This window comes from Arvicanthis niloticus, chromosome 2 (assembly GCF_011762505.2).
Source record: "Arvicanthis niloticus isolate mArvNil1 chromosome 2, mArvNil1.pat.X, whole genome shotgun sequence".
Lineage (NCBI taxonomy): Eukaryota > Metazoa > Chordata > Mammalia > Rodentia > Muridae > Arvicanthis > Arvicanthis niloticus.
The window spans coordinates 55,731,962-55,875,956 of NC_047659.1; the positions used below are offsets into that span (position 1 = coordinate 55,731,962).

The window sequence follows — 143,995 nt, forward strand, 5'->3', positions numbered from 1 at the left end:
GGTCACATAGTAAATTAGAGAAGTTGAGAAACACTGCTCTAAGGAAATAGAAATTTCTAGGTTCTGTTTATTAGTGAACTTATTTTGGTTTGTTTGTTTGTTTTTTAAAACAACTACAATGTTCCTAAAGCATCATGTTTTCCACTTCAATCTAAATTACCTTTTCTCTCCTGAATATAAAGAATTAGGGTTTTTTTTTTTTTTACTTCATATACAGATCTAAAGTATGTTGTTACATATTTCTGTTTTGTATTTGTAAATTATTACAGCCAGTATTACTACATCACTAAGACTTCTGCTGCTCTCTAGAATAAATCATTAGGAGAAATGAAGGAAACAAAGGCGGATGGTTTCACTTTTGCCTAACTTTTGGGTGCTTGTAACATCAGCTTCACCGAGAGGAAATGTTGTCTCTAGTTTAAAAGGCTAGAAATAAAAAAGGTAAATATTTGCTTAAATTTTTCAAGAAAAACAAGGTTTGAAGGCTGCCTGCGCTCAGCACAGCATGAAGCCCTGCAAGCAGGGAAGGAAATAAAGAATTTGAGGAGCTCTGGGGCTGAGGAAAGGTACTAACTAGCATGATCTCTGTGTCTGGAGGGAAAGTAAGAACATATTTCCAGACAGAGAAAACATCCATTCTTCCCCCTAGGGATGACAATACAGGAGCAGCCCAGACAGAAGAGCAACTTTCTGTGAGTGAACAAAGGTCTCTGAACACTTCCTCTCTTTGGAACTCTGACTTCATTGGGCCCAGTGTCCTCACTTTGAGGAGCCTCCAAAGGAAACCCAATGGACCAGTACTCACAGATTCAGCCATGGTTGTTTCAATGAACTCCTATCAGTTACAACATCTCTGGTTTTCTCTGCTGGGACTCGTTTCTGACTTGGGTTGTCAGTATGAAAGTTTCCAGAACGATTTACATCTTCAACCTGAAACCTAAAAGTCTGATCGACTGTTTGGTACTTTTCAACCACCCGTGGGCCATTGTTGCAGATCCATAGCCTAGTTACAATTTATCTTGGGCTGTCTTTAGCTTTCTAAATGGCAATTCTGTGCTCACCTCTGTGCTGGCCATGACTAACAGATAAAAGATTTCTGGAGTGTATTAACTTAACAAATCTGTAGTCTCTACAAACCAAAGGGCTGGGTGTCAGACGTGTTTGAGGTCCACAGCTGAGATTCTTCTGCTTCTGTATAAGTGCCCACTTAGTTTCCACTGATGTATTTGAAAAGCATCTTGACTTACAACTTTCTTTATTCTGTTACTACAAAAATTTCACGAAACTGCTTCCAGGTTGGGACATGAATGTGGGGTGAATTTGGGCCAGCCTGATCTACACAGTGATTTCCAGGATAGCCAGAGTTACATAGTGAAACCCTGTCTCAAAACAAACAAAATAAACAAAAAAGTAAAAGGAAGAAATAGAGAAAGAGAGATTGATTTGAAAAAATAATGGATTTTAAATTCCACAATACAGTTTCCTAGTGAAATGAGATCCAGCTCCCGTGGGGTGAAGGGACAAAAACAATCTTCTCTTGGAAGTTACCCACTTTGACCCTCATATCAGCATTCCAGGGAGGACTCAGCTCAGTGAGACCCATCTCAAGCCCCAGCATGAGGATGTGCCCAGAGTCCTGGTTAGTCTTTTTGGACTCGTGTTTCTTGAAGAAGCATAAGAAGAAACCCTGAGATAAGATTTACCTTTTAACATTTTAGTAAAGTCCTTTAAGGATTTTGCCAGGATTGTTTAACTCATGACATACTCCAACAACTTAGGCCACACTCTCCTCACCAAGTGATACCACTCTATGGCATCTCTTTTCCACAGAGCCCACCCCTTGCTCTTCCCAAGTCAACACAGAACTCTTTCTCAAAAGCCTTGTTTGCTCCAGTTGAGCTGATAACTAAGATCAACTTAGAGAGTCCTTTCCTTATCCTGGTAGCCTACAGTAGCCCTCCCTGGACAATCACATCCAACTCCTGATTGTTATACAGGCCTGGAGCAGCTTTCAGTGTGTCAAGGTCAAAGACCATAACTTTATCTGTTTCACCAGTCCTTACAGTTCATGGTTCCTGTCATCAATAACTAGTCATCCTGGTCTACGTGTGAATAAATTCTTTTCTAGTCTGTAAACGCTTCTGTGGGCAAAACCAAGCAGGTCAGGAGTAGCTGGCAGGGGTGGGTAGGGAATGTTTTAGGTGACATGGTCACAAATGAAGAAACCATACCTCCTTTCTACAGTATCATAAAAATATAGATGTATACTTAAGCCTAAGAACTTCCAAACTCTTAAACCTTCCTTTCTTCCAAACCTACAGAAAAGAATACCCCATACCCTGAACAATGCTGCATCTGTTCCCTCTGTTAGTTTGCACTTGCTGTAGTTATCTGCTTATCTCCAAGGTCTCCACTGTTGCCAAAACATGTGCCTTGAATTTTCTTTTGGGACAGGTTTCATGGACTCAGTCACCATCTTTGACCTTTTTCTTGGCCTCGGGCTGAATCCACTACATCCAAAGATAAACTTCCGTGTTCTTCCTTACTTAAAATGTTGACAAGAGACATTTTTACAAAGAATTTGAGAGGGTGACAGCACAGGCAACCAGCTGAAGTTACAGACCTTATAAACAGAGCAAGCATTTTATGCCTGTGACTCACCTCCGACCACTCCCTGAAGATCTCCATCTTCCCTGACACAGCACATCGTAGTGTAGTTCCTGCTCACAGTTGCTGAAGGCAGCAATTCTCTGGGTGGAAATCCCTGAGCAAATAAATGTCTTAACCCTTCTCAGTCTTGATTCACTCACCTGTTGACACTATAACAGCCTTGAGTTACACATGGTTAAATTTAATTAAAATTAAATTTAAATGTTTACGAAATTACAGTAGTACTTGATAAATCCTAGTACATGTTAGCAATTATTTGTGTTTGCCCTGGAAATCATCATTTTTCTCTCTTTCCATCTGAAAGAAAATTCTGCCTCCTCTGGGTGCCTCAAAGCACTCCAGGTTTTATGGAATCTGCTGTACAGGGAGCCTCTTCACTACTCAGACTCATTAAAGAAATTAGATAGTAAATTACTGTCCATCCTTTTCTGTGTAAGAGCTTGCAAGTACCCAAAAGCCAGGAAAATAACTCACTTTCTCCCCACAGTGATTAGTCCTGGTGGCTGTCAGTGAAACAGTGTCTATCTTTGGATGTGGCGACTTCTGTGATAGTGCCTTCCATACTGAGGAGACTATCAACACGCTTTCTGCAAAAGGTGTGTGGAGGGACTTGCACAGGGATGTGAAAAATTCTCTGAGCTTTTACTTTTCTGGTTGAAGGGGATGGGGGGGAGTCGAATCTGTTGTGATTTGTGCCACATCTCCATAGACATCAAACTAATTCATTTCGAGAAAGGCTGAGTCAGCGCAGCCCTTCCGGTTCTGTAAGCCTATGCTGGGTGGAGAGAATTTCACATTTGCTTTTAAAATATAGAAAACAAAGACAAGCCAGGCAGTGGTGGTACACACCTTTAATTCCAGCACTTGGGAGGCAGAGGCAGGCGGATTTCTGAGTTTGAGGCTAGCCTGGTCTACAGAGTGAGTTCCAGGACAGCCAGGGCTACACAGAGAAACCCTGTCTCGGGAAAAAAAAAAAACCCAAAAAAACAAAAACAAAAAAGAAGGAGGAGGAGGAGGAGGAGGAGGAGGAGGAGGAGGAGGAGGAGGAGAAGCAGAAGCAGAAGCAGAAGCAGAAGCAGAAGCAGAAGCAGAAGCAGAAGCAGAAGCAGAAGCAGAAGCAGAAGCAGAAGCAGAAGCAGAAGCAGAAGCAGAAGCAGAAGCAGAAGCAGAAGCAGAAGCAGAAGCAGAAGAAGAAGAAGAAGAAGAAGAAGAATCTATTCATTCAGAAAATACCTGGAAACTATCCACCCTACTGTAGGCATTGATTTAGGCTCTGAGATTATAGCAATCAGCACAATGGCAGGATACTTGCCCTAACAGCAAAGAAGCTAAGTAATTGGTTCACCTTCTGTTTCCAGGTTCCATTATATAGTGAATATGGAATAAACTCTTAGCCCCAGAACCCTTCACATAACACATCTCTGTCCCTTCCTTCTTCCCCGTCTTCTTTCACTTATTTCCATCCCTTCTCCCCCTCCTCCCTCACGGGTTACTTGCTTTTAGTCTCCCCTTGGTTCCATCTGCTGTAACTGTCTGCCCTCATGGACACACTCCCTTGGCTATTCCTCCTCATGCCTGGCCTCCTAGCGAGTGTCCTCTTCTTCTCCCACCTGCCTCATGACCCTTATCCTCCTGGACCTTCACTTGTCTCATGGCCAACTCCCTTCTCCCTGGCTCTTCTTCCTTGGACCTCTACCTGGGATTAGAAGTCCAGCCTTTCTATCTCTATCCTCTGCCCAATCATTGGCTGTTCAGCCTTTTATTAACCAATCAGAGATAATTGGGGAACATTCTTGACACGAGGTTAGTACAGGAGATTCTTCAGTATTCATGACAATGCTCATGTCTGGACTGTAACTAGCTTTCAGGGCGTAGAAAGCAGCATCTGAATACAAAGAGCACAGGACCAGTCCTCAACAAAAGTCCTCACATATCACTGCTATTTCAGCATAACAGTGCAGAAGCATCAGAAAGCCTGTGCATTGCCCCAACAGTACAAACCATCTCACCTCAACCAGACAAAGCTCAGGCGATCTCCGTGCAGTATAAACATACACGATCACAAGTGCCAATTCCTCACAAACATGACCCTATCCCCCATTGTTTCCTTGTGGCCTGATGCTCAATTTTAGTGCTAGTTTTAACTTGAGTGTGGAATAATTCTGATTTTGTTTCTTGGCCTAAAGTCACATGATCATGAAGGTCTTGAAAGAAGACCTGTAAGTAAAGGACTCAATAACAACGACAACTGGGGGGGGGGGGGGAAGGTGCGGCACTGGGGGTGGGAGCAGGGGGGTGATGGGGAAGCACGTTACTCATTGGGTACATCTACCCCAGAACTTTTGAGTGAGAACAACATGTATACACACAGCCTTGCCAGGAGTATATACCCCATTAACAAAGTAAAAAAGCACATTGTGTGGTCAGTAAGTAAACTGTGCAGTTAGTTGGAGTAGATTATCTGGGATGTGGAGATGAAACATGATCTGAATCCAAGCTGCATCTGTAACTTAAGTAAATCTACACAAGCTTTAAGTACTTAGGAACGGGGGAAGGCAAGATGTTTTATCTTAATGGCTGGCACCAGGATTCTTAGAAAAGAAACAGTATCTGTTTAGGAAATGCTTTCATAAACATCTCAGATGGGTGGAACTGAAGATTTGTAGCAGAACAGAAGTAAACATGGGATTAGATGTCAGGAGGTAATGGGGGAGGGGGCTAGGAAAAGGGAAGGGAATCTGGCCACATGGGAACAGCCAGTGAACAATTGTGTCACAGGAGTAAGAGAAGCACTGGTGTTAACCACTCCATGCTGGCGTGGGTGCTGTTCATCCCACCCCCCCACCCCCCCGCACCACCAGCCCATGATCACTCAGGGTCGTTCTACGGAAACCACTGGTCAGAAACAGCCAAAGTACTTTCAATACCAGAAATAGCTAATATTTCATCTTGATGTATTGACTTATCTGTGATAGAAATCTCTCAAATTTTCCTGAAGTATCTCCAGCATTTTTCTACATGCAGACAGATGTCTTTGTGAGTAGTTTGTGTGCCTATGAAAAATTGGAAGAAAGTCACATAGAAATGACTGTAAAGGCCTGGGGGTGCTGAAAACATCCTGAAGCAGTTTGTTAGGGATGAGACTGGACTGTCAGGAGATGAGGCATTAGCAACATAGGAACTTACAAAAATCTGCAGAGAGGGTGATGGAGTGGCCTTTGTTTGCCTTTGCTGGTGGGTCGAGGGAGGGAGGGATGGAATCTGGAACCTCAGGCTTGCTAGGCAAGTTGTAGGCAAGAGGTCTACCCCTGAGCTGCATCTATCTCCAACCCTAATGTTTGACTCCTCAGCAGGCAAAGCAATCCCAGTAATCCCTAGCGGAGTTGACTCAAATACCTGGCTATTCCCACATCCTATTAAGAAGAGCCAATAATCACTCTTCCAATGAGGTGTGCTTCCTTCCCTGACTTCTGCCAGAGGAGGCTTTGCAAGACAGTTGAGTGGAAAACTGAAGGACTCTCGGGTGCCTTAGAGAGGAGAGTTCCAGACCCAGCAGCATACAGGGCCTGAGGTGAGTGGGTGTGTGCCAGGTTGAGGAACGATGAGGAGGCCCTGTGGCTGGGGGGGAGGATGAGGGAAGAGAGGTCACAGAATTGACCTCATGACTTAAGTCATAGGATTCATTAAGAACAACAGCTAGAGAGAGAGAGAGAGAGAGAGAGAGAGAGAGAGAGAGAGAGAGAGAGAGAGAGTTGGTTTTATGATTTGGTTGTTATTTAAAAATAGAACCTTGTTTACCCCAGGCTGTAGCCGAGACTGGCTGTAACTCTTGACTCTCATGCCTCTATTTACCCAGAGCCAGAATTGCAGTCCAGAACCACCATGCCCAGCAGTGGGTTTGTTTGTTTTTCAAACAACAAAAACAAAAAAGAGACCCAATAGGTTTGTATATGGCACACTGGGTTAATATCTTTAAATACATTCTCATATTTAATACTGAAGAAAACACTATATGTTGTAAGTCAGCTCAATAATAAATGCTGATTTAAAAAAAAAGATCTAGATCTGAATTCAGGCTTTCAGGCGTGTGTGTCAGTTCATTCAGATCTCCAACTCTAGGACTTGCTTCTTTCTCCACCTACAGCTGAAGGACAGTGCTGCTGACTAAGTGGTCAGGAAGTCCCTACCTTTGTATATTCACCTGTTTATAGCAGTTTCTCTGGAGACAGTCAATATGAGGAGCCTTAGCTAGAAGGAGTTCCCCTCCCCCCGTTTTCTTCTGTTGGTCCTACGTATGGCAGGCACCACCCAGGACCAGCAAGGTCTTGAGGGCCCCCTCTGCTCACCACACTCCACAGTTAGATGATTTCTTTCCAGGTTGTATTTCTATATACTGTTAAGAGTTCACAATACTCCATTGTGTATTACTCTATTTTACAGTAATTTCTAGAGAAAATACATTCTTAACTGTGCATTGGTATTGCATAGTTTATATATGGCCCATTAGATCTAATCCCTCTTAGTTTTTAAATATCTTATATTATTTGAAAAGAAAACTGTTTCCTCCTCCTCCTCCTCCTCCTCCTCCTCCTCCTCCTCCTCCTCCTCTTCCTCTTCCTCCTCCTCCTCCTCCTCTTCTTCTTCTTCTTCTTCTTCTTCTTCTTCTTCTTCTTCTTCTTCTTCTTCTTCTTCTTCTTCTTCTTCTTCTTCTTCCTCTATTACTACTACTAATGCTACTTCTGCTCCTAATTTTCCTCACACCAATATTTCTGTCCACCAAAAGTATGGAGGTCTTCCCCATACCAAACAATTATCCAATTGTCTGCAAATATCCACAGGGTTTTTATAATTCAGTTGTAAAAATAATTATAAATTATCAGGGTTATTTATAACTCTGACACTGGCTGTCTGAACTTAACTGAGATCTGTTAGGTTAAAGGGTTCAGTGTCACAAGATGGCTCTTCCTCCAACTTCAGATACCAATTACCAGTTCTGGGGTGTTAGAATGATGTTTTTACTATGTGAAGATGTCTCTCTGTCTTTTCTTGACTGCCTAAGGCACCTTCTGATTGGTTAAAATAAAAAGCTTATGGCCTATAGCAAAAGATGGGATAGTAAGGTGGGACATTCAGGAGAGAGGAGAGAGAGAAAGAGAGAGAGAGAGAGAGAGAGAGAGAGAGAGAGAGAGAGAGAGAGAGAGAAACTGGGAAAGAGAGACATAGGAGATTCTCTGGGCAGAACATAGAGGAGTATGAACAGGATAACAGGATAACTGAGCTGGGGAGGAAGCGTAAGCTAAGGCCAACAGCACTGGAAATAAATATAAGCCACCATTATTAGGGAACTGGGGCATAGAAAGGTTCATGGTTACACTGGGGCCTCAAGTTAGCCACAAATGCCACTGACTTGACTACACATTGAGGTTCTTAGGATCCTCTCAGATTTTGTCATTTGTTGGCATGGTTCACAACACCCAGGAAAATACAATTACTGCTTTACAATATAAGCAGATGAAGAAGACAGATGAAGCGACACAGAAGACCTAATTTCAAAGAATTCAAGGCTAGGAATACCCCATTAGCACTTGGTGGTGGCCAACCAGAGAACTCTCCACAGAACCCCATGCTTCAGAGGTGTTTGTGAAGACTTAACTGTCTTGAGTCCCTCACCATTCCCATCCTCTGTAGCTTTCCCATTAGCACGGCAAGTTGTAATCTTGGAATCATGACTTGGTCTTTCAAGATTCCAGCATCCATCCAGGAATACAGCTGTGGTAACCTAACCAAAGACATTAAACACCCAGGCACTTTGCAAGCTCTGGGTCAAGTAATGAGGTCAAAGACCATCTATATATATGTATAAGTGTATGTATTGTGTATGTGTATGCATCCACATTATTTTATGCAAATGTGACAAGACTGGTAATATGTTCTGACTTATTGTCGACTAAGCCAAAATATAAGCTATTTTTAATATTCTCTAAAATCAATGAGTATTATTAGAAAATTAACCTGCATTTTTATTAGCTTATACTCTAGTCACAAATTCCATTTTAAAAGATTTTTGATGTGAGAGAATATATCTTGGTTTCCCTTTATAAGGCTCTCTTAAGGGGTATTTTACCCTGGTCACAGTACATTGTCTTATACTAAACACTCATATAGTCATGTACTAGAATTTGTTTTGAAACTATAAATTGAAGAAAAGGTGAGCAATGTAACAAAATTAACCATGGCACTCTTAATGAAAATAATTGTTCTCTGCTTCTGTGGTTAAAGGAGATGTCAGCTGTATGACCAAAGTAAAGAAACACAATTGGGAAGTCAGTTGACTATATGTCTATTTTTGTTCTTCACTCAGCCTAATCTTAGTTACTTCAGCCAAATAATGAGGCTCTACAATATGGTTTATTGGTAGCTTAATGGCCCCTATTTCTCCCCTTCCTAGCACCAAGGACACTGTTAAGAGCACACCTGTGTGGTACTTTGAGTTGTTGAGATTGAGAAGAGCCTATAAAACTTTAAAATGTTTGGTATGAGACAGGGAAGCAGGCCCTGTCAAATCCTGTAGGGAAAACAGAACTGGATTGTCTGCAAAACAAAGAGCCATGAAAGGACAAAAGCCTTCCAACTGTAACCTAGAATTTTGTGTCTGTAAATGTACGCCACTGAAGAGTCAGAGCCTGGTACATGCATGTATATGCATAAGCCATTAAAATGAATTAGAATAAGCAAAAGGAGAAGAAATGGCACTGAGAAATGTTCACAATAGGTTAAAAAATTTAAAGTTAACAAACAGGACAGGAGTGTAGTTACTGAGAGGATATCTACCTACCATGCACAAGACCTTATATCTCACTCCCGTTATCTTCATAAAGCACACACACACACACACACACACACACACACACACACACACAAGTATTATCTAACAGTGCTTGTTTTATGACATTATGAAAGTGTATCATCATAATTATGGAGAGAGATAATAGAGGATATCAGGATAGATGTGTAGTTGTGGATGTAAAGGCAGACATCTAAAGAAATACATATAGTTGTAAAATATATATGTTATATATACTTGTGAATAGATATGGATTTTAATGGCTAATGTAGAATATACCATACAGCATGGTTTTTACATATAAATATTAAAATGTCCAACACAAACTTTCGGAGAAATGAAATTCAGGGTGATATGTGTTCTTTGATTATCTGTAAACTTCCTGGATTAACATGGATTTTCTTCAGTAAATATGTAAATGTTCTTCAAGAAAGAAATACTACTTTTAATGCAGAAAAATCATTTAAATGATGTGCATTGTAAAAATTAAAATAAATCAACTAGTTACCAGACTCCATCATATTTGTTCTGAAAGAATATTATATTTTATATGTTAATATTTCTTAAGTCCCAATGTTTCTTTTTCAAAAGATTTTTGTTTTTACTTCATGTGTGTCTATGCATATGTTTATATGCATGTGGGTACCTACAGAGGCCAGAAGAAAACATTGGATCACCTGGAATTTGAGTTACAGGTGAACATGAAGCATGTGATATGACTGCTGGGAACCAATCTCAAGTCATCTGGAAGAGCAACAAGTGCCCTTGACAGCTGAGTTTTCTCTTTGGATCTCATCAAGCTCCAGTTTTTCATTGCAATGTTTTGTCCTTTGGGTTCTGTGGCAGTCAGATCTGTGCATCTTAGGCCACATGGGCTTGAGACTCTGTCTTCAGCCTCAAAATGGAACAACTGTACCACTAGCTTTGATCTCGTAGGAGCTCTTGAGATACGGAGACTTTCCACAGTCATAGGATGCTAAACCACCCATTATTTGAAACATAATTCAAAAGTCACTTAAAGTACTTTTTTTGTGGAACATCTCAGATTTTTGAAGTGAAGAAAAATCCCAATCCATTTAAGACCTTCCTTACAGCACATGAATTGTGCATCAAACATTTCTAATTGGCTTATATAGTTTATTTTTTTCCTAGTTTAAAGTCATTTAAATGACTTTTCTGTGTTAATTTATCAGCCCAAATACTACTGGCTAAAAACTCGGGGAACAGAAAATTTGTTTTGGCATCCATTTCCTTCCTGCTCTATCCATCATGGACTGTCTTCTCTGTCTAATAATGAAGGGACTGAGACCCCCTCCAGAAGAGAATATCACCTGATATTCATTTCTCATATGATACCGTCTTTATGTCAACGTCCATTAAAAAAATATTTCTTTGTCAGCCTTGGAAGTTCAGGACTCTAATTGGTGTACAGCAGAGGAGCTGCCTTAGAATAGCTCATGGAAACTACAGAGGAGACGTGAGAGATTCTTCCTGGTTCTTTCATTTTCATGGCTTTCACTTGTGGTCTAAAAAACAAAAAACAAGACCACCCCACCTTACTTTTTAAAAAAAAAGTTGGCCTCCTAATGACAGTAATAATATATTTACTTTTTCTTGAGTGGCTAAAAAGCTAGTGTAAGAATTCCCTTCAGAGATTTGAGTGTGCTATCCTATACGTACTATCATATTTCTGAAAGATTTCAGTGTGTGTGTATGTGTTTGTGTGTGTGTGTGAGTGTGTGTGTGTGTGTGTTTATGTGTGTCTTCTGTCTGTCTGTGTGCAAGTGTGGTCTGGTACACATCTCCAGTGTTGCTGTTTGTTCTTCTACCTTGAGACATGGTCTATACAGCAGGCTGTGAGCCCCTGGGATTCTCATGTCTCCATCCCCCATCCTGCAACAGAAGTATTAGGAGCACAGATGCTGCTACTGCAGCTGGTATGGTCTCTGGGGATTCAAGCTCAGTGGTCCTCATACTTCTAAAGTGTTTTACCCATTGAGCCATCTCCCCATCCTCTCAACTAACTTGTTTCCATTCAAACTACTGAGCTACAATGTATCATTTTCTCATACACTCCCAGAAAATGTGGCTACTCATAGCAGCTCACATGCCCAGTGTCAAATGCCTGCTTTCTCTTCATTTCAGAATTATGGTTAATGAATTGCTACTTACAGTGCGCACAAGTTACTGTTACAAATTACCGCTAAATATATAAACAATCCATAATTCATCAGAAACTGTTTATTAACACACAAGCTGCTATTTAATTTACTTCTTTCCCCAGTTAGATGACTTCTGAAAGCACCATAAATTTCACAACAATAAAAGATGGATTTACTGCATTTCCTGTTTCTTCTAAAGTCTTGTAGTTCCTATAGGTAGACAAAACACACGAGAATTTCAACTTCCTTTACTAATTCCATGAACTCAGTTTGGCTAAGGTTGGGAATAGGTATCCCAGCCCTAGCCCCAGCCCCAGCCCCAGCCCCAGCCCCAGCCCCAGCCCCAGCCCCAGCCCCAGCCCCAGCCCCAGCCCCAGCCCCAGCCCCAGCCCCAGCCCCAGCATGAGCTTGGTTTTGCTTTGTTTATGTCTCAAATTATATTCTCTCTTCTGGGTATTGGAAATCTCTGGTCTGTGTGTCTAAATTGATATTTAATCATTGTTATTTTTAAATTAAAGCAAACCCTGGTCTGGGAGTACATGCTGATAATCCCAGCTACTGGAGAGTATGAGGCAGGAAGATGACAAGTGCAAGGGCTTCACGGCCTACAGAGTGAGTTCAAGGCCATCCTGGGCAACTTAAAAAGCAAAAGGAGAACTGAGGATGTGGCTCTGTGGTGAAGACCCTGCTTCAGATGCAGAAGGCCCTAAGCATAGAAAACACTGTAAATGACCACAAGTGTTGTTAAGATAAAAGTCAATTAATTTATTAAATTTTACATATTAGACTATTTCTCCAAAGCTAAGTGACTTTACAGGATGTTTTCTTAGCAATGTATAATTTTAAAAAGATAAATAATAATAATAAATAACACAGTAATATTTCTAAAAATGTCAGTTCTTCCAAGCATGGCAGTCTGAAGTTAAAGCTGTAAGTGGTTATGCTTTGGATGGAAATAGGTCAGTTGTTTTTCTTTTGGCCTCTAGTTTTGCCCTGAATCTTTTCCATCCACCCAACTCTTTATTTTAAAGAGTAACTCTATAGGGATGGAAGATAAGGTAGGAGAGGAGAAAGTTATGTTAATTTCGCAACTCCAAGAACACTGGTAAATATTTCACATACTTGGTATGTGGAGGGTGGCATGGGGTTTGTGGGCTTCATTTTAGGTGTGTCAAAGCTTTCTCACTACACTTGCAAGCTTTCTGCCTCTGCCAACTCATTCCACCTACCCTTCATTCAATAACTTGCTTGTAACCAATGAAATGGTGTAATTGTTTCAGGAGAAGAGCCAGGTCCATGTGACACCTCAAGCAGCACGGATCTTGAGGCAACTGAAGACATGGTGGACCTTTGCTTTGGCTTCATTGCAGCCAGGACTGAACATTTAGGATTCAATCTCCTCACACTGTAAGAGTTTCTGATTCGCCAAAGAATGATACCCGGGACTCAAATAATATGTAAACGCAGTGTTTTATTCTGCAGAAGTCCAGCATACTGGGGTCTCCCATTACCAAGATAGAGAGACAACCAAGTGAGCTCGCAGGCCTGATTTAAAGCACATTACGGAATTCTAGGGTAGGTGACCTTTATCTTGCTCCATTGCTAAACCCGCCTTCAGTCTCAGAATTGGCTGGGGTCATGCTACAGTGTTGTCAAATCTCTTTTTTCTTTTTAATCCTCACTCCTGCGCTGGAGAACTTGTTGACTGACTGAGCTGGCCTGGTCATGTGACAGTTGAGTCCTTAGAGAAAGAAGGCCCAGTGCTGGGCTGGTGCCAGCAGTTCTGACAGGCTATAGTTCATGCTCTTCTCCAGAGCCAATTCTCTTGTGGAGTGCAGGAGCAGACAACATAGGTGGTCTCTGGTCATAAATTCTGTAAACACGTTAGCCATTCAGAACCATGGCTGCACCTCTATAGCCAGGATTGGGAATTTATTAGTTGCCAGCTCTATAAGCCAGACATGGAGCCTTCCTGAGCTAGCTTTTCTCACATGTTTTCCATAGGGATGTAATTACGATGAATGGAAGGCAATTAGCAAAATATCAAACCGTGAGCAGCAACAACTTAATTGCGTTTTCTGCTCTTCCAGAGGATCTAAATTTAGTTTCCATAACTCAAATCAAGTGGCTCGCAAACACCCATAACCCCAGCTCCAGGGGATCTGACACCCCTGGCCTCTCATGTACACATACCCACAAGCAAACATATAATAAGTTCTTAAAAGTCAAGATTAAGACTATAGAAGCTAGCTGGGTGTGGTAGTACATGCCTGTAATCCCAGCAGGGGCAGAGGCAGGCAGATCTCTGTATGTCAGAGGCCAGTCTGGTCTACAGAGTGAGTTCCAGGACAGTCAAGGCTGTTACACAGAGAAACTCTGTCTTGAAAAATCAAAACAAAACAAACAACAACTAGAAGAAGAAAAAAAAAAAAAAAAGAAAAAGCCATAGAAGCCCTAGAAATAACGTTATTGTGTGGCCCCATTCCTGGGGAAACATGATCAAACATCAGCTCCCCCGGATATGAAGCAAATGATAGAGCAAAGGAAAGATACCACCAAAGTCCATCTTGGGGAACCAATGAGTTTTATTGGGGTTACTTACCAGAAAATGAGTGAAGGGTTACTTACAGGAGCAGAAATGACTCAAAGACAGCTGCATCACTGAAGCTCACCCCAGCATGAATGACAGCTCACAACAGCTGGAACACACCGCATAGTCTTCAGGAACTCAACAGGTAAACGTATCTTTTCTTCTCTTCCATGCAGCTCAGCTGGTCTGAGAACAGTATTTGTAGCTTGGTTGATCTGAGAGTGCCAACTGCTTATGTGGTTGGCCAGGGAGGAGCCTAGTGAATCTAGTTGGTTTCAGGGACTGCTGAAGCCTTTATGTTGTCTACTTCCTGAGCTTAAAAGGTTTCTTTACAGGATGAAAATTTTTATTCCCTGTAGAACTTCCTAAGCCTTGACCAGCTTCTGTAGGACCATGAAAGGCAGCCTGATTTCTGGTTGAGCTAGGTTTGAAATCTCGGTGGACCCTGCAGGGTTCCCTGCAAGGGAGGGTGGGCATTTGCCATGCTCCGAGACTCCAGGCTCCTGACAGGAGGCCTCAGCCATCCATAGATTTGTGTCTTTCAGTCACGTAAGGGCAACACCCTCTACTAGCCCCTCCACAGGTAGAGGGTGTGACTATATGCCACACAGCCTCAAGACACATCTCCATATTAATGAGGTACCTAAAGGCCAGAGGGGCGTGACCATTAAACATTCCTTCCCAGAACCTCCTCCTTGAAAAAGGTATTTAACCTCAGGCCCGCCCAGAGAAAATTGGGGTACAGTTTCTCATCTATCTTCCACCGTGATAATAAACATCTTAAAACCATGGACCATTTCTCTTTCACATTGATCCGCTGTGGGGAACAATGGAGAAAGTTTTCACCTACAGAGCTGGCCATGTAATCTCCTGCAGAAGACCTCTCCGAGTTTCCAGCCACAGCGACCAGCAACCCAAGCCAGCCAAGCAGGACTCTCATCCCCGCAGGACACAGTCGGAGCTTCTCTCCCTTTCTCCCCCTTTGGCTGCTGGCCAATCTAGCCCATGGCCTCCACTTTGTTCTTGGCTTTTCCAAGGCTCCTCTCAGCAGCACCTAGAGGCCCAAGAGCCACCAGACGAGCTAGCTCTGGCTCCCCTGGGACATCAGACTGTACTCCCCCACCCCTGGAAAGGGGTCCCTAGGCTTCACATAGCCCAACACCCTTCCGGGGCAGGCGTGGGGAGAGCACAGTCAAACTTCCCATGTCTCTGTCTTTTCCGAGTGGCCCTAGCCCACTGGAGGGACAGACTCAGGACACACTTTAACCCAACAACTGGTCTGGGACACACAATAACTCAACATTTCTCTCCAAAATAGAATGCTTTATTTAAAAGTTCTGTACAGCTAAAGAAACTGTAAGAGCCAGTCAAGTTCATACCCATATGTAATATAAACACCCGGGAAAAGAAAACAGAATCAGGAGTTCAGGACTAACCTGGGCTACAAAGTGAGACACTGACAGGCACAAAACAAAATACAAAACAAAAAACAAAAAAACAAACAAACCAAAAAAAACCCCACAGAATTTGCTAATATGTATTTAAATTCTTACTGTAATGGCTTGGGTGAGAAATTTCACCCAATGTTCTGGTCTTTGAACACTTGGTCTCTCTTTGGTGGCACTGTTTAGGAGGCTTTGCAACCATTACAAGGCAGAATACTGCTGGAGGTACACACCATTAATCTCAGAACCTGAGTGTTGGAGCCAGGATGATCAGAAGTTCAAAAAGGGGGTGGGGGTGGGGTTGTCTGTAGAGATAGCTTAATGGCTAAAAGCCCTTGTTACTTGTTATATAAGAGTGAAAACAAGAGCTCAAGTCTTAAGAACCCACATTAAGCTGGGAGTATCTAGAATCCCAATGCCCCTCCAGCAAGATTTGAGGGGAAGACAGAAGAATCTCTAGGAGATGATCTAGCCTGCAGCAACATGACAAAAGACCCAAGATGAGGCGCACGCTCGAGTGAGGGTCACACTTCTACACACATGCACACACACTCATACAGAGAGACAAAGACAGAGAGATAGACACAAAGAGGGAAAGATAGTGACAGAGCTAGAGAGAGTTGGACAGAGAGAACAGAAGTGGAGAGAGATTGATTTAAAAAAGGAAGAAGAAAACTAGAATGCAGAATGTTCAGCAGAACACTACAAATTTTAAACTATTTCAAGATAATGCTACCTTTTGGTTCTACTAAATAGAATAATGTAACTCTATAGATTTTGAACTGTAACTGGGTCTAAGATAAAATAAAGAACACTACTCAGAGAGGACTTTTGTTTTTTAAACATGTATTCCTGAGTGTGTGTGTATTCTCCCTCTCTCTCTCTCTCTCTCTCTCTCTCTCTCTCTCTCTCTCTCTCACACACACACACACACACACACACAAAAAATCCCTGGAGAAAATACACAAGATAGATAATATTTTAAATAATAAGTATAATGTTTTAAAAGATTCACTTAGTTACTTAACATTTTTAAATTTTATGTGTATGTGTTTATATGTAGTACATGTGTGAAGAGGCCCACAGAAGCCAGACAGGGACTCATACGTATCCCCTGGGTCTAGAGTTACATGTTGTTGTGAAATGCCTTACATGGGTGTTGGGAACTGAACTCAGGTCCTCTGCGAGAGCAGCAAGTGCCCTTGTGCCACTATGCCATCTCTCTAGCCCCTGAAAGGTATTTCTTGGTGTCTTTTTTTTTTTTTTATTGTAGCAAAAAGCACACAATATAAACTTCCCCTCTTCAACTCTTTCTAAGCCTGTGTATCTTCCACTGGCATCACTTCCCATGCGTCATGACCTACTCCATGCCCACCCCCTACTAATAACTACCTGTTACCTTCCATCTCTGTGGCCTGATTGCTCTCAGCACCACCTTAGGAAGAGGAGGCCCAGCATTTGTCCCTCTCGGTTGGCTTGTTTCACTTAGCAAATCTTGACTCTTCACCTGTGTTGCTGCATGTATCCATTTCCCCTTTGTAAGGCTGAATAAAATTGATTGTGAACCACATTTGTTTCTCCATTCATCATTTGTTGTTGGACATAAGTTTACTGACTTTTAGTATATGTTGTTTTTAATTAAGTAAGCTATTATTATTATTATTATTATTATTATTATTATTATTATTATTATTATTTTCGAGATAGAGTTTCTCTGTGTAGCCCTGGCTGTCCTGGAACTCACTCTGTAGACCAGGCTGGCCTCAAACTCAGAAATCCGCCTGCCTCTGCCTCCCGAGTGCTGGGATTAAAGGCGTGCGCCACCGTTGCCTGGCGTAAGTGATCATTTTTAAAGCCAAATTTTCCCCGAGGACACAAAGTGGTAAACATACAAACAATTTGAATATTGAGTTTTCTGTGCTCTGAATTGTACATGTTTATGAGAGGGTCTTACTCTGCAGCCCACACAGGTCAGCAACTTAGTATACTCCCATCGTGCTCTTAAACTAGGACAGATTCTCTTATCTCATCCGTCTAAGTGCTGGGATTACAGGCGAGGACTACCGTGCCCAGCTTGTGCTTGATTTTGAACTTGGCTTATGATTCAGAGTGGAGCTGAATGTCCCACGTGTGCTGACTTTCAACTTTTGAGTATGCCTAAGAAAGACCTTTGCTCCAGTAAGTCCAAATATCCTCCTGGTCAAAAGTCACAAATTCTGATTCATTTAGCTTTCACAAACATGTAAGTAACCTTGTCTGTTAAAACTAGTGGAATCGGGAGGAGGGGAAGGAGATTCAGTGAAGGCCAAAATACAAAGGGAAATGGTAGATTTAGGGTAACTATAACAAAGTATTGAAGTTGGCCGATTTGTACCTGTGAGATCGGGGAACGAACCTGGAGATCACTTGTACAAGAAAGGGGAGGTGCACTTTTCGCAATAAACCTTTCTTGTTTCCAGTCTGCCATGTTTCAGCAAGAATTCAACCCTTTAAGAAAAGCCTGAATCCCTTTCTTTAAGACTTCAACATCATTAAACCGGAGCCAAGCTTCACCTGACTGGGAACAAGGCATAGTCAATTCACAGCAGGTCCAGAAGAGAAACTTTGTTTCTCAGGAATTCTACTACTGAGCTCTAGCGTCAAGAAAAAATAGTTTCTCCCCAAAGATTGGTTACTTAGCTAGAACTATACTTGTGCCGTGTAAATGCTCCGGAAGCCAAATCAAAGTACCATCATCATAAGCTCTACGCTGTTTGGATCCAAGCAAATTCAACAGGGCCAACCTTTGCCACCGACCACTACCCTAACCTGAGTACCATGGAAGTTCAGTCCCTCGTCTGGGAGCTTGAACAGTGTCCTGCTCTACTCAGACTGGCACAGGCGCTCTGCAAGAGCAGCAGCGCTCCAGAGCAGAACGGTGCTTGAGTTTCTGTATCCAGCTGAATCCAAAGTTGTTTGGAAGGTGGGAAGAAATGTTTTCCAGAGGCTTGGAGGTCTGAGCGAAGTGTGGGGAAAATGGTCACTGCAGTTTGGAGGTTCGGAGTCCCCATGATTCTCTTTCCATCCAGTAGCCGTGTGACTAACCTCCTCATCTATGCCGCTTCCACACACGCCTCTGTGTGCTATGCTGCAGTAGCGTAACTTGTAACCAAGACTCCACTGAAATAGAGTGAGGTTTCCCACGCATTAAAATGTGCAAGTAAGGGGGTGGGAGAGATGGCTCAGTGGTTAAGGGAACTGACTGCTCTTCCAGAGGACCTGGGTTCAAGTCCCAGGACCTACATAGTAGCTCACAACTATGTAATTCCAAGATCCAACACCCGTACGTATATTGGCAAAACACCAGTGCAAATTAAAAAAAGAAAGTTAGAAAAATGTGCAAGTGAGCTTACTTTACCAATACTCAAACTTTAAAGCTTTATGGGGAATAGTGGAAGTAAGATTCAAGACCTTGTGCATGGCAGGTAAATGCCTCTCACCAAAGCTTTTAGTTATCTACAGATGGCCATCTTCATGATTTGGAGCTGGCAAAGTTACCAATTGGCAAAACACTCCTACTCCATTCTCCCTCTTGGTCCTCCTGTTACTTGAGAAGTTATATTGAAAAGCACCTGCTTTTGTTCAGGATGGAGATCTGTTGATGGAAATTATTTTTAAAAAGGTAAAAGAAAAAAAGTCAAGAGAGAGTGCCTCAGTGAATTCAGTATGGTGCTATTCTTCCATGCGCTTGGAGGAGAGCAATCACTTCATTGATAGCCACTCCGATAGGCCTTTTGAGAACAGCTTTTGAATTATCTATGTATTTTCACAATAGACATTTCATGTCTTTGAATTCTTTTAGCTGAGCAGGAAGTGCAAACATTTCAGCAAATAGACTTAGCCCTTAAAAGCTGTGGCCGACTGAGTAGATATGATATCAATTACATCATGGGGGACCCCCCCCCCCCAGAAGTTCAGAAGGCTTCTGTCCTACTTTTCAGCAGATGATGGGTTGGAAAAGAAAACACAGACTTGTTTTAAAGATCTTTTGGATGCTAGTTTTTAAAACCGGTTGTGAGTTTTGATGTGAGAAAAGCATGCCTTCAGGGCAACCTGCTGCCCATCAGGCACTGATAAACTGGCTTCAACAAATGCTTTCTTACCCAGTGATGGAAATCCACCTACTATAAACAGCCACCACAGTTCTGTTTCTGCCTGTGCCAAAAGATTTCTAAAAACCTTTCAGTTATAAAGCCAGCAGGGATCAAAGAGGTTTCACCATGAACTTCCTCGTGCCCTTGAAAGCCTGGGCTATCTTTTAGCACCTTATATTATAATTCTGAGGTACAGAGTTACAGGTCTAAGAAAGGCACTTTTCTCAGCAAAAAAATGGGAAATTATAAAATAGAAAAGGCATGTGCAACAAGCTCAGTGATATTCTGTGATAGGGAAATATGTCTCTTTCCTGTTGGGAAGAATCTACAATTACAAGCAGTCTGCTCTTCAGCGTAGTAAGAATTCAGTTTGAATACTAGAGCACAAATTGATAAGGTGGCCTGCTACTATTTACTCACGGAAACAAACAATAGCTTCAACATTTGTAGCATCTTATCTTGCTTTTTTAGGCTTCCCTTAACAAAACTGACATAAGGTATAGTTCCCGGGTGGAGGGAGAGGGACGGAGGGACGGTAACATTGGATTTTAGGTAAGTGCAACTCATTTTGTTTGCCAGTGAGAGACAGTATGTTAATTTTCAGAAGCATCTGCTAGTGCATTCCCCGTGATTAATAACACAGAGGATTTCAGTCAAGTCCCTTCTGGGTTTCAACCCAGTCATGCCTAACAATCAGTCTTTGTCTTGCTCTCTGCCTCCTGCAACAATGAGAAGTGTTAAGACTTATGGTCAAAGTGAAATGTATAATTGTAACCAGGCTTTTGGCTACTTTACTGGACTCTTTTTTTTCTACTACCATTCTCTACCCTTGTCCCTTCCAACCTCCCTCCTTCCCCTCCCCCCCAACACTAAGAAGGAGAGAAAGAAGGTTAGAGAGAAAGGGGGCATCAATGTCGTTAAACCACTTTCTGCCGATTAGGGATGCCAAGTTCCTTGGGGCAATTTTGATCTTCTTCATCAAGCCAGCAACCAACAACCAGCAACCAGCAACCAGCAACCAGCAACCAGCAACCAGCAACCAGCAACCAGCAACCAGCAACCAGCAACCAGCAACCAGCAACCAGCAACCAGCAACCAGCAACCAGCAACCAGCAACCAGCAACAACCAGGAGCAGCAACCAGCAACCGGCAATAAGCAACAAGCAATAGCCACCAGCAACCATCATCATCATCAGCAGCAGCAGCAGCAGCAGGAGGAGGAGGAGGAAGAGGAAGAGGAGGAGGGAGAGGAGGAAGAGGAAGAGGAGGAGGAAGAGGAGGAGGAGGAGGAAGAGGAGGAGGAAGAGGAGGAGGAGGAGGAGGAGGAAGAGGAGGAGGAGGAGGAAGAGGAGGAGGAGGAGGAGGAGGAAGAGGAGGAGGAGGAGGAAGAGGAGGAGGAATAAGAGCAGTGGCTGTGGTTGCATAGTTCTCTGGGCTCTTGTATTTATATACCTCTCAAGAGTCCCCAGAATTTTAGATGGCATACACTTGCAAAAACTTTCTGTTGCTTTCAGAGCACAAGGCAAATCATAGTCTGCAGCTATGAACAACCTGAAGCATATCCCACATCTGGGATTAAAACAAAAACATATTTCCATAATGTTTCCCTGTTTCTAAGGAAACCAAAACTCCCACCACATATAATCTGTCTTTGGTCCTTGTTGACAATGTTTGAGAAATAATGTACCTGGATTAAGTCACTTAACAAATAGCTATTGCAGATATTTTCTGCACAGAGCCCATGGGTCTCAAGACAGGTCTAGTCAAATCAACTCAGGTGAAAAAATAGTTTGACTTTTCTTCATCCTGCAAGCTTCTTTTTAGGCATGTGGTGGTTTGAGTGAGACTGTTCACGTATTTGGTCCCCATTAGTGGCACTGTCTGGGAGGTTTAGGAGGTGTGACCTTGTTAGAGGAAGTCTGTCACTGGAGGAGGGCTTTCAGAGTTTAAAGACAGTGTCATTTCTACTTTGCTCTCCCTGCTTTGTGTGTGCTCTTCAAGATGTGAGCTTTGTTTGCTGCTCTCTGAAATCATAAGCCCAAATAAACTCCTGCATAAATTGCCTTGGTAAGGTGATCTATCACAGTGGAAACCTAATGCAATGCATTTGTCCCATTCTTGTTTCCTGATCGGTTTTCTGCAGGTCTCTGCTCTCATAACCCTCAAGCACAATTAATCTGCCAATCCCATGAGACGTTTTAGTTTGAGATGCCCCTCGAGTGCAATCTCTTCTGAATGAAATTGTGGGTAGAAGGTATAACCACAGACAAATCTAGTTAGCTGTGCTTCCTGTTAGCAGTGCTCGTATTTCACCACCAGTCTCCTATTTTTAGCACACAGTGGATGTTTCTCATTGAAAAACTACTACATTTATTAAACGGATGCTGAGATATAACTTACTATTTCTAGGTTTTACAACGTGTATGTTGGGGATTGGTTCTGATGCTTTGAATTGATTTGGTTCCCTAATCGGGAATCTGCATGTCCAGATGCTGAAAGTCCTTGTCCCCAGTTGGTTTTTGATTGATAACAAAGATGCCAGCAACCAATGCCTATGCAAAGGGAGATGGGCGGAAACCTTAGATTTGTGCGGGCTATGATACAGAAGGGAGGAAAAGACACATAATCATCGGGGAGCAAGCAGGGTTGGGGGATGGGAGGGTTAAGACAGATGGACATAGGAGATGTAGGAGATAAAGCCAACCAGCCAGAGAAGATTTCAGGTAAGCGACCACTGGCTACTTCCCCTATTGGGTCTAGGGTAGCAGGCAGAGGATTAGAAGTGCCCAGCCTTTGAGGTAGCCAAGGCATTTTAAAATTAACTGACATGTGTGTCTTCCAATTCACAGACACATGTACCTCTTGGGAGAGTGCACGTGCAACCCACTGGGAACCAAAGCAGTGTAGCCCAAACTCAACACTACACTTATATGTGACAGGAAGGGAAGCAGGAGGTAAAGTTGCTGGAGCTTTGACAGGTCATCCAACTCTGGACAGATTAATTTAACTGCTGCCAAGATGCATACATTTAAAGCTGGAAACTGATGTTTACCTTTCCTCTCAACATTGCTTGATGAAAACTCTACTAGCCATTTGTGAAGAGATAAATTAGTTTAAAGATCTGAGTATGTAGCTCAATGGTAGAGTCCTTGCTTTCCATGTGCAAGTCATGGGTTCAATCCCCAGGACTGCAAAAAGAAAACATATAGTAAAAAAAACAAACATATATATATATATATACACATATATGTATGTATATATAGTATATTATAGTATATATATATACATGTGCATATGTATATATGCACACATATATACATATATGTGTATATTGTGTATATATATGTATATATATATATATATACATACAGTGTACACACACATATATGTGAAATCAATCACAATTGTTTAGATATCAAGTAGAGAGGCTCTACTATATACTATATAATTACTCCCAAAACAGTTACATACTGGAAGCTACTACCCATTTTCATTTTTATATTATTTTTTTCTGGGGAAGAGTTGGGTACCATGAATTCTAAGCTAGCCTCAAATTTGCAGTGAAGCAGAGGATAACCTTCAATCTCCCAAGTTCGGGGTTATGGTGTTAGCACTATGTCTGGTGTATGTGGCTCTGGGGATGGCGCCTGGGTCTTGTTCACACTAAGCAAGAACTCTACTCTGCACTGTACTCTAGCCTACTGCTCATTAAAACAAAACAAAACAAAACAAACAAACAAAACAAAAAAACCACCACAATTAGTGTATCCGCTTCTAAAATCTAATGGGCCAGTTCTAATGTTAAAAGGTGTTGTATCATTAGATTTAAGATTCAAAAGGAAAGGAATTGAATTTCCTTCAGGAAACCCCCCCCCCCAAATAAATCCTCTCCAGTGTGGAAAAGGTTAATGGCTGGACAGATGGTACAGAACTTCACTGGCTGAACTGTCCTTTATGATGCTGCAGCAAACAATCAGCCTTTTTGCTTGTGTATTTTTATAGAGGCTTTTTTTTTTTTTCTTGCTTGTCTCCTCTCTTTTCTAAAAAAGGGGTCTGGGGAGGATGGGTAAGGGCATTTGCCTTCAAGGATGATAATGACTGTCCTGGCTTATTCTATGTCAAGTTGACATAAGCTAGAGTCAACTGAAAGCAGAGAACCTCAATTGAGAAAATGCCTTCATAACTTAAAAAATGTAGGTCATTTTCTTAATTAGTGATTGACAGGGAAGGGCCCAGCCTATGGTGGATGATTCTAACCCTGGGCTGGTAGTCCTGGGTTCTACAGGAAAGCAGGCTGAGAAAGCCATGAGAGCAAGCCAGGAAGCAGCATGCTTCCATGGTTTCTGCATGGAGGCTCCTGCCTCCAGGTTCCAAGCTCTGCTCAAGTTTCTGTCCCGCCTTTCCTCAGTGGTGGACTTCAGTGAAGAAGAGTAAGCAAAATAAACCTTTTCCTCCTCTACTTGCTTTGGATCATGGCATTTCATTGCAACGATTAAAAACCCTAAGTCAATGACCTAAATCTAATCCCTGGGACCAAGATGATAGGAGGATAGAACCAGCTCCTCTGACCCTACATGCATGCTATGGTGTACACACACACACACACACACACACACACACACACACACACACACACAAATGTAATTTAAAATAAGTTTAAATTTTGAGTTTGTAAAGAGTGATAAAGCCAAGACCATATGTGATGATCCAAACTAGGAATCTGATCTCACTGGTTGTCAGAATTCTTTTGCCTGTTACCTTACCTAGATGCGTGTCCCAGGGCTTTCAGAACTCTCAAAACAAGTGGTTGAGCCCTACATAGAGTGTCACAACAGAGAAAAAAAATGGTTTACAGTTTACAGCTAAAGAGAATCTAGGTCAGAGCTGTATTCTCCTTCAGGATGGAGAATTGATACCAGTTCACTTGTTAGCAGCACCTGGACCCGTGACAGAGATAACAGAGCTCACTCCAGGCTCCGGAGGCCATCAGCTGCCCCCTGTAGTCACTCACTTCTGGGTGCTGTGACCTGCGGCAACCGGGGCATTCATTCTCCAAGGTTGTTCTGCAGTCTTGAAAGCCTATGAGCTGCTACGGTTCTCCCTGTGTGATCAGCTGCCAAAGCAACGGCCAGTGCAGTCTTGAGAAAAGCTGCGGTCTTACACTGATGGGATAAAATGTCAAGGCTTATTAATCCCTTGGGCCTGGTGACATCAGATCACCAGGCTAGCCTGAGTGCAGGAGGAATCTCAGCAAAGGGATAAGATTACAGCTAAGCAGCACAAAGCTCCAGTGCTTTTTCTGAAGTATTGGCTGTCGTTAGAGGTGAGTCACCAGAATAGAAAGATCACCTATTCAAGGGCAATATCCTCAAACATTGCTTTTGTGATTTCTCTTTGGTTGTTTTTTGCTCTTCAATATTTTGTCTGTATTTCCAAATTTTTTAAAAAAAAATCTTTTTTTCTGCAGTGAGGAAAATCTTTTGGTATCTTGCCAATGCTCTCATCACTAATCCCATACAACATACCCAGATTCTGCCTCTTTCTCCAAATCCCCAGGTAGTAAATTATTTTGCTGTAAGAAATAGAAGAAACCACTTCTTTCTGTCATCATTAAGATATACCAGTATTGCAGGTACTGGAAATCCCCTCATCCCCTGTAACTCATGATTCTCAGCATCCCGCCAGAACCAAGAGAAATATAACCAATTATCTCTTTACCACATGAAGAGAAGCTAAGGGCAACTCTACCCAAGGAGATCTGTAGTGTCCTTCCAGCCACAAGTCTCACACCACAGTGTCTGAGCCATGAGTTTCTGGGTTGGAGATCTGGCTACACAAATGAGTGAAATAAACAGACCCCGGACTCAAGATATTCCCAGAATGAGACAATGGCATGTATCAGCCGCATTATAATTCATTAAGTTTTATCATAAAGGCAGTTGCAAGGTTGAAAAGAAACAGAAGATGGTGCATTAAGGAAAAAGGTTATTGATACTTGAACTCAGTATCTAGATATGATCAGGAGTTTGCCGCCCAGAATATAAGAGAACATTTCATCACACAGGCAGGGATCAATCAACATGCAGAAAAGGAGAGGGGCTTCCAAGGAGAAACCGTCATAATTGTTTTGAATGTCACAATGACATTTGAAGGTCTAAATTCTACATCTTATGTGTTAAGTGTAGAATATATACATTTATAATGTATATATGCCACAATGTAGTCTTAAAATTAATTTCAGCCTTGTAGATATGCTAAAGTTAAGACAAACATTCTTTCTCATTTAAGATAATGTAGAATTTTCAGATAGCACTAAACAGGAACATGTCACATCCCCATGAATGGAAAATGTGATACTATACTGCTAAAAGGATGATAAAACTCATTGGAGACAATTTCTGCAGAAGCAAAAGAAAATAGTCCGGAGCTGGTGAGATGACTCAGTGGTTAAGAGCATGGGCTGTTCTTTAAGACCTAGGTTCAATTCACAGCATTCATATCGTGGCTCACAACTGTGTGACATCCCCGACTTAGGGGATCTGACATCTTCTTCTGGCTTCTGGGGTTATCAGGCACACAGACACAACACCATTACATATTAAAAGACAAATTTTAGCACACCTCTAATCCCACACTTGGGAGGCAGAGGCAGGCAGATTTCTGAGTTCGAGGCCAGCCTGGTCTACAGAGTGAGTTCCAGGACAGCCAGAGCTATACAGAGAAACCCTGTCTTGAAAAAAACAAAAAACAAAAAACAAAAAACAAAAAACAAAAACAAAAAAAAGATAAATTTTACAAAATTAAAAGGGGTGTATTAATACTGATAGTATGTAACCTAGTATCTATGCTGTTGGTTGTCATCACAGTATTTTAGGTGATTGTGGCATAATCTCAGCTGTACACTGCTGGTTTGTGATGAGATGGAGTAATACAGTGAAGAAGCATGTTGGGACAGGACCTCTTACTTCCTAGCTGGTAGGAAGTAGCAAAAGCAGGTAGTAAGAGATGGAGACATTGTGTAGCTTTCTAGGGACTGCTTTCAGTGACCTCTCCTTCCAAGCAGCCCCGACCTCTGATTTCTGCCACTTGCTAGGAACAATACCACATTATGAACCCATTAGGGTTTAGTCTGCTTATTAGGCCAGAGTCTGTGATGGTTATCTTGACTACCAAATGGACTGGATTGAGAATCACCATGATTCTAAATTTGTGATTAATGTTTGTGAGTTTCTAGACTGGCTGGTGTGAGGGTTCTCTGGAGAAACAGAACTGATGGAATAAATAAGTATAAATGTACCTTTATATAAATATATACTACAACATTCATGCACATTCACACTAGTTTTCAATAATTTTATTGATACTGGGCAGGAGTTCTGTTTGAGAGATAGTTCTTCACTCATATATAAGTGGGGAAAATTCCTAGTGAGCAATTCAGTTGAGATGTATACTTATACATCATATACATACACACACACACACACACACACACACACACACTGATACACACACACACACACACACACACACACTGATACACACACACACACACTGATACACACACACACACACACACACACACACACACTGATACACACACACACACACACACACACACACACACTGATACACACACACACACACACACACTGATACACACACACACACACACACACACACACACACACATATGGGCAGCTTATAGGCTGTAGTCCAGATAGTTCAATAATGGCTGTCTCTGAACAGTAAATCTAAGAATCCAATAGTTGGTCAGTCCAGAAGGCTGCATGTCTCATCTGGTCTTCAGTATATACCAGAGTCCCAAAGAAGAGGGCTCTAATACTAGGGAAGGAATGCCTCAGCAGCAGGATATAGGAACTTGTTACAGAGAGTAAGGTCAAACAGGCAAAAAAGCAAAAACACTTCGTTCTTCCTCATCTTTTTATGTGGGCTGCCACCAGAAGGTGTGGTATAGATTTAGGGTGGGTCTTCCTACTTCAAATGATCCAATCAGGAAAAATCCATCCCAGGTGTGCCCAGTTGCTTGTTTTGTTTTGTTTTCCAGACAAGAATAGCCATCAATCACAGCTAGGTTAACTGAGGTGGGGAGATACAACCTAAGTCAGTGGTTCTCAACCTATTGTGACTCTTCAAAACAGTTCCTCCTGTGTAGAGACCCCTCAAACATAAAATTATTTTGTTACTTCATAACTTTAATTTTGCTATTGTTAGGAATTGTAATGTAAATATTTGACATGCAGAATATCTGATATTTTACCACTAAAGGGGTCTTGACCCACAGGTTGAGAACCACAGCCTTAAGTGAAGATGGTATCATTTCAGGGGTTGCGTTCTCAAATTGCTTAAGAGGATGGGAGCCGAGCAGCTGCTGTCCCTCTGCTTTCTGACTGGAGGCGAAGTGCTCAGCTGCCCCATGCTCCCACTGCTGTGACTTGCCTGCCGTGATGGGCTGTACCCCCAAACTCAGGAAACCCTTACTTCCTTCAATTACTTCTATCAGGTATTTGTCACAGCAACGCTGGAGAGACCTGAGGCCGAGCCATCAGGATCCATCTAGTTCTCGAAACCCATCTGCTGTCAACTCGTCCTTGAATGGGGGCATTTCAGATTCAAACTACAATGTGGAGACAGATGAGGAAGGAATTTGATTCAATACATGAAGTTGGGTATAGAAGGATTAGATACATGTAACAACATTAGAATAAGGACCAAGGAGTAGGCAGAGTACCCAAGCCCAGGATTTAGTTTTAGTACTTTGAAAACAGAGCATGGCACAGTATTAAAGATGTGGGTTGGAAAGCCAACCCTTGTGAGCATCCACACTAGTTTTCAACAATTCTATCGATACTGAGCAGGAGACCCAGTTGAGAGATAGGTCTTCCTTCACTCATTTACGACAGCCGGGGAGCAACTTGGTTGAAATGAAATGAACATGGACGTGAAAATACTCAATAAATAGAGCAGTGTAAGAACTTAGTGCTGCTTTCTATGCCTTGCACTTTAGTGAGCGCAGAAGCTTTAAATGCTGCTGAGTAGGAAACTCCACACTCATATGTGAGTGACAGAAGAGGTCAAGGGTAGCGTCTAGAGCAGGTTTACTTCACTTGTGCTCTCTGCAGCGTTTTTACAAATGCTTTTCTCTTTTAGTACTTCAGTAACCACATCAGTAAACGGGCTTCCCATTATACAGGGTTTTGAACTAAATGAACAATACTTACGGATAAACTAAACGCAGCATAATGCGGTAAATAGAGCGCTCTCCACATGACTCTCAATACTACTCCAGCCTGTATTGTTGGCATGGACAGTCAGTAGCAGTGGCCAAGGTTAAATTTTTCCTTGCCCTGCCATCCTGAGTCAGTGTTAACCTTTACAGAGTCGGCTAATCAAATGCCTACTTCACCATGCTTTATGACACCTAGACCTGTGTACCAATGATGTCATACAGGTTACGACCACACTCTTCTATAAGCCAGGTTTCTTTCTTTCTCTTTTATTTCCATTACATGTTCCAAGCTGGCACAGCACTCTTAATTCCTTTCTAGTGTTGTATTCTCATTTATTTAAAATTCAGTGCCCTTTTGAAAATAAACACCCTTATCCTAGCTGTAACTTGAAGGGAGGTTTCGCTGCTGCCCTTTTGTCTTTAGACTGTATTTATGTAATGCTCATTAGTTTTTCCACTGAAACTGTGCTCACCATGAAACAACATATTCATGAAACAATCTATTTCCATCTTGAAAGCCTGCTACACCACTCCGCTGTTACATCTCCAGAACCAGGATGTCAGTCTGTGAGCCACTTTAACAAAATGCCTCAGACTGGATGGCCAATGTTGAGGGATCTCCAGATCAAGGTGCTGGTAGTTCTGGTGTGTGCTGAAGCCTGCCTGGTGGCTGAGGTGGTGCTGCCTCACTGGGTCCTCACAAGGCAGGCATAAGGAGCTCCTCCCCCAAGGAATAGTCACCGGCCACAGACCCAACCCATTTCTTTACAATGAGATTACATCTCATCATGTAAAGTTTGGGAAAACACAAATCTTCAAACATATCAAAGTTTATAACATTATTTCTCAAGTTATTTTATGATGTAAACAGATATAAAAATATCATTTTTCTACCTTTTTTTTCTGAATACAGGGCATTTTTGAAAACGAGCATGTCACGGTTTCTGAGAATGTCAAGTAGTATACAGTATTTAGGAGAATGCCTCAGTGAAATTATAGCAATGACGAACAAATATTCGAACTACATTTAAAGGAAAATGTGTTCATCGAGCTTAGTCGCTAGTGGACATAAAGCAAATCTTAAAAATTTGGTGGCATCTTTAGCATAAACTAAAAGCAATTACACAGCTCCATAGAAGAGTGACTTACTGAATTTGGAAGCAATGTAGTAGCCGACCAACTGAGAAAGAATGACCTAACACTAACATTAAAAAGAGCAACTAAAACTAGCTTTTAAATAAAATTTCATTACTTATTTGTATAAACTTCCAAAAGCTAATTCTGATCATCTTCAGTTCAAGTCTAGGCCATATGGGCCCTCGACGGTTAGGTCTTGGGACTTCAGATTGTCAATTTACCCCATTTTGTTACTTCCAGGCCTAATGATAGGCTGAACACTTGGATGAAAGATTCTAGCATTGGCCATGCAGCAAATAAACTGATGATGACAGTGTGATACTTATTTTAAAAACTACTATTTATTTCTTACTTAGTTGGGGGTGAGAATGTGTATGCCACATCCACATGAAGGTCAGAGGACAACCTCCAGGAGCTGGCACTCCCAGGAACTGACTTCAGGTCACCAGGCCCAGTGGCAAGCACCTTTACCTACTGAGCCATCTTTCTGGTCCAGTATAATATTCTGAAGCAAACAGCATTAAATGTTAGCATAATTACATGGAGAACAATAGAAACTATTCTATTTTAAAACTCACCTTAAGAAATCCTTATCAAACTATGTCAATTCCTTAATAATGGCTATTTACTGTTCTAAACACAAACTCTGCACAAAAAGGAGTATGAGAGTCACGTGGCCCCAGGATCCTACCCCACTTTCTGTGTCTGAGCAAGGGAAACAAAATTAGGTTCATAAACAATTTTGCTGATCTCAACCCAGTGAGCAGTGTACATAGAGGCTATGAACAGCAGCTCTGTGCTGTCCAGACGCAGAGCAGCAGAGGCTGCCTCATACCAATCAGAAGGTAAAATGTGCCACTCTGCCATCCAGGCCAAACTAAAGCAGAGCACATGTGGACTTCCTACCTAGCACTGACCTGTCTGTAACAACACAGCCTAGTGGCATGGCCACTCCATTTTTTGTTATTCCTCAACAATTTCATTTGGTAATAGATATAGCAAGACAATCACACACACACACACACACACACACACACACACACACACGCACGCACCCCACACACTCCTAATTTCAGTATTTTTTCCAGGAGTATTTTTTAAAACATTTTAAAAAACTCTGTAATAATGAATCTGCTAAATCTATGTTTACTTTAACAAAGTTTAAACTGGAAATTTCATATTGTCAAATAGGTTTCCAAAGATTTTAAAGAAATCATTCAAAATGTGATACCGTCTAGTGTTTATTTATGTTATGGCAGGTACACTTGAATTTCAAATTTTAAAACATATAAAAAGTGATTCAGGACTAACATCTGTATCAACAGTTGACAAGTGTCTGGTTGTTTATTATACAGCATGGTCCAAGGTAGTGCAGCTGCCAACCCAGCAGCACGGGATGAGATTATCAGTAGGCTTTCTACAGGCAACAGCATATGCTGCTGTTTGAGAAATTCAGAATCTGCTTCCAATGCTCAAGTTGTCTAACATTTCTAAGGTTAAACAGTGTTAGGTATTTAGTTTGGCAAATGTTCAAAATAAAGTAGAAATGTATTCGTAAGCATCACCGATATGCACATCCAGTCTTGATCTCAGAAAGAACCGTAGGTACAGATCAGAACTCTCCCTATATGAAATAATTTACACACAGATGGGTGCTATCATATCACTATCTAAAATAATCACTAAATACAATTCTTCTTCAGAAATAAACAAGCAAGTTTTTTCATTATCAGTTATCAAAAACATAGTGTTAATGGTATTTCAAACAAATGATACTCTAAAATCATAGAATTCACTGAGTTTTGAGAATGAATAACTAAATTAACCAAATGTACTGTAGTACGACCATATTAGGAAGCCCATGATCAGAAAATACAACAGCATGAAGAAAATTTAATCCACAAAACTGTTTCAGGCTTTAAGGTAAAATAGTTCCACAGTTTACAGATAAAACAAGGCAACAAAAACTCGTGCTTGTCTTGAGTAGGTACTCTATGCAGAAGATGTAACACTTTGTTTGTAGACAGCATGGTATGCATTTCTCAGCAACACATAAGGAAAACAAGATTCCAAGAGATCCATTGTCAGGAATGGTGATTCTTGTACAATCTGAAAAAGTAAAGAAAAAGTCAAAAGTCAAGTTTTTTGGGAGTGGTAAACAACTCTATATTCTTCTCATTTGAAACAGACACAAACCATTTTACTTCAGAATCTAAAATACAAATGTGCTTGAGTGAAGCCTATCAAAATACTTTTAAATACTTTCAAGTTTATCAATCAATAGGAACACAGAGAACACACATCTGCAGCAATACTCTCAACATAAAAGTGAAAACGAACATATTACAAATGTAATGGTACATTTTAAGAAGCTCAAAATCAAGCTAGAAAGTAAAGTAAAAAATAAGACCAACTATGATTAAGTAGAAAGCAGTAAATTCTAGAGTTCAAGAGGAAAGAAAGTCTAACACAGGCCTGTGTGATCGGGAAAAATCATCTGGGGAAGGAAATGGAGTCAGGAGTTCTGCTGATTCTCCAGAGAGACACAGCTCTCCACAGGCAAAGGAAACTAAGAGTCTCACAGGCACTGCCATGGGAAGGGCAGAGAACTAAACTTGGCTTAGCAGGAAAATAAGAGACCTGAGCACATCCTTCCAGGACATCAACGCTCACCTTCGGTCTTACGACTTCCTATTACTGACCTATGGGCAAACAGCAGTAGCGCCAGTCTTTGCAGAAATTTTTAGAAAGTGTATTATTTGGGTGGAGTGACCACAAGAAATGGAGAAAAACCAAAAATCACAAAAGAAACAAAATACCAACAAAACTTTCACTTGCCAAGCAGAGGTATGTTAAGGACTAAAACATTTTGTTATCAGTAAAAGTTAATTAAATTGAAATGAGACATACCATATCCAGTAGCAAATAAACCGATTCTCTATTTCTTGTTGTAGTTTTATCTGTCTCTTGGCCGATTTTCAGTAGACTGGAGGATGCAAGCTTAAAAGTACACACATGTATTCAATGAGGATGGCAAGGAAGCGCTGCTCACTTCCATGTTTATTTTCATTACAATTCTACCTTCAACAAGCTTCCACTTTTCAATGTATGAAGTTCGATGAGCTAGAGAGCTCACATCAATCAACAATTAAGTATACATACAATCAAATATCCGTTAAAACTAACATTTTCCTCAAGTTTGTTTCTTAATGATTCAAATTGTTTTCTCTCTTCCCAAGATCCATAATACTCTTCAGCAGCCCCCCTCCCTTATACAAATAGTTTTGCTTTTAATGGTCAAACATGGTTGGAAAGAAAAATAGAAAATTTCATAATTTCCCAGTTTCCAATAATCAGTTCCTAAATTTGAATTCCATGCCATTCTATGTATGATTCTGCTCCATGTTCCTCAGGAACAGAGTCGTCCCTCTGTTCAGCACATCCACATTATGTATGTACCTGCATGTTTAGTCACCTGGTCATTAGTTACCTGGCTGAATGACGCGATAATGCAGTTTCTGTTCAAGTGACCCTTTCAATATAATGGTGCCCACACTACAGCGAGACTGCTTGCAAATGTACAGCCAAGGAGGAGTTAGTCTTTCCTTCCTGTGAGAATGTAGACATTCTCAGAGGAAGAAAAAGTTTCTATCAAGACTCTGAAATCTCCAGGAAAAGCTAATCTACCTACAGAAGGGAATTTGTTCTAACGCTGCTGCCACATGTCAAACTGAAGGTTATAGCCACAGTGTATGCCACTGTACAGAGTAATGGACACAAGGGCCTCAGAAATAAAAACTGTAGTGTGGGTGACAATCGTATGGTTGGAAGAGGGTTTGAATTAAAAGCCCCATAAAACTAACAGACAACATCTGACTACCCTGAACTTCTGCAAAAAGAGACAATGAAATATAATGCTTAATCAGGCGTGCTAGTACATGCCTTTAATCTCTGTGCTGGGGAGGCAGATGGATGTCTGTGAGTTAGAGGCCAGTCTGGTCTACATAGTGAGTTCCAGGACAGCTAGGACTACACAGAGACCCTGTCTCAAAAATCCCAATGATGATAAAGGTAGGAAGGGAGGGAGGAAGAAGAAAATGTGATGCTGAGTGTTTTAATTTGACCAGAGTATTATTTAATTTATTAAGGCCATATCCACCTCCTGGTATTTGTTTGTAATCAACTAGCAATCAAAGGAAACCCCAATCTGGACATAATGCAGTACGGACAACTACCTGCTACTGTGGACACAACAACATTCATTAAAACAGCAATGGATCAGGAAAACTAGAACCTATATGAGGAACTCATGGATATGGTGATAGATGAGTTGCTTTAAACGCTTTCTGGGGATAGATAGGAAAATCAGAAAATCACTTAAAAACAAAAAGACAAGTTGGTGGGACAGGAGCTGCTGAACTACTTGGTAAAGACCATGCTGCAGCACACAAAGAGCTATTAACACACAAGGGCTGTAGAAGCTGAGTCTTCTACAGACAATACAGAAGAGGAAGAGAGAAGAAGCACCGAGCACGTTACTGAAGTATGCCAAAGTGTTCTACACTGCATAGGCTCTAAAAGTTGAGATTAATGGAGTAAGGTCTCTGGATGCAATACAGCACTGAGGTCAACCACATGATCCCTGAAAAACTACAACCTCTGTACCAATACTTTCATGAGTTAGAAATACAGTAAATACTGATTACAATATTCTTCCAACGTTTCTGTTAAAGGCTGTTGAGAATCTCCAGCCATCACCATTATCTGTTAAGAACTACATGCAGCTATGTCTGATGGGTAGACTTAGCACTACTCTCTTTTGGTATCAAGTCATGATCAGTATCACCCAAAGCAGAGGATCCCCCCATTGAAGTACTGTCTAGAGTCAATGACCACCCTCACAGTCCACCAATGTCTATATCATCACCTTCATTTACTTACTCCACACCAGTGTCATCTCAGGTCATGAGAAGGGTGGACATAGGACAATAAAGTATTTTGAGAGATTTCTCTCTCTGAACTGTTATTATGGCATGTAGACTGGTGAAACTTTTCTATTAATAATTTATTGTGCTTTAATAGTTTCCCATATTTAGTTGGTATGCGCGTGTGCATGTATGCATGTAGTTCAGTACTATCCCTGGCTTCAAGTTCCCTCTTGGTGTGGGGAACTGAGAATGCATAATCTATAGATAAGAGGTAAATGTACCGTGTCCTTTTTAGATCCTAAATAAGAAGACAATTTCAAGCTGGGGTTGTATTCATAGTAATTTTAAGAACATTAAACCCCCAAAAAGAAATATAGTAAATAAAAGGAAAACAACTGAATTGTAATAATGTTTTCAAACTTGAGTTCCTTCTTAAATTCCTGTTGTATTCATACACACACACACACACACACACACACACACACACACACACATATACACACACATACACGCTAACAAGATTTTCAACAAAGAAAAAGCCCAAATATTCTAGGGTTCATTTTGCTAAAAGTATCTGCTCTTTAAGCAAAGTATGAAAAAAATATACTGGTAAAGAAAAATACTGCAGTAAACCATGTCTGATGACAGATTTAACGTAACTCTTTTAGTAGCAAGTCACATGTAATTTTATGGGTTTATTTTTGTTTATGTGTAGAGCAGGATATTTTCCTGCCACATTGTATTTGCAGTGGAGCTTGGTGATTGGGCAGTAGAACACGGAGGCAGAGTGAGGAGTTGGGAGGAAAAGGAGGGGGAGGAGGAAAGAGAAGGGGAGAAAGGAAGCAACATGGAGGAAGAACAATGGATCTCTAGCAGTCCCGGGTAGCAATTTCTATCAAAGGGTTAGATATTGGGTAACAATTCAATTGTGTGGGCATCTTGTGTATTGAGCATTTCCAAATATATAAATCCGTTGGATAATCTTTAAGCATTAAGAGTCTTCATTCTACTAGGCACCATGAGAATGGTGGGTATTGTCTGGAGCTTAGCAGAGAACCATGAGGGTGATGGGGTTGGTCCAAGAGCCATGCTTTGGAGCATGGTCTCCATGGAGTTGATCAGAGGAACCAACCGCTTCGGTAACATCTCGTGGGGCACTCTTGGCCTCTGGCCACTTCTAGTGGGGGAACATGGAGAGCAGCCCAGATAGCTAATAGAGACGGACCACAACGCAGCTTTTCTAAATATCACCCACTTCATAAGTGTGTATGTATATGCCTTCATGACTTTGTGTAGAAGTGGGCATCAAATCTCAAGAACTGTAGTTAGAGGCAGTCCTGAGACATCTGACGTGGGTGCTAGGAACTGAACCTGTGGAAGAACAGTAAGCATCCTTAACTGCTGGCCCATCTTTAGCCCTCTGAGTAATACTTTTATACCTATTATAAGTTGACTTTCATACCTATTAATAGTATTTCTTCAAATAAGTGGAATAAGGAAAAATAACTTCTGCTACTGTTTTAAATATTTATTTTTATTTTCCGTGTGAGTACCTGAATAAATGTGTGTGTACTGTGTGTATGCAGTACCCATGCTGGCTGGTCGCTGGGACAGGAGTTACAGGTAGTTGTGAGCTGCCTAATGTAGGTCTGGGAACTGAGAAGCCGTCACTCTAGCCCTTTGTTTTTTGGAAAGATCTCACCTGTTAGCCCAGGCTTGTCATCCTATCTCTGCCTCCCCATTAACTACGGTCTGGTTTGTGCTCCGTCACAACTCTCAAGCAGTGCTCTTACTGTGGAGTTTGTCACTCCTCATGGTCTCTGTCTGAGTAAATGGAAATGAGCAAACTGCATCTTTAAAGGACACATTCTCTCTCTAGGCCTCCATTTTTCTTTGAAGAAAAAAAATATCTTGAATGTGAAGAGAATCTCTAGTCCAAACATTAGTTTAAGCAAACAGGCCACATAGCAGAGCTGTGGAAGGAAAGACTCCAAGCTAGAGGGAAAACAGTGATAAACTTAATGCAATCTACCTTTCCAAAAACAAAACGTTAAAAAAGAAACAAGATTTAATACTTAATAAACTGAGAACAAAAATGTCTTTGGAGAACATTAAATAAAATGTAGAAATAATGGGAATGTACTGCTGCATAACATACGCATCATTTTTTTCTTTGTAAAATGTCATGATATTTAATTAGACATACCGCCAGGAATTCTTTAAGTCGGTCTTCAATACTTCCTTTGTGAATTGTAAACAAAGCTGCAGCAATTTGGTTGATGGCTTTGGCCAAACAATGTATATTGTTGCAGTGTCCTGGGAAAGAACAAACAGGGCTGTGCAGTCTGTGTGACCACAAAATACTATTGTGACACACAGACGGCAAGCTTTAATGACTCCTCAGACTACATGAACAGCAGTATGACTGACTAAGAATTAGGGTCCACAGTGACTTAGTCTTTTCATTTTATGAGCATGAGTGCTTTTAAATATTACAGTAAGGATGCAACCAACAATCAGGTCAGTGCAAACACTCTGGAAAGACGTGATGCTTGGTCCTACACAAATGATAAGGGCTAAGTTGCTTTAAGGCAGGCCCTCTTAGTCCCTAAAACCGCCCCATTATATGAACATGCACACTATCCTCTCCTTCACTTCTGAGCAGACCTATATACATTTCACATTTCAGAAAATTAGGATGCCCACTTCAAAGCTACTACCTGGCAGAACTTGAGCACTATTTTATCAGAAAACAAATTAACTATCTAAAGAGAAAAATACAGGCAACACTAAAGCCAATGTTCTTTCACTGTCACAACAATTGTAAACCAGGTACCTTCTATTGCAGGGCTGTACTGTGACATCACATTGCTGGCCAGTGTAGGCAAGGAGACTGCTACAAAAACCATCAGGAGGCAAGCGATCTTATATTCTTCTTCTGGACTAATGTTCTCTAAAGAAAAGAATAAGGAATGAAAATCAAGCTTTTCTCCAGGATTATTTGAAAGTTAATAATCTAACCTACAAAATAAAGGTAATAAATTTTATTTAAATTTTCTAATGGAAAACTGATGAATACTTATGAGAATACCATACATATTAGCATTTATAAATTTCTTATCTTATAATCTGAAAATTCACTAAAAGAAAAAAAAAATCTTTTTCTTTCCCTAAGATAGCTAAGAATATAATTTTAAATATATTGCTTAAAGGTTACCAACATTGAAAAGGGAAATGCATTACTTATTTCTCCATTCTAGAAAACAGAAGGAAGCAGTTTATGAATGAAAACATCTAACACACTCTGTAGCTATAAGAACATAATCTTTACTGAAATACTTACAGTATGTAAATTTTTCTGTTTAGCACTTGGCTTCTTATCTGACACCTAAGAACTTCTAGTTACCCTGCAGTTGGCAATTATATGAAACTATGGATTGATCACAGGAAAACAGAAACACAGTATATCTTTAAAACTTTGGTTGACCATAAAAATACCTAGAAGCAATGATTTATATATTATTTGAATCAGGAAAAACAGTGTAATTAAAAAGAAAACTAATAACTCAATGACTGCAAGTTGGCTCAATAGAAAAGGGGCTCAGTGGCCAAGAGCACTTGCTGCTCTTGCAGAGGACCTGGGTTCAGCTCCCAGCACCCACATGATGGCTCCCGACCGTCTGTAATACCAGCTCTGAGGCTGATGCCCTCTTCTTAGCTCCTTGGGCACCAGACATGCACCAGGTGCCTATAATTAAGGGTAGGCAAAATACTCATATACATAAAGTAAGTGAAAAAACTTAAAAGAAAAATTAAAATCAAAAGAGTAGAGAGGGCACTTCAATATCAAAACCAAACCAACCAACCAAAAAAACAACATCATCAACAATAAAAACAAAAACCACCTTATTTACATTGTAGAGAAACCAAGAATTACTTTGAACATTTTTTTGATACTACATTTCAAAGAACTGACCTTAAAATTTCTAAATGGTCAGTATTATGAGGCAGGTAGGTGAGAGAATACCCTCATAGAGGCAAACTGGAGGCAGGATGGGATGGGGGGTTGCATAGCACCTTTTTATGGTGACCATCTATTGTAATTAAAACAGGACACCCTTCTGTAGTTCCCAACTCCCTGGCTATCATAAGGGCTGTTTTCCACCAGCATATAAACATTCTCATCTTCTCCATCTCACAAAGTCCTTTTCACAAGCTGGGGTACGGCTAAAGTGAGAGTGTGATTCCCAGCACAAGTAGTATGTCTTGATTTTCCTCCTGCCTCTAGCTTTTATAATTTTCTTCCTCTGTTCCCGACAGAGCTGTTCCATATTGAGTGTGTCCAGTCCTTTCTCTCACACTTATCTGAGTGTTCTTGCACTGACTCCACAGACACCGATATCATCCTCACGCTCACTGCAGTGTAGTTCATGATTCGCTTTCACTTTCTTAGAAGCTTTTTCCCAAGTGCTTGTTTTTTTCTCTCTGATTACATTGGTGCTTCCATCTTAGTTTGTATTACGCATTTCTTCCTCTTCTCCCCGAGCTCACTAAACCTGAAATGGCATAGTTCCTCTGCACTGCTGTTTCTATCTACACCAAAGGACTGTAACAGCTTCGTCCAGTAGTATGGCTTGGACTGTATGTGATGACTATGCTTCAGCAAAAACTCCAAAGCAAGGCATTTTGGCTTTTGTATCCAGATCTATTCCAATTACAAATGAATGAATGAATGAATGAATACATAAAGCTTAACACAAGAAGACATTTTGAAAAATAAGTACTACATGTATACCTAGGCTGCCCTATAATTTTAATAAGAAAGCTCCATATTTTAATGCATTTTACCTGATTTTTGTGAGGAAAGAGCTACAACTAAGGCAGGATCAATCTCACATGGTAATCCAGCAGCCGACGACAGCTCATACACATTCATCGCAACCTAATAAAAATACAGGAATTACAAAGAAAGAAGTATTTTAACAAACTTCTGAGAAAGTTTACTTTAGTAAGAAAATATTTATGGTATACATCACTCTGCCTACAAACATACTAGAAGATTTCAGCACCTTGGCTGAAGCAGGGTTGACAGTGTAGGTAATCCACACTAGACAATGCTTTAACCTTCCCTGAACCTTGTAATTTCCCACTGTGCAAACAAGACTTGAAGCCCCTCTGTAGCAAGCTCCACAGAATCATCCTAAAGTTACCTTTTGTCTTGCTAAGATGGAAGTAAAATATCAAGTCAAAAGAAATAAATAAAGCCAGTTGTGGTGGCTTACACCTGTAATATCAGCACTTCAGAGTTCAAGGCCAGTCTGGGCTACAGAACCAGCTCTGCCTGGGCTAGAGTAAACATCGAGAAATGAATAAACAAACAATAGTGAATTAGTATTACTGAACCTATGTTTACATTCAGTTACTTAATGAAAAACTTCAGGGATTCAATGCTTAATCGGATCTATAAATATAGCAATTACAGAAAAAAATTAAAAACCTAAGAATCTGATAAAGCAATTTCTACATCATTCATAGATTCTAATTAGTCAAGATATGCTGACTGATATTTTAGTTAAAAACTGTATACATAATTGGTTATCTTTGATATTAACAGTTAATAAAGCTCAGACAAATAGATACAGCCATGGACTAAGTTGCAGAGACACACTGCTCACCATACATCAACACAAATTCAACGTTCAAAGATATAATCATAAAAGTTAAATTTAAAAATTTTGGAAGAAAATACAGCCATAAATCCTGATGACCTTTGTCAAGACAGTATTTGTTTGACAGCAAAACTGTAAACAAAAGAAAAAACTAGCTAAAGTATGCTGAATTTTGTGATTCTTGGATACTACCAAGAAACTGAAAAGAGAATTCAGAACCCTGATTCTACTGAAGATATAGTACCGCTTGATAGTTCAAGAATAAAATGATGCGGGTCAGTGGTAGCTCAATGGGAAAAGGCATAAGCCTTGAGATGGAGTTCGATCCCTAGAGGCCAGGCAAAGGTAAAAGGAGAGATCCAACTCTGCACACACAGGTGACACACGGTTTAAAACTGGGCAAAGGATCCAAAGAAACCTTTCTCTAAAGAAGCCACACAGACACATCTTAGATGTGTGGCAGCCTCGAAGGAAGGAGACGCAAATCAAAACAAAGTTTGATACCTCTGCACACCTACTAAAATAGCTCTCATCAAGAAGACAAGGACTGGATACAGAACCCCCTGGACTCTCATTAAGTGTTGATAGCAATATAAAACAGTGTCGACATAGCCCATCTGTTTGGTGTTCCTCAAAGCTAAACACAGTTTCTACAGAATCCATTCGCTATACAAGAGAAAAAAAAATCAACATGGATTAAAAAAGGTACCATTATTTACAATATCTAAGAAGTAAAAACAACCCTGTCTGTAATTGATTAACTGAATAAACAAACTATAGTACATCCACACAATAAAACACTAAAAAATTAAGTGCTAACACATTGTGTAACATGGTGGACCATGAAAACATGCTAAATTAAAGACATCTTGTTGGGCCTAACACGAGGTCTAATCTCCATTCCACCTTCACCCTTCAGTCAAGTACACAGGTGGAGGGTGTGAACAGGCCCTAGAGAGATTTACATACTAATGAGGTACCTGAAGGCCAGAGGTGGAGCCATTAAACATTCCTCCCCAGCCCCTCCCCCCTCCTCCCCTCCCCTTTTAACTCAGGTCGATCCTGGGTTTATGGGGGTATGCATCCAGATCCATCCACCATCCGCCATGTGAATAAACCAGTTTTGGAAACCCAAGGGCTTCCTCGTGTGTTGGGGCCGCGCAGCTATGAGGAACCGTGAGGAGCCAGGGATAGGCTTTTAGTTAATGAACAGCCGGGCCCAACATCCAGCTGGAGGAACCCAGAGCGTTCCCACATGCCGACTACCCACAGCATGGTGGGAAAAACCCTGGGATCCCCAGCCTTTTTTTCCCCAACAACATCTAATTCAAAAAACTCTGTTATATGATTTATACTCAAGCAGAGATGTCTCCAGAGACCTAGTTATCATCTAGAATGAGGAGTGAGCTGAAAGTGGGGAGCTCCTGCTCTGGGTACTGACGTTCTTGGGGATGATAAAAACACTTTAAAACTAACTGTGAACTGTGATGGATATACCTCTGTGATTATATTCAAAACCATGGAACTGTACACTTTAGATGAACAACTTTGCTGACACAGAATAAAGCTGCTAAAAAAATCATATTTGGGCTCTTTAAACCAAGTCAATTTCATTGATAGTTTGCTAAAAACTAAATTTAAAAATTATAGTAAGTAATAAGAATTGGATAATTAATTCAATTTAGGCACTATATTAGAATTCTCAGCACCTAGACATCAGTGTGCTCAATAAGAACTGCTTAACTTTGTACCTTGTATTTCTACTTAGAAAACTCATTTTCTGCTCTATTCATAGTTTCATTCATAAAATCATAGGACAATCATTACTCTCAAATGCTTACATTATAAAGCATTATAGGAAAACCAAACATTAAAAAGAAACAAAGCCTTTAAGATTTTTATTATCTAATATAAATATAGACAGAAGAAAAATGAAAAATTGTCTACTAGCATTAAGAAAAAACTCTTTTATCACTGGGGAATCTAGAAACGGTTCTTAGAAAATGGAAAGTGACCCTGGCCTCACAGACAGGCAGGACTTCCAAAGGCAGAAACAGAAACAGAAGAGGAAAGAGTTTCAAGCTGAATTAATGAAGAGGTAAATGGATCCTGAGAGAATGCTCACAAACTGTTAGGTCAGGAGAGACATATGAAAAGAGGCAGATAACGAAAACAGAGCAGTAGATGATAAGCCATTTGAATAAAGCAAGCAGTGGCATACATCTGCAATCCCAGCGTTTGGGAGGCTAAGGCAGAGGCAGGGGGATTATTTAGAGTGTATGACACAGGAAGACACTCAAACCCCATCCCGCCCTAACGTTTGAAAGGCATCGTTTTGAAATTTGAACTCCATTCAAGAGTCAAGATACGCAAGGCAGTCTATCAAGAAGGTTCATCAGACAGAGGCTTCTACCACCAAGCCTGACAACCTGTTTGATCCCTGGGAGGAACAGATGGACAAGGATAGACAGACACACACATGTATATATAATAAATCAAGTATAAAATCATGTCTCAAACATGGACACTTGCAATAACTATGACTCCCTGTACATCATGTGCTTTAAATACATTATGAAATCACAGCTGGGATTAAATCAGCAGTTTTGATCTCATGGATCAAAAATTTTAAAATAACTATGGACCCTTAAAAAGCTATCAACTTTCTGCCTTATGGTCAGTCATTAAGGAAAAAATAAAATACTAAAAACAAAACCTGGTTTTGAGTGGACTATAGCTATGTTGTATACGACTTTTAAATACCTATTTTAAAAATTGAATACAACTTGAGTTCATAACAACTCATCTTTCTGCTTTATGACCATGAAAGAAAAATCTATCACATTAAGGGGTTAATAGATTCATTTTTAACAAATTTCATGTCCTTATAATCACAAGGTTGATCAAAGAAGGCTAGTTTTCAGAATGGTTAGAATTTCTTTGGTACTGAGACCTAGATATCCCAGGCATGTGTGCTATTTTCAGGTTTTTACATCTTATTCCTCATGTAACTTGAACATCTCATTTTACAACTACAAACTCTAACAAAACTCTACCTTCATATCAGTTTCCCGTGGAATGTGATCCTTGAAATCTTCAATGGAGCTCACGAGGAAAGGAATGTGGTAGGACAAAACCTAGACAGGGAAAACACGAAAACAGGGTCAGTGCTACCTGGCAGACTGCACAGCTAGGAAACACTACCCTTTGATAAAATCAGGTTTTCACAAAAATGTAGTAACTTTCACGTCTTTCTAAAAAGCCAAAATACATGGAAATGATTTGCAGTCAGTATTAAAGCAACTGAGTATAGTTCTAAAGGAATGCTTTAATGTATAAAGCTGAAATAGTGCACTAACCAAATTAATACCAAACCAAAGAGTGTACTTTACTTCCCATTACTACACAAACTGCACGTTTACTATTACTATTGCTAACTGTGAATTTCAGTTTTTGGAAAATGAAGAGATGATGCGGAAATCGTTTCTTACATCTCTCAGTGCTTCTTGTGCCAGTGACCGGAAGGATAAAATAACACCAATTATTGTCATCCTTTTCAAGACACTGTCAACAGCTACATTGCAAGAAAGAGAAGAGAAAAAAAAATCATAAAGTGACATTTTATTTTAGCTTTAGAGAAAACTTTCAAAATCAAAATTTCTGGAATACCATGATTAATGACAATTTGAGTCAACAAATGTTTAAAAATACCGATACCCAATATTTAAACTTTAAAATATCTATCAATTCTCTCTCTCCCTCTCTCTCTCCCTCCCTCCTTCTCCCCCCCCCTCTCTCTCTCTCTCTCACACACAAACACACACACACAGCCCTGTTCTTTTAAATGTACTAGACGCTCACATTAATCGTGATCTTGAAGTAATCCCCTCATGAACTTGGCAGAGGTGGGAGTAAGGAGAGGGATTAAGCTAGGGACAAAGGTCACAGGATGGTTAGGAGTCAAGCCTTCAGATGGTACAGGAACTCTGAGTAAATTACTGATTTTAAATTCTTTTGTTTTATTTCAGTGTGTCAGTATAGGTGTTTGCCTGAATGTATGTTTGTACTTTTCATGTGCCAGGTACCTACAGAGGCCAGAAGTGGGCATCAGATCCCCTGAGACTGGAGTTACAGAGAACTATAAGCTGCCAGGTACATGCTAGGAGTAGAACCCAGGTTCTATGGAAGAACAGTGCTTTTAATCACAAAACCATCTCTCCTATTCTTTTCTTTCTTTCTTTTCTTTTCCTCTTCAAAGATTTATTTTATGTATGCGGATACACTATAGTTGTCTTCAGACACACCAGAAGAGGGCATCAGATTCCATTACAGATAGTTGTGAGCTATCAGGTGGGCATTGGGAATTGAACTCAGGACCTCTGAAAGAGCAGTCAGTGCACTTAACCACTGAGCCATCTCTCTATCCTAGGCTCCCCCATTCTTATTTTAATTTAAAAAAAAAAAATTCTGTGAGTCTCTGTGTGTGACGCTAGCTAGAGTGTGGATGCCAAGGAGACCAGAAGAAGCTGTCTGATGCCCTGGAATTGGGAACTGTGGTTACTGACAGTTGTGTGCTACTGATGAAGGCGCTGGAAACCTGGAATCAAACTCCAGTCCTCTGCAAAAACAGTAAGTACTCCTAACTGTTGAGGTATCTCTCTAGCCCCCTTATTCTTAACTTGTGGCCAAGAAAGGAAAAAAAAAATGTATATTAAGATCATAAGCAGGGCTATGACCATACCAGTAACCTCTGTTCTCAGGAGCTATACAGGGCCATCCCGATCAGTGCTGTTTGGGAGACTATAAGCAGTTGGGGCAGAGCTAAGTTACTGGAACCCATGGTGAGGGACTTGAACACTTGTATGTTGCTCAGAGAAAATTATTTTGAAAATGATTACTATATCCTTAATACTCAAACTGTGCTAACAAAATAAGAAACTGGGATTCAAAGGTAACATGTATTAAATACCCTATACAAGGCAATGAACTACATTACATTACATTGTACATGACAATGAACTATGTTACAATATAATATAATATTATATATATATATATATATATACACACACACACACACAAAAACAGCCTGGGCTTCAATGCAAGCAATCTAAACAGGTAAGAAGGTGACGAGGCTGGGAAGATGACACAGTGCGTAAAGTGCTTGCTGTGCAAGTGTGGTTTGGATCCTGAGCACCCATGACAAAGCTGGGCGGGTGCAAGCACATGTGATTCTGATGCCATGGAGTGGAAACAGTGTACTGCACAGCCAGCCTGCACGACTGATGAGCTTCAGGCCCTGGGACACAGTGTCTCAAAACATATGGTGAAGTAACTACCAAGGAAGATACCTGCCATACGGACCAGGGTATGTGTATCTACCACACACATACACACTTAAAATATCACATACACATACACACACCTAAAATGAGTATATTTATATGAGAAAAATTCAAATAAATTTCTAGAAAGAGCTGTATAGGAAACTTAACCACAGATGTCTAATGAGCAGGAATTGGGTGTTTTGTTTGGACTGTCTAAGAATTTAAACTCTCAACTATAAAATGTTTTAAGCAATGTAAATAAGAATAATATGAGCTAAATGTGATAAATGTAAAACATACTTAAAAAAACCAACACAAATGCATGGTAAGTTCTGCATAAACAAAAATCAATCTATTGATCTTTATCTGTCTTCACCATGTGAGTGCCTGATGAACAGCGGACTGGAGAGTAATAAGCAGTGGTGTAGTGGGAGACGAGGGAAGTGTTTCTACCAGAGGAAAGAAATGGACAGAAAAATAAATAAAAAAACAACAAAAGATTTCTCTGAGAAAATGTCATCCTGGTTGGCATAAAGGAAGACCAGGAAGAAAAGATTCTCCAAGCAAAGCTAAACAAGAGCCAGCGAGGCAGCTCACCCTGAGCTCAGCCTTCAGCACCCACGTGGCTGAAGGAGAAGCAACTTCTGTCCTCTGCACATATGACCTTACACATACAGAGACATGCACATGCATGCATACATGCATGTACACACAGAGAGGCACACACACTCTAAATGTAATTAAAAACACAACTTTAAAAAAAGAAAAAGCTTCACTAGCCAAAATTTCTCAAAGGGTAAATAGAAGCGTGGTCAGGTCTCAGGAGACCACCAATGGAAAAAAGCACTGGGCCACAGGCTATGTATGGTCTGGACACAGAGCTCCAAACCACCAAGATCACCATCCTGACTAGTGTTCTACTGCAGTGTGCAGGCTTACACATAGTCACAGGAGGATGAAAGGGAATGAAATACATTTTCAAAACAAAAAAAATCATGGCAGAAAGCTAGAAGATAATGGTCTGGAATCGGGTGACGGCCAAGAGCGATCCTCTGAGGACAGGAAGTAAGGACTGGGTTAACACTATGAGATTTGAGTGATACAGAAGTCTTAGAGTGAAAAACAATTCCATACTGATGGCAAATTCAGGGCCACTTTTAATAAATCATAATGCCTTGCTTGTCTCTTTAAAGAACGACTTGCTGATTCTAAATGGAACGTCTGGCTTTCTGGATATGGGGTGAAGAAAGCTTAAGAGGAGGGGGGTCAAAGAACATTCCACCCCACAGAATAGCCATCTGCTCTGAGGAAGCCTCTCTCAAGCACATCTTTTCTTATTCTAATGAAACACAAAATAAGCTTAATATATTTTATTTTAAGGCTAATTTTATAAATATGGGTCACAACGATTCAACACTTTAAATTTAGTTTTAGAAAATCCCAACATCGCCGCTGTGGTGGCGCACGCCTTTAATCCCAGCACTTGGGAGGCAGAGGCAGGCGGATTTCTGAGTTCGAGGCCAGCCTGGTCTACAGAGTGAGTTCCAGGACAGCCAAGGCTATACAGAGAAACCCTGTCTCGAAAAACCAAAAAAAAAAAAAAAGAAAATCCCAACATCACCCATTAAGGAACAGTGAATTATATTTCAAGTCTGCAAATTCTCTTTAGAATTTACTAAGTTTCAGTTGCACAGTAGAGTTAAAGACTGGGCTATTAAACATTTCAGTGTATTAACTGCTTCAAATGACAAGGTCCAATCAAAAGACTGCTTATTACTAGGCAAGTTCAGTATAGCTAAGGCTAGTAGTGTCATCATGGTCAGCTGACTCCAGAAAATGGGAGGAACAAAAACAATGAAGAAATAATAAAGAAATAAAGAATAAAAACAAAAACCCAGAGAAAGCAAAATAATAAAAACTAAAGGTTAAAATGCTTTTCTCCTGTAACTGTAAAGTTGATCTTTCTTTTTAAAACAACCACATAATAAACTCAGCTTCCTGCTCCCCATCTTAGTCTTCAGTTCTATGAAATTATAATGTATATATTTGTTAGCAATACTACTTCGATGGTAAACAACTCCATCACACCCCAAACTCCCATACGGCTTCCTTTTTAAGTCCTGGCAACTACTGTGTTTTACAAGACCATCTTTAGTGTTTTGTAGCACTAATTTTACGGTAATTTTTATTAAGTGAGGTTTTAAAACTAGAAGGCAAACAATAAAGTGATTCTCTAAGTATTTGAAAAGAAAGTATCAAGAGGTGAAGTATATAAATACATGCTTTGTTTCCAATTATTGATACTGTTTCAGATACACTAATGCTGGAAGAGCAGCCATGGCCTTGCTCATGGTAGGCATGCGCACTCTCTGAGCAAGCCCTTATCACACCTCCCTACCCCTGGGATTTTGGTAGAGTAGTAAACTCACTCTGCCTTTCTCCAATACAAATTATTTTGGTTTCTTAAGTTTTTAGTGCTGGGAAGACCTTTAGCATTATGAGAAAAGTATAACTGAAGCATAATTTTCAAGAAGATATTTAAAGAAAAATTAAATCTGTAAGTGACAGGCTTAGGTTTTCATGCAATAGAATACTAATTAAATAGAAAAAAAGAGGGAATAAATTATTGATCCAGTGGACAACACAGACAGATAAATCTCAAAAGCATGCTAAGTGAAAGAAGCCAGACCTGAGTCTGCTCTGTGGTTGCAGGAATGTGTGTGTGGGTTTAAGAGTAGGAAGAAGACAACAGAGGCAGGGGGTGCTGAGAGGATAAAACTGCTGACTGTGGCCATGGTTGCAGATCTAACACCTGTCAATATATACTGCAGCCTTTACATGGTGTCTGGAAACATCATGGAAATGAGTTTTAGAAAGTTATAGACTCAGAAGTTAATTATCTTTTAGTCAAATTACTGTAGACTTAATACATTAAGTTTAGTGGGTTCAAGAACTCATTAAATGTAATATTTGCTAATAACTGACATGTATTAAAAAACATAGTCAAGCATATCTGAAGTAAAGTTGGTGTAGTGGTACACATCTTTAATCCTAGCAACTCAAAAAGCAGAGGCAGGGAGACCGTTGTGAGTTTAAGGCCTCTATGGGGTTGAGACCCTGTCACCTGGAGAATGAATGAATGAATGAATGAATGAATTATAAATAGAGTAGATGTACACTGAAAAGATCTTGTGACTAACATTTTTTGCTATTTCTCTTCATATGCTAAAGACCACTTTTCATAGTTTGTTACTTGCATTTATGTTACAAATTTTGGGTAGAAGTTACATATTGCATGTTAGATCTTTTGAACGTTTATAAAAAGTACCACGGGTTACCCACATGATAATCTTTTAAAGAGTGCAGCCATCTGGTCTGGTTTGTCAAAGCTGGTCCTCATTTGTGTAAGAACATCAACATTCTCCACCACAAGTTTCTATAAAAAAAAAAAAAAAAAGACAGGAGCCCAGGTCAGGCATGGATCTCTGTTTTAATGCCTCATGTACTTGCTTGTGAGATACCATTTGAAAAAGAAAAGACAAAATTCATCAAGCCCAAAGGCTCTATGCTATACAATTGTATTAATAAAGGAATCTCAAAATGATTTATGTAAGACTAATATTTTCCTTCAGTTTTTCCAATTCATGAAGAGGTCAGGAAAAATTCAGCAAAGTTAGTTGCAAGAGTAAGGACCACCACATGCTTAGACAGACTACAGTACTTAAAACTGCCTTTTCTAGCCTGGCAAGTTCTAAGAGGTTTAGTGACCCAAATTAAATTTCTCTCAAAATGTTCAGTCATTTTATAAACACATATATGTATGTGTGTGTGTGCTCATTCAATGTAATTTATCTTAGCATTGACATATTCCTAAAGTGATAAAAATGGTAATGTAAAATGTTACTGCTATCTTTATTTAAACATTAAGCAGTCCAAAGACATTTTTCAACCAGCTTAAAGGATTTAAGATAAAACATACTAAGCCAGGTTTGCTGGCTAGTTTTATGTCAACTTGACACAAGCTAGAGTCATCTGAAACAAGAGAACCTCCTTCAGAAAGTGCCTCCAAAAGATCTGGCTCTAGGACATTTTCTTCATTAGTGAGTGATGGATGAAGGCCGAGATCACTGTGGGTGATGTCATACCTGGGCTGATGGTTTTTTAAGAAAACAGGCTGAGCAACATGGGGAGCAAGCCAGTGAGCAGCACCCCTCCATGGACTGCAGCAGTTCCTGCCTCCAGGTTCCTGTTCTGCTTGAGTTCTTGTCTTGACTTTTTTCAGTGATGGATTATGGTGTAGAAGCATAAGGCAAATAAAGCCATTCCTCTGTAACTTGCCTTTGGTTATGGTGTTTCATCATAGCAATAGCGACCCTAACAACAAACCAGGTATGTGGCTAGTGGCAGAGCACTTGGCTATCACAGGAGAGGCCCTGCACTCAATATCTAATAATGCCTAATAAAGTATACAATCTGTGGTAATGTGAAAAGCAATATATTCAAGTAATAAATGGGAACAAACAACTTGGGCTAGAATTTGGACATAATCAAATAAAAGCATCATTATGCAACAGAATAAAGGCTTAAGAACACCGAGAAACCTGTACACCAATCACTTTTACAAATTAATTCACCATTTTGGCCTCTTGTTTTCTCACCTGCAACTAAACCAGGATGCCATTGAGAGGCTTTGCAAGTGCTTTAACTTCACTTACATGCTAGTACTTTCATGTCAAGTTAATTTAAATTCTAGGTATTTTCACATTCCTGAAATGTTTTACAAGAATTAATGTTTAAAAGGTGATTAAAGTCATGTAGAGCAGCCTACATTCAAAATACTAGCTATTTGTGAGGCTGGTACAGAAGGTTTGAGGCTAACCTGGCAAATTAACAAGACCCCGCTTCAAAATAAAAAAAATGAGAAAAAGGCTGAAGATGTAGCTCAGTGGTAGAGCACCTGCCTGACATGTGTGAGGTCAGAGGTTTAAACCCCAACACTGCAAACAAGGATAGCAAGGTGGGTTGGTGAAGACTGTACCTTAAGTTCAGCAACTTGTGATGAAATATGCCACATAAGACTCTCACTTAGGAACTTCATCCCATATGGGCCTAGGAGCTCTGATAATGATCTCATTTCTGAAAGGATATTAATTAATTTCAGTTTCTTGACAGAGCAAATATACTAAGATACACTGAAATCCCACTGGACTATCCCAGCTTACAAACTAATTATTAATACCCAAAACAACCAATCCAAATCAAGTTACCATATAAAACAATCAGGATCTCTTTATTTTCTAAATCTAGCATATAATATTCACCTGATATATCAGAATATTCCTCTGCATTGAATGTTAATTCATTTTCTGTGGGTAAATTCACAAATGCTTTCATTGCAGGAAAATAAGCTATATGGCCATTACTGACTTGTCTTAATAAAGTTTCCAAGTACCTAAAAAGAAAAGTAAATTTTCACTAGGAGAAACGGTTTATTCACGTATTTAGTCTACATCCCTATATATATGTCTTAAGTTTCCTGATAAAATAAATGAGTACATCATGCTGGAGGGAGGGATGCTCAGTGGGTAAGGACACTGAAGGTCTGGATCCTAGCACACGCATGCTGATTCACAGCGGTGACACTCGTTCCAGGGGATCTGAGGTCTGGATCCTAGCATACGCATGCTGATTCACAACGGTGACACTCGTTTCAGGGGATCTGATGCCCTCTTCTGGCTTTTGAGGGCACCAGTAACACATGTGGTACACATACACACATGCAAGCAAAAGATTCATATATAAAATCTTAACCATAAAACGGTTTTCCTAAGGAGTTTATTACAAAACTAAACTTTCCATTATTCAAAACTTCTGAATGTGCTCCTTACCAGTTTGTATACAGACTTGTGATGGTTGGTTCTCCGTGACTGTCTAAGTGTTGTGTTTGTTGAAGAAGAACATTATTAAATACTCTGGTGATATCAATCTGCACATAGTTCTCTATGGACTGGAGTACAGTCATGTATGCTCTTACGCTTGTTAGAAGCTCTGATGGCTTTGCAATTTCCTGTGTAGCTTGATTATACATAGTCATTCCAACAATTGATCTGGGGATAATAAAAGACATTAAGATTTTCTCACTTATGCAAACAATCTACTCAACCTGCTAACATCTAATATTAAATAAGCAATAAAATTAATTTTTAAATATTTTTAAAATAAAGCCATGAAATTACTGTCATCTCATAACCTAAAAATGATGATACAGGAATACAAATAATGAAAAATCATTCTGAGAATGTAAGTTACCAACAACGATTAGACATAAAAAGGACTTTAAAACTGCATCAATAGAGCCAGGATAATGAGATATTTACACTATAGTTTAAATTTACTTGGCACTGCTGCTTGAAGCTTTTTGGATTTTATGTGAATAAACTAAATCCCAGTATTTACTAACATGGCTATGTAGTTATCATCACTAACATTTCAAAAATGAAATAAACTAAGGTTCAAACCATAAGTAAACTATAAAAAGAGTCACTGTTTGGAGGTGGTCTGTTTAGAATGAGCAAAGTTTTTAAAACATCTAAAAAGAGAATGTAAATATGTAACTAAAGAAATAGTTTAATTAACCATTTATAAAGTTATACACCCTGATCTAAAGTTGACAAAATAAGTAAGCATCTATAAATGTTTGTTTGACTTAATGTTGGTTTTCAACAACTACTTGACAGTTAAACAAGATGTCACTGAATAGCACTTCAAAGCATGTTCACTCCCTGTGCATATATAAAGCTAAAATGGAAACACGGGCTTGAAATTACTTCTCTAATTGATCTTTTTCTGCAACAGCCCTTCCTGGTTCCTTAAAAAATTTTTAATTAAATTAATTTATTTACAATAATTTTTTTTAATTACACTGATAAATTATAATTTTTTTAGCGCACACGCACGTGTGTGTGTGTGTGTGTGTGTGTGTGTGTGTGTGTATGTGTGTAGGTTAAAGGACAACATTGTAAAGTTAGCTCTCTCCTTCTACCAAGTCTCTACCTGCTTCGCAACAAGCACCTTTACCTACGGAGCCTTGCTGCCAGGCCCTGTCACTTTTTCAAGAAGCTCCTGCAAGCATTAGACTTGAATTTGTTAAGATGCATGTTTAACACAGCAGACAAAGCCCACAGCTAGGACTACATCCAGATAAGCCAACTCAAGATGAAAATTACTACTCTTGCATTTAGCCCCGAGGACTAAGACTAAAACTAAACAACAAAAACAAAACAAACACAAACAAAGCAAGTTGTTCCCCTGTCTTGAGCCCCTCACTAAAAAAGGTTTTTGGGGAAAAAAGAACACTTGCACCCCACAGATTATAACCAAACTATTTATAAAAGGAAAACACAGGAGCTAAAAATTGAGCCTCAGATTCTGCCCAGCAGTCTCCCACCCACCCAGCTAATAGTGTTAAGGACCAGAAGGCAGAATGTGCCTTGGGCCTAAATTCTGGAGTTTTATTATCAGTATGTCTGACTTAAGAAAGGGAACGAAAGACACTGTTCAGTGCCAGCCGCTTCACTGGTCAATTACTAGTTCAATACTCAATTTAATCTTGTTTTTATATGTGCTATTTTGTTCTCTTGGTGCAGTATTCTTGCCATACCAACTAGAGTCACAAGCTTTATTCTATTTCCTTACCACAATATTCACATACAGCAATAGAAATATTACTCATTAATGACCATACACACTTTGAAAATCCTTTGGCAAAATTTTCAGATGCTAAGATTAAATGATTAATTATTAAACTATTAATTAATTAATCTTCAGAAATCTAAAGTACCACTCATAGAACTGAAAGAATTTTTTATTACTTACTGAAGGATTATTCAAACATCTGTAAACCTCTACTCAGAACTGACAGCTTGGTGTTCGCAGGCAAAGCTGTACTGCGCACTTGATGACACTCAATGCTTGAATCTTTTCTCACTCATTTTCTGTTCTTTCATTACTGACTGCATCCTAGTGATGTTTTGGCCTTACTCATTTATCCTCCATAAGCCTGAAGACAAACTAAGCTAATAAACTCCTGTTTGTGTACGACAACTAAATCTTAGGAGAAAGTTGCTGACATTCAGTGTCAGTTATTATCAGTAATAGGAGGGGTGGGGTGGGGGGAGGGGGGTGGGGGGGGGGCTGCTGCCCAGTGAGTCTCAGTTCACTATTCCACATGATTCTTGGTCCACTGCTACTTGCAGTGCACCAATTAACCTCAGTGTGTCTAATTGTCTAATAAAAGTTGATCCTGGATAGGCATCAAATAATGAATACAAGCTTGTTAAATGAAGTGATAGCAGCAGTCTGTGTGCTCTCTTACTTAGTGAACCGGATTTCCAGATGAGAAGTCAAGTATTCCCGAGGTGTGAAGGTGTGCTCCCATACCGCCATGTTTGGAACATAATTTATGGAGAAGCATAACTCCGAAAGTGCAGTGTGCAACTTATCAAGGCTAAAAAACAGTAATAAATAATAATTAAATGATATTTCATCACAGGTAATTCCAAATCAATTTCATTAAAATAGCAAAACTTACAGAGAATAGTGCAGAATTTTATTTTTTAATCTTAAACTAATAGTTCAAAATGTTTCTATTTAACTCAAGCAATATTTAAGCAGGATCATTCGTATTTCTCTCCATTCAGCTAATAATAAATACACTGAGCAACCACAAGAAGAGGTGCTTACTCAGCCCTCAGCATCAGTAACGTCCCCCGATGGTGTTAATCTGCTATGGGAGCTGAAGAACTGTCTATACAGTGGCAATGGCTTCTTCATCTTACTAATGAGTAGAACATTTAACAAAAAAACACTCATCCAATTACTGTCCACCTCTGCCTTCCTAGCCAACAATCAAAATGCTAACAAACGTCTGTGAGCATGAGCTAGCATGTTTATTTTTTTCAAATAATGGTATCAGACATATTCTGATGTATTACTAAGTGCTAAGTCCATGACCTGACTTAAGTTAAAAATAGGCCTCCAAAAATTTGAGACAGATTCTTGGCCTTTAGCATTCTGTACATCAAGACAAATACCACCTATTATGTATGTGATGGTTAATACTGACTGTCAACTTGACAGATGGAGGGTCACCTAGGTAACACCTATGAATGTGTCTGTGAGGGTTAGCAGAGGTAAGAGAGAGGACCTGCCATAACTGTGAGCAGTGCTTCCATGAGCTGGAGCCCAGGGAATGAAACGTCAAAAGCAAGCTGAGCCCCAGCATTCCACCCTGCTTCCTGGCTGCAGGTACAGTGTGTCCAGGGCCTCGAGCTCCGGCCTCCTTGCCTCCTCCCTTAGGACTGTACCCGCAAACTGTGAGCCAAAGTAAACTTCTTTTAGACTACTGTGGCTGAGTATTCTGTGACAGTAACAGCATAATTAATCTACATTTTAGAATATAGTACTAACGGCTAACCACAGTTACAAAGATTTTTGTTCTGTTCTGTTTGTTTCATAATGGTTAGACAATAAAATTTCTTTAATTCCTGTTAATGTCTCAGTTCAAACACCACTGGAGGAAGAATCACTACCAGAGCAGATACAGGAGAAGATACAGGAGCAGATACAGGAGACAGAGGCTTACTTGGTCACTACCAGCCTGTTTTTCCTCATGCTCTCAACACCCGGCTTTTCCCTTTCAGGTTCCCCTTTCTTGCCAGTCTGTTTTTTTGACTTCTTATTCACTGCTTGACTGATGGTTTTGGCACAATGCTTCGGCAATAACTGAAATTGGGTAAAAATGATGTTACACTGCTGCACCGACTTCTCTGAACATATGAACTACTGCAGGCTGCCCTGGCTGGGGTGGGACGAGCAAGCAGTAGCACAGAAATGCAGGGAGTACTTTACCTATCTAGATCACAGGCTCTACACAGCATGGGAGGCAGAAACTTATTCAAGTATCAAGGTCTATTCAAGTCATCATTCAAAAGACAAATAAAAACATACCAGGTAATTACGGAGTAAGATACAGTCACTATAACTATGTAAAAGGCCTATAATGAAGAAACTGAATCTGTTCAGTATCTAGTGGGCATACTATGTAATAGGGCATAAAGTACAGAGTAAATAGTAGTCTGCTGTCACGAGGGTCCTGAGAGTGAAGCCAGAGTGAAGGTTTTACACTGCAGGCAATCTGGGAGACAGGGGCAGGCTTTACACATGGAGACAAGGATATTTCGGTTTTTTTTCCCTAAGGTAGGATTTCTTTTTGTAGCCTGACTGACTTTGAACTCACAGAAACCCACCTGCCTCTGCCTCCCAAGTGCTGGGATTAAAGGCGTGTGCCACCCCCGTCTGGCAGAGCCATAGATGTTTTTCTAAGGTTAATTCTAATGCTGACAGAAGAAGTAACTGAAAACCTTAAATTATTACCTGGTCACTGAGAGTACACTGTTCTGTGCAAATGTCGGTGATGAGGTTTCGAGCTTGCTTGGCCATCTCATCTAGGAACATATTACACAGCGAAAGGCTACGATCTCCTATATGATGGCGCTGGTGGGCAGAAGATGGAAGTAACAAAGGTCACAGGGACATGATCCCAACAAAACACTTTACACAAACATGAAAATTCAGAGAAAGTCCTAATCTGCCATAACGGCTGGGGAAGTATATGTGTATTGCTTTCTCTACAACCCAAATTAAGCTGTATGTGTTCATACTATGTATTTAGCCAAGCATGGTAGCACTCATTTGTAATCCCAGCACTGGGGAAACTGAGGCAGAAGGATCACAAGACTCAGACCCTTTCACAGAAAGGAAGATAATAAACTATATATTTCATCATTCAAATTCACCATGTCCTAATGTTTTTCAATATTTAAAAATAAATCTGATGATGATGATGAAAGTGATGATGTACATGTGCAGATTTACATTAGTTTTCTAATCTTAAATCACCTTAATATTTACATCTAATACATAAATTCTGACAGAGTTCTGTAGGAAATACCTGAGAACTCAAATACATAAATAAAAAAGGTATTAGAAATCAAGTTGGGGGAAAAAAGGAGATATTTAAAATTTCTGAAATTATCTCCTCCCTGCTTCCTAGGAATGGGAAGAGAAGACAAACAAAACTGAACATGGATTCTTTGAATTCAGCAAGAGTGGGGATGGTCATTTCAGGATATTATTAATATACCTGTATGTATATATATTTATATCTGTCTGTCTATCTATCTATCTATCTATCTATCTATCTATCTATCTATCTATCTAATATACAACCTATTTATTTCCACAGGAGTCAATCTTTGTTTAATTTTGGTGGTTTGTAGATGTTTGGTGAATTTTTGTCAAAAATAACTACAATATTCCATATATGAAGCCATAAATTCTCCACTATACATGAGAAATTTTACAAAGAGAAGAAACAATTTGTCTTTCATATTCATGTAACATACTGAAAGTCTCTATGTTGTTGAAATAAAGGTGTAGAACAAAGAAGTATCTGACCCACAAGACAATCTTTTCTGAATTTGTAACTTTGAATTTAATTTCAAATGACCTATAAACTGTAGTAGGAGTCCAAACACTGTAGCCAGACATAATGAAATATTGGTCAATCTGTATGTGTATGTGGGGAGGCAGCTCAGATAATTGGGGTGGGGAGTAGGGGGGAGTGCACATAGTGGACTGAACCCAGAGCTATGCACATTTAACTGGTCAAGCATTCTACCAATAAATGAACCTCCAACCTTCTTTTGCCCTTTTTAAATTTTAAGACAGGCTCTCATCATGTTGCCTAGCCTGGCCTTTAACCATGTAATCCTCTTGCCTCAGCCTCTGAAGTAGTGGGGATAACAGGCTTGGGTCACTAGGCTCGACTATGTCTCTAAACATGTCACACAAGCCTTCCTTTCAGTTTCCTAAAGCTTCCTGACCTCATCTCTCTCAAAGTCCTCTTCTCACAGAATACTCACAAGCTAGAGATATGCTACCTCAAGTTTCTTTTCAACATATTCTGCAGTTCTAAGAAAACAGAGTAAATACTAAAAACACAGTATAAAATAATTTTTTTCAAGACCAGAGAAAACATCTTTTCATTTTATTTCCTTACTGGTTGTTAAATGATAACTACATCTATTGGAGATACAATATGATGCATCATGTTTTGATAGTTTTCTTTTATTTTAGGGATAAACCCAGGGCCTGTGAACACCAAGTAAGCACTCTACCACACTGTGGACTCCCAGCATCATGACATTATGATCTATGTGTACACTGCAGAAAGAGCCAATCACTTTACCAACCTCATTTCTGTAGTAAGAACATTAAAAATCTATTCGTTTTAGCTATTTAAAATATTCATTATTATTACTATTTTCTGAGATGGTTTCTTGAGGTAGCTCAGGCTGGCCTTGAACTTCCTTGCAATCTTCCTGCCACAACCTCTTGAGTGCTGGGAACACCACCATGCCCAGCTGTTTATTAGTCACTGTGTCACCATGCAGTGTGACAGATTACTGAAACTTATTTTTCCAAGCTAGAACTTTCTAACGTTTGATAGACAGTACATTTTTGACAGTTACTTATGATCTCCAAAATTACTGATTAGCTATACTCAGGAACTATAGGTTTACATCTGTCTCACATGTATCAGCAAACCTGGGTTCCGTCTAACATATCCATGATGTTAACAAGTCAGTTCTACATAAATTCTATTTTCAAGTCCTTTCAATATTACAATGATAAGTATAGAAATGTAATTACTGTATATACGTATATGAATAAATCTATAAACAGTACTACTAACCACATCAGTTATTTTAAGAGACAAATGATTGACATATGTACATATCTATGCACCCACATATATTCTTATTTGCCTCTATCATACATCTTACTGATCACTGTTTATCACATATCTACTCAAGAATTTCTCTGATTCTCTACAAAGACGGTTTAGGTGAGAAGAAAAATTCAGTCATTATTGTCTTCATAAACATTTGGCTAGCTACCCGTTTGGTCTAGCTTCACTTCATAAGGCCCAGCGCAGCTGGAGTTACCTCTTCGGGACACAGTTCGTGTGTGCAGCTCATGAAGTGAGTGCAGAGTAGAGGGAAGGCAATAGAGTATCTGGACTGAGAAGGCAACTCCAAGCACTGCTGAAACATCTTCTCAAATGCACGGCTGTAGAAACTGTGGGACAGACGGAACAGTCAAACGGCTATACTCCTGGCTTGCACGCACACAAATGATGCAGCACCTGATGGCTGCTTAATCCTCTTAACTCAAGTGAGTAAAGGTTACCAACTGATCACATGTATTCCCTTAAGAACAGTTAGTTCCCCTTCAAAATACCTTTCACATGTCAATAATTCATTCAGAATAATACTCTTTGTATAATATCAAGACATTTTAAATAAAAACTTAAACAGGTAACTTGCAATATCTACAGAATATGAATACATGACATTCAAAACTCTTCAAATTTTATTATGGGTTAAGGAATTATCAATTATAAGGACTATTTTAAGTATCACTGAGAATATTACCAACTAAACAATCATGCCATCAATTTTTAAAATATAAATAAAATTAAGCAAATATGATAATTACAAAAATTTAAACATTATACAAAATGCTTTTATCTCTAAGAAAGCCAGAAGTTGTTTCTAATTGTATTATTTTATAATAGGAACCATTTTAGAGCTAAAAAAGAATCCAAACAAAAATGTTCACCCCCTTTCTAGGACAGGCTTTGAGACAGTAACAGAGGGGTCCAAATAATCTTAAAATTCTTGCACATTTAACATACAGTCAAAATCAAAACCCAAAAACTGAATGGACTAATTAATGTATTTCTTTGAGAAACAGGCCTTCATTCTTGGTAATTTCTTCTCCAGCACAAGTAATAAAAGCTATCCTAACTGCTAAAATCAAAAAGCTTCTGATCATCTTCTCTATGCGATTCCTAGACACCATTACTACAGACACCATTACCACTATCCAGTCAGATAGATCTCAGCACTTTAGAAGTATGAAGACATATTAGGGTGTCCTAGTTTACCCCTTTACAAGGTCAAGAAGCAGGGAACCAAATTACTACCACACAACTACAGAGAAAAGTACTCGAGTCTGAACTGTGGCTTTGTTTATGGGTCTGACCTCTATCTGTCATTTGTTACAACACTTACTAAATATCTAGTATGTTAGACAAAAAGGAAACAACAACATAAGCTTTCTTTAAGAAATATGTTTTCTGGAGAGGGTAACGAGAGAAAAGGGCATGGCAGTGCTAAGTGTGGAGAGGCTGTGCTGACAACAGTGCAAGGAGCAGCCAGCACGTCACTGTGACAGTGCCTAACACTATAGGCATGGTTACCAGGTATTAACTTCCATACTTGCTCTCCTTGACTTACCCACAACCTTTTTACACTCACTGAATATGCAATCAAGCCCTTAATGTGAGACTCACATCTTCAAACACAATGCAAGAAAGTTCACACCAGAAAGAGTTGGCTGCTCTTAGGAGTAACTAAAACCACACATAAAGATCTCAATTTTGCAAGCTTCTTTTTCTTATGAAGTTTTTTGTTGTTTTTGTTTGTTTTTTCAAGACAGGATTTCTCTGTGTAGCCCTGGCTGTCCTAGAACTCACTCAGTAGACTAGGCTGGCTTGGAACTCGGATATTCACTTGCCTCTGCTTCCGAAGTGCTAGGATTAAAGGTGTAAACCACCACTGCCACCCAGCTTGTTACAAAGTTTTTATAAAAGTCTATTGTTCCATTTACAGTTAAGAAGTGGATACTGAGCTATCTTGAGATAGATACTAACAGAAAACAATCAAGCAACTTCATAATAAAACATTTCCAGTTTAGATTTAAGGAAAATTACAACATACCAAAATATGGAGAGATCAGATGTCTCCACCAACATTTCCACCAAGGAATCTACCATTTTTGTATGGAATATTATTGTGTTCATCATCTTTCCAAGTTCTCGGTGATCTGCAAGGCTAAGTGAAGCTTTGGAGACACTAGTGTATGCCTGTAGCAGTTCAACAACAAATAACAGTAGTTAGGAAAAGACTAGTGACTCAAAGCTTATCACTGTACTGAGAAAAAAAGTCCATACTGAAAACCATTTAAGCTTTAATACTGTATCAAAACATCACTTTTTACAATTGTTCACAGTAGTAGCTGGTACATTGGCTTAGCAGGTGGAGTTGTTTATAGCTGATCCAAATGACCTAGTTTAATCCCTTGAACCCACATGGTGGAAGAAAAAAACTAACTCCCAAGAGTTTTTTCCTGCCCTCCATGTGTGCCCTGTCCAGAAACATCTACACACATACATGAAACTGGATAAAATAATTGACTAAACTAATTTGATAACTTCTACAAACACATGCAAGTAAGTAAATTAAAATGGGCCATACAAAGAGAGTTGTAAGACTTAACTGAAACTCTTAATCAGGTTGTGGAGAAAGAAACTCCATAACAGAATACCAGATCAAAACCAGAATCCTGTCCATGAAGAATGGACATTTAAGAAGGGCAGAGAGTAACAGGAGAGAACACAATAGTTACAGATAAATATTGGTCACAGTGACCAGGGTTTGAGGACAAACAAAGGAAGAGAAGTGGTAAAGAATGAGATTCAATCAGATTATATATATCACATAACAGACTCAAAACCTTGGCTGAACCACTGAGGGCTTTGTGTAATGGCCAGTTCATATTTAAGACAGTTGGCTGCACATGGAAAAAACAGGGAAAGTGGAAAGCCAAAAGAGGCAGAAGCCTATAAGAAGGCCATGCTGGCAACATGTCAGACAGCTTATAATGGCTTGGTCTACAGTAATGATTACTCAAATAATGCACTGTGGGAAATGACTAGATGTGATGGGCAACAGAATTCCAGCTGCTGATGACAGTTCTGGCTGTTAGGAGGCACTTCTTTGTGGGTCTCATTACTCCAAGATTTTGTTAAATATGAAAAAGATGCATGACCCAGACTACCCATTCCCATGGCTACTTATAGCAATCAAACTTGAAAGGTGGGGGATGTTACATCAAATCAGTGAGAAGCATGTGTACTGCCGAGAGACTAGGAAGTTCCTCAAGCTCAAGATCTCTCAGCTGCAAAACATGCCCAGTGCATACACGGTATTCATGTGCAAGGCCTTAACATACTCTTGTAGGACTTGAAGACAAGAAAAGGTTGCACAAATGTTGACGTGAATGCTGGAAAATTCAAGTCTTGGAACTCCATGCCCTGTCACTGAAATGACAGGAAACTAAGTTATGTTTTATAAGGAAGATTAAAAATGAAATAATCTTACAAAGAATGGTAAGAACCCTTCAGGGAGATGACATTACCATTCACTATAGCAACAAGTCAGGAAATATAGTTTTATATGTTTTCAGAAAAACAAAAATGGAAAAACAAGCCTAACTGTATTTGCTTTTATTTATCTATTTTAAAGAGGAGTCCATTGTAGCCATGCCTTTAACAAATATTTTCATCAACTGATTCTCTGAATCTAAGTAACACCGTGGAAACAGATTCAGGAGTAGAGCCAACTGTGATGGCTGAAAACAATCTTCCGGCATTACTGACAACCTTGCAAGCACAAGTGTGCTCCCAAACCATGTTTAAGAAAGGATCAATCCAAATAAATGAGAAGAAAGATAAGAAGATGACATCTAGAAAGGAATTGAAGATGCCTAAGTGTCTAAAGTGATAAGGGAATGTAATCCTTTGGAAAAAGATAATGACTAATAATACTTAGATAAAGAAGTCCCAAAGTGAAACATGTAAATAATTTTAAAAAATTAAAAAAAACAAAAAATAATCTTAGACTCAAAACTGAACAGGACTTAAACAAGGGCAAAGCACACAACTGTAAATTTTCCAAAAGCTAATTTGATGCCTTTGCTCTGCGGCAACACCACATGGTGTCAGGAGAGCCCTTCACCTCGCCCTGGCCACACTTGTTTATCTGAACACTCCCATTCTTCAATCTGGAATCAACTGGGAGTGACAGAAGTCCTGCCATCCTTATTTCCTTCTTACAAGAAAACTTCAAACTCAAGAGCCTATCTCTACGTAACTCAGTTTTGTCCATTTCCCAAGCAAGTTATTGTTGTATTCAAATTCTACACCTTTCAATTTTTTTATAACAGTTATTACAACAAATTTTAGTTAAGCTTTCTCACTTTTAATGCTACAACTGACTAACAGTCACATCTGTGGTATCTCTTCAATTCTTTTTTAAAAAGTAACAACCCCCCCATTTGTTTACTTATTCATTTATCTATTTATTTAATATAGACAGGAATTTTACCTACACGCATGCCTATGCATTACTTGTATGCATAGAACCCAGATGCTAGAGGAGAGCATCAAATAACCCTGGAACCAGAGTTACAGACAGCTTTGAACCATCATATGGATGCTGGGAATCAAACCCAGGTTCTCTGGAAGAACCAGTGTTCTTATCTACTGAGCCCTCTCTCCAGCTCCAGTCTTTAAGACTTTCAACTGCTTTTATATTTTATATTATATAAGCCTTATCTCCATAGTTAGATTATAAAACTTTCAAACACGGTAACTGCTTCTTCTTTCTGCTTAACAGTAAAGACAGTCAACTACTGTTTATAGTATATACAAAGATATTAGGATTGACTTTTTTTTTTTTAGATTTATTTATTTTATTTATATAAGTACACTGTCACTATCTTCAGACACATCAGATGAAGGCATTGGATCCCATTACAGATGGTTGTGAGCCACCATGTAGTTGCTGGGAATTGAACTCAGGACCTCTGGAAGAGCTGTTGAGACATCTCTCCAGTCCAGGGTTGATTTTTTTTTTTTTAAATAATCAAAAAATTATATATGACATGACCCTACTGAAGTCTAAAACTTTGTAGTTATGTAGTTTAGAAATAAGTTTAGGTCAATGGATTAGGCGATGATAGACAGGGACTACAGTTCAGTTGCTTATGACATTTTTAATAATTTATTTATTTTATGTACATTAGTGATTTGACTGCATGCATATCTATGTGAGGGTGTCAGATCCCTTGAGAAAGGAGTTGTGAGCTGCCATGTGGGTGCTTGGAAGTGAACCCAGGCCCTCTGGAAGAGCAGCCAGTGTTCTTAACTGCTGAGCCATCTCCAGGCCCCAGTTGCTTATTTTTATAAATAAAGTTTCATTGAAATACATCACAACTCTGTTTACATATTGGCTGCACTTGCTGTGGTATTATAATGAAAGTATGATTTATAACAAGCACTACAGAGCATACAAGTTCAAGTTTTACCAAATGACCTTATTATTTTTAGTTCATAGCTATATTAAAAATATGCTGTACATGCCTTTAATCCCAGCACTTGGGAGGCAGAGGCAGGCGGATTTCTGAGTTCGAGGCCAACCTGGTCTACAGAGTGAGTTCCAGGACAGCCAGGGCTACACAGAGAAACCCTGTCTCGAAAAAAAACCCAAAAACCAAAAAAGCAAACAAGCAAACAAACAAACAAACAAAAAAAGAAATATGCTTTGTCAAAAAACCTTTGTGCTTTCAAATTAAATTTATATATATGAATCAAGATAACCAAGAGAACTAGAGATATAAATTTGTGGACATTATAAAATCATAATCTATTTTATTAAAAACCTATATTGGCTTATTAGAAATACATTTATATAGGTTTAATAATTTACAAAATGTTTCATGTTTGTGGTTCAGCACATAAGACATCTTTTCAGTAAGTTAATTCATAAAGTTATAAAACTATAATGTATTCAAACAAAACAGAACACAAATCAAGTTATCCTTACCTGTAACCTAAACCAATCTAATCTCATCCCTCTGAAATCAAACACTTCCCCATCTTCAACTGCAATAACAGAAAAAAGGGGGGCAAAACAAATTAATAATTTTATAATTCACTAATTATATTTTATACTTTAAGAGCTAAGATAGCTGGTGTAGTGGTGCAGGCCTTTAATCCCAGCAAGTGGGAGGCAGATATAGGCAGAATTCTTTGAGTTTGAGGCCAGCCTAGTCTACACAGTGAATTCCAGGACAGCCAGAACTACCTTGTGAGATCCCATCTCGAAAATATCAAAACCAAAATAAACAGAGTAAAAAGATGAGACTATTCAATTTCTGGGCATATAACTGAAAAGAAAAAGTATTATTTACACACCCCTTGTCACACCAGAGTGGTTCAAATACCCCCAAAAGGAAGCAACATATGTGTTTGCTGAAAATAAGTAGTTTAATAAAATGTCACAGTAATTACAAAGGAAAATTAGCCTTAAACAGGAAGGAAATTCTACATATCGCTGGACACTGATGACATTATGTTCAATAAGTCAGAGCCAGGCACAGTGGCTTATGCCTAAGTCCAATCTACTTGGGGGGCTAAGGTAGAAGGATTATGTAAAGAGTTGGAGGACAAAGAGATTTCCCCAATAAAGAAAAAAAAAAAAAAAAACAGCCAGTCACAAAGATACAACTATACACCCCCACTAATAAGTGTTTTCAAGCAAATTTACAAAAACACTATGTAGAGTGACGCTACCACAGGTTGTAGGAGTGGAAAATGGAGTTTAAGCACCAAAGTCCCAATTTTTCTAAAAAAATTTCTGGTGACTGGTGCTTAGATACTGAATATACCTAACTGAATAACACATTGAAAACTAGTTAGAATGGCTTACGTTAAGTGAACTTTCTAAGTACAAAAATAAAAGCAAAATTTAATATAAGAGCTAAGCCTGCAGCATTTCTCAAATCCTGAGAAGTAGGCAGCGGTGGCAAGAGACGTCAGCTTCCTTCAGAGCTCTGAGTCTTTCTGCGTTTACAAGTGACAGCATAGGAGAGCGGCGTAGACTATTAGAATGCTAGAGTCCCACAATGCCACACAAACCAAGCATTACTACAAAACGCTGTAGCAGTCTCCTTACTATATACTAAGCATAAAGCTTGACAGAACTAAAATATATGCTGATCAACTTGATCTTTTCAGGGTTTTTGATATCTTTTTATAAAGAATACAAAGTAAAAATATGAAGCTATTGGAACAGAAGGTTCAAACCATGACCTGCTGGTGCAGGCACAACACTGATTTTTTGAGTTGATATATCTAACTTCAAATAACTGTTCTTAGAAATAATTGAAAGGTTAACTTTCAAACTCCTTAGGGAAATCTATAGTTTCCAAATCTGACAAACAAAAGCAGTAACTTTTTTTTGAATGTTGTGGATTAAACAGGACAGTATACATAAGATGACCAGTACAGACTTTAAATTACTGTTATTATTTGGCTTTCTGATCAGGGCTTCATTGGCACACACTATGTGGAGCAGGCTGGCCTGCTTCAGCTTCCCCAGTGCTGGCACTGAAGGATCCCACCACTTCTGGCTTCAGATCAACATGCTATAACTAATAGCACACTGCTGTCACAGGTGGGCCAGAGCCACACACAAGGCTCAGGACTTCTGATTCACCTTTCTGTCAGGAGGCACGTCTTTTTCTAAGTGATAAGTATTATATAATAACTCATACATTTTTGTGAACACCATCTGAAACCCATTTTGGAAAACTTTCCTCTGACAGAACTAAATTAAGACAAAGGTAACTGATAAAATATAACCAAAAATGAAAGATAATTTTATAAAACTTAACTGAAAGACAACATGCTGCTTACCTTGTTTTACACTTAGGGAAGTCATAGTGTTAACAAAAGAGGACATGATGATTGACTCATCCTCAGGGCAAACAGACAGATTCTGAGAACAAAAAGTAATGTGAAAGACATCTAATTAGACAGTTTACAGGTCTGTCGGCACATGGACAGACAGATATGTATGATATAAACTCATGTATCAGCACTGCAGAATTGTTTTTCAGGAAGAAAAAGGAATTAAATGCTGATGTGTACTAAAACTAAATCTCAACAGCACTATGCTAAAAGAAAGAAAGAAAATGAAAAGATTATAAAGTATGCTTCCATATGCACAAAAAAGTTTTGGGATGCTAAAACTGCAGTGAAGGGGCGTCACTGTTAAAAAGAGCCCTGAGAAACCCACCATGAAGACGCACAGAAAGATGATGGAATGTTCTGTGCCAAATGTGCTGTGCTACATGAATATGTACTGCAGCAAAACTGGGAACACAGATTATTTTACATAAACATGTAAAAAAAAAGCCTAAAAAACAGGACACCCCCCCCCCCAAAAAAAAAAAAAAAAACCAACGTACAGCAAAACAAAATACAAAAAACCCAAGCCAAGCTTTCAGGAGTGACTAAGCATGTTCAGCGTAAGTAGAGCCACAATAAAACAGTAAAATTCCCAAACAAAACTCTTTTTATATGGTTAAGAAAATGAACACCAGGGGAACTTGGGATGTCACACAGCAGCAGAGCTTTGACCTGCAGGTGTCAGGCCCTTAGTTTAATCCACAGTACTTCAAAAGGGAAATCAAAAATTGAGATTAAAAAAAAATCTGAACCTAAAGTGGACATTAAAAACAAAAAAGCACATATGCAGTTGGCGTTAGCTCAGCGGTGACAGCACTGGCTGCTCTGCTGAGATTGGAACCTTAGCACCCACATGGTGATGCTCAACTGTCTGTAACTCAGGGCGATCCAATGCCCTCTCCCTGCAGCCGTGGACATTTAAGAAGTACACAGTACACTGACAAACATGTCACCAAAAGCACCCTTACACACACAGTATCTTTTTTAAAAGTTAAAAAAATTAATTATTTAAAGGTAGATGCTTGGCTCATAAACATATATATTTATAATATTGTTTGAAAACACCAAGAGTTAAACAGCAACGTGTGTGTGTGTGTGTGTGTGTGTGTATACTTATCTTTGAACTATGCACTAAAAATGGTCAAAATGTTCGATTTTGTTCTTTAAATATTGATACAGTATAAAAGTTACATTTATAACAAGGAACTTCCTTAACAGGTTTGTAAACTTACTTTTAAATTTACACACTAGCAACCAGTTAAAAGCACTGTGACTGAATCCAGACAGAAGAGGGAAGTAAAACCTTGTCTTTCCTGTTAAGATTTAAGTTTGAACACTGGCTCTGTTCCTTATGAGATACCAGTCAATTTACATTAACTCTTTTCTTCAACAATGATTATTTTCTCAACCCTTCGAGCTCTATCAGTTTATTAAGATATACTATCAGTGGGGACAGCAACTTTAACATTGTTATTCTTGCTATTGGTACTAATTTTACTATAGTTCCAGGAAAAACACTAAAAATTTTCTCAATATTAGTACTATTTTATATAAAGCACTCCAATACATTTTAAGTGGCTTGAACATTTTAATGATACATCAAAAATCACTTAAAGCTTCTTAGTAAATATCTTAGTAAATATAAAAGCACTACAACATAGTTTCAAAAATTACATAAAACCAGAAAGTTTGAGTTTGTTTTAAAATTATATGCTATATAAAAACATAAGAAAATAGTAACAATAGGTTAAAGTTCATCTAGTGAATAGCTGTAAATAAAAATTACGGTGTTCTGATTCTTTGTAACTACTCTTTAATAATATTTTTTAAAAGGTGTCTAAGCGCCATCTAGTGGATAAAATAAGTAAGTCCAGGAAAACCAGTTTTTTTTTTTTTTTTTTTTTAATTAAAGAGAATTTATTATTGCTTTATTTGTATTGTTTATTAGTGTATAGTAGTTTTAGGCACCAGTGAGTTTATAGGGTAAAACAAAAATAAAAAAACTATTTTTATTACAGTTTACCTGCAATGAAGTTAAAGAAAATTTGTGTTACAGTGAAAAATAAAAACTTACAGAAAAATTTTTTATAGCAAAAAGCAAAGATTAAAAATCAAAGAGGAAAATCCAAAATAAAAATAAAATTAGGTCACTTGAGTTAAGACTCAGATGGGATTGTTCATTTACTGACCATCTTGTAATTACTGTTGTTCAGTCTAATAATCAACCAGAGACTCCCTGTCGTCTGAGCCATCGGTACACAGCCATTGTGCAAGCTCAGGCTTTCTTTCTTTCTTTTTTATTTTTGGTTTTTCGAGACAGGGTTTCTCTGTGTAGCTCTGGCTGTCCTGGAACTCACTCTGTAGACCAGGCTGGCCTTTGAACTCAGAAATCCGCCTGCCTCTGCCTCCCAAGTTCAGGCTTTCATCAGTGATCACCTAGCTAGCGTACTGCAACAATTCTTTCTGCTGTCTTCTCCTTGGCCTGTAGCAATGCTTCATCCCCACTGAGCCAGCATGACCTTTCCAAGTCCTGACTTATGACGAGACTCTTTTGCAAGGCCCTCTAGAATCTGGTCAGCACACATATTTTCCCTGGGAATAAGTAACTTGTCTTTATCATGTTCATTCTCAAGTTGTACAAACTCTTATGAAATACCAACTATGTAAGTGCCTGTATCTTCACCTGTAGACAATTATCTCTTTGGGAAATATGACCACAGATTATTTCTATTTACATCATTTGGTAAATGATTGAGTTTATAAGTCAATTACTCAACAAGCAGCAAGCAAAGAATAAAGATTAGGAGACTTCTTACCTGCACAAGTTCATTGAGAACAACAGCATCAAAGCCAGAGAGGTACTGCACATAGTACCTCTGCATGACAGGCCCGTACTTCCTGACATGTGCTCTAAGCTCTTCCATGTAAAATATCAGCTCAGCGATGTGCCTTTGTGAAAAGTCAAAAGAAACATTTCAGATAATATGTTCACTGTTGTAGTGAGAATTTTTTTTTAAAAGAAATAGTTTAAGAATATGTTTTCATTTTAATCCTAGGTATGGGATTTAAGGTTGCTTCAGATTGTCCACAGCAGGTGACTATGATTTTTCTCATGCTCTACTAAGGGTCTGACAGTGCCAGCTACAGATACTTTCTACAACTGCGTGATTTTGGAATTCTGGGGGCTTTTCAGAGGGTATATAAATGCTGGTGCACCAAGAGGGGTAGGGCTGTTGGTTGTTTGCTGCTGGTCACAATTCATTAAGTAGTCACACAAAGTGGACGAGGATGTGCCTAATCCTGTAGACACTTGATGGTCCAGGGAAAGCAGATGCGGGGGGGGGGGGGGGGGCGCGAATAAATTGGGGAGTGGGGGACTGAGAAGAGGGGCAACATTGGGAATGTAAATAAATAAAACAATAAAAAAATGAGGGGAAAAACCCTCAAAGAAACTAAGGAAGAAGAGGAGGAAGAGGAGAAGGAGAAGGAAGAAGAGAAGGAGAAAGAAGAGGAAGAAGAAGAAAAAGAAGCGGAGGAAGAAATAATAATAATTAGATATCCTGACAGAGAATATCAAGTTTGTTCCAAGCACCTCATCACCCTAATCAGCAGGAAGCACTCTCACGATAATGTCGCCCCTTTCCCTTCCAACCTGTCTCTCTCCTGTCTAGTGTTAGGTGTTGAAAAGGTGGGAAAAATGTAGAGAAGAGTGGAAGATTGAAGAACCCATCAAGTAGTCAAAGTCAGCTACAGCTACATACTGTTGTCACAAAAAGTACTAAATGTTTTTGGTATTTCTAGAACTTTCCCCTAAGAATTTTTTTTTAATGTCAATTAATTTTTAATGTCAATTACTTCCTTTTAAAATTCTTTTATACCAATAAAATCATTCGAAGAAAAAATAGTAGAATATTCAAGTGAAAGTACGATTTTCATTTCTCATATACATATTATTTTTTAAAAATTGGTCAAAGAATAATAACAAGAAATAAAATTTTCAGTTTGTGCTTATTTCTATTTCCAACTATCTAACTCTGAATAAGAAACTAAAGACTGAAAGAAGACATTTCAAATGACATATTGATGGCAACGAGATCATTAGTGATTTTTATTTAAGGTTTTGTGTAGAAATAATTTTAAAGACCAAATGCATAGAAAATATTATTGGGCAGAGCCAAAGAATAACTTTCTTATCACTACTATAATAGAAATATTAAGCCTTAGAGTTTTTGCATTCTAATTTACATCATTAATGCTCTATTGCCAACATGTATTCTATTACAAATATATAAAGAACCCCAAAGAGTTTTTAAAACATCTTTGCTTTAATATAAGTCCTCAGACTCGTGACCCATCAACCAAAATAAACAGGAAATAGATGTTGCTCTAATGTGATAGACTTACTTATCTATAAAGTCATCTGCACTCTTCTTTGGCATGTTGTCTGCATGTCGGAGTAGCCAGATAATTTCATCACGGGCAAAAGATAATGCCATGAAAACAAAAAGTGCCTATTGAAAAACAAAGGAACAAAACTGCTTATTCAACAACTAAAAACTTGCTCTAAGTGAAAAGTCCCTGACAAGGAATAACACTAAATGTAAAAGAGCTAGTCAGATCAAGCCAGAGCACACAGCAGTGCATACAAAGATGAGCACACGTCTACGAAACAAGGAAAAGACAGAAGTGTGATGCCTCAAGCCAGCAAATCCATTCTTGGCTCACACTTTGGTCAAATTTCATACAGTAGACATGCTTTTATGGGGTGAATAGGGTACAATTATCAGTTACCTTAGGACCAAGCAGGCCAGGTTGATCAGAGAGGACAGTCGCCAGTTCTTTCAGTGCAGACCGTAAAAACTTTCGTCTTTCTCTGTGCATTGAGCCACTGTAGAGAAAGATACCACCACCATGTCACCTGTGTTTCACTCAGGTAGACAATGTAGGTACAGGGAATGATAACAGACAAAAGATGAGCATTTACAACTTGCAGTTTGCTGTTCTCATCTATGGAGTGGTACTTGTCATTTCTGCCTTGAAGAAGCACTGATAGGCTAGACACTATAATCATTTCCTCTTATCTAAGTTCATAGGAGAATATATAATCATATAAAAACTAAATCGATATATCTAATTATTTCATGAGAAAACTGGTAAATCGGTTACAGGTGTTAAAAACACTAATTTCTATATATTCATTGATTTAAGAATATAAAATTGAAAAAAAGATGGGGAACTAACACGCTTTTGAAAAAAATGCTATGTTCTCACACTGTCTGCTTCAGGGTAAGAATGTAGCATTGTTCATGAGGCTGTACCACAGTCAGTACACAAGGCAAAGCACAGCTATGGGAACACAGTGTGGCAGGAGGAGCAACCAGCTAGGACCTGCAGAGATAGCTAAGCTAATGATAGTGCTTGCCTTTAATACAGACCATCTGTATTAAAGGAACCCAGAACCGACACAGTAGATGGAGAGAACCAACTTCCCCAAGATTTCCTTTGAACACAGCATATGCATTGTGGTGCACAAATTCATGTCTACTCTAACTAAATACATGTACAATGTTTTTTAAACAGATAACAACTAAAAGCCCTTTCAATGGAACTTCTTTATTTTATTAGTATTTCAAAACATCTAAGATCTACACTTAGGTACAGAGGTTATACACTTACTCTTCCTTTAATTCAAAGTTCTCATCTCCTACATTTCCACATCACTAACAAAGTAACGTTTTAAGAAGTTCCTCAACAAATAGAAGTACTCACGCATGGGATACGGCTGCCTCCTTGCATTCTCTTATGTCGTTAATACGTTTATTGTAGCTGTGTGCAAGAAAAAAATAAAGCTTGTTAAGCTTAATTTGAAAGGAAAGACAAAAAGAATGAATGAAATACTAAAAGTCATTTTGAAATCCTGATTTTCAACAATAGTAACGGTTTAGAAAGGAAATGATAGGTGAAGTCTATCTAAAATGTATTTTCTAGTACTTTAGATACTCAACTCAAATCTTCCTAGAAAAATATTATTTAGTTACAGCAAATCCAAAAATAAAATGAAACTTCATAACGCAAACTTTAGATTTTATTATTTTCTTAAGCCTTGGATATATTAAAATTTCCTTTTGATGCAATTAAATCACTTCCAAGCATCAAAGTACTCAAAAATGATTGCTTCTGACACTAGCAAGGTCACTCATAAGCACAGGTAAATTCTAAAACAATATGCCTGAAAAATCAACAGCACGACTTTGAATGTAGGGTTCCGTGGCACAGAAAGCTCTTAAGGCAGAAAAGCATTTAGATTACCTTATATTTTTTTTAAGAGAAGGAACTGCGGTTTATTGTTACATACGATGTACTATATATGTGTATATATATGTACAAACACGTCTCTACATATATATTCGTGTGTGTATATATGTATACATATACATACATATATAAGTACCTTCTTATAAAAAGTAAAAGAAACAGAACTCCAATATTAACTAGTTCAGATGTACCACTAAAATAAACATATCAATAAATAATTTCATGAATACTAATAATAAATACTCAAAAATCGTACCAGGAAAAAAACCATATCCTTGACAACTTAGCTGAGCCATTTACACCAAAATGAATCCCAACTTCTATATGTAAGCACTCTAAGGTTGATTTTTTTTTATTTGAGAAACTATCTGAAACATGTAATATGAGTCTTTGCAATTAATACACTTTCATATTCATAACTTGACTTCTTTTTTAATGACTGATAACTGAAAAAAGAAAATGGAAGGAACCAAGCAGGGTGGGGAGGTGGGGCCAAACAACATTTAGGACCAGGATGAAGAAATGTTCTGGCAATTCAGAGTAACTGCTAGTCTTGCAGAGAATCGGGTTTGGTTTCCAACACCCACATGGCAGCTCACAACTAAACAACTATCCTTCACTCTAGTTCCAGAGAGTCCGGTACCTTCTTCTGGCTTCTTTGGGCACAAGCATGCACATAGTTCAGACCTACATGTATACAAAACATTCATTCACATAAAATAAAAATGAAATATAACTGTTAAAAAATACCTAATAAGATAAAGTTAACTCGTTTTGTGGTATCACCAGACTTAAATCATACATAAATTCACTGAATATAAACACATTAACTGCTTATGGTGGTTAGAGTAAGATTCAAGTGTTTTAATGCTTGGCCACAGGGAGTGGCACTATTAGAAACTATGACATATTGGAGTAGGCATGGCCTTGTTGGAAGAAGTGGGTCACTATGTAGGTGGGCTTTGAGACTTCCTGTGCTCAAGCTTCTACCCAGTGTGGAATTCCAGAGACCCACTTCCCTCTGCTGAAGAGTCTCCTTCTGGCTGCCTTTAGATCAAGATGCTCCTCTAGGACTATGTCTGCCTACAGACTGCCATGCTTCCCACCATGATGATAACAGACTGAACCATTGACATTGTCAGCAGCCCCAAATAAATGCTTTGCTTTGTAAGAGCTGCCTTGCTCATAGTATCTCTTCACAACAATGAAAACCCTAACTAATACACTGGTTTAAAATATTCATGTATTTAAGTGATTCTATTAATTAGTGACTAACATACACAATACAAACTTTATTATTTACAATCTCAACACAATGAAACCAGAAAGGCAACCTGGCACTGTTCTTCTTATGACTAATATGATGACAGAAGTGAGAACAGTGGTTGCTTAGGAGTAACAAAGAAGGAGTAAGAACGCAGTGGAGGCTAAGGCATCTAAGGCTTATCTGTAAAGACAGATGCCCCACACCCTGATCTAGGTAGCAATCACTCAGGAGTATTCACAAACAGGGTCACTGAGCCATGTCCATAAGACTTTATTTTTCTATTTGGAAATGTAAACAAAAAAGTACTCAGGGTATACAGAACAAAGTACTTTATTTTTTCCTAAAACAATAGTGATGCCAGAGAACCTGTGTTCAGTTTGCATTTCAGGGTAATTTAATGACCACTGAAATACATGCTGGCTCAAATTGTTAGTGCTACATAGTTTTCTTTTCTTCTTTTTTGTTTTGTTTCTTTTGTTTTTTGTTTTGTTTTGTTTTGTTTTTGAGACAGGGATTTTCTGTGTCCCCTGGCTATCTTGAAACTTCCTTTGTAGGTCAGGCTGGCCTTGAACTCACAGAGATTCACCTACTTCTACCTCCTGAGTACTGGAACTAAAGGGGTGCACTGGCACTGCCCAACCACATTGTTATTTTTTAGCAACCAATGAATATTTCATTTTTGTCTCAACTTCATGCAATACTAAATTGAATGTGAAATATATACAAATTTCACCTTTTTATTTAAGTTACTATACCCAGCACATGCAGCTACAGGGTATTTTATCTGCTCTTCATTTCAAAAGCTCATATGACTGCTCTTACATGTGAACTCAATGAGGCTTTTCATACAGTGGCTACAGGGCCTCAAGAGAAATGTTATTATTAAAGACAGTAACAAAAGAAACTGCCACAAATCAGAGAATTTGCTTTGCAGAGAATGAGTGACTGTAAGTCTTTTGGGTGCAATCTGCTATCAAGAACTGTGATCCCTAAGTGCCATGAGCAGGCATTTGTAATTGTTAGGCATGATTCAATGACATTTTAATTGCTTCAAATGCTTTTATAAATCCACTCTGTTCTCTTTTTGTGTGTGTGTGGTGGGGCATACTGGGGTGAGGTGAGAGAAGATTTCTCTGTGTAACCCTGCCTGACTTGGAACCCACTCTGTAGACCAAGCTAGCTTCAAAGTCAGAGAAATGCCTGCCTCTGTCCCTTGAGTGTTGGGATTAAAAGCATAAGCCACCACCACACTAGGCAATACACTCTATATTTTGCTTTTAGTAATATTTATGTATAAAATTAAGTATGAATTAAAAAGAGAAGACTTATTTCTCTAGAATAGAAATTTTGAAAAGGTAAGAAACTATAAAGATTTTTAATTAGTAAAGTCACCTGTAAGAATATTATTTCTACCATTATCAGGATATTGTTAAAGGCAATTGGCTGGGACCAAAGTAAGTCAGTCTAGGCCACATTTTTCTGCATGATGTGACCAACTCTCTAACCCCCAAACCTATGTTACTAAAGACATTTTATTCATCACCTCCTCCCCCCAAAATGAATAAAACTGAAAACACCATACCCCCGAATGTTTACAAATAAATCTTCTGCAGCTTTGTGAATGTGGAAAACTTCATCCCGAAAGAGAGAGAGGCAAGAGCTACTCTGAAGAGCTAGCTTCCAAAGGTTCAATGCTGTAGCCTCCGTATTTAGCATCCCATGGCACAGAATAAAGCCAACTTCAAACAAAGAAAAACAAGTACAAGTTATAAGTACTGCACAGACAAGTTCCTTTGGTTACAGTGTAACTTTCTACAAATGGGAAACAACCTCCATCACTGAATAAAGGTTCATTCCCTAGTGATTCATAATGTAATACACATATATACATATGTGTGTGTGTGCGCATGTGCATGTGTGAAAACAATATTTTAAATTTTAATTGATTTTCTATATTCTGCAAAATAAGTTCTTTGAAGCCACACTAAAGGAACAAAAATACCTTTTTGAGGGGTGGGGTTATGAATGAATTCTTTTTAAAATAAAACATTAAAAACATTAAGCAAAAGATCAAAAAATTAACACCTAAAACAATAATCATCTCTGCTGTTAAAGTAGCTGAAAAATAAAAGCAATCAACTTTTTTGTCACCAGAAGTAACAGCTTTGCTTGTCTCAGCTGTTTCTCCCTTACTATTCTTTGCACATATATTACCATGATTAATCTGTATAGTAGACGAGAGTATCATTCTTTTACAGCTGAGGGAGTGAAAGGTCAGTACTACTAGAATAACAAAGGCAGGCAGGCAGGCAGTGAGTTCATGTCCAGCCTGGTCTGCATTAGTCCCAGGTTAGCCAAGGCTAGGCCAGGAGACTGTTTTTTGTTTTTGTTTTTTTAAAAAAAGGAAGCATCCAAGCATTGAAGTTCAGTATTCTTGCAATGTATTTAGCTGTTCTCTTTATATGGATTTTAAATATCTTTTGATTACCTAATCTGGAAACCCTATACAAATGTATAGTGCTAATATGCTTGTAATGCCTTCTCTAGCCTTCTACATCAAGACAGGAAGCCTCATTCATTTAACATTTACTCAGTAATACTTGCTATACATGCACAAAGTTTCAACTTCTGTTGAGATTTTCCTGCTTCACAAAATAGTCATTCCCATTTAAAAAATAAACTGGAGCCCAAAGTGCTGGCTCGTTTTGTGTCATTTTTACACAGCTACTGTACAAATGGGAATCTCAAGTGAGACAATGTCTCCGTAAGACGGAGCTGTAAGTTAGCCGGTAGGTTATCTTCTTAATTAGTGATTGAAGTGGGAAGGTATAGCCCACTGTGGGTGGGGCCACCCATGAGCAGGTAGTCCTGGGAGCTTTAGGAAAACAAGCTGAACAAGCCACTAGGGAGCCCTCCGTCTCCGCTTAGGTATGTGACTCCAGTTCCTGCAAGACTTCCCTCTATAATCAGGACATGTAAGCTGAAATAAACCCTTTCCCTAAGTTACTTTTAGTTACGGTGTTTTTAATCACAGCAATAGAAATCCTACCTAAAACAAACAGTCATCCACACAACTAACCCTACTTACTTATTACTATTCAGCTCCATTCTTCAATCACAGATATGGACATAAAGTAAAAAACTAAGAATCATTATATAATCAAGTAAAATCAATACTTCAAAACACTTATCTTCAAAGCACAGAAACGTAAACTATCTTTCTAGAAAAAATATTACTATCACAAATCTAAGAAGTAACAAAATCGCTAAAATGCCTAAGTGTGGGTAGAATGTGCTAGTAAATTCCTTTCATATTTGTTAGTGTTATTGGAGTTTCAGTCTATAATGAAATAATGTATGTAAGTTTAGAATATTCAAAATCTGTAGTCATTTTAAAGTACAAATTTAATAATATCTAATTTCTAGATTAAGCCATATATAACAAAACTGTGGGCTTTTATGTCTAACCTTTTTTTTTTTTTTTTCTTTTTTTTGGAAAAAGTGTCATTCATTATTTCACCAATGTATCATATCACAGGCATTAAAAAGATAGTTCTTCACCATAGTTGAAGAAGCACTGTAACAGTAGTTCTCACAGGGGTTGTTGAACAACCCTTTCACAGGGTAGCATTAACAGATATCCTGCATATTAGAAATTTACATTACTATTCATCAAGTAGCAACCAGATAATTTTATAGTTGGGAGTTACCCCAACATGAGAAACTGTATTAAAGGGTTGCAGTATTAGGAAGCTTGAGAGAACCCCTGCAGTGTAATAAAAAGTTTACACAGGTAATCCGTCAAGAAAAAGGCACCAACTATTCAACTCTTCCCTGGTAGTGAGCAGTGGGAAGACGAAACCTGACTACATACACTACACCAACTCTCACTCTTTATTACGCCATATATTGTTCCAGTCTGTGAGCGGCCCAAAGCAAACACTGGTAATTTCATCCCTCACACATCTATCAAACTGCCAAAAAATAAGTCATTTGTCACATGTAAATTAAAACTTAACTACATACCTGTGATATTAAAAACATATGAATTAAAGCAGAAGTTTAGTGTTGAAAGTGCTAATACAGACAACATAGCTCCTGAGTTTTGGCCTTAGCTCTTCCTTGGTCTCTCTGTCACCAACGAGATGGTAACCTGACTTTAGAGTCCTCATGTCTATGACCATCTACCGTCTGATGGGGTCAATACGAGGAATGACTGAGGTAAAACACACTGGTGTTCACTACAGGGTGAAGGGCAGAGGCAAGGCAAAACCAGGCATTTTCTCCTTAAAGCTTAAACACAAGGGGTAGTCCCATGACTAACTCATTTTACTTACAGATAATCCATTTCTCCATTGCATCCAAAGAGAGATATTCACAAGGCATCTTAAAAAGAGAAGACACATCTGTGCTTAACATAAACTCTTTAAATAATTTCCTCTTTAGTCACTCTGCCTCTTTGAAGCTCCTAAGAATTCTTACTATTCCATTCTTGGTTCAAATACCACAGGAAATTTGAGAGACTGGGTCAAACTTTAGTAATTATTTAAGCTGTAGCCAGAGGAGGACAATGAGCTGTGGCCTTTCACATGCACACCCTCAACCATCTTTGAACAACACTACTGCTAAACTATCTTCTGGCAAATGACAAATTTTCAAATTTCTCAAGCTCATAAAAGTTATGCTTTTTCAAATAATTTATTTTAATCAAGTGAAAGCAGATTCCTGTGCCTGGATGCTCTGCATCCCTCCCAAGTGAACCAATGGTCTGTGTGCATTTTTTGAAATCATAATATCCACATTCATATGCCAAGACACTGGAAAAGAAATACAACACACTATAATAATAATTTTCTCTAACTGGTAAGTTTCTGGTTTTTTCTTTATAATTGTCTGTATCTTCAAATCTATGTACCATGATAGAAATAAATTTTTTTACAAGTTTTACAAATTACATTTATTTCTATAGAGATGAATGCCACAATATGTTGGCTTTTTCTTTTCATCATGCCTGGGGTCTTGGGAATCAAACTCTGGTTGTCAGGTTTAGTGGCAAGTGGCTCTATCTACTGAGCCACCTCACAAGCCCAAAACAAAATGGTTACTTGTATTAACCTCCAATTTTTGGGAGCCGAGAAAAAATTTTAAACTTTGCATGATTTTTATGAACATTTTATAATGAACCTAACAGGCTAATGTTAACTAGAAGAAAACTGGAATAACATTGTTTAAATGATAAGTGAATATATATCTAAAACGTAAAATGAAGCCATACAGTGTCAGACTGTGCAGGATTAAGCATTGTACTTGGCGCACTAATGAGACTCAACAACTGGGCATTCCTCCACTGGTCCGCTGAAAGATTCCGTCTAGGATACACCATCTGAAGAGAAATTAGTGCATCTGAAAGAGACTGATAAAACAGAAAAGAAGTTGAAGATTAGTGTGCTCCTCTTTTGCTGAAACTTCAGCCTTAAGGTCTGTGCATGTCTAACTGATTCCAACCATGCTCCCTATAAATGGGTCAAGAGTCTCTAAATTTGTTCCTTTAGTTTTAAATTCTATAAAAGTTACAGTTGATATTCCTGGGAAAGAGCTACACTCAGGAAATCATGTTACTGTCTTTAAAAAACCAAATCTATGTATTTACTGTATGGGTGTTTTGATTGCATATACCTGCATGTGTGTGCCTGATGCTCACAGAGTTGAGATCTACAGGAGGGATGCAAGATCACCTGGGCCTGGACTTAGAGGTTTTAGCTGCCATATGCATGGGTGCTAGGGATTAAACCTGGGCCTCTGGAAAAGCAGGCAGTGTTCCTAACCACTGAGCCATCTCTCCAACCTGACATGTTATTTTCTGAAAAGTTAAAATGTGTAGCAACTTTGGGAATCTTTGTTTATTATTTATTTCTGAAAAAGTGCTAAACTCTTATGCTTTTTAAATTTCTAATGATTCTTGCTAAAAGGACTCTGTGATCACATGCCTTAGCCTGTCTGTCTGTTTTCCTTCCCTCCTTTCTTTGACAGTTTTGTACGTGCTGGAATTCATCTGTGTGTGTACAAGCACATGCCTGCAGAAGTCAGAGAACAATCTGGGAGGCTAGTCCTACTCTTCCACCTCATAAGAGACAGGGCTTCTTTGTAGTTCCATGATGTATACAGGGTCTCACCTATACCAAGATGGCCTCAAACTCACTATGTAGCTGAAGATGAAATACTTCTGACCCTCTTGACTCCACATCCTGAAGACTAAGACAACAGGTATGTATGTAAATTTAAGCTCAATAGGCAGGCACTTTCTAAACTGAACTGTATCCCCAAACCCTATGGCTTTAAGATATCTTACAGTAGTTCATTTCTCCAACGAATGCCTTTAATATCATATGCTAAACTCTTATTTTTTAAATCATTTTACAAATGTGTTTCTCCTATCTGTGTGTATGTATACCACTTGCATGCCTGATGCCTGCTGAGGCCAAAGAGGTCATCAGATCTGGAACTGACTGGAGTTACAGAGGATGAGAGCCACTATGCAAGTGCTGGGAACCAAAGCCAGGATTTGTAAAATTTCCTCTGAGATTAGAATATTGCATCCTTCACGCTCCTTAAACAAAGGGTTTAGATCAACTGAGTCACCTGGAAAAGACCTCCAGCCTGTTGGGCTGCCTGTGGTAGCCTTTCTACTAACTGTAAAACTGGGCGCTACCGTAGAACGTTTAAGAAAAATCAACATTAGGAAATAATATCCAACTCAATGGAATCATTTTTCCAGGCAATTAGCAATAAAGTCCTAAATGCTAACGACTGCCAGCTGTGACCAACACACTAGCTCCTGAAGTTAATGGGCAATTCATTCCTGGCACATTTTTTTCTTAATCCTGACCATGAGCTTTTAAAAGACTTTAAAGTAGCCTGACTTCAATGGAGTAGAGGGAAAGAAAGTGTGAAGTAGTCAAATAAAAACAAGCACACCCGATTAGAGAAAACTCAGAAGTGGGCCCACAGACACAAGAGAGGGGTAGGAAAGACAAAAGTAGTAAGACAAAGGTGTCACCAAAATCAGCTAAGTACCAATATGCTGACGGTGTGGATAAACTCCGACACTGCAATGTTCTTACTTCAAAAGTCACGACATCCACTAGTTTATTTCAAAACTCTTTCAAATAAATAACTCTAAGATATTTTAAAAATTTACATAAACTTGTGGAGTTAGATATAATATCCCTAAAATAGAATGTTGAAATCAGAATGGTTTTTAATTTTGGAATTTGTGCATACCCATTTTCAAAGACAAAATACATTTATATGCCATGCATATCTTCTACAGAGCTTGAAAGGAGCCTTGTTCGACTTCCAGGCCAGTACAAAGTTGAACAGTCCTCTGAGGTGGGAGTGAGGATGATTATAGGAAAGACAGAAAGAAGATGCAAGAGAGAGCAGCTGGTCATTACCACACCAGCTCCAAGTGTATTTCTCACAGCCTTCTTATACTGAAATACCATGGGAAGCAAAGCCACAGCTAACAGAAACAAATTTGCTGAAATATACACAAGACATTTGTTCTCACACAGACACAAAAAAATCCCTTTTCTCCCACCAAGGTCAACAGAATCTTCAGCTCCTTGCCTTGAGCCTCAAGTGTATTTCTTCTTATCAGTCCATGCCTCAGCAGGGCAAGAAATCTGCCAAGGAGCCCTGACCTGCCTTGACCCTGCCTGGCAAGCACACTCCCACACCCCCAACCTATCCCCTGCCCTTCAGAAAAGTGGCAAACACTCCCCACAGCTCTGTATAACAATTTTGGGGACATGAGCATGAGGTCAGGGGAATTTCCCACATGTGCTGTCAGGACATACTCAAAAGAGAAATGCTTCAGACTTTGGATATCTTAAGTACAGTTTTCTGATTAGAAGTGTTCAAGCTACATACATAATACAGCTATGCAAAGAAATTAAATTCAAAAAGTATCATCAAATTTTCATGAGAAAAAACACTGGGAAAATTCTTGATAACAACTAAACATCAAGAAAAATTATAGCATCATATAAACATGGTACCACTCAAAGGTTCAAACAAAGAGAACAGTGACCAAGGCTCAAACACGCTGAGCCTTTGTTCTGGTTTTGGCACCAAGGGGCTTACTACTTGGTCATCTTCCTCACTCTCTACCTATTGTGATATTAGATGAGATGCCTGAAGCTTTTTGGAAGCACGGAGATCTGTGACAGGTCCTGCTGCAGGACAGTTACCACATTGATTTCTTCCCGTTAAGAAATATCTTTCCATATGTCCTTTTAAAAGGACATTTCATATAACTTCTAAAAAAATTCCTGTCATTTTTTTTCTTATCAAGAGAATAAGACACAATACACCTAAAACTGATTCAACACCATGACTCTAAAGTCTTAGGATGAAATTCTATGTATATAAACTATTTTAAAAATGTTTTTGAAATGTATTGCATGTATATGGGTTTTGCAATGTATATCTGTATATTACATGTGTGCAGTACCTGAGGACAGAAAAGGTCACTGTTTCTCTTGCAACTCAAGTTAGAGGTGATTGTGAGCTGCCACATGGGTGCTGAGAATCAAACCTGGTCCTCAGAATACGTAGTTGGTGCTCTTAACTGCTGTGTTCTCTCTCTCTCTCTCTCTAGCCTCATATGTAAATTCCTTTTTCTCTGAGTACCCTGGTTATCCTAAATCTCTCTCTATAGACCAGGCTGGCCTTGAACTCAAGAGATCTGCCTGCCTCTGCCTCACAAGTGCTAGGATTAAAGGCAAGCACCACCAAATGCCTGGCTTGTATCTAAATTCTTAATGCAATATCATGTATCTAAATTCTTTTGATGAAGTGACTGGTTCAATTTTTATAACAACTGCATAAAATAACTGCTACTTTAAGACTGTTTTTATCCAAAAAGAAAAGTGAGAGACAATAAATTGTTTAAGTTAATTATATAATATTTCAGAGTATACTGGTAGATCTGAGAATACTGCACTGTAGTACCCTTTACTACCTCTATATACTATACTCAATTTAATAACTATAATTCAACTTAATAACTATAATCAATACATTCCTGAGTCTTTACATAATTGTGAATCTAAAACAGCTAACTCAAAAGATAAATAAACATCATTTTTCATAATGCATTCTAATTCTTACCCCAAAACTAAGTTATCTCTTTAATTCCCTATGGGTAAACAATTCCTTGTATGTACTGTTGCACATCTAAAAACAGCTCTTGCTGGGCAGTAGTGGCACAGGACTTTAATTCCAGCACTCAGGAGGCAAGTGCAGATGGATCTCTGTGGGTTCGAGGCCAACAGAGCTAGTTTCAGAACGGCCAGGGCTACACAAAGAAACCTATCTCCAAAAACCCAGAAAATAATAACAACAACAACAACAAATCAAACAACAACAATAAAAGAGTTCTTACCTTGCTATGGGGTACAAATTCTTCCATCATCTTTTTTAAAGGGTTTTCATAGTCCACAATCATCTGACCAAGGCGTGGATATTCTCGGTCACTTAAAATACACACATCAAATTCAAATGAGTTGTAAGGCTCTGAGAACTTCAGAAGCATTCTGTGTGATGTCTGCCTACCTTGCTCCATGGGTCATTTCATGTGCATAATTGTATAGTCCAATGATTGCTTTCCTCTCTTCAATCCGGGACAGCAGTATCATTAATGTTGTATAGGTTACAGTCAAGTCTAAGTAGTTCTTTGTTAAATCAAAGTTCACAGTCTAAAAAACAAAATCAAGTTCATTTCCTTCCTTCCAAACTCTGAAGCACATAAAACTCTGCATACTTTGTTTATCCCCAATTCTGGGTTTCTAAATTCTTTTTCTAAATCTGAAAAATTAGGGAATTACAGAAAAAAGGAAAAGGACTTTGGCTAACGTATTTAAGCTGGGAATAGCTGAAAGGAAGAAAAAAAAAAAAAGCATTGGTACCCATCTCACCAAAGCAAAAAGTAGTATTTAAAGTTTTACTATTAAGTAAACAGATACATTTCTCACCTTGACTTCTTGTATCTATAAAATGTCATACAAAGGAAACTCTATCAAGTATGACTTTAAGGGAAATATTGTCCAGTGTTTATAGTCAGGTATATTGAGATAAAAAACTAAAATTAACAGCTATTTTACAATACACAAAAATATATGCCAATAGTTTTACTTTTAAAAAAGTTATTCAGCAAGCCAAATAAACAATGCTAAAACTTTATACTGCTACTTATAAACCTTTCTCTAAAGAAAAGCAATTGGTTCCCTGAGTTCTTTGGAAAGAGAATTAGGAAATTTTCCCAAAAATGATACTCACAATATCAAAGAAGACTTGGCAAACATCAATGGTATTCAGCAAGTCACAGACATGGTCCTGAAAAGAAAAGCTTAACTCAGCAGAGGAAGCGCTAAGGACCGAAGCCAGTGCTCTGCATGCTTAGCAAGCATTCATCTTCAGCACTGAATAAATAACTTTTAATTCAGAGAACACAAATGGATAAAGTACACTTTAGACTTTGGTTCTGAAATTCTTCTTTTACCACATAATCAACAAAGCAATTTATGCAATTAGAGAATTGTAAATCAATTTTTGTAATCTTAAAGTTTACATATTAAAATACATACCTTAAATTCCATAACATCTACAAATGTAAAGTAATATAATGCCAGATTTTTCAGAATCTCTGATTTTTCTTTCTGTAGTTGTGCAAGCTGTTGCTGTAAAAAAAAATGAGTTTATTTTCAGACAGAACAGAAGTATAAGTTCTATTGCACACTATCATTTGTATTACTGCTATATGGAAGCATAAGTTTTTAGACTTCTAAATGATTAAGGTTTTTTCAAACCCAATCACTTGAGAGAGCAACTGCTAACGAGATCAGCAGCTGAAAGTGGGAGGCCATAAAACAGAGAGAGGCGGATTAGTACCAAACTGCACTACAGCAGAAAACTGAAAAATGTTAGAGGAGAAAATACATCAAATGAACTCCTTTAAAAAAACTTAAAAACAAATCATGACTACGTTCACTAGAAGTGGGAGAAAAGAAGATGAAAAACAGCTTACACTACAAAAAACAATATGCTAGATAGATTTGGAACTTACCAAAAAGAACATCCAGGCAAAGCCACGTTACGCATGCAAAATAAAATGTAGATACAAACATAAAATACAGTAACGGTTTCCTGATCAGACCCACAGAACACAATAATATATCAAACAAAAGAAAAAAAATCACAAGAACAAAAAAGAAATGAAACAAAGCAAGACTAGAGTTTAGACATGAGTGAAGGAAATGTGGAAAAAAAGGTATTCTGTTCAGTTAAATTATTGAACTTACAAACACTGCCTTTTCTTATTAAAATCAACGATTACCATCATTTCTGGAAGACTAGTCCTTTCTGATGCTTATTTAACAGGGTGCCCAGGATTCCAGGGAACCACCAGATCCTGGATTGTCTGCATATTTTCTAATGAATCAGTTAGGACCTCAGTAGAAAGGTGGAATCTCTGGCCCACCTCAGGCCTGCTGAGTAAGACCCAAGGCCTTTTAAACAACATAGCCCAGGTGATCTAAATACACATGAAGGGTCTGAGAAGCACTCAGGATATGAGAACACTAGAAAATACAAGAAAGCATTTAAAAGTACCCAACATGCTGCCAGAGTCCACACAATTTTGAGGTTCTCATAAGGTCATATATACTTACATGTGCGCACTAGAAAAGAGGTACCTGCCTATACGTGACTATAATGAGCTGTTTTGTCAAGTCAGAACATTTACAAATGTGAACCTAACATCAGAAGATTCTTCAGGAAAAGCAAACTCAAAACAACAAGCAGTCTGGCACACCTCCCTGAATGCCTACGAGTAAGGAACTTAAAAGAAGGAATTCTGTCTGGAAAGCAGAAGAACTACAATCTCGTTTCTCCCCATAAATGTGGGAGAAGCATGCACATGCAGCGATGCGTAACTTCAATGTGCGGCTTCCTCTGAGAATAATTAACTATTTTATACAATATATCAGTTTTAAAACAATTCCATGTTTCTCTGCATTATTAATCACTACTATTTCAGAATTATCGGGTGAATAACTACTTAAACATGATCCCTTGTCCTCAGATTATATCTTTACCTTGTTCAATAATTTTATTAAACACTTCTGACTGATTATCATGATTCTTTTCTGGCATTTAGTTCTATAAATTTGAGTTCCAACATTCAAGAGAAAAAAGTACGCTCAGAGAATAAGATATGAGCCACGTGGAAGTGCACATCTTGGCAGGCAGAGACAGGCAGATCATAAGTTCGAGGCTAGCCTGGCCTACAAAGCAAGTTCCAAAACAGCCAAGGTTATTTTATACAGAAAAACCCTGTACCCCATCCCCACCCCAAAAGATATAAAAAGCATGATGGCATCTGCCTTTAATCCCAGCACTCAGAGGCAGAGGGATCTCTGTAAGTTCGAGGCCAGTCTGGTCTATATATTGAGTTCCAGGACAGTGAAATCTATGTAAATTCTCAAAAACCAAACAAACAAAACAGTATGAGGAGAATAACATGGTTACTATGAGACATCTTAATCCTAATCAATTTCAATGGCACTAAGGTAATCCTGAACGGTGCTTTTCTTGCCCTCAGTATCCTAGTTTGCAGTTAATGACATCACACCCTTATAAACACTAATGATCTTTTACACAAACCTTCATTTCATATATCAAGAATGTAATGTTTATAAAAGGATGTGCTACCTACACAATCCAAGACAAATGTTGTAAAGTTAAATACTTAGTACCAGCTAAGATCAGAAATCTCAGTTTCTTCTCAGATGTATTCTATTCTCACCTGCTATCTCCCTTGTCAATAATAAAATCCCCTAGTCTAAATTTCTCCTTTAACTTTCCCAAAACATATTATTACTAGGCGCTGTATCAGCTACAGTGACTACATGGGAAGTTCCAAGTGAGTTTTTAATGTTCTCTACAATATGGTCCCTTTACTTTTCCAGACTCAATCTCCCCTATATTCATCTGTAGACTACAGCAAACAAACTGCCATTTTCTATGCGTAGTTCATGCTTTCTTTGTTTCCCTACAGGGGTATCAAAATCTCACCACTTATATCCAAATCCCAGTATTCTAAACACTCAGCTTAAATACTAACCCCGTTTTCAGGAACTATCCTTGGCTAACTCCCTCCTGATGGCAGCCAGTGTTTTCTAGTCCAGCTAGTCACTGTCATCTCCTACAATATAGACAGTGAAGAAGACTCAGGGTGTTATTCTATCTAGAACTTAACTCTGGAGTACAAGTATCCAATCCAAATGTATTATTAAATAAAGGATCATAATACAGGTTACCAGAGGACATTATTTGGGAAGAAATGTTCTTAGAGAGTCCCTCTCCAACTGTGATACAAAAAAGGTAAGTAACTTAACATCTCAAAGTCTAGCACATCCATCATCACACAGGAACACATTCATACTATTACCCAAAGCAATGGATAAACTGGCATATGACAACACTGACTAGTGGCCAATACCTAGAAACTATGCATTATGTGTCAGGAGACTAATCATGAAGGCTACAGACCACTTCTCCAAATAAGCAAAACGAAATTATTTTGTAAGTAATCTTAACACCACTGATAGTATTTGCAGTAAACAAATATTTGCTGAGTATGCACTGTGTCTGACACTATCCCTAACATTTTATAAAAATCACACAATTTCTACCTAATAATAAAAATTATGTTCCATATTTTAGTGAAAATAAGCTTCATAAAACTATGTATGAAGCCAGGCAGTGGTGGCGCACGCCTTTAATCCCAGCACTTGGGAGGCAGAGGCAGGAGGATTTCTGAGTTCGAGGCCAGCCTGGTCTACAGAGTGAGTTCCAGGACAGCCAGGGCTACACAGAGAAACCCTGTCTCGAAAAACCTTAAAAAAAAAAAAAAAAACAAACCTCTATGCATGAGAGATGTCGACTATTACAATTCTCAGGTTTTAACCACAAGGAAAAAAAAAGAAAGAACAGTATTTTTCAAAGTGAATGACACACCTAAAAATCATTAATGACAGGTTCAAACTCAGAGATGTTTAAAACATACATAGGTAATAATTACTGATGATGTTATAAAGCAGAACATGAGAGAAAACCATGTATTCAACAATTTTAAAGCATGATTCTGTAATATATAAAAATATTTTAGCAAAACATTTGTATAATTGTTTACATTTTCTGGCTTGGAGCCTTTATTCTTAACATTAAAATAAAATACGCAGAAACTGAAGAAAATAAGGCATACCTTAAGTCATGGAAATTGTGCATCTTTAAACTGAAATATTTTATTAATCTTGCTTGCTTCAATTAATAAGCTCTTTAGAAAGACAAAATTAAATAAAATTGAAATTTAGCATTTCCTACTTTTTGTTTTGTTCTAAGAAAGGCAAATTACTGAAGGAACCAACACTTAGTAGGACTAACTCACTCATCTCTAACAAAAGAAACATGGCTACAGGGGTCAGTATAGTTATCACGCTCACTTCAGTAGCACATGCTAAAATGGAACGATACAGAGATTAGCATGACCCCTGCCCAAGGATGACATGCAAATGCCAAAGCATTCCATAATTTTTAACATAATTTTCTTATTACTACTTACAATTCCACTGTGTGCATGTACCAAATTTTTACATTCATTCAACTATGAATGAGCATCTAGGTTGGTTCCACTTCTCTGTTATTGTGAATAATCCAAGAGTAAAGACTGATGTGCAGGTGTCACTGTAGTAGGATATGGTGTCCACTGCATATGTGACTGAGTAGTAGAGCTGGCCCTACGGCAACTCTACTTGAGCATTCTGAGGGCCCTCCACACTGCGTTCCAGGGACGGAGCCAGCTCACATTCCCATCAACAATAAGTTACAGGGCTTGCTTTCTCTGCATCCTCGCCAGCATTTCTTCTCATTTGTTTCCTTTTTAAAAACTCATTCTTTCCCTTCCTTCCCTTCCTCTCTTTATGCTTTTTCTTTCCACACATAGACAGTGTATTTGCAAGAGCATGAGAGTGGGGAGAAGTTCTGTGAAGCACAGGGTCCTGAACATTCCATGGCCATTGCACTTACCAACTCATTTTCTTTCTTAACGAGAGCCATCCTGACATGGTTGAGATCAAATCTCAAAGTAGTTTTTTTGATGCCAGTAGCTCTTCTAAGATGAAATGGCATCTCAAAGTAGTTTTAGTTTACATTTCTCTGATGGCTAAAACTGTTGAACACTTAAAAAACTAATTATTTGTGGTTCTTTTGAGAACTGTTTAGTTCATTAACTGAAGTGGAAAATTTCTGGCTTCTTTGGAAACTCAGTTATGTCATATGTTTTACTGAAGCAGACACGGGTGAAAGAATGTTTTGCTGAAGCAGACATGTGAGAGGATGGGTGATGTTCAGAAGGAATATAAATATGATTCCACAGATAGTGGAAGGAGGCTCTGGCACTGGTTCCCCCGGCACTGGTTTCCCTTGCACCATATTGCTGATCTTTGTTGTGACTTTGTAGAGAACTTCTCATGACATTCCGATGACTTTTTGCAACTTCTCAGACTCAGGCCGACTGGCAGAGCCTCATCGTTTCTTCTGGATCAGAGTTCTCTGCGGATTTGTGAGTAGTGTTGGAGTTTTGCTAAAGGACTGGATTGCTGACAACAAAGACTGGAACAGCCCCAAAGAACTATTTCTAAAGAGGTCCACACGCCCCACTTCCTACGAACCTTTCTTTTCCACCCACCGCTGGGTGATGGGCTAGAAGGCAGGGTGAAGCATTTAAGAACCCTTATTAAAGTAGGTTTTTAAAAAAAAATCCAACTCAACAATTAACCAATTACTGATTGGAAGATTTTTGATGGCTTTTTAATGAAATTCCTTATATTAATCCCCATATGAAATATAGCTGCCAAAGATTATCTGACATTTTGCAGCTTGTCTCTTCATTCTGTTCTTTAATTTTGTGAAGTCAAATTTGGAATTTCTCAGGTTATTTCCTGTACTACTCAGTTCCTTTCAGAAGGTTCCTGTTGATGCCTATACTTTTTTCTTGTATATTATCATTTAATTCAGTTTCCTATTTTGATGAGCCAGAGAATCAGAGCAATTTAAACATGTAATGTCAAAGTACATATTTCACAGGCAGCTTTATGGATATAGACATAGCTTGTTGGTAGAATTGCCTAATGTGCTGGTCACTGAGCTTAACACCCAACACAAGAATGAACGCAAGACTGAAGGAAGGAAGAAGGAAGAAAGGTAGTCAAGTCAGAAGGAGAGAGAGAAGAAATGGAGGAGATGGAGAGCGACATAGAGTGACAGGAAAAGAAAGGAAAAGATAGCATTAACTGTATACTATTGTGTTCAGCACATTTGAACTGCACACATACCAATTCTTATTACAATTAAATGTTACTTAATCCTTAAAAAATATAGTTATCACCTTCTTTATTATTTTATGGTAGCATCCATCTATAATTCCAGCAACCAGGAAGCCTAGCATCACCTAGGTTTAACACCCTGTCTCAAAACATGATCGACCCCCCCCCCAAAAAAAGCAAAAACCAAAAAACGAAAAGAAGTCTAGTCGCAGGAAAACTCTGTTCAGTATATCAGTAAGAGTCCACCTCATATACATTTAGAAAGTCCTTCTTTAACTGTCAAAGCTCTCACTGGACTGGACAACTACAGTGGATCCTAACTGGTCTTTGGACTTGTGCTCTTCAAGTGTTGTCACAGAGCATCCGTATAGTGTGCTCCTGAAGGTACACACCACTCTACCTTGAAAAAAAGCAATTCTAATGAAGATTATGATGCAGTATGTTAAAGCAGTGGGAAGAAGTGTGTTGAGAACTTTATGTTGAAAATTTTACATAAGTATAATGTTATTTCAAAATAAGGTTTGAAATTCTAGTAATCTGCTGGCATGATTAAAATATAATCTTTTTTATATTTTTAAAGGTTACATTTGATTGATTTTTTATTTAATTTTCTTAACTTCCTCCCTTTACACCCCATTCACTGTCCCCTCCCACAGCCCTCCATAGCCCTCCCAAGCCCATCCCCATCCCCATCCCCTTCTCCTCCAGCACCTCCTGTTTTCTTTCTCAAATCTTATCGACAGCCATAGCTATTACCTGGCCTTGCTGCATGTCACCAGTCTGAGTTCGTGCACGGTCTTAGTCACGTCTGTGAGAGGCTTTGCTCACTTCTCTTCAGCGAAGGCTACACTGCTGAGGAAAAGTCTGCTAAGGTAATCTTCTCTCCTAGTAGTCTTTAACCCCTACCTTACTTCCCTTTTTGTTCTTCTACTTAATCTCAAGAAGAAAGTACATACTTTGTCACCTATATTATCCATTAGAATTAAATTCTACAAGAACAAAGGATATATCTCACGTCTCAGAGCTTCAGCATCCAAAGCGCTGAGTAGACTGTGCTTCCTGGCAATTAATCCAGATTTGACTCTCAGCCCTGCACAAATAACAATGTGCTTCCTGTTTCAATAAAGCTCTCGTTTTCGAGGCACTCGCTGTAGCATACAACTGAATACCACAGAGCTCGGCTTATCTGATTCTCTCACCTAACACACTTAATGTTTAGTTAGAGCATACATATGTATCAATAGTGTTTTCCTTTGAGCATCCAGATATTCAATTTGGGAGGAGGATATTAATTAACTTGTTTATTTATTAGCCAGTTAGTTGATGAGCAGCTGAACAGCTTCTAGTTGGGAATTACGAATAATGAAGGCTGCTACAAACATGTCTTCACAAAGACATTCTTATTTTTTATTTTGTTTGAGGGAATTTTTTAAATTCTTTCTGAGTTTTCAGGAATGATTCAGACAGCCAAGTGAATGAAATATGATCAGTAAATAATGTATTACTCATTATTTGTGAACAAATGCTGCAAATAAAATATCAGACATCATGGGAGAAGCTGAACAAAAAAAACCATGAGCAAAGCCTTTAAATGAGGCATCAATTATACTGAGGGATGAACATTCACATACGTAAGACACCCTCATGCTTATTACTGAAGGTAAATGATACAGTTTAAAGTCAGTTCCACAACTATTCTCAGGGAAAGTCAAAGATGGTGGGGAAACTACAGTTCCATATTTGCTCAAAGCCACAATGACTCACCAACTGGTAATGAGAGTCCTGAGGACAGTGAGACTGGTGGAGTAAGTTAAAGATGGCCTAGAAGTGAGGTCACCCACGGATGATCTGGGGTATATACATACTCACAGGAGAAAATGATAGTTCTTTTCATTGGCAAGTCAAAAAACAAAAAGCCTACAGTAAGAAAATATACATTTGCTAACCTGGCTATAATCTAAGCTCACACTCATCGACAGTGACTGAGTTAGGCATGACTTCAGGTTCTATTGTCGAGCCAGTTCTCCTGCTTTCCTCAATGACGGATGCACTTTCTAAGTCTCTTTGGTTCTCAGCTTACCCCTAGCCTGAGTTCTCCATCTGTGGCCCGAGTACTACAATCTGGTGCTCAGTGCATTTCTAATGGGCCTCTCAAGTCTAACACAGGAAGTTGTTGTATACGACCTCCCCTGTGCCCATACTTCTTTCACTTCCTTACCCCAGTAAACATTGATTGTTTAAAACCATCAGGTCTTCTTTCTTGCTGTCATTTAAAGATAATACTGTTGCCTGCGTTATTTTTTACTATACTAAAATTCTTTTAGTTTCTTAGAATTCAAGTTCAATTTAAAAACAACATTCCATCAAGTTCCCATTAGGGAATAAATACACTCATACTGAAGTACAATGTCACAGGTATGTATAATATTGTATATCACACTCATTCCTTTTAAACCAATGTTTTATTGTTGGCTCTTATCTCCTAGGCTAGAGATTCAACAAGTAGAGACAGATGTCCACAGAGACAGATGCTGGAGGTATCACAAATATTGGTTTGGTTTACTACCCATGTTGGAGCATGGAAGAAGTAGCAAGTGGAGAAAACTAGGAAACATGAAAATCAATGTTTGGTTTATGACAGACGGAACTTGTCTCAACAGAAAACATACCTGAATGGAAAGGTCATAAAATTGTATAGTGTTGAAGACAAGCCCAAGACAAGCTTGATGTTTTATAAAAGTCAAAGGAGACTATAAAGATTCTAGTTTAAGCAATCAAGTTACAAGATAATGGCTCAAGGCAGGGAACACAACAGAAAGAAATAAAAGAATAGTCCTCAGTGTTGGTCTGCATCAACTTGAAACTGTTCAAAAGCTAGCAGAAATTCAAATAACAGACAGTAGCACGTTGTTTCACCAAAGCAAACATGGGGTTGGGGGGGGGGCGGCATTTAGAAATTTACTACATAAAGCAGGAACTTATATGTAATATAAACAATGGCTACCCCCTTTAAAGTCATTTGCCAGACTGTGTTAAATGCTTTAAGGCATATTAAACTGTTCCTTCAGACAGGGATTCTTTTCACTTTAGACATAAGAAAAATGATGCCTTCAGATGCCAAATGATTTGCCTAAAATCTTTGAACTAGTACTGACCTACAATTCTGACGCTGAAGTCCACCCTCTAACCACTATACTACTTGTCATAACAGATGCCATGGCAAAACTAGGAAAGCCCCTATAGACTGGCTAAAAAGGAACTTAAACAGCTTCATGTTTTCCTTCTAATTCCTTCCTACAGCAGGCATATCAAGGGCACTCCTACAGCCACCCCAGCACTGCTACCAAGCCCACTAGACACATAGTTTTTAACCTCTCTCTTTTGACTTTTTATTTATTTGCATTGCATGTGCCTGTATGTTGGTGTTTTGCCTGCATGTATGTCTGTGTGAGGGTTTCAGATCCTCTGGAACTGGAGTTACAAACAATTGTGAGCTACCATGTGGTTGCTACGAATTAAATCCAGGCCCTTTGAAAGAACACCCTGAGCTCTGAACCAATAATCCATTTCTCCTGCCCCTAGACACACAGGTTTGTTTGTTTGTTTGTCTGTTTTTCGAGACAGGGTTTCTCTGTGTAGTTCTGGCTGTCCTGGAACTCACTCTGTAGACCAGGCTGGCCTTTGAACTCAGAAATCCACCTGCCTCTGCCTCCCAAGTGCTGGGATTAAAGGCGTGTACCACCACTGTCCAGGCTAGACACATGTTTATAAAGCTGGGAATCTTATTCTTTTACAAAGTTACTTTCAGGAACCATACACCATCCTTAATGAGAGTTGAATTAGCTTTAAAAGATTTGGGGTCCTGATATAAGTCTAAGGAAGCATTTAATACAAGTGAAAGTCAGTTAACATGTACCAAATAGGCTGTTTTTTCACTGCATATTTGATACTCTGTTGTCAGGCACCAGGAACAAAAATGGTATTTTCTAAACAGTGATGTTATATAACTGAATCTACTTTATTGCTGGTTTTCTCTCTCCTTGAGTGGCTGTAAACTACTTAAACAGAAAACAATTGTTGCATAGCCTCTTGTAATATTGTGCTCCCTAAGAACAAGTAATATCCATAACTTCAAATAATTTTGGTTGAATAATGCATGATCTTCAAAGTCTTGTGACAATGGCCTGTGTTCTGGTACAGAATCCCTCCATCACCTTTGCAGCCCTCTACTCACCAACAATACATTTGTTCTTAAGACCCTAAGATAGATAGACTTTATATATGGCAGTGATTAATATTTTCCAATTTCTTGGGAAATTAAAATGAAGACACTATACTCAAACACACAACAGGGAAATTCTGTAACAACAGAATATTTTTACACTCGCTGGTTTGTATTTTGGCTTGGAACTTGCTGTAACTGAGGATGAACTTGAACTTCCTGCCTCCACCTCCTAGGTACAGGAATTATAAGATAATATTTTTCTTAAACTGGATTTTAGATGTTAATTAAAAGGGAAAAAACATAAGAAAAATTTAAGTTAAAATTATTTGAAAAGATAGTAAGTTTTTCTTTCTTTTCTTTTCTTTTTTTTTTTTTTTTTTTTTTTTTTTTTGGTTTTTCAAGATAGGGTTTCTCTGTATAGCCCTGGCTGTCCTTGGAACTCACTCTGTAGACCAGGCTGGCCTTGAACTCAGAAATCCACCTGCTTCTGCCTCCCAAGTGCTGGGATTAAAGGCGTGCGCCACCACTGCCCAGCCAAGAATTTTTAAGTATACATCTGGTCAATGTGGGGATTTAAATTTTTTCCTATGAAAAGTAATGCTGTTTTTAAAGGGTTTCTACTGATTTCCTTATATTGGATCATAACAGAGCTTCAGACATCTAGGAAAAACATGGGCATCTTCACAGTTGAAATTTGAAGATACTGGAAATTCAGTAATTTGGACAGTCTGAAATTAAATGCTATTTACCAAAATGCACAGCTCAGCACATACAGAGACAAAATAAATGGCACCTATAATTATAAAACTAGTATGTTATCATTATAAGAACATTGCATTCCATCGGCATGCGTTGAAGCATGTAAGTAAGGCATTTGATTCAACATCTTAATGGGGGTGAGATGTACAGTTTTTTTTCCCTAAATCCAGAACTAAATATACAATTAATGCCTACAAAGGGGCCCGAAGAGGAATAAAAATGAGAACAATGGGGGTGCATCACACAGCAATCCTGCAGCCAACAGCAATGCCCTCTTTGATACACTCAAAGTCAGGTGCTCACGGCTTCCAACAGAGTTAAAATGCTTGGAGATGAGGCCAGTTGCTAAAGAAGGAACTAAAACCAGAAACATTTTTAGCTACAATGTTGATAGAGTAACTTTTTCTTAAAAGAATCTATTTTAGAAACTTAAAAATAATTGTTGGTTTTCATTAAAACACTCTCTATTCTCGAGTTCCTTTTCCTAAATGAAAGACAAGTGCTATTTGTAAGGCATGAAGCAAACTGGAACTAGTGCCAATCTCGGGGCAAACATAAGCAAGTTCTGTGGCAGAAGAAGGAAATCCGCCATTTCCTAGCAATCCCAGACAGTGTTTGTCACTCAGACCTTTAAAGTTTCCATTAACTAATCTGTGTTGTTTTTGTTTGAGACAGGGTCTCACTATATAGCCCTAGCCGGCCAGAAAAACACTTCGTAGACCTGGCTGACTTCAAACTCAGATACCCACCTGCCTCTGCCTCTTATGTACCACAATAAAAGGTGTGCAATGTCACACCTAGCCTTCATTAAATAATTTTATGGAATTGAAAAATAACTACAAGGCTCAAGTTTTTATATCCTAATCTAAAGTAGCTAGGAGTCTTCTCATCAACATTTTAACAGACTCAGGGGAAGGCTGAGATAAGACTTTTCAAATAGTCAATACATAGTACAATGATATGTATTTTAAAAACAAACACAGTTGTGGCACATGCCCTTAATCCTTGCACTGGAAGGGAGGCAGAGGGACCTCTGTGAGTTCAAGATCAGCCTGTTATACAAAGTAAATTCCAGGACAGCCAGGGCTGTTACACAGAGAAGCTCTGTCTTGAAAACCCAAACAACCAACCAAAAAGAATACCTCAGAATATAATCTGCAGAATAATTGTAAAAGAATATGACAGACTCTGAGTAAATTCCACATATAGTCATAACAGTTAACATGTTATCAATTGTATAGGTTCGACAACAACAACAAAGAAACCACCCAGATACCACAAATGTATACATTAAAACTATGTATGTTCACAGCACTATTATTCATGACTGAACAAAGTAAAAACAACACAAACGTCTATCAACTCATGATTGAATTCATAAAGTATTTTATATTTACGGTGGAATAATTGTCACTAAAAAAAGAAATGAAGTGTGAAATCTGCCAGTATCTGGATAAACTTGAAAAGCATAGTTATAAATGGCAGAAGCCAATCACAGAATATTACAAGTCACAGTTATATTTTCATAATAGCACTAGGCTAGCCTCTAGACTAGGCACAGATATTAGGTCAGTGCTTAGTGCTTGCCTAGGACTGAGAAGCTGGCAGGGAAAGAGGGATTCTGAATGCTCAGGAAGCAGAATTTCTTCTGGATGATTAACTGTTCTAAAACTGACCGAGTTGTGAATACACTAAAACCCAATGAACCTTTTAACTTCATGGTGGTCAACAGTATGGTACAGAATAATTTTGTAGAGATACTAAAAACCCTAAATCATACACTTCAAAGAGATAAATTGTATGGCATGTGAATCATATCTCAACAAAGTATCAAAAATTTCAATTTTGTGCTTTTAATTTTGAAAAGGGAAGTAAAACTATTAAAGAACAAAGTTAGCAGGGCACTATTATTACAAGCAGCCTGCCAAGCATATTAAGAACCATATTCTAAAACTATTAATCTATTAACTGGCCCTTTAAAATGTTTACTATTGCTAAACAGTTAATATGTACCTATCAGCTCCTAATAACTGTCCAAATTCTCACATCCAGTAAATGTGCCATACGAAAATTAACAATAACTAAATTTAAGAGATTTTCATGTCAGATACTCTATTAAGAACAAGTATATACAGAACTAAGTGACAGCTTTTCATTAACTCATTTTGGGTGAGTATGTAATCTCTCTGAAGAGACAGCAGATTACTGATCATCGGTAACTCATCTGTCCTTTCTATAGGCCATGTAACTTTTTCACTTCTGTGAGACAGTCTCATTGTGCAGCCCTGGGGACCTGAAACTCCCAATGTAGACTGGTCTGTCACCAAGAGCTGCCTGCCTCTGCCCAAAAGAGTGCATCACCACACCTGAAAGAGTATGTAAATATCTTACCACAAAGTGCACATGAATACATGTTTATTTGTTGTTGTTACTGGTTTTCGAGACAGGGTTTCTCTAGCCCTGACTGTCCTGGAGGTCACTCTGTAGACTGTCCTCAAACTTACAGAGAGCTGCTTGCCTCTGCCTTCCAGGTGCTGGAAGTGTGCCACCCCCACCTGATTTTTTCTTTTTTTTTTTTCTTTTGTTAAAGAATACATGTTTCCTATTCACTTTAATATTTTAATTTTTGGTTGTATAGAAATTATTCAATGAAATATCATGTCCTTTTTTTTTTTAATTATCTACATTAAATGCTTGTCTTTTTTAAAAGTGTATGCTCTCAGTCTCTTCAATCTCAACCAGGACAAAAACATAACAATTTATTTTTTAAAAAGAGTCTTAAGATTGGAGAGCTCATAGGGGGGAATTGTTAAAATTTTACATAAAACAAAAAGACAGCAAGCAAGAGTTGAAATATGGGACAAAATAATGATCTGTGAAAAGATTCCAATAAAACTTTTAAAAAAACGTTATAGTAAAACAACTCTTTCTAAAATTGCTCATTCATAAAATTACTATACAAAAGCTGTCCAAAAATAAACACACCAGGAAGACTAGCTATGACCAAACTGTGTAAGAGAGAGCTTCCACATAGGAACTAGAAAGGGCAGAAAGCCCATAACTTCCCCACTCCTAGAAGTGCTCTTGGGCGGGTAAACAAACACATTTTAAAAGCTGATTACTAAAGCAATAAAAGATCTATGAAGCCACTGCCAACTTCAGAAGAAAACTAGGTTAATGATGTAAGAATAAAAGATGCCCCAAATAGCCACACACATTTGGAGTGCTGTTTATCTATCCATGACCTATTCATATAAGAAAATTGTACAAGAAATTAAGCTTCAACATTTTCCACATAAAAATGTAGCTAGAGTTTTTCCAGTTTCAGAGAAACGAATGCTGTCTTTAAAAGCATTTAGCAAGGTCTAAAAGCTGTGCATCAAACGCTGTACACAGCGTTAGATTAACAGATAATTAACATTCCACCGAGCACTGCTGCTCTCATAGATGAGAAATGTCACGTAGAAAGTTGGGACAACTTACATTGTTGTTGCGCGTTTCTACAGCAGGAAATTTTCTGACTATGAATTTCACAGCAGATTCCAGGTTTTTGTCAATAAGGTAGGATGGTTTAGCCTTGGGATCTCCACATGCCTAAAAAAACAACAGTAATGAAAAAAAGTAAAATGTATCTTCCTAAAATCAAGGAAGCAAATCTGAAGTCAGAAATTAGAAAGGATTCTTGGTTTTGGTGAGCAGGTGATAAATGAACAGGCAAAGTGCAGGGGTTGTCACAGCTGAGAGATGCGATGGGAGACAGTACAGAGATGCTCTTCTACTGAAAAAAACGCATGGAAAGTTGTAAAGCAGTTAGCGCAGAACAGCAGTGAAGGAAAAAGCTCAAACCTAAAAAAAGGAAAAGAAAATGAAAACCTTTTTGGTTTGAGGTAGAATTGTATTCATCTGAAGCTGATAAAGTATTACAAAATTAAATATTAAATAGAGTCCTAAAATGTTTCTAAGTGTTATCAAATGAAGGCTTATGTTTGAATGTCTTTTCCAAAATGTTTTCCTCATTCGTTTCAACATTCAATTTGAATACAAGAGCCCTAGTTCAAAAGAACTGTAAGCTGCTACAACTGAGGTTGCTCTACCCTCCAGCTGTGCTGCCTGGTCCTCTGAGCATGAGCTCCAACGCTGTCCCCTCAGACCAGCAGCACCTCAGGCAAGGCACCTACATCTGTCCTCAAGCTCACAAGCACTGCAGAATGACCACATCAGCAGCCTCCTCTGCAGTGAACTGGAAAGCACTCTACAAATGTTACTAGAAAGCTTTAACAGGAACTACTGACAGCACAGTTACGGGACAACTGCTTGTGAAAGTGAGATGCTTTTTCTTAGGGAAATACTGAAAATCGTATCACTCCTATTTAAAGTTTTATTCCATTTGTAAACATATGCTTGTACAGCGATGTCTGCGGTGTGAGAGGAGATACAGTACTTAACCTGACCTTCTGATTTACTATGGCTATGTTGTAGATTACAGAAAGAGAAATTATGAAACATGAGACTGATCTGAAAGCGGGCAAGCGGGCAGAGGGAAGGTGAAAAGCTTTGCAAACCTTCCAAACTTGTCCTTGCTGGGGAAGCATTGTAATAAAAAGAGAGAAGATTACGTGTAAACAATGATTGTCAAATTATGACATACTTTTTCAGTAGAAAACTTATGCACTGCAGACTATGAGTAACAATACAAGATGAAAACTGTATGGTGCTACAATTTATAAGGTACTTAAGTAGCGAGCTCTATTAAACAATAGATTTATATAGTTTATACTATGCATATAGATTTCACTACTACTGTGTAAGTGTATAACCATGTCAGTATCTTGGTGGTCTTGCTAAACCAACTTAAAATAATACTAGAAAGAAGAAAAAACAAGGACTACATGCAGCTATAAAAATAGGTGCAAAACCAGCAGTGAAAGTTTACATACCTTAAAAAGAAACGGTAGCCAAGAATAAAAATAATTAATTGTTATAGGATGAACTTTGTACTTTAGCTCAAATTAAAACTATTTTTCAAATACCACCTAGCTTCTAAGCCATTAAAATCATTCCTATTTTTATAAATGAAAATAGGAACACAGTACCAATTCTCAGTATAATTAAATCTAACAATTTTTTAAAATTTAGAACTTAACATTTAATGAGTCTGACAAGGCTACTATGCAAATCCATTTCTATATAATATTAGCATATTCTGACTTTCCCTCAAACTATATTTCTTAAATAGTTTCTTATAGACTAGTTTCCTAATTTGTCTTTTTTTCAAGATATCATGTACAACATAAACTAGCAACCAAGACTCATACAACTAAGATAATGCCCATTAAAAAATAGCTACAGATTAGCATGTCCTTATATAAACCAAGCTAAGACAGTACAGAATCCTCAACTGATTCAATACATTGTCTTTTCATGATGTATATCTTTTATATTCTACTTATTTAAAAATCTGGGTATCCACTTTAACAGTATAATCAACAGTATTGTCAGCTTAACAATCAATAAAAACAATACCCGTTTTCCAAGATCACAAAAGAAATATGCCTTCTTATACTGACAAAATGAAAGAAGGAATTCCATTTCAATAGAAAAAATAAAATTGTATATAACTTCTTTTACAATTCTTTGCATGCTGCTCAGTGATCCATATGTTGGATGTTGCATCCGGAGTTGATGACAGATTCTGCTAAAAGCAGCTAGGCTTCTAATCTCTGACTCACTAGCTCTGGGGCTATATTTTATATATAAAATTTCTTAGTCTCAGTTTCTTTTTCTGTAAGATGTGGAAGGGAGATTACTTACCATGTCATTAACAGGGTTTGAAGAGCTTAGGTAATCCATGTAAAGCATTTAGCAAAATGGCTGAGACATAAGTGCTCAAAAATGTCTGCTGTTATTAGGAATGGCTATAGTAAGGTTATGATAATCACCTAGAGGTCTACTATGGAGACTATCATCAGTAACGTCTATGTCATGGTATCTGGACCGTTTAGTATAACTTCCTTACCAACTGTGATTCCTCCTCTCAATCACTCACCCTACGTCTAACATACTATATTTGTTTTACTTATAGAAAGAATATAGCTTTGTGCTTTATTTTGGGGTTTAGGTGCTGAGGACTGAACTCAGGAACTCAAGTGTATTAAGAATAAACTCTATCATCACATCCCTAAAGCCCAAGAATATGAGTTTTAAAGCAGGATGCCTATGTCCTGACTATGCCACATAATAACTGTGTAACCATGAGCAGATGACTTTATCTTTCCTATCTTGGTGTCTTTATCTACTAAGCTGAAGATAATAGTTACAACCTGCCCTAAAAAGTTTTATATTCACTACAGGGGTGTAGTACTTGTGGGGAACTTACAGGTGTATTTTGAATACAATGAATGCTTTAAAAAATTAACACAAAATAAGGACTACACGGATGTTCCATTCCACTTTCTCTAAAATCAACCTACTTGACATATTTACTTAATAAAAAGAAAGATACTTAGATGAGGAATTCTCAGGAAAAAAAGTACAAGGAAAACTAAACTGTGATCTGATTAAGTTATCTGTTAAGATACCTGCTAGCAAGAAGCTGTGACTGTAACTCAGCTATGGTTTTCACACAATACTACCACAGTAGGAAATTACTAACTCACCAGAAATCTATCTATAAAGACTAATTCATAAAAACAATTCATTTGGGGGACAGAAAACTTGGAAGAGAATGATTTATACTGTTTTAGAACAGAAATTGTCAATATATCTGAAAGTATCTCATGCTATCAAAATTATAATTAATCCTTTACTTTTGAGTAGTCATCCAGGAAATACAAATTTTTAAAAAAATAAAAAACATCACTCTACTTGGCTAAGCCTAAACCTCAACACAGTAACAAAAAGAGCTGAGAAATGGCTCAACAGGTCAAGTGCAAGCATGAGGACCCGAGTTTAGATCCTAGTAACCAAATAAAAGCAGAATGCCTGTAACCCCAGCACTGGGGGACCAGGCAGGAAGAGACAGGCAGATCCTAGAGTCTGGATGGCTAGCCAGATTAACCTGAATGCCATCTTGGTAAACTGGCTACATGATATGTCCAGCATACTAAGCATTGCACAGCACTGCCCCCAACCCGTCTCCAATTTGGATGCACACTACAGAAAGAAGGGGGGGGAGGGAGAGGAGGGAAGGAAGGGAAGGGAAGGGAAGGGAAGGGAAGGGAAGGGAAGGGAAGGGAAGGTAAAGGAAGGGAAAGGAAGGGAAAGGAAGGGAAAGGAAGGGAAAGGAAGGGAAAGGAAGGAGAAGAGACCTAAGAGATGGGAAAGAAAGAGGACCTGTGTTTTGGCCCGAGTGACCCATAGCCCATCTGATTTAATTAAGGATATTATTGTGTTATAGGTGAATATAAATCATAAATCTTGGGAAAATCATGATCTAAGGGGTTCAAACCATTATACCCTTTAAAATTCTTTACTAAAATTTTCCATGATTCTGGATTTCCATGATTCTGGATTTCCATGATTCTGGATTGGAGAGAGAGCAGTTAAGAGCACTTGCTGCTCTTGCAGAAGACTCTGGTTCGATTCCCAGCACCCACACCTTGGTTTACAACCATTTGTGAACTTCAATTTCAGGGGATCCAAATCCCTCTTCTGAGTTCCTCAGCACAAGGCACACACACGGTACACATACATAATTACATGCAAAACATTCATACACACAAATAAATTTAAATTTTTTAATAAAAAAGTTAATAAAATTTTAATGACTCAAAGTTTCTAACAATTATTCAATTCACAAGAAGATAACTATGTCAGTACACTCCTTATATTTTTGAGTTCTGGTATATAGACTATCTCAGTTTATGAAACTTTTTTAAGTCATACACTGACATACTAATGCTCATTATTAAACAGATCTTTAAGTAACTACTGCAAAACATACTTCTGTATGAACAATAAGTAGATGTCCAATTATAATGTCAAGTAGTAAAAAGGGTATGTAAGATGTTTCCTAAAGGTGGAGCCAAACTAGATTTAATAGGAGGGGTCTAAGCATTTATGAAGTGTCTGCTCTGTTCCAAGACCCAGAAACAGCAGCCAGCATTTATTATATTTATTCTTTATTTTTAAAGCTTACTTTTATTTTATTCATATGTATATAAGAGACAGACACACACAGAGAACACACACACAGACAGAGAGAGAAGGAAACAGAGAAAAAGAGAGACAGATAGCGAAAGGGCTATAGGTACCTGCAGAGGCCAGAAGACGATGCTGCCCCACTCAGGTTGAACTACAGGTAGTTGTGAGCCAGATATGGATGCTAGGAACCAACCTCACATCCACTGGAAGAGCAATAAGAGCCCTTATTCAGTGAGCCATCTCTCCAAGCCCATTTATCCTTTTAACAGGCACTGTACGAATATTTCACATAAACATATTTCTCAAAATATGAAGTTATTAACATATTGCACATCATGGAAGAACTGGAATATCTGATTAGAATTCCAAAAATGCTTTCTTAGAAGAAGTAACAAAATACTCAAGGGAGCAAATATGGAGAAAAAACGTGGGACAGAAACTGAAGGAGGGGCCGTCTGGAGACCATTCCACCTGGGTATCCATCCCATGTGCAGTCACTAAAGGCAGACACTGATGTGGATGTCAGGAAGTGCATACTGACAGGAGCCTGATATAGCTGTCTCCTTAGAGGTCTGCCAGAGTCTGATATATTCAGAGGCAGATGCTCACAGCTAACCACTGAACTGATCAAGGGGTTCCCAATGGAGGAGTTAGAGAGAAGACTGAAGGAGCTGAAAGGGTTGGTGGCCCCATGAGGAGAGTATCAATACCACCAACCAGAGCTCCCCAGGGTCTAAACCACCAGCTTGGGAGCACATAGGGAGGGACCCATGGCTCCAGCTGTATATGTAGAGGAGGATGGCCCTGTCGGACATAGATAAGAGAGAAGATCCTTCCCATGAAGGCTGGACGCTGAGTGTGGGGAGGTAGGAGTGGGGGGCACATCCTCATAGAAGCAGGAGGAGGGGGATGGGAAAAGGGGTTCCTGGGTGGGGGAGGGAGAATGGGTAAGGCGATAATGTCTGAAATGTAAATAAAATATTCAATAATAAAAAAAAAGAAAGAAAATGCACTTTGAAGTAATCTAGTTTATATGAAAAAAAAAAAAGATTTCAAAAATAAAAATCAGTATTGCTAATGACTGGAGATACACCGCAGTAGTAGACAGCTAGTATAGATCAGAGTGGCTAGTAAGGCCAAAAGATGGCCAGGCAGTGATGGCACACACCTTTAATCCCAGCACTCAGCACTTGTGAGGCAGAAGGAGATTCTCTGACCTCAAGGCCAGCCTGGTCTACAAAGCAAGTACCAGGATGGCCAGGGCTATACAGAGAAACCCTACCTCAAAAATTCAAAACCAAAAAAAGGGGTAAAATATGTAGGTTATTACCTAATAGTCACGGAGGGCAAGTATATACCATGAAGACATTGTATGACTTCCAAAAACTTCGCTATGGCCTAGCTGACAAAACTGAACGCTGAAAATGAACAGCTGTCAAGAAAAACAACCACAGGCATTGACAGCACCACTAGGTGCTTCCATCAGTGGTTCTCAGCATCAGAACTACTTTTAACTCATCAGAGTCAAGCCAAGATCCAAACATGTTTACGTTTCTCCAAGAGAATTCTAATGTGTACTGAAAAAAAGATAATTTAATTGTGGCTAAGAACTACTAATCTCTCTTTATAATTTATAGCCTAGGAGGATAAATAGTTTGTCCAAGGTTAAAACAAATTAGTATTAAAACTTTGCCTAGAATGTCACTCTCAACCCACACAAATGTCATAAGACTTGGAAAAAGAAAATCTAAGTACAAGGAAGTATAATTTGTATTCACATAAAAAAATAATTCTAAGGTTGGAGAGATGGCTCAGCTGGTAAAGACTCTTGCCACCATACCTGATTACTAGAGTTCAATCCTTAGCACCCACATGATAGATGAAAAGAATAACCTTCCCCAAGATGTCCCTGACCTTCAACACTGGTGTACACACACACACACACACACACACACACACACACACACCACATTAAAAAAGAAAAAAATATTAGCTAAGGTATTTTATTACATATTTTGTATCTTTATCTATTCTACTTATCAAAAGTTGTGGAATTTAATTTTCAATTCCTGCCTGTGCACTATGCACATGCCTGGTACCTCTAGAGGCCAGAAAGAGTGTCAGATCCTCTGTAACTGAAGTTAAGAACAGTTGTGAGTTATCAGGTGAGTGCTGGGAAACAAACCCTGATCCTCTGGAAGAGCAGCTAGTGCTCCTAACTGCTGAGCACTTCAAACACCTTGTCATTGATTTGTTGTGTGTGTGTGTAAGGGGTGGGGGATGAGGCTCACACGTGCTGTGGAGCACACGTACAGGTCAGAGGACAGCTTCCCAGAGTCATTCCGTTCTATCCTTCCACCATGTGCATCTCTTTGCTTTCTCCTTTTTTGTTTGTTTATTTTTTTGAGACAGGGTTTTCTGTGTATCCCTGGCTGTCCTGGAACTTGTGTAGACCAGGCTGGCCTCAAACTCAGAGATCTGCCTGCCTGTTTCCCGGAGTGTTTGGCACTACTTCCCAGCTATTATATAGATCTGAAGGATTATTCTCAGGTCATCATGCCTGGCTGAAGTCAGGACACCTCTACTCACTGAGCCAACTCACTGCTTCTAAAATGTGCATAGTAGTTTCTTTAGAAAACTGACTCTGAAGAGATCCAATTTACTTTTTACATCTGAAAGGAATATGTAACTAATATGTGATACTCTTACAAAAATATATAAGCACAAGAATAATTTCCCTTTTTATTGTGGACTACTTGTGATGAAATTTTATGGATCTGGATGAAAAGATCATTTTCATCACATTATTAGTGTATTAGTGATTATTAATGGAGATCTCTGTTTGCTTTTGTAATATATTAAAAGGATGGAAAATTTAAATTTTTAACTCAAATTTCTTTGGTAAGATATATTTTTGCAGGTTACATTTATTTTTCCTTTGTGATTTTAAGTGGGTTGAATGTAGGTGTATGCATATGGAAGGACATGTAGAGGCCAGAGGTCACAGTTGGTGTCATTCCTCAGGAGTTACTTTTTTTTTTTTTTTTTTTTTTTGAGACATGGTCTCTCACAGGGACCTGGGGCGACACAATCTGACTGATTAGGTTGAGCTCCATGGCTAGCCACCAAGCTCCAGGAATCCACCTGTCTCTATCTCCCTGGGGCTGGGATCACAAACCTGGCATCTTAAGCCAGCACTGGGGATAAACTAATGCTCTCAGGCGTGTGTAGCAAGCCCTTTACCAGCTTAGCTGTCTCCTCAACTCCTTCTATGGTTACTGTTAAGATTTAGTTCCTGATGCATTTCAATGTTTACAAGGTGAAAGAACATAAGTAAAACTATCAGAAATAGAGCACTTTGCTTAAAATGGGGAGTATACTTAAAACACAAAGTTAGAATGAAGAGAAACAAATGAAATTTTTCTTCTGTAATTTTCATTTTCAAAGACAAATAGTGAGGTTGGGAACTCAGCTTGGTGGCCGCCCACCTCTTGCACGCCCAGGTCCCGGACTTGGTCCCCAGCGCTACCTGGGGTATGAATCACAAAGTCAAAGATTAACTTTGTGTAGTGAAAACCTATGTAATCTGCAGTACAAGAAATGCAATTAGGAATCACAATTAACCTAAGTTTGTTTCATTACCAGTACTCAAACTGTTTGTTTAATTAATAGTAAAATAATAGTTCATTAATAGTAACTACACGCCTAAAATTTTTACCCACTGTTTTCAATATTGCATTCGTTAGTGAATACACTAGGATTGTAAGAGTTGATATTATTATTAAGAATTTAGCAATATTATAGGTTTTGGCATACTTGCATACTTAATTAGTATACAAATTAGATTTGTCAAATACTTAATTAGACAATGATGAAACTATTCTCTGTTAAACCATAATAATGTAGTATTTTAACATTTAAATTGCTAATGTGTAAATAGATCTGTATATATGATTACATGTATATGTGATTTACATAGTTAAAGCATAATACTATAGTATTTTAATAATATCAAACTTCGTAAAATCTTAAATTGTTAATGTGTAAATAGATCTGTATATATGATAATTTCAAATAATCTCTTAAAAGAATAGTTCCTTATAAGCTAATCTTTTAGGTAGTCTCAATGTTGAGAGGGCTTCCTCCCTACTCACCCATCTACTGGATGTTTTCTCTAGCACTGGAGAAACAGGTGTATTACCTCCCGTCTTGTCTTGATAGGAGAGAGATGTGTACCTAGCTAACCAAAGGCAGTGTGTAAGTAGGACTGTGGAAGACTTGAGACTCTGGGAGATGTGAGGCTAGGTTAGATGGGAAGATGGGTAAGACCATTTATGCCAGGTTTAGTAGATCACAAGCATTTCAACTGCATTCCAGGGGCTCTAAGACCTCCTAGCCTCAGTTTGCATCAGGCATACGTGTTACAAACATGCATGCATTCAAAACACTCATATATGGAAAGCTCTAAAATCTAAAAGAAAACATAAAAATAAATAAAAGACTGTGATTTATACTGTCCTAATAATGTAGACAACATGAACCTTTTATAAGCACATGGTGAACAGATCTTGCTTCTCTGGCAAAAAATCTGAACAAATGTTTCACTCTGTAGCCAGCTGGGAAGATATAGACAGGCAACTCCACAGGCTAAAAGATTCAAAGTCAATCTAAAAGGCCAGCAAAATGGCTCAGAGAAGAAAGACACTTAAGCCCGGTGACCAAGTCTGATCCCAGGAACCCTCAAGGTGCAATAAGAACATTCTTACAAGTTTCCCTCTAACCTTCACACACACCTGCTCTCTCTCTCTCTTCCTCTCACAAAATAAACATCAGATGCATTTAACATAAACACAGAGTCAATTTCATCGAGCTCTGATCAAAGCCTTCTGTGCTAGATAATGCCCTAAGTATTATTCTTCCCAAAAGGAACTCCCAAGCCAAGTAGGCAAAATATTTCAAAAAGCTATAAAAATACGTAAGTGCTGAAATGTACAGCATTTCTATAACTCATTCACCCATTTTCCATTCTAGTCAACACAAGAGCCTGAAGTTTCTCAAAACAGGAAGTGAAAAACACTTTGAAAAAAAAAAAAAAGGCAGCGAACTGGATGGAATTATAAATTTAAATGGTTAGAATTCCAATGACTATTAGCCATGAAAATAAAGTATTAAAGTCTGTTTATACTTATACTATAAAAATGTTTAGTGACTTGGCCAAATTAAAGAAAGTATTTTACTCAAATACTCAAATCACTTTTAATGTTACTCTCACTTCCTCTTCTAGAAACCATCATAACCATTTCCTTTAACCACAAAACCACAGGTCTAGTAACTTTTAGTAACATTTGACTTGCTGGGGTTTCGATTTAAAAAACAAACAACAACAACAACAACAAAAAACCGTCCATACAGAACTCGATTTCCAAATTTCATAAGTAGTGAAATCCAAAGGCTCTCATCAATGCAACTTACACTAGCTTAAATTCTTTCTAACCCCATGAAGTTATGATGAAGGGGTGAATGTCATAGTCGTGGGACAAACTCAATGGGTTCATCCTAGCTCCAAATTGTGCAGGGTTTAGAGACAATCATAAAAACTAAGTGAGTAACCAAAACAACACAGCTATCCATTCCCAACGTTTAGTATTATTAACTTAAAGCAGTGTGCTTCAGAATTGCAGTGTCTAAAGAAAACTATATAAACCGAATAAAACAAGTTTATACTGGAATGTTTTGATTCTAAATTTTAAAAAGAATCTTTAGCATACTCACAAACAACCTATATTCTATTGCTATGGTCAAAAGGGTATTTCACATTACATTTTTTTTTTATAAACGAGATTAGGAAAGATCTGACACAGATACACAGAACCCCACAAGGATGTATTGGTATAAACTATACCAAAAGGAAACTTTTTCTCTTTACCAATTTCAATGAGGCTTATCAAAGTGGTCTTAAAATAAATGGATTTGGGGTTGTTTTCCTCTAAGGTAAATTAATGGCAATTCTTCTTTTCTACCTTTAGACCTACTTTTCTTCACTTTGATTTAACCTTCCACTCCCTAATCCGAAGATACTCAGATTTTCAATGGTCCACTGTCAAGTTGCTCAAATCATAGTACTATGTTGCAACGGAGATAGCAATGCGATCACACTCGGTCTTTATTTTATACAGCCATTGTACTTTAAGGAATGGTGCTTTGCTGCTAATCAGATGGGGTAGGGAAAACTAAAATGAGGAGGAGTAGAGAGGAAAGGTGGTTATTCCTGTTCTAGTGACTCACAGCCTACAAGTATTTCAGACGAAAACCGGTTCCACCCTCACTTCCCCCTCCTGTCCATCTAAAAAATGAAATTATCCCAAACGTCAACTCGCTGTCGGGGGCTGGGGGGCTTTATTCAGGGAACGAAAAATCAAGTGGCCAAGTGGGGACCGGAGGGTCGATCGCCGCATTCCCACATTCGCACGCCAAGAACCCCGGGCCCGTTCGCCGCAGCCCGGGAAGGCCGCGCGCCCTCCCTCCCTCTCCGCAAACCAGCGCGCCGCGGCGGCCATGCGCGGCCCGACCGGTTCCCGCCGCCGGGAGCCGGGAAATGGCTCCTGCCTGCCCGCCCCGCGGCTCACTCTAGGCCGCGGCGCATCCCGGAGGCGCCACGCGAGCAGGCCGAGCTCGCGCCCGCGGCCTTTTCCCCCGTCGCACCCCGCCCGGCCTCGCCGGCCCGTGCGCACCTTCTTGATGTTGTAGAGGCGCGTGAGCATGCCGACGCCCCGGTCGTTGAGGATGGTGAGCTTCTCCGCCAGCTTCTGCTGACTGGGCTGTAGCACGGAGCGCGACATGGTGCGGCCGCCGCCGCCGCCGCCGGGCGCGCTACTCCCCGGCTCGCCGCCTCCCTCAGGCCCGCCCGCCCGCCCGCCCGCGACCTCCGCCTCAGCGCGGCGCGCCCATGCCGTGCGCCCACCCGCGCCGTGACACAGCAGCCGCGGCGCTCGCTTCCGCCCGCCGCCCTTCCGCCTCCACCCGCGGCGCTCTCCGCCCCAGTACACCCCCCACTCCCGGGCCGCCTTTCCCGGCTTCTCCGCTAGGTGTGGCGGCGGCGGCGGCGGCTGAGAACGAGGCGGCTTCCCGTAGCCGGGACCGGCGCTCGGTCACCTGATCGGCCGCGCCAGCGCCCCCGCGAGGCCGCCGGGAGAACTGCGGCCCGAGTCCGGTGCGCCCCGCCCGGCCTCCTCCGCTCCGGGGACCCCCAGGCCGCGGTCCTCGACTTTCCCCGAAGTTGTCCCCGCTCCCCACGCCCCAGGGCCCGCACCGCCGTGTGGGCGGGGAGGGTGTGTTTCGGGAGACTTTCGCCCCGAGAGGGGCCTGGCGGCTCGGAGCGTGTTTTCCTCCCACGTCTAGACAGACGCTCCAGGAAGAACAGGGTAGATGTGTGCTCCACACGACCGGCAGCGCCTCGCCACCTCCCGGTGCTCGCTCCCGCCTCCAGCCGGCTACAGAGGAAGGAGGTCGGAAGTAAAGGCAGCTCGAGTTCCTTCGATTAACGTGAAGGGACTTATCATGGACCAGCACCCATCCGGAGGAGACACGAATAGGATCTGGCATGTGGTAGGCAAAACAAAAAACAAAAACCCCCCCAAAAACTAAAAACAAACAAAACAAAAATAAATTTTGTTCCGTGTAAGAGGGTTCGCTCCCAGCCTCCACCTTAAATCCCAGTTCTTTCTGGAAACAATTCTACTTTTCTACCCCACCATCTACCGAAGATTATCATCTCACTCGATGTGCACTCCTTCTGATCACATAGGGTTTCAAACTGGAATGAATTGTCTCCATATGAATGACTACAGTGAAAACAGGCAGGGAACTTGGTCACTCAGATTTTGGGGGCTTTACCTAACAAAAGCTAATTGTGTATCGTATTCATGAATTTAAATCAATCACAAAATGTCCCACCACCTTTAATAATAAGGCATTCTGAAGTTAGTAAGAAACTGGATTCATCAAAGCAACTTTGTAGTGAAATGTAACAAATTGCTTTTAAGACTTTTTAAAAAGCTACTATAGCGACTAGACATCCAGAACTCTACAAGAGAGAGTATATAGAATAGATTTTCTTTAAGGGCTGATTAAGACTCCTGATATCCCACACAATACCAGCATTCAGGAGGCAGAGGTGGGCAGATCTCTGAGAAGCCAGTCTGGTCTACAGAGTGAGTTCCTGGAAAGCCAGAAGTACACAGAGAAACCCTGTCTTGAAAACAAACAAACACAAAAAGTCCTAGTCCCACCAAAAACGTCAAAAGTTTATCTGTTGGTGTGCAGAATACATAGAGCTGCATATATTAAATACATATTCTCTCATATTTTCTCCCTCTCCCTCTTCCTTTCTCTTTCCTCTTCTCTCTCCTCTCCCCTCTCTTTCCCCTCTCTCCTGCTCATCTCTCTCTCTCTCTTTCTTCTCAAAGACCATCTATTGAGCTATTTGCTCTGTTACTGAGTAATTGGGGAATTCAGTTCTTTTTGGTTACTTGCCAAGCTGGTAGCTAACATTTAAATTTACCACAGACTAGGGGCTGAAGTCTGAGACAGTTAAGAGAAGGAAGAGCTGCTGTGAGGATTTGGGAACAGCCAGATAAGACCATGTACATGGCTGGATGTAGAGAGCAGTCTATGTGTCTTTTAGGGAAACCAGGGAATATGTCTATCAAGATGGACAACAGTATTTTTTAAAGATACATTTATTTCTATTTTATGTGTATGAGTGTTTTAGCCTGCATGCATAAATGCACTGTGCACAAGTCTGGTACACCCAGAAGCCAGAATAGGCTGTCAGATGTAACACAAGTGTTACAGAACTTTTGTTCCTTTGTGGTTTGAGGTAGAAAAGGTTGTTATTTTGTTTTGTTGTGTTTTATAATACCTTCTCACTCTATAACTCAGGCTAGCCTTGAAGCTTAGTGGTTGTCTTAGTTACTTTTCTAATGTTGTGATAAAATACTATAACCAAGGCAACTTACAAAATAACTTGTTTAATTGAGAGCTCACATTCAGAGCATTAGGCCATTGTGGGGGATGTGGCAGCAGGCAGGCAGGCCTGGTGCTGCAGCAATAACTGAGAGCTTACAACTTCATCTCCAAGTATGAAGCAGAAAGAGCTAACTAGGCATGCCATATGCTTTTGAAACCTCAAAGCCTATCCATTCCCTGTGACACCTCTTCCAACAAGGCCACACCTCCTAATTCTTCCCAAATAGTTCCACCAACTGGAGACCAAGTATTCAAACATGAGTCTATGGGGATCATTCTCATTCAAACAACCACAGTTTTCCTCTCAGGTTGAGATGGTAGACATGTGTAACATGCCTAGTTTTCATATGAGCTTGAATAGTTGCAACCTTAGAGTATGCAAGAAAAGAAATCTGTAGATACTGTGTTTGTCAGGATTACTGTCATAGTCACTGTCCTATTGCTGTGATGAGACATCATGAGTAAAGCAGCTCATAAAAAAGAAAGCATTTAATTGGGGGCTTGCTTACAGTTTTAGAGGCTGAATCCATTATCACCATGGAAGAAAGCATGATGGCAAGAAGCATGGCATTCTGGTGCTAGAGAAGTAGTTGAGAACTATATCATTCTGATTCAAAGGCAGAGAAAGAGAGAGAGAGAGAGAGAGAGAGAGAGAGAGAGAGAGAGAGAGAGATTGATTGATTGATTCTAGGCTTGGTATGCGCTTTTGAAACCTCAAAGCTCATTTGCCGTGACACACTTTTTCCAGCAAGGCCACACCTTCTAATTCTTTCAAATAGTGCTATTTCCTGGTGACTAAACATTCAAATATATGAACCTATAGGGTCCATTCTTATTCAGACCACCACAGTTACTAGTGCTGTGATAAAACACCATGACCAAAGAAACTAGGGGAAGAAAGGGTTTATTGGATTTATACGTCCATGTCACAGTTCATCATCAAAGGACAAGAACTCAAGGAGGGCAGGAACCTGGAGGCAGTAGCTAATGCAGAGGACATGGAAGAGTGCTGCTTCCATGCTTGCTCCCCTGGCTTGATCAGCCTGTTTTCTTCTCCCCACCCCTTCAAAACAGGGTTTCTTTATGTAGCCCTGGAGGTTCTGGAACTGACTCTGTAGGTCAGGCTGGATCTACCTATCTCTGCTTCAGGAGTGTTGGGATTAAAAGCATACTCCACTATTTCCTGGCTTCAGCTTGTTTTCTTTGGTAACCCAGAACTACAGCTCCGGGGTGGCACTGCCCACAATGGGCTGGGCCATCCCACATCAATCCTTAATTAAGAAAATGCCCTACAGGTTTACATACAGCCTGATCTTATAGAAGCATTTTCTCAACGGAGGCTCCCTCCTCTCCAATGACCCTAGCTTGTATCAATATAAAGTTGATATAAAACTAACCAGCAAACTACTCTTTCTTGATTTTTAGACAAATAATTTAAAACTGTAATAGGCCAAATCCATTTTTGGAAAAAAAATAAAAAGAAGAATTTACAGGGCTGCTGAGATGGTTCAGTGGATAAAGATGCTTACTACCAAGTCTGATGATCCCTAGGACTGTCATGGTAGGAAGAAAGAAACCATTTCCACAAGTTGTCATATACACACATAAAAGTATGGACTTTTCTATACCCTCCCTTATTCTGAATAATATCATGGACACCTATATTAATAAGCTTGAAGCACTATCATTGGGCAGATATCCAGCTATCCTATATGCTAACCCTACTATGTTGGCCTGGCCTACTTCCCAGCCATCTACCCCATAACCTACCTTCTTGGTTACACCCAGGCCTTCTTCATATGTGTCCCAATGGAAACTCCCCAGGTCTCACCTGAGACCCTCTCCCTGGCTCTGGGCTCAAAAGTCCCTCCTTTTCCTCTTCTGCCCAGTTATAAGTTGATCAGCTCTTTATTGACCAATCATAAGATGATGGAGAACAATGCTTTACAAAATAGAGAGTCACAGAGACAGGGGTCTGATTGGTTGATATTGTTGTTCTTCCTATGGGGTTGCAAACCCCTTCAGCTTCTTCAGTCCCTCCCCTAACTCCTCCATTGGGGTCCGTTTTGAAATCAGTTATCTGATTCAACCCTCTGTTGTTTTCCTACATAATGTAGGAACAGAGAAAAATTGCTGTCATTTCTGTGAGTGCATAGGTTAAAAACCCTTTGCTCAGGATGTCTTCAGTCAAAGGTGATAATCCCTGTTCTTAAAGACAAATACAACAGTTCCCTTCTATTAGATCTCAAACAAGACACTGCTGGCTCAAAAATAGATGGACAAATTTCTCTTTAAAATCCCCTAAGATACAAACGTTAATTACATATATCCATCTCCTCTGTTGGGAAGCTGCTACATTCTGCCAAAATCAAATTGAGAGGAAAACAGTGGGGCAAATTGTGAGAACAGACAAGCATAAGAGCACAGCAAACTAATGACGTTTTTCAGTGAATTATTTTAAAAACTGTGTTAAAGACTGCATATAGCAAGACAGTAACGTAAACAGAGGAATTCTAGGCAAAGAGCTCTGGGACGACAGCAGATTTTATTATAGTTTTAACACTAGTCATAAAATAGATAGTAAGATGCATATTAAATCATTACTGCAATTTCTGTTTTCCAGCATGGCAAAGTCTATAAAGTATGAAGTTTATCCCACTAAGGAAGGATGGTGCAATGGAGTTCTAGTATCTGCAGAAAGTGGAGTGAGGAGTTAATACTTAGCCAGAGAGTGCAACATGGTATGACAGAAGAGAAATGAAGAAAAGCCTCAGGAAACCTAAGCCATCTGCAATAGTCCGTAGAGGGATGCCAGAAATAGAACCAATACAAAAAGATAAAAAGAAAGCAATGAAAAATTAATTACAGCCCCAAGCTTAATCATTCACATCAGAGAGAGTCAGCTTACAGCTTACTGGATCTTCAGTGATACACTTCCTGCATGCTTACACTTCGGTACTGCAAAGCCAAGGATGAGTTGAGATTCTTTTTTAAAATTATCCAAAGAACTCCAGCTTTGCTCTGTGGGAATATGTCTGGTCTAATGGGCACTTTTAGTGTGTGGTTTTTTTTTTTTAATTTTCCTTGTTATTTTTATAATGCAAAGGACTCATGAGTTTTTTTATTTTGTATATGTGAATAGCATATATGAATGGAATCCATATCAGTATATACAAATATTTATCTTTTTGGTTAGATTTGTTTTTAAATCTTAGACTATATATCTGGCAATGAAATTCACAGGAGTGTGCTTCCTTAGCCTACGCATAGACCTGGCCTCAGTCCTCAGCACCTATACACAGATATATGTTAGAGTGTGACACTCAATTTTGACAAGATTAGGGATAGAACAAAACTGTAGGGTCCAGGTAAAGGAAATGCAAGTGGTGAATGGCCTGAGGGAAACCAGCAAACCATAAGCAAATGGAGTCTGGGAACCAGGAGGAGAAAGTGTTTCAGCAAGTTGTGGCCAACTAAAATGGCTGTCCGTGACTACCTTGCTTTGTTTTGGTTGTAGTGCTCAGGTTGATCCACACATGCTAGGAATGTCCTCTACCACAGGGCTATATCCCTGCCCTATTGAGTAGTTGAATTACAAGAGAACTAGGCAGAGATGAACTTAGCGAACCTGGCAATCTGTAAGTTTCTGGCACATTCAAGAAAGCAAGAAGATCAGGAGAGAAAGAGATAGTGAGGAAGCAGATGACACAAGGCCAAACTAAGTGATTGTTTTGATGGGGGTGGGGGTAAAAGAAACCCAGATAATGATGGTAATTCATCAGTTCTGAGCACTTGGAATGTGCATGCCATTACAGCTGCTGATATTGGTTAATGAATTCCATCTTCATAACAAACTTTTGTAAGTAGCTAGATCTTATTGCTTCTGTTAAGCAGACAATGAAATCCTGCCTAAACTCACACTGAGAAAGAGACTCCTAGTCCTTGATAGGTACACTGATATAGAGCAGTAGAATCTGGTTGCTAGGGCCTGGCGAGATGGCTCATTGGATGAAGTACTTGCTGTGTAAGCCCGACGACCAGAGGCCCATCTTCAGCACCCATCCATGTAAAAGTAGGAGAGAACGCCACACAATTGTCCTTTGACCCGCATGCATGTGCAACACACACACACCATCATTATCACCATAAATATTCTGGAGGTGGAGAAATGACTTTGTAGTTTAGAGCACATTCGCCTCTTGCAGAAGACCAGAGTTTTGCTCCTAACACTCATGTCAAGGGGCTCACAGCCTCCTGAAACTCCAACTTCAGGGGATGTGACACCTTCTTTGGGACTCTGTGGGCACTTGCACTCACGCATGCAACATACCCCCTCACCACCACACACAAGTTTTAAAAATAATTAACTTGGGAGAACTACAAAAGTTTTATTTTATCTTTCAGTTCTTCAATAAAATAACAATAATTTCTCAAAACACTAGGCATATGTGAGAAGACGTTAAATATTTAGGGTAGGTGGTATAACTCAATGGTGCCCAGCAGGTAAGTGTTCCTAAGGTCCACCCCAGGCACAGTCAAAAATACGTCCTTGAGCTTTGTGTAATCTATCTAAATGGTTAGATGGAAAAGCCTCAGGCTGAAGGTCAGAAGCACGAAGGTGGAATCCTGGCTCTGCTTGTCTCTGCCATGTGACTGTGGGCATGTGGCTGGGGTCGGAAATGTTGAGGTCCCTGGACCTACCTCACTAGATTGTTGTATGTGACCAGTTCAGCAGATGTGGATTTACAGTAAGATGAGCTATAAGTGTTGCTGCTGTCATCTTTCCTACTGTCATCATCATTATTATTATTGCCCCTCTCTGTACACTGTACATCGGTATGTGCATTTACATGCAGAAAAAAAATAGAAGCTTGTGGGCTTTTCTTTTTTTAGTTGAGTACAGTGAAGGCAGAGAGCAAGAAAGGAGTGGGGTGATGGCTGTGGCGTACATAATAGCCTTCCTTAAATAGCTAACACATTGTGTCTTAGCATTCAAGCAAAAAAATTAAAAACCTACCTAATTGCATTAAATTGCTTTGCTTGAAAAACTTCTATTTCAAAGTAATAATTTCTGAAATGATATTTTCACTCTTTCATGTGAAGCACACACCATAATCACTATAATTCTAAGGTGATTATATGCAAATGTTAAGGGCATTAACTTTTTCTTTATTATAAAGTATACATTATGTTAAAGTATATAAACTCATCATAAGATGATTTTTCCTCATTAAGACACCATTGCAATCTAAATGTTTCATTCACTTATAATTCATTGTTGGGCCAGAAAGATGGCCCAGCCTTTGCTATGGAAGCCCAGTGACCCAAGTTTAAAGCCAGGAACCCATCCATGTAAAGGTGGAAGGGACAAATGACCCCACAAATGTTTTAACCTCCACACCTGTACCATATACACAAACACACACACACACACAGGCACACCACATATACATATATACACAAAAATTAATACAATTTAAAAATTAAATAAATTCAACTTTATATTTCCACTTAAACACAAATCCAGTATTATTACAGTCATACACAATAAGTTGTATCTAACCGGGGGGAAATGAGGGAGGGTAGTACAAAGAGAGAGGAAGGAGAGATATACAACACTAAGAATGATTGAAAAAGCCATAGGGGAACTTTATTTTTTATTTTTTTTAACAATTATTTATTTATTTATTATATATAAGTACACTGTAGCTGTCTTCAGACACACCAGAAGGGGGCATCAGATCTCATTATAGGTGGTTGGGAGCCACCATGTGGTTGCTGGGATTTGAACTCAGGACCTCTGGAAGAGCAGTCAGCACTCTTAACCCCTTAGCCATCTCTCCAGCCCGGAACTTTATTTTATAAGCTTACTTAAAAACACATGTGTGATATATATTAAGTGTATAATATTATATATTACATGTACTATGTGTTATATAATATTATAAGTATATAATATATTACATATATTATAATACATGCAAATAATATATGGTTAATATATTTTTATGTATGTGTAACATTATATTAAAACACATTATAAATACATTTGATATATTTTAAATGGAGTTATATGATACAGGCTGAAAATGCTTACCCCAAAAATCATAGACTATCTAACAAAAACACCAGTGCCAGGCATGGGAAACCTCTCTTAAAATCACTGGTTAGAGGGTTCCAAGAAATTCCCAAAACAATGTAGGCTATTGACATCATTTTTGGTTGCCTCACAAAACTTGAAGGTAAGACTTTATAGCTAAATACACCATACACTTTGGATACAAGACCTGTAGTCCTTCTCCCTGAGGATTGGTTCACATAATATGTGGGAAGGTACTGTGCAAAGAAAAACAACCAAAAGTTCTACCCAGATGTAAAGGCTATGAACCATGCTAAGGACTAGTGTGGCAAGATATCCCCACGGGTTTGATAGTGGCACTTGCATCTTCGGGGTAACTATTAACTCTCTATTTGGACTTAAGGTTCAGTCAATAGAATGGAAGTCATGCCTGGTACTAGAAACCTAGCTTACTAACCATGGCTGGAGATGTCACAGACCCTAGAGAAGAACCTACTGTGACAGTTTTCTTAAACCAATATGATTTCTAACTGCATTCTGAAAATTGCTACTTATACCCAAAGATAAATGCAGCTCTTGCTACTCATCAAGGAAGTTTCTTTTTTGCAGCAGATGGAGACTATTACAGACAATCACACCTGGTCAAAATTTAGAGCGTAAGTAACCGACTCAGTGGTGCCCAACCCCAACTGATACATCTGCAATGCAGCCCCTACATCTAATCAGGGAATACCATGGAAGGAGGAGTGGAAAGATTGTAAGAGCCAGTGAACCAGGATACCTGCTGCAAGATAATGTCTTCTAGATGTAACAGGGATGCTCTATTCATGAACTCTACAGTGTGGTTGCCTGCACAAGACTATACTAGTTAATTTGCCAACAAGGATAGGGGAAATTTTCACAAGGACCCATGCCTAGACAAAAAGCTCCAGGAAATCAACTGTTGCTGAGGTAGAGAGAATCAGAGAATCAGTTTTCTCCAGGGATGAGAGCCCTTTGATAGATTACCAATACGAAGTGGTCAACTATAAAATATGGACATAGAGCAACAGTATAGATTGTGTGTGTGTGTGTGTGTGTGTGTGTGTGTGTGTGTGTAAAATTATAGAAGAGGCCATGAACTGGAGAAGCAGTGGGAATTACATGAAAAGAGTTAGAAAAAGGAATTTTCAAAATGTTTTAATTAAAAACATGAAGATAGACTGTGTTGCCTGGTTGTTTCCATATGAAAGTTGTACCATTTCATGCATTATTTTTAATTGCTTTCACCCATTGCTGCTCTACAGCCCTTTAGACTCAGAATGAACTGGGAAATTCCACAGTTGCTTTTCACATCTTTCCATTCCACGGTCTTAGCTTGTATATATGTGAAAGGAAAGAATCTACAAGCTATTTTTAGCTTGTGAAGAGAAGAAACTCTCATCTCCTATTATCCAATTTACCCACTTATGTCAAATATTTGATTCTACAATTCAAATATCAAAGGGAGATTTAGCACTTACTATGTATTCATAAATACTTTCTTGTCTTGGATTTTAATCATGCAATTGTTTGACCTGAGCAGGAAACGTTGCTAAATTGATATAAAATGCTAGCAATTCTGTCATGTACTGTATAAGATAAACATTCATGTGCTTGTTTGTAAACTACAGACATTGCATATGTCAGAAAGGAAACTTGGCTGACACAACCCAACTTGGAAATGATGGAGTTCATCTGGGCTGCTTCGTTTTAAAAGAGGGTGAGGTGATTTGAGTCCTATGAATTTCCTCAGAAGAAAGGGTCATAAAGAACAAGCCATCTGCACTCATTTCCCCAGGAATCAAAGAAGATATAGATATAAAGCTGCTGTATGTCTGCAGCCATTCAAAGGCAGGCCAACTGTGTTCGATGAGTATAGTGACTGCAATCACTGCTTCTTTACTTGTTGATATCATATTTATTCTCAGTACTAAGATTCTAAGACACTAAGCTTTTGGTCCTGACTGTGAATCCAAGGAGCTGTCATATCCTCACAGTATACAGGTGTAGGGTGTGATTCATAGCACAGTTGGTTGGTTTTGTGGGGTTTGTTGTTGTTGTTTCTGTTTGGTGCAAAGCATCAAACAGAGGACCTTGCATATGCTAGCTACATCCGTAGCTCAGCACAATTTTAAGGAGCCCGTTGTTTCACAAAGTGTATAGAAAGTTTCAGAGACTTCAGAAAGTCATGAGAACTCCCCAGCATAACACCAATCAAGAGATAACAGGAGGCAGCCATGGGGACCTGTGCCTGTAGTCCCAGCACTCAGCCCATTGGTAGGAGAGCAGGCAGAGGCAAGCATATAAGAGCTTCAGTCTACGAGGACTATGTAAAGAAAAAAAAGAGAGAGAGAGAAAATAAGAAAAGAAGAAAAGAGGCATAATTGGAGCAAGTGACTGTGACTTGTCCATGTTTAAGCTGGACAGAATTGGCAAGAGTGGAGTATTTACATCATCTAGAACTGTGGCGTTGTCTTTTTCCTGATCAATTTAGTACAAGTAGCCTCTGCATTGGGGTAGTTTCTATAGTCAGCGTTTTATCAAAGCCAAATATCCCACAGGAGATCAACCCTCTCAGGCTCTCTCTCACGCTCTGGCTTCCAGGCCTGGCACCTCCCACAGGAGGTAGAAGAAGTGTTTGAAACCCAACTGGTTTTGTTTTTCAGTTGAACACCTTGGCCAGATGTCTTCATGGAAAGGAAGGCATGGAAACTGCTGGTTAACACAAGGCTTTAAACTGTCTGTAGGTTGTCATCCGTCTGCATCCCCCTCTCTCTTGTTGCTGTAGGTAGCACAGGGTTGGCTGCTCTGTCCTAAATTAAATGCAGTGTTTTATAGCAAATGCATGGTTTCTGCACATGACATAAGCCATACTTAGTTTGCCTCAGAACGATGGCAGAAACATTGCAAATTTAGACTGTGAAACCTGCTGCTGAAGTAGACCCAGCCAGTTTTTCAGCTTTCAAAGCTGCTCTGTGTGAAGCAAGCAGTACGTCAGGAAATCTGTTGCTGGTACACCCTCTTCAGATCTTTTTCCTAAGAAGACTTGACATGAGAAAGAGGCATAAGCTATGTGCAAAGATCACAAACATCAAAGAAGAAGCAGAGTATTAGAGAGCCTTTCAAACACCAGGCCACCCACATGCTTCAGTGCTGAGGAGAGCCTCCCAGAAAATACCTCCCCTTGACTTCTGGGACAAGTGGCAATCCCACCCACTGATACAATTGATCCTCTGTTTCATACTGCTGGTGTTTTCTTTAGCTAGAGAAAAATAGAATGTAAAAAGTCATTGATTATTCTCCTGTAAAGTTAAAGAACAGTTTGCGTTAGGTTATGGTGATTAAAGGGGTTAGGTCAGTGACCTGTACAGTCTTTGTGAAACAAGACTGTACAAAAAGATATTCAGTTACTAGTAATGAGGAATTTGTTTTTTTCCCTCAGTGGGAAACAAATTAGTTCAATTCATGAGAGTGGTTTCTTTTTCTCCTTGTCCTTTTCACTTAAAGAAACAATCTTGCCTTTAATGGTAAGGTTTCTAAAGTTATAAAGGCGGGGAGGGGTGAGCAATAGAACGGAGGGGAGGTTCCCATTACCAAGCTTTGACTTCTTTCCCCCTCTGTTTATTTGTTTTGTTTTATGTTTTTCTGAGACAGGGTTTCTCTGTGGAGACCTGGCTGTCCTGGAATCCACTCTGTAGACCAGGCTACAGGTCACTCAGGGACAGACCCATCTGCCTCTGCTTCTTGAATGCTGGGATTAAAGGCATGGGCCACCACCAGCAAGCTCCCTCCTATTTTTATTTTTGTTTTTGAGACAAAGGTTTGAAATGTGGCCCATGCTGACCTCAAACTCATAGTGATCCTCCAGCCTCAGCCACCTGAGTCCTGGGATTATGGGTGTGCACCACAGTGCCCAGCCAGCTGAACCTCATTAGTGATATTCTTCCATACTTGAGTGTGACATAGTTTATTTGCTTATAATCTAAACCAGATGTTTAAAACTCATGATAGGATAAAAATTAAAATATAAGTAATGATAAACAGCTTTCCCCTCTATTTTAAAAACTATTTAAAATCTTTTATGTATGTGTGAGTTTGTGTGTGTGTGTGTGTGTGTATGATGTGTGAATGTGTGTGTGTGAGAGAGAGACATGTGTATAAGTGCCCATGCAAGCTAGAAGAGTGCTTCAAATACCCTGAAGCTGAGTTTTACAGTTCTGAGCCAATTGATTTGGGTGGTGGGTATTGAACTTGGATCCTCTGCAAAAACAATACAAGTTCTCACCCTCTGAATATCTCTCCAGTCTCATTATTTATTTTGATTACATTTATTTATTTATTTATTTACTTATTTATGGGGTGTGTGTGTGTGAGTGTGTGTCGCATGGTACTTGGGTAGAGAGAGATCAGAGGACAAATAACAGAAGTTGGTCTTCTCCTTCCACATGTATGTCCTGGGACTTGAATTCAGTTTGCTCATGTCTTTACCCCATAAGCCATCTCACTGGCCCTCAAGAACTTTTAAAGTAAGCTCTGAAATATTTTTCAAAGACAACCATCTTTAATTCTTCCAGGTACTGAATTTATAAACAATATTTTCAAGATGAGGTTAATTTTATTTTCAATTTTTCTCTTTAAAAGATTTTTGTTTAAATGGGTACTGGAGAGATGGCTCAATGGTTTGTCAATTTCCTTTACCATTTGAGCCATCTTGCTGATCCACTTTTTTTTTCAAATTTCTTAACAGTAATTAGCACATTTTGAAAGAAAAACCAAGAATAAATATCAAAGTGACAGTCCTGGAGACTGGAGAGATTGCTGAGTGTTCGGACCACAGCACTAGACAAGCCCAAAGGCCCACACAGGTCTGTAACCCAGATCCAAGAGGAAGCAGACACTGGAGCATTACTGGGGCTTGCTGGCATCCAGCCTGTCAGAAAAGACATGAACTCAGGTTCAGGGAGAGATCTAGCCTTAAAGATAGGTAGGTAGAGCATGATAAGAACACCTGATGCTCTTCTGGCCACATACACTCATATGCACAGAGAACAAGAGTGCACACACACACACACACACACACACACACACACACACACAAAATCATGTACAAACTCACAGGCACACAAATAAGTAAGTCTTTTTAAAGCAATGCTCCTGACAGCAACCAGGGCATGATCAGTTAAGTATACATATCTCTAGCAAACAGACCCCAAGCTAACAGCATGTGATATGGGAGCCACATGACTCCTGCTTCCTAACTGTTTGTATCTCTGATAATCAGATGAAGAATAGCAGTGGTGTTTTCAATGTGCTGAGTCACTGGCAGGGAAAAAAAACGATAATCCTCCTCCAGGATAACTGCCTTTTCTTCTTGGCAATTCATCCTTTCCGAACTCACAGGATGAACCAACCCTGCCTTATGCTGCCTGTCCTGTCCTGTCCTGTCCTGTCCACAACACTCCTCAACCATTGCCTGTCCAGTGTATTCAGGCAATGAAGCACGAGCAGGGAGTCTGATTATGTAATGCTCTGGCTGCTAGACAGGTATAAGGAAAAACAACTTCTGATTTTCTAATCAGGTAATGTTCTTACACATGGTGAAGTATTATTGACTTTTTTTTCTTCAATATTAAACATTTGCTAGAGATTTATACCAACAAAAAATACTGTAAAATAATTTTGGTTCAGTTAGTGAGATTTTCTTTTTCTGGTAATATTCGCTGTAACTTTAGGAGAGTTAACAAACTTGACAATAAATCCATTTAGTTCTTAGTAAATTTTAAGCTAAACCCAAGAGTCACCGATAGAAGAGCTCTAATAAAATAGTGAAATATTAACCTCTATCGTTTTGTATTATTTGTGAAATTGGGAAATAAAATGTCTGCTCTTGATAACCCATGTAACTATCCACACCTAATTTTCATTACCTTACAGTTTGAGAAAAAGTAATCTTCGAAATTAAGAGCTACAAGATTCTATATTTTAATAAACAGGAAAAAATTAAGTTTATAAATGAGTCGCATTTAAAAATCTTTGTTACATTTTTATTTATTTTTAGTGGGTGGACACATTCCAAGGTACATATGTGGAGGGCAGAGGACTCCATGCCAGAGTGCCTCCCAGAAGCTGAATTTGTATTGTCTTGATTGGAGTGTCTTTTGGCTGAGCCATTTCGCCAGTCCAAGTTGATTTTGAGTAAAACAGGTACTTCCACATTTGGCTATAACTTTTTTGGAGATTTGTTGAGTTGATGTGTGTGCCTGTCCTGGACCAGTTGTTGAGTTGATGATGTGTCGGTCCCGAGTCCGCCCCTTACCCCCACTCCCCAAGGGGCTGGGGCTGAGAGACAGACGCGTGTGAAGTTGACTGTGCTCTCCCCATGCTGCACCAGACAGGCATTGGACTATGCAGTCTGAGGTCCACAGGGAGCCAGGGAGTCCGAGCTAGCTCGCCTGGTTCTCAGGCTCCCAGGCACTCTATAGGCACGGCCTGCTCCACTGTCCCCCTATGGCAGATCTTGAAGAAGATAAGTGGCCCACTGTTTAAAGATGTTTACTGTTGTGGCAGGAAGTAGATGAGAAACTACCCTATTTCCTCAGGTCGAGCCTGAGGTTAAATACCTTTTGCAGAGAGGAGTGGCTGGGAAGAAATGCTTAATTGGCTACACCCTTTTGGCCTTTAGATATCTCATTAATATAGAGAGCTGTCTTGAGGCTACCTACAGTCACTCCCTCTACCTGTGGAGGGGCTAAGTGACTAAAAGACATAAATCTATGGAGGCTTGCCCCTCCTGTGTCAGGAGCCTGGAGTCTGGGAATGTGTTGAAAGGCATGCCGACTCTGAGGATCACCTGGGGTCTCCGGTGATTTCCTGCCTGTGCTCTACCAGAAAGTAGCTTGCCTTTCACGGTCCTACAGAGATCAGCTTATATATATCTGTCAAGAGCATTCAAACTATTCATGGTTTCTAACTGTGAACAGGTACTTTTACATTTCAAATTCTACTGGAAATTGCCTTTAAGAGAAATTCCCTCTCCAAGCACCAGCACACAATGTATGTGTTTAATGCACATTAAACACATGTAGGTTCTCAAAAAGGGACTGCGTGCGTATAGCAGGCATATGCCATGTTTACACCCTAAATATCTAAGTAATTCCACACCGATAGAAGAATGCCTGGGTATTGTATCTTACTAAAACTTGCCATAAAGCTGCCAATCTATGCGAATCTTGGAGCACAGAGAACTTAGTGGGTCTGGAAACTGTGATGTGATATTGAATAGTAGGCGCCACAAAGCCAAGGATGAGGCTTCTACTCGCAGGCAATGGGAAGGCTTGGACAGAGTCAGCTTTGCCATCCAGGAGTCTATCTGTCTATGGATGTTTTCCTGGTCACACTCATTTGAAGGTCCCAGAGTGTTTCTTGTTCTTTGGGGGACTGAGGTTGAAACCCCGAAGCAGAGGAATGTGGAGATGTGTTTATAGGATAAGCACATTTGGGGTTTGTCAGTGGGTTTATTTTTATTAGTTCTTTGAGAGTTTCACACAATTTGTTTTGATCATACTCTTCACCCCCTACCCCCCAACTTTTCCCATAACTAGCCCCACTCCACTTCCTTACCCATCTAAACTTTGAGTCCTTTTTTTTTCTTTTCAGCCCTTCAAAACCAACTTGTGTTGCCCATAAAATTATGTGACGGTGTTCGCCCCAATACAAGAACCCTGAACCCTTTTCAATCTTTGCTCCTTAGGGAAATTAAGATATTTAAGATATTCTAGTATTTAAGGAAATATAACCAACTTCCATAGAAAACAAAACCAGACCTGGACTGGGAGATGGTTCAGTTAGAAAAACATTTGGTCTTGCTAGTTCAAGGACATGACTTTGACCCTAGAACTCACATAAAATGCTGAGCTTGGTGGTGTGTCCTCACAATCCAAGCCCTGGGGATGTAGAAATAGTAGAACCCCCAAGGCTTGCTTGCTAGTGAGTCCAATCTAGCTACTGAGCTTCAGGCTAACAAAAAACCCTGTCTTGAGGGAGGTAGGCAGTCTTCCTGAGGATGGTACCCAAAGTAGTTGTGTGTCCTCAGGCATGAATATATATATATATCCTTATACACTCAAATACACACATACGCATAAACACACTCATCTTTAAACTTATGCTAAAGCATTTATTCTACCTGTTATTAGGGTAGTTCTAAAACTCTCCTTAGCTAATAAGGGTTTAGCCCCCAAAACATGAAGCAGAGCTGGAGAGATGACTCAGGGTAAAGGTTCCTGCTCTGAAGTCTCAGAAATCTAAGTTGGATTCCCAGAGCTCACACAGTGAAAGGAGAGAATGGACTCTATTAGTTGTTCTCTGACCTCCACATATGCATTGTTGCATGTGTGCACGCATACCTATACACATACCTCCGCACATGCTTCCACACAGGAATGTAAAGTGTAATGTAAACAATAGCTCTCCCTAAACCCACACATACACTTAGACATATTTTCTTTGCAGGTTTAGATGTGTTTGTTGTCTGTGTGCTTAATGGTTAAGGAATTATTCAGGTTTTTCTAAAATTTATTTGCTGCTATGGTGGAAATCTACAAAAAATGGGTAATAGACTATTTTGGGCCCATTGTTCAGAACACATTTATCTTAGAAATGGTTACCATAGAGATGGGCACACATTGTGTGACTCTACAGCTGGCAAGTCAGAATCATCTTTGCTACTAAGACATAAATAGACATGTATACACAGATACTCAACAACCCATACACACTGAAGTCGTGCCTTACTCCTGTTTCTGTAAAATAACATTTATTTCAGCAATGCCCCTGGTGGTAGAAGGGACAGCAAAGTCTACACAGTTAAAAATGTACAATATCACCAAAACCATTTTTAAAATGTAGTCTGAGACAAATTCAAAAGTTATTAATGTACTTGTAAAATAAAGGGTCAGTATGGTGGTACTCATCTGTAACACCAGTGCTTGGGAGTTGGAGGCAGGCAGATCATTCAAACTATCCTTAACTACAGAACCAATTCAAGGCTAACTTGAATAGAACTCTCTCCCCACCAAACATAAGAATAAATGAACAGAAAACACATCATATAAATTAAATACCAATGTCATGCTTCACTAATTAGATACAAGTCAAGTTATCTTGATGGGCTTCTATAGTCTAACTATCTTCTTCAGGTAAGGTGCCACCCTGGTCATTTTGAAGCAAGGCACTTATGTTGACCTGTATGAGACCCTTGTGAGATTAACATTCCTTCATGGAGGGAGATGAGAGCATTATGAGACTCAAGAGGCTCATGATATCCTCATTTGATCACTCCCACACCGAGATTCCAATCATTGTTGTTTAAGAAACAAACAATTGACTGGGATGGACATCTTGGTAGAGTTGCTTAATGAGTCACCTATGTTCCTGTAAGCAACATTGGCATCCTCACTGATGTACTTAGCTGAACTTGGAGAGAATCCTTTGAACCCTTGGTGCTCTCTCTACCTGTAATAAAAAGGCTTTGCTCTCTCTCTCTCTCTCTCTCTCTCTCTCTCTCTCTCTCTCTCTCTCTCTCTCTCTCATACACACACACACTCAATTCATGTAATGGCATCTGTATTCAATTTCTATATCCTTTGACTAATTTATTTACAAATTTTAAATTTACTTATTTTATTTATTGTGTATGAGTGTTTTGCCTGCATGTATAATGTACACCACATGTGTCTCTGATGCCCATGGATGTCAGAAGTTAACCATGTAGGTACTAGAAACTGAATCCAGGTCCTCTGCAAGAGCAATTGAGGGCCAGAGCCATTTCTCCAGCCCAGCCCAGCCCAGCCCAGCCCAGCCCAGCCCAGCCCAGCCCAGCCCAGCCCAGCCCAGCCCCCTTTATAAAAAAAAAAAACAATGCTTGTGAGTCATCGGGGTTTAAAACAGTTTTATCAAAATCAAGTTATTCATGTCTCTTATAACTAAATTAATACTTTAGTTGTCTAATTGGTCCTCAGACATATTTTCTTCAGCTCTTATAATATTTGATTATGGCATTCCTAATGTTCACAAACACTCTACACCCAAATAACTACCATTGTCTTTGAGACTTTTATAATCTAGTATGTATATGATACACAATCTCGGCTGTCAACTAAGACACACCTCTGTAGGTGACTCCCCAGGGGCAGTTCCTGGAAGGATTAAATGAGGAGGAAGACAAGGACTTGGACTGAAGACTGATGTCTCCCCAGGAGTCTTGTCCACCTTCCATCAGTACCAGATTGGAACTGCCTGGGCATCCTGTCTGTGAATTGAGCACCCACCAGTTTCTCAGTCTCTCCAGCAATCGAAGAGCCATAGTTAGCCCATATGCTGTAAACCAATCAATGAATCCCCTTTGTAATATGCATTCAACCTTTAAGTTTGTTCCTCTAGGAACTCTGATGAATACACGATGTAAATATTAATTTAAGCTTATGCTCTTTACACCCAGGATGTGTCCCTGCAAACACATTTCAAGTTTTACATATATTTTGCTAATGATAGGAATTTTCTTCATCTGTGATTTCTTTTTTTCTACCCTTTTTTTAAAAAAAAAAAACCTACTTATTTTATGTGTTTGTATGTGTTTATGCCTGTACCATATATGTGCAGGAGCACATGAAGTTCACAATGAAAGTTTCAGATCTGGAATTTAGTTACAGAGAGCTGGTTGCCATGTGGGTGCTTGGAACTGACCTCTGCAAGAACAGCAAAATGCTCTTAACTGCAGAGCCATCTCTTCAGCCCCTCTGGATTGATTTTTAAAAATCTTGTCTTTTTTTTTTCTTCTGAATTTAGAATACATCTTAAAAGCAATAATGTCTTAAGTGTAGCATTGATCAACTGGAAATATTTCTCTGTGTTGGTATGTAAAGTAATGATATGTCTTATAATAAATGCTCCATAAAGCTCAGTGAGAGATATTTTTCTGTACCTTCCTAGTCTTTGATGAAGGCACTATACTAATTGCAGACACTCCAGAAGTGTGTATTGGTTGGTTTCATGGGTGATGTTTTTGAAACATGAATGGCTGTAACAAAAATAATCCACACAACATATTATTAATGTAAAAAAATAAGTTTTAAAGCTGTTTATTTTCCAAGGAAAGTTAGAACAGATGAAAAGGAAATTGACAATTATGCTAAACCTACTTTTATATGTGCATAAATAAACATCATCTAGGAAAAGTAGAATTCTGAATTCTGGCCTATGCTGCTTTTCTCTACATTTTGGGGAAAAAAAATGCTTTTTTTAGGCAATGCAAAGTAGTTAAATAATACCCCAAATTCTCAAATAATTAATATTAATAGGGAAGACAGAAAGATCTATTTTTGTCTTATTGCTTCTTTTTATATTATTATAACATAAATAAGGCCATACAAATATGACACAAACACATTTTGGAACCAAAAATATTCCATTAACAAATTCATTTATGAGGCATTGAAGTCACAGAGGAAATTTGCACTCAAGCTGTCTTTAATTGAACTAATTTCTAAATGTCTTTCAAAAGATCCGAGAGCAGGTGCCAAGACCCTCACGAGCGGCTTCTTTCCGCATTCACTGCAGGCTGCGCCTGTTCTGCACTAGCGCATTGCAGATGGGATCACTAACGCAGGCCAGAAACTGCAATGCAAAGTGAAGGATTCTGACAGCAACATTCATAAAAAGATCTTACTCGTGTAGTCATTCTGAATTAATAAAAATTATGTATTGCCATGACAGATTTTATCATGCAAAATGTCAGGCCATGTTGTGCAGCAAGATGGAAGTGAGTCTTAAATCCCGGCGGACCTTCCACGGAATACCAGGTCTACTGCTCACTAGCCCTGCGAATTTTAGTTACTTTATTGAAGTTGAGGTTTTCAGATAGATTAGAGCCAATGCTGGGAAAATGCCCAGTGTACTACTTGGCATAGGCACTTTAAATCTGCCAAGACAGAGAAACGAAGCCAGTCCTGGTGGCACGGGCCCATAATCCCAGATACCCAGGAGTCTGAGGCAGAAGGCACACCAGCTCAGGGCCTGCAGGAGCTACACATAGTGAGTTTAGAGTCAGCCTGAACATCTTAGACCATTTCTGAAAATGAAAAGCAAAAGGGGGGCTGGTTGAGTACTTGGTGTGGCATGTTCAGGAACCCAGGCTTAATACCTATTATCGTGGGAGGAAAGGAGGAAAAAGAAAAGGGAAGAGGAATATGAGAAATTATCTGCAGAGCAGACACACATTTCAGGGTGTACTGACTTAACTCCAGTCCCCTTGGCTCTTTGTTTTGTGACTTTTCCTGAGAAGCTCCGAAGACGTCCGTCCCAGATAGAGGGCATAGGCATACCACAGAAAGGACTCCGCTCACGTTCAGCTCAGTGAGTCAATTATTTTATCAGACTTACATACAGAAGCATGGGTAACTCAAAGGCAGTTGTATCCCCAGAACATCCCACACTATCCATGTCTTACTGAAGGCAGCTGCACTACTGGAGACTGCCCCACCCCATTGCCTCGTGCATCGCTTTCTGTTGCTATTACTCCAAGAAAACGATGCCTTGGAAACCTTGAAAGCTTTGGGAGCCTACACCCCACCTCCGTGAGAGAATTTTTGTTTTTGTTTTTGGATTTTTGTTTTGTTTTGTTTTCTGAGATAGGGTCTTTATATATCCCTGGCTGCCCTGGAACTCACTATAAAGACGAGACGGACCTCAGACTCACACGGATCCTCCTGCTTCTGCCTTCCAAGTGCTGGGATTGAAGGCACGAGCCACCATGCCCAGCTCATGAGGGAATATTAATAGTCTTGATCTCAGGAGATTCTGATGTGCCTAATCACAACTGGTTCACTCCGAGAAGGCTTCACCAAACTCTACCCCTTCCCTTACATTCATTCTGTCTACTTTTTTTCCACAATGATCTCTGAACCGCGTACATCTGCCTGGGTTGTGTGTGTAATATTTATTATTATTTCCTGTGTCACAGTCATCAAACACCATCAGCAGCCTGACCAGTTGTCTTAGTTATTATTCACTTGCTGTGAGGAGGTACTATAACCAAGGCAGCTCTTATAAAAAGAAAGTATTTAATTGGGGGCATGATTACCATTTCAGAGTGTTTGTCCATTATCATGATGGTGGGGATCGTGGCAGTTTTCAGATAGCCATGGTGCTGGACAAATAGCTTAGAGTGATACATACTGTAGGCAGCAGGTGGGAGGGAGAGGGGACAAACTGATTGTAGGCAGCAGGGCCAATAGGCCTTACATGGGCTTTTGAAACCTCAAAGCCCATCCATTCCCAGTGATACACCTTTCCAAAAAAAAAAAAAAAAAAAAAAAAAAAAAAAAAAAAAAAAAAAAAAAAAAAAAAAAAAAGCCACACCTCCTAATCCTTCCCAAATAGTTCCACTAACTGGAGACCAAACATTCAAACGTATGAGCCTATGGGGACATTATCATTCAAACTACCACACCAGTCATATGCCTCCATTGTAACCACTGCCTACTGCAAAACAGAAGTCACCTTTGGCTAGTACAGATAGCAGCAATTAATGTGCATATGGAAAGTTGACAGTCACACTGTGTAACAAATGGTAATAGCCTTGACTTGGGGCCTATGATTACCTCAGAGATTTTGCCTGTCCTTACAGTAACAAACACAGGTTCCTTCTTATGGGGATGTACTGAGATATAACGGGAAGAGTTGGTTTTATTTATAAAAGTTATGCCATGATTGCACCTGTGGCCACATATTACCTATCTAGCATAAAACCCAAGGTCCACCGCTGGATAGGACCATTCATAATCTTCTCAAAGCAGTTTGCATACTGCTTTCAAGCACTGTGAATGCCTCACAATCAGGAGGGAGCTTCCAGATCTGCCCCAGCCTCATTTCTTCATGTTCTATGGGTTTAGGGTCTTCAACAAATGTCTGGGCAGGGGTAATCAAGGGTTTCTACTCCCAGCATTGGGACATTTTGCACAGTAACCTTAAAGTGCCTTTTCCCATCCATGCAGGTTGCCTTGTTTTTTTTTTTTTTTTTAAACTTCTGTTTTCATTATTCTTCAATATGTCTTTTGCAAATCTTTAAGTCACTCAATGAGTAGCATTATTCAGTGAAAGCTTTGTACAAAGGTGGACATGATCTCAGAAGGTCTACTGCTTTTTGTCCCAATTAGACTTGGGACTCACCGGCCAAGAGGATACAAAAGCCTTCCAAATATGATCAAGGTCCAGTATAATGTAAGCTAAAACTCTCAGGGGGGGGGGGGGGGAAGAAAAGAGAAGAATCCGAATCTAGATTTGACAAGCCTGGTTGATGGGAACTCTGTGATAGTAGAGAGATGGAATACTGTTTAAGTCCAGAGCCGAAGTTATCTCATGAAGTCAACGAAATCCAGGTTTTTCACAATTCTAGCTTCTTGTTTCTACTAATATTACTAATAATATTTATTACACGAAGAAAGCCCCATTACATTAGAAAAGAAATTAAAGTTATACTGTTATCTGATTTTTCTTCTGTGATGTGACTGTCCATTTAACTTCCCAGGTTAGAATCTAGTTTAATGCCAAAATAATAAAACAAATGAAATTACTAATCATAAATACAAATTTTTAATAATTTGGACTTTATGGAGGTTTGAATAAGAATGGCCACATAGGTTTATATATTTGAATGCTTGCATTCAAATGGAAGTAGAATTATTTGAAAGGATTACAAGAATTAGGAGGTGTGGCCTTGTTGGAGGGAATATTGCACAGAGGGTGAGCTTTAAGGTTCCAAAACCTTAAAGCTGTCGCTGGCCAGGCAAATGTCTTAGAACTCATTAATTTTTCATGAAACAGAGAGAAAACAAAAGAAAATCATTAAAATCTTTTACACAGGCTGTATGCACAGACTCACACACACTCATACACACACACACACCCCCACACACACTCTGGCTGGGCCTGACTACCTATCTCATGAACTCCACAAGTGTTTATGCATACTTACATGCATACACATATACCTACACAGATGTGTATAGACAAACAGACATATACATACATACGTTTGGTGGATGTAGCTAAGCCTCAAATGCCATACACACACACTTGGAGGGTGAATGGGGCAAAGCCCCAGATGTCACACTTTATTCCTTTTCTCTGGCCTTCTTATACCCTCTTAGACAAAATTTACTAGAAAATTACCTCACTGATAAAATGTTACACAAAAGGGGAGTTACAGAAGGATGTTGGTAGTTAAGTACTGTTATGGTTTGTATATGCTAGGCTCAGGGAGTGGCACTATTAGGAGGTGTGGCCCTGTTGGAGTAGGTGTGCCACTGTGGATGTGAGCTTTAAGACCCTCATCCTAGCTACCTAGAAGTCAGTATTCTGCTAGCAGCCTTCAGATGAAGATGTAGAGCTCTCAGCTCCTCCTGAACCATACCTGCCTGGATGCTGCTATGTTCTCGCCTTGATGATTATGGACTGAACGTCTGAACCTGTAAGCCAGCCCTAATTAAATGTTGTCCTTTTAAGAGTTGCCTTGGTCATGGTGTCTATTCATAGCAGTAAAACCCTAACTAAGACAAGTACAAAGCAGTGTATCATCTATAGGCTCATTATAGATTCAAAGCAACAGTTTCACATGGCCTTGCTTTATCACAGTGCACACCTATGGTTTCATCCTTAAACCTGACCTAGAATGAATGTTTTCTCTTGATCACGAATTTGTCCCAAGCCGGCTTCTCTTCTACAAAGTGTAATTGTAAAAGCTCACTATAGTCCTTATTATGCAGCCTTTACTTAATATTCTATGAGACTGGGCACATTATGTTCTTGATTCTGACTTATTATCTCTTTCTGGCAAAACAGCTAAAACCATCTCCCAAAAACCTTCTTTCTAAAATTCTTTGAATCAAGTCAGGAATTCTATAAAATCATTAATTCATCTAAACAACATTAATTCATGAAAGTCCATCTTCATGTTGATCTGCAGAAGTAGGGTGGGCTAATGCCCAGGAATCATTGGACTATGTAATGGTGAGAGAAAAGGCATTATCAATAGCATGAATCAATTCTGGGATGAAGTCTCTTTGGGCCTTGCCTCTCAAAGTTTACCCATCCCAGGTCATGCAAAAATGGTGAACCATCTTCAGAAAACTTACTTGCATGCCTTTAGCCTTTTCTTGATGGCTCCTGACAATTACACAATCTAGAGGCAAAATTATCTTTAGTTCCCTTAATAGTCATTCATTGGCTACATCTATATCTGGTCTAACTGTCCCTTTAAAAAACTTAGTTTTTAATTTTTATTTTATGTGTATGGGTGTTTTGTCTACATATATCCAGAAAATAGCTTGACATTATTTTCTTTTGTTTTATGACTTTAAACACATTGCAAAGACATTTCAACATGGAACATGGCACTCAGGACAACTTGGATCTGTTTCTGGGCCATAGTCACTCATATTTGGCTAAAAGGAAACTCCCTTTGAGATGAGACCTGTGTTTTGTAATTTAAGAAAGTGAATAAAAAGATACCCATCACTTGTATTAAGTCCTCTGTCAAAAAAAGGTAATGGGGCCTATAAGATGAGTCACAGGGAATGTGCTTGCTGCATAAGGCTAGGAATGGAATGCATCCATGAGAACAAATGTAAGGGTTCAAGGGGAGAACAGATTGTACAATTTTGTTCCTTGACTGTCATGTTTGACCCATTGCATGAGCAGGCGCGCGCACACACACACACACACACATATACACACACACACACATGCACACTTTTTAAAATTGATTAGCAAGTGAGGAAAGCATCTTTAGAAAGTCATACTGCACACAGCAGCATTGGTGAGGGAATCTACTCCATCTACGATTTCATGAGGCATGATTGTTTTCTTGAGGCTGTCTGGGCTCCTTGCTGGCCATACTTTGTCACTGAAATAGCCTCAGACTGGGTGAACTGTCTCTCAACTTTATCAGTTCCAGCTTCACTGAACCATACAGGACTGATTTTACAGTTTGTACCCTCAAACATGATTCTCCAAATGTGATGATATGCAATGTGTTTCCTAGTAGTATGTCCATTCCCAGAATACTTTCTTGCAGGGGGAAAGTGGAAAAGTGAATCATGTGTGTGAACAGTCTATGCCCAGATCAAGTTTAATCCTCACACTTGCTTTGCTTTAACTCCCTATTGATCGCCTGTAGTTCATCCCCCACCTAGCGCCAATGCTTTCAGAGGTTACTGTGGACTAAGATGCACTGAACTTCTGTACCCAAGCAAATCCTGCCTTTTCTTCATGTGAGTGGTTAACCCAAAAAATCTATAATTCCGCATGGTTTCCTTCGTCACTCTTACAGTCCTCATCTGGAAGAAGCCTTGGCTGCCCCTTAGGAAGTTCCTATCCAGAGGATCTCCCTTTTAAACAGGGTACAGTGGGAACATGGGCTGCTCTTTGCCTTTCACCCCTTCATCAAACTTTTAGGCAGGTGTTAGCTTCTTAGGCAGCTGCCCAGAAGCTTATAAGCTCGTCATCTGGATTTTTGTTAAAATTTTAGAATTGGAATTCTAGAAATCTGTCTTGACACACGTCTTGCCACCGTTGCTTTGAGTAACTCATACAAGTCCTTTCTCTGCTTTGCCACAGCTGAGAGATTCGGCAAGCCAAGAACTATCTTGTCCTTACTGTTTGCTACTTTTCCTTCCAGATCAGAGCCTAACATGGAGCATGCCTCCATATGCGTATTTTCCATTTTATTCCCTCCCTTACATGGGCCAGTTCCCTCTGAGCAGATAGTTCAGTCTCAGCTCAATGTTCCACTCTTCACTGGCTGGGGTGGGGGTGGGGGGCTGTGCGAGTGCAGCACACCATCCCACCATGAAGATGGAGACGGTCATGCAAGAATGTTCTGTCACTCATCTTTGAGTCTTGTCAGTTCCTGCTTGGGTTTCAAGTGTTTCATGTCTTCTCCTGGGGAGACAAAACAATCAACCAACCAACCAACCAAACAAACAAACCAAAACCAAAAACCAAAACCAAAAACCAAAAAAAACGAAAGCACGTCTGATCATCTGATCATTTCAGGTAGAGATGAGAGTCACAAAACAACAGTGAAAAGATTCTATCCAATCCCCTCTTGGTGAATCAGTGAATTTACTGGGGCTAGTTTCAGAAGTATGGGTGCCTCAAGGGCAGCTGCCGCATGGAAGGACTCCAAGGACTCCACTTTATCTCCTGAATGACTCAAGAAAAGCTGCACAGCTGGAGAGCTCTGCCCATAGTCAAAACTTAGATCACCCTAATTTCAGGGGAGGGAGCAGCCTCCACCCCTCCACAAGGGAGTGTTAATAGCTTGACCTCATCTCATGCTCCCATTCAAGTTAGTAAGATCAGGAGCAAACCAGAGGTTAAATGATGTTACTATGTTACTGAAGGGAAATAGGGAAGTATCCCCTTTTCCAGGACAACCCCTTACTGATCATAGTGGAACACAGGCACTGCCACCCCATGGGTGAAATTCCTCCTTTTCTCCCTGGCCTGGTTCTCCTGGCACTTTGCTGCTTTTTTTCTCTCCTTGGAGCAATGCAGGGCAGAGAGTGGTGCTTCTCCCAGCACCTCTGCACTCTGGCTAGCTTTGCAAAGACTTTTACCCTTAAAGTACTTTGAATAGGATGGAATATACACTGTGCATTGAATCGAGGGATCTGGAATGACAAGTGATGTGAAACTTGGCAAATTGGTTTATTTCCCTGGACCTTAGTTCCTCTCCTGAAAAAGGATGCATTCAACTAGATAACACTGAGAGCACAGTGGATTAATGTCTGTCCTGGTTAGCCTGATCTGTCAACTTGATATAACCTAAAGTCTTCAGGGAAAGGAATTGAGATATCTTCTAGATCCAATTGGCCTGTGGACATGTCAATGGGCGATTTAGTATTATCAAGAATGACTGTAGTTATTAAAATCTAAGTAGTTATTAAATTCTATACATCCTCTACAACATGGGTGAAGTCCACAGTTTCTTAAGTAATACAGAGCTGTCTTAAATCAACCTTGTTACTAAAACTCAACAAAGAAGCTGCAACCATGTGACCAAAGGCTGAGGCTTTAAAATCCAAAGTAAATGTGCCTTTTCCAATAAGATACATTGTACTCACCTCACTGAGTTACCTGGTAGCTTACATGAGATGGTGCTGTTTTTATTTATTTTATTTTGGGTGCCTCTAAATCTAATATTAGGTCTCAGTCGTCCCTTTTATAACATTTATTGACATATGACAACTCAAACCACACTGCCTCAAAACTCTTAGAGTCTCTGTTTCCCATTTCCTGACCTCTCCTCACATCTTTCCTTTGTTGAGTCCCCTCCCCCTTCATTTTTCTAATACCTGAATGAGACCGTATATGGGACTTCTCAATCTTGTGCACCAGATCCCCTCATTCAGTTGAGTGACATCCAAAATGAACATTTTCAGAAGATAACCTTTTTAGGAAGTTTAGACTCCTACAGATAGTTAGTTGCCCATCTGACATCAATACTCAAAACAACAGCTGTATTAAGCATATTGTCTTAGTTAGGGTTTCTATTGCTGTGACAAAACACCATGAGCAAAAAGCAGATTGGGGAGGGTAGAATTTATTGGGCTTATACTTCCATATCGATGTTGATTTTTGAAGGAGGTCAGGACAGGAACCCAAATAGGGTGGGATCCCTGGAGGTAGGAACTGATGCAGAAGCCATAGAGGAATGCTGCTTTCTGGCCTCCTTCCCATGGCTTGCTCAGCCTGCTGTCTTACAGAACCCAGATGGCACCACCCACAGTGTGCTGGGCTCTCCCCCATCAGTCACTAATTAACAAAATGCCTTACAGCTGGGTATTACGGAGTCATTTTCTCAGTTGAGGTTCCCTCCTTTCAGATAACTCTTGTTTGTGTGTCAAGTTGACCTAAGACCAGCCAGCACACATTCTATATCCCAAATTGCTTCTCATTTCCGCATTAATCCTTTTATTAGTAAATGGCAAATTTATTACTCAATTGCTCAGGCCAATAATTTTGAAATTATCCAAATATCCATTATCTTGTTAGCAGTTCCTTGTGGTCTCCTTCTCATATACAAACAGCCCCTAGTTTGTGATGTTTTGATTTATGGTGTTTTTAATTAATGATGATTCAAAAGTGATAATTTTCTGTGGAAAATGCACTTTGAAATTTATCTTTGCCTTGATTAGCAATATGAATTACTGTGTTGTCTTGCAGTGCTCGGCAGAGGCAGTGAGAGCTGCCATCTGGAAGTTAGCCACTGGAGGAGAAAAACAAACAAAAAGCCCAATGTTCTATTGAGGGTATGTGACTGTGCTCCTGTATGTAATGGGGTCAGTGTATCAAATGCACCTACAACTTAACAGTGTTTTAACATGAGATGGATTTTTTTGGGATAGAATTTCATCTTAAAATGAGAAACTTGTGTATCTAGAATATAGTCTTGTTATTTCCCTCTCTGCTGCCATTTTAGTATAAACAAGTGCCGTCTTTCATCCTGATTATGACAGAGGTATCCTCACAAACTTTGTTGCTCCTGCCTTAATTCCTCTAGAGAATAAGTAACATAGACTTGTCAAAGACTAAGTTTCATTCCAAGCAGATTGGGGTATAGCTCAGCATTCAAGGTTTTTAAAAAATGCTTTTGGTGGTGGTGGTGGTGGGGTTAGGGTTACAAAAGATGGCTAAGTGGTTACGAACATTGGCTGCTCTACAGAAGAACCTAGGTTCAAGTCCCAGCATCCATAGGGCAGTTAACAGATGCCTATAACTCTAGTTCCTGAGGATCTGATACCCTCTTCTAGCCTCTACAGGCACTGCATACATGCAATGCACAGGCATACATACATACATGCAGGCAAAATATCCATGTACATAAAATAATGAATAAATATGTTTTTTTAAAAGTGTTCTTGGGATTAGTAGCCATAAAGGGGGAAAGGAAGCAAGGTTGACTGGGCAGAAATCAAGTGTCTATACAGACTTTATGAGAGCTTTGGGCAACCACATTCTTGTGGGTCCCTGTGGCTGAAATGCAGGGACGGCCTCCACAAAGGCTGCAAGATGGCAGGCCCCAATAACCTGAGAAAGTCCGTGGGTTTCCCAAATGGCTTTATTGGCATGATGGATGATGGGTGAATCTGGATGTGCACCCCTGTGAAACTCAGGTCAGACCTGAGTTCAATAAGGAGGGAGTAAGAGGGGAGGGTCAGATGGTGTGTGGCTGGAAGAAGGCAGCTTGGTGTCCCAGGCAGGTTCCAGGAGATGGCGTTGTCTCGATAGATCTGTGGGTGTGCCTGCAGGATAATTACAACAGAGGAGCAGCATCCTGGCAGGGGGATGTAGAGAAAAGGAAACATTTAAACAAAAAGCAAAAAAATTTTGGGTTGACTTCCTCATCCAAAATTTTCAGTACAGATGACAGTGACACTCCCCCCCCCCCCCCCCTTTTTTAAAAAAAAGTAAAACAGGGAGAGATGTAGGGCCATGAAAGGGGTCTTGGTTTTTGGTAGAAGTGCTGGCTGAAAGTAGCCTGGAGACTGTGCAAGGGTCTATTCTGCCTTGCCCCCAGAATCCAGGCTACTAACTCATGGCATGGAACTCCATTAACCTGTGCAGTTCAATCACTTAGGATACAGCCCCTCCCAAAGGGCACAGGTAGAGGTGTGACTACAGGCCTTAGCCTCAAGAGATTTACATACTAATGAGATACCCGAAGGCCAGAGGGTGTAGCCAGTTAAGCATTCTTACCCAGACCCTCCCCCCTCTCTCCCTCCCTATTTAACTCAGGTCTGCCCTGAGTTTCACAGAGGGTGTGCATCTAGATGAGTGCGCACCATCCGTTGTGAAAATAAATCTTAAACCCATGGACTCCACGTGTCTTTTGGGCCCCTTCTCTGCGTTCCAGCCACAGGAACCCACACATTCTGTCCTTTAGAGTTACAGTGACCTTTTAGAATTGTACCTAGTTAGGCTAAGATGACCAGGCCTCTAGGTTCCCACATCAATCATTCATGGACACCATCTACTCTATGAGGGGTGTCACCTCAGATAGTACCATCTGAAGAGGAGGCAGACCTTGAAGAAATTGTCCCTTTGTTTGTCAATTTTCAGAGCAGTAGAAATAACAGGCATTTGCTCAAGAGGCTTCTGGTTAATACAACTCAGGGCCCACCACACTATTGGTTTTCGTCAGAATTTGGCCTAAAGCTCTTACCATCTCTTGGTTTGTATTTCCTCCAACATTTTTAAAAAACTAACTCACTAAAGCCATATTAGCCACCTGGCCTTATCTTGAGCCTCCACAGCCACCTCTCCTACTTCTCAGTATTCTCCTTTCTGGACACTAGCTGAATCATGTGGCACAGACATTAAAAGTGTATTTTAGACATTGACTCTGATCTTTTACCCAGGTATTTCTAAGGCTGGCTTCTGCATGTTACTCAAGTCTATTTCAAGATTTATTTTATTGAATGGGCCTTCTCTCACCAACCAGCAGTAATAAACAGCACCCATTCTTTCATCATCTTGTTTAGCGTTTAAATAATCACACACACAATCACACACACTATGATAAAATATCCTTACATTCTAAGAGACTGGGTCTTTTCCTGGCCCTTACAGCCAGTGAATAACACACACTGAGGTCACTTAAGACAGCGGACTGTATGATGCCGTTTACAGACTGTTTAAACTACTCTAAAGAAAACAACGTCATGCTGGCAGTGCTAGCATATACCCACCACCTTTAATCCCCCACTGAGGCAGAGAGAGAGGCAGAGAGAGAGGCAGAGAGAGAGGCAGAGAGAGAGAGGCAGAGACAGAGGCAGAGAGAGAGGCAGAGAGAGAGGCAGAGAGAGAGGCAGAGAGGCAGAGAGGCAGAGAGAGAGGCAGAGAGAGAGGCAGAGAGGCAGAGAGAGAGGCAGAGAGAGAGGCAGAGAGGCAGAGAGAGAGGCAGAGAGGCAGAGAGGCAGAGAGAGAGAGAGAGAGGCAGAGAGAGAGGCAGAGAGAGAGGCAGAGAGAGAGGCAGAGAGAGAGGCAGAGAGAGAGGCAGAGAGAGAGGCAGAGAGGCAGAGAGAGAGAGAGAGAGGCAGAGAGAGAGGCAGAGAGAGAGGCAGAGAGAGAGGCAGAGAGAGAGGCAGAGAGAGAGAGGCAGAGAGAGAGAGGCAGAGAGAGAGGCAGAGAGGCAGAGAGAGAGGCAGAGAGGCAGAGAGGCAGAGAGAGGCAGAGAGAGGCAGAGAGAGGCAGAGAGAGGCAGAGAGAGGCAGAGAGAGGCAGAGAGAGGCAGAGAGAGGCAGAGAGAGGCAGAGAGAGGCAGAGAGAGGCAGAGAGAGGCAGAGAGAGGCAGAGAGAGGCAGAGAGAGGCAGAGAGAGGCAGAGAGAGGCAGAGAGAGGCAGAGAGAGGCAGAGAGAGGCAGAGAGAGGCAGAGAGAGGCAGAGAGAGGCAGAGAGAGGCAGAGAGAGGCAGAGAGAGGCAGAGAGAGGCAGAGAGAGGCAGAGAGAGGCAGAGAGAGGCAGAGAGAGGCAGAGAGAGGCAGAGAGAGGCAGAGAGAGGCAGAGAGAGGCAGAGAGAGGCAGAGAGAGGCAGAGAGAGGCAGAGAGAGGCAGAGAGAGGCAGAGAGAGGCAGAGAGAGGCAGAGAGAGGCAGAGAGAGGCAGAGAGAGGCAGAGAGAGGCAGAGAGAGGCAGAGAGAGGCAGAGAGAGGCAGAGAGAGGCAGAGAGAGGCAGAGAGAGGCAGAGAGAGGCAGAGAGAGGCAGAGAGAGGCAGAGAGAGGCAGAGAGAGGCAGAGAGAGGCAGAGAGAGGCAGAGAGGCAGAGAGGCAGAGAGGCAGAGGCAGGGGGATCTGAGTTTGAAGCCAGCCTGGTCTGAAAAGCAAATTCCAAGATAGCCAGGGATACAGAGGGAAACCCTGTCTGGCAAGACAAAACAAAACAAAGAAATCAAAACAAAAACGAAGAAAAATAAAACAATGTAACAATCAACCTTAATTGCCTGAGATCCCCCAAAACCTAAGGTAATGTATAGCTGTAATCTAAAATTATGTGATTAATTATTAATTAAAATGTAATATTATTCTATGCCTCTGACCCATAATAATGTGTATGATTTGCTGAAAGCAACAAATACAGAGGTTGAAAGCAATCTTCTAAAGATGAATATCCACCATAAACATTAAAAACACATTTGGATATTGACAGATAAACAATATTTGTAGTAATGTCTGGGACATTTGGAGCCAATGACTGAATCACTTACAAACCTTTGTTAAAGATTTCTATGAAGTATATCATTCCTTCTCTATATAATGCTTTCAGTGCTGCTTAAAAAGATAGATACAGACACACAGAGAGAGATTGAACACATAGATACAGACAACAGATAGGCACACAGGAACAGTCACAGACACAGATACAAGTACAGATACAGATATACAAATACTGGGACAAATACAAGGACAGGGATAGGGACAGAGTCACAAGACAGCCTCCAGGCAGGCACAAATTCAGACTCATACAACAGACAGAGGAAGAAAGATGCAGAGAGTATGATGTACATTTCAAATCTGGATTCACTTTTGGTTCAGTGACCCAAAAGGGAAGTGATTTTATTTCTTTATGGTTTTGTTTTTTGAGACAGGGTTTTTCTGTGTAGCCCTGGCTGTTCCAGAGCTATAGAGATCCACCTGCCTCTGCCTCCCTAGTGCTG

The 143,995-nt window shown here is 39.4% G+C and overlaps 1 protein-coding gene and 1 pseudogene across 4 annotated transcripts; one reads left to right on the plus strand and one right to left on the minus strand.

The window, feature by feature from the left end:
* Positions 1-31,451: 31,451 nt before the first annotated feature.
* Positions 31,452-110,969, minus strand: Nckap1 (NCK associated protein 1). 4 transcript variants are annotated; one of them, XM_034494202.2, is made up of 32 exons: positions 110,825-110,964; positions 100,514-100,531; positions 99,435-99,545; positions 85,169-85,255; positions 84,861-84,917; positions 84,138-84,280; positions 83,968-84,058; positions 79,795-79,932; positions 78,857-78,905; positions 76,102-76,258; positions 72,707-72,763; positions 71,729-71,825; positions 71,342-71,448; positions 69,754-69,886; positions 66,884-66,965; positions 65,010-65,068; positions 61,062-61,207; positions 59,223-59,355; positions 56,587-56,706; positions 55,796-55,935; positions 54,527-54,658; positions 52,041-52,259; positions 51,474-51,604; positions 51,191-51,288; positions 49,495-49,588; positions 44,317-44,399; positions 43,882-43,962; positions 40,005-40,098; positions 37,993-38,109; positions 37,363-37,472; positions 33,139-33,228; positions 31,452-32,337 (listed from the first exon to the last, which is right to left on the minus strand). In XM_034494202.2, exons 1-32 carry the CDS (start codon positions 110,930-110,932, stop codon positions 32,221-32,223), a joined length of 3,399 nt encoding a protein of 1,132 aa, XP_034350093.1. In that variant the 5' UTR covers positions 110,933-110,964; the 3' UTR covers positions 31,452-32,220. The 4 variants fall into 4 exon arrangements, with proteins under 4 accessions (XP_034350093.1, XP_034350092.1, XP_034350095.1 ...); XM_034494201.2 differs by having other exon boundaries at positions 85,169-85,261; XM_034494204.2 differs by lacking the exon at positions 100,514-100,531 and having other exon boundaries at positions 110,825-110,969.
* On the plus strand, positions 89,081-89,179 carry LOC117704882 (U6 spliceosomal RNA; annotated as a pseudogene).
* Positions 110,970-143,995: the final 33,026 nt, after the last annotated feature.

What these genes read in the sequence shown, in the direction of transcription:
- Nckap1 (XM_034494201.2), bottom strand. Translation starts at nt 110,932, where the DNA reads ATGTCGCGCTCCGTGCTACAGCCCAGTCAGCAGAAGCTGGCGGAGAAG. An exon ending in TAGATGTTATGGAATTTAAG is followed by an intron (nt 84,918 to 85,168) that starts GTATGTATTTTA and finishes TTTTCTTTTCAG; the next exon opens with GACCATGTCTGTGACTTGCT. An exon ending in GAGGCAGCCGTATCCCATGC is followed by an intron (nt 71,826 to 72,706) that starts GTGAGTACTTCT and finishes CTTTCTCTACAG; the next exon opens with TGGCTCAATGCACAGAGAAA.